General features: G+C 33.5%; 3 pseudogenes across 1 annotated transcript; 1 reads left to right on the top strand and 2 right to left on the bottom strand.

Moving 5' to 3' along the window:
* Nucleotides 1–49343: 49343 nt before the first annotated feature.
* Nucleotides 49344–53478, bottom strand: LOC149549684 (cysteine-rich receptor-like protein kinase 10; annotated as a pseudogene). The gene is made up of 7 exons (XR_016354134.1): nucleotides 52470–53478; nucleotides 52221–52361; nucleotides 50901–51028; nucleotides 50525–50735; nucleotides 50183–50417; nucleotides 49828–49915; nucleotides 49344–49717 (listed from the first exon to the last, which is right to left on the bottom strand). The product of XR_016354134.1 is annotated as a cysteine-rich receptor-like protein kinase 10 (transcript).
* Nucleotides 53479–54482: 1004 nt separating this feature from the next.
* On the bottom strand, nucleotides 54483–95427 carry LOC149549683 (cysteine-rich receptor-like protein kinase 19; annotated as a pseudogene).
* Nucleotides 95428–97410: 1983 nt separating this feature from the next.
* On the top strand, nucleotides 97411–101827 carry LOC149549682 (DNA replication licensing factor MCM4-like; annotated as a pseudogene).
* Nucleotides 101828–144179: the final 42352 nt, after the last annotated feature.

Below are 144179 nucleotides of genomic sequence, written 5' to 3'. Positions count from 1 at the left end.
TTGCAAAAAGCTTTACCTAAGGATGCACATGAGTATCTAAGAGGTAAAAGAGGGGTGTTTCCGTTACATCAAGCTACTTTAGAAGCAAGAATTGTACCCTACATCAACTGATTTGAATTCCATATTTTACTACTTCATGCAATGGATCTTACTTTAAGATCTACCTAAAGTAATCAAGGAGCTTAAACAAAAGATCAATCATAAGAAAGGTGACAGAGGGAGAACTTGAATTGATAATATCTACATGTTGAGATGACAAGTCTTTAGATTTATTGTCAAAGATGGAGAGATACATATGAAGATAGAAAAAGGGAGATAGGAGATATAAAGAAGGAGATAGACACTATGAGGGAGATCTAAGAGATATATACTAAAACATCTTAATAAGAAGATATTGTTGATAACAGTGAGAGGGGGGGACACATGGAAGGAGATTGACAAAGTTTACATTACTCTATACAGAGGAAGGACACATACTAATAGAGGGAGAGTTTAAAAGGTATTAAGTTTCTTTTTGGTACTGTTGTTGGTATTGGTTAGACATCAATGCCAAAGAGGTCCATATTGTTGAAAAGAGATTGTTTGAAGTGTGAAACCTATCATGGAGCAATCATTATTTTTTCACTAATTTCAAACCTACTACTTGCTTGTGAGAATATTTCTTTTCGGTCTAAATGTTATCATTTGATTGATTGATGAAGAGGATTGTAAAAACACATCATAACAAGAGTACCTAGAGAAAGGTTGAGTTATATGGTATATAAAAGGAAAACTAAGACAAAGTAAGACATTGATGATATATTGTATTATTGATCTACTTAAGGCTAAAGTGAATGGTTACTTTAGCTAAGCCTAGAAGAACTATTTTCATAAAATGTGTCTACCAAGCCTAGCCAAGCAAATAGCATAAGCCGAATAAATTTAGTTTAGGCTAAGCAAAATTTAGTAGGTGTTGAGTGTTAGAAAATTTACTAGGTATCAAGCCTTAGTAAAACTTAGTAAGTTTCAAGCGTCAGGGAAATAACAATGGTGGCTGAGTGAAGAAGACATAGTTGATGTCGAGCAACCCAATGTTGGTCGAGCATCAGAAGACTATTATTATGGAATGAATAATGTGGATGTTGAGTGATAACAAAATGTGTTAAATCAAAGATTTGACATATGTGAGCTGACAAAGTTGATTTTTTGAATTATGTGAAGAATGTGGAAGATATGTATGATTTGCTAGAGGCACAAAATTCAAAATAAATCATTTTGAGTCAAATATAAGGAGGATTGTATGAGAAATTTCTAGAGGGAACGAAATGGAAAGAGGGAGGATTCGATGAATCTGACCTAACCCTAAGATGGAAGGTTGTGATTGAGTGGTAAAACATCATAATTCTCTTTATAAGGTGATACAAGGCCACAAGAAACTATTGCCATGTGCAAGTAGCTAAGGAAGACAGAATGTCTATGTTGTTGCTTCATATAGTGGCCAAATAGAAAAGTCTTCAATTGACATACATAGCAAAAAGACTTAAGAGGATGAATTCTTGAAGGGTGAACATGCTATCAGAGATGAAGAGTATGAATGCCAAGAAGAATGGATGAGTGAACTAGAGATATATAATCTACAAGTGAGTTGTATTTTGCTATTAGATCAAGTCCTTCTACTACTTTCTAACTATTGTATCAGTCTAGATAAATCCTTTGGATTAAGGTTGTCCTAATAGTCATTTGTAAATCCTTTAATCGGGTGACATTCTAATTGAATGTTCTAAAGTCCTCTAACAAGGCTCACTCCTAATAGGGTGATTTAAATCCTTTAACTAGGTCACATTAGACAATGTGCATTGTAACCTTTAACAGGATTTTCCTTGCACATGACATCACTTTAGAAGAGTAAAACTTAGTAGCATGTTAGTGGTGGTTTTTCCCAAATTGGGTTTCTATGTTAAATCCTTGGGTTCAAATGTGTGATTGATTTTGTTGTATTTAATATTTATATTTCTGCAAAGTTATTTTGACCTAGGATAGTGACCTACTAAGTTATGGAATTATTGGGTGCATGCATGTTAAGGATATATGGATATGAATCCGTTAAGTGTTGGAAAATTTTATTGACTATATAGGGTATATTTATGTGTTGAATGTTTGTGAACTAGATTTGGTACCTCCCATAAGTTTCTACATGGTTTGATTTGCTAAGGCCTTGACATTTGGTTGATGGAAGATTGTAATGAGTAAAAAGGATGCTAGTATTGTTTGAAAGAAAATTTCAATGGGGAATAGGAATGAGCTCTACTAGGGTTTGTATGATTTCTGTCTGGGCCCTTTTTGCATTACTACTTGTCATTCTGTATTAATTGCTAGATTTTATTTTAGCTTATAATGGCCTTGGCTGTCTCTAGCCCAACAATTGTTGCGCATGCTAGAGTTGCTGCTACATGTGATAATGGCCCTGCTGAGCAAACTCCAACACAAATTTTTACCCAAGGCAAGGTAATTCCTCTCTTGACTTGGTTATGAATATTTCTACTTTTGAATCTGCTTGCCAATAGCTAGAAACCCAAACCCTTATTGGGTATTTTGTTGGTCGCACTCCATCTAAAAGCACACTAGGTGAATGGGTATCCAAAGCTTGGTCTCCCTAGGGAATTCACCTCGAATGGATTCAAAACCTCACCAATGGTTTTTTCTTGTTTCACTTTTGTAACTTCTCCTAGGCTAAGAGTATTTTCAGCCATGGGCCATGGACAGTTTGCATGTCTCTGATTGTTTTCCAAAGATGGTCTCGAGACTTCTACATCTCAAATGACCAAAAACTTAGGGTTCTAGTTTTGGTAGAGTTCCTTGGGGTACCCATCCCTTGCTAGTATTTTCTCACTAAAATTTCCCAAACTATGGTAAAAGTCATTTTCATGGAACCAATTTTTTTTTTTTAACGCATGTCCTTAGTAGAGGGTCTGTGTTGAGGTCGACCTTTCTAGGGACCTTAAAGAGACTATGGAAATTCAAATTGGTAGAAAAGGTTCTTTACTTGAATCTCCTAAATAAAAATTTTTTCTATCAATCTACGAGTCACAAGATTAAGTATTTTCCTCTTCTTGAGCACAATCACTCTCTAGTGCAGGAACCCAAGGTGGCTCTGGGTATTAAAAAGGATGAGTGGACAATGGTTGTCAAGAAAGGCAAGGGCACTACTAAGCCAAACCCTATTTCTCAAGAACTTAGTTGACCTAGTTCCAGTGTGGCTCCTCTTATGCCCTCAACACTAGAGGCTCCTCTGGGTGTGCCACTACCACCTATTTCAAACCCTATATCATACAAGATAGCTAAGCCACAGGTATGAGCTGCCTAGTTTTGAACACCTCAAGTAGCTTCTATGATTTCTTCTTCGTCTCCCTATAGCTTGCACAACCCTGAAGGCAATAAGCAAAGAGCCATCACTTTGGATTAGTTTGGATTTTTTTGTCTTTTCAAAATCATTCTTTTGGCATTTTCAATATCTATGCTTCTAATGATGCGATTGAGTGCTCAAACTTGTGGGGGTGGCTATCTGATTCTTTTCCACTTGCCACATTGTTATTATATGGGGATTTTAATATGGTTGAGTTGGTTGTTAATAAAGTGGGCCTTCTACCCTTTCAATGGTCAGTTGGTGACCAAAAAGCTTGGTTCTACATGTGAAATAAGTTTTTTCTTTTTGATCCCAATGTTCCTAACTGTCAAATTGATGGCATCTAGTACACATGGTCAAACTTTTGAGAGGGAGTTGATAGGGTCCTTAAAAGGTTGGACTATGCTATAATTTCTGCTCAGTCCTCTTTTTCTTTTTCTCACACGAGTCTACTACATATCACTCCACTCCCTGACATGACTCTTTCAGACCATTTTCCCATTCCACTTGTCCATTACCTGGCATTTTTCCCCTTCTCATAATTGTAAAACTCAATTTTACCTTAATACTTTTGTGTTGTCCCATCTACCCACTACTGCCCATATTTTACAAACTTGGAACCTTGAACCTAGGCCCCACTCATCCTTTTGGTGGATCCAGTGGTGGAATGACACCATCACCCATACTGCGAGGTTTCTTTGCATTTATGGGAGGCAATTGGCTACGTATTGCAAGAGATCCTATGAGGCCACTATAAAAGATCTTCATATGGCCACTAAAGCTCTTGCCATGAATCCATTTGATATAGATCTCAAGGTTCAACTTGGCAACCTTTTCCATCAAAAACAAGTTGCAAACATTTATGCTACCTGGGGAGCTCAACTCAAAGCATACTAGCTGGAGGTTGGTGATCAAGCTTCAAAGGAATATTTTAATACATTGAGGGCATACAACTCTATGGTGGGGATCAAGAGCATTTAGGAGGGTCATCATACCCTCTATGAGTTTCTTGATATTCTTCAAGCCTTTGTTTTCCACTATAAAAAAGTTTTCACAACTTAGGGTTCCTTAGCAACTAGGGACCAAGCCTTGCAAGCTTGTTTGGTTGTCATGCCAAAAAAACATGCTCCAAAAAAATATGCATTCTATGAGTAGAATCTCACTCTTGAGGACCTCATGGAAGTTTTCTTCTCCATGGGGGATGATAAATCCCCTAGTTGTGACGGCTTCCCTTGTGAATTTTACAAGGCATTTTGGGATGAGATTGGTCCAAATCTGCATAAGGTTTATATCGAGGCATACAATTCCCATTCTCTTGGTAATCTTATTAATAAAGGGAATATTAAGTTCATACCTAATATGGGTGACCCTAAAGACATCTGCAATTGGAGGCCCATCACATTTTTGAATGTTTCTTATCAGATCATTGCCAAGGCTCTCTTTCTCAAAATCAATCATCTTCTTCCTCAGATCATTCGCCTTAAACAAATAGGTTTTATCAAGTCTCATTATATCTTGGATAATATAATTTCTATGTGGGAAGGGATTGAATGGGCTCATCATTCCAAGTAATAGGCTATCTTTCTCAAAATTCATTTTGCTAAAGCTTATGATAGGATTGAGTAGCCTTTCATTCTGGCCATACTTTAGGCTCTTGGGTTTGGCCCTAAATTTTTGTAGTTAGTCCAAATACTCTTTGGAGATGCCTTTGCTTGCATCTCCATTAATGATAATCAGTCTCCTACATTTGGGCTTTATTTTTCAATTCACCAAGGCTGCCCGTTGGCACCCTCATTATATGTCTTGGCAGCAGATGGTTTTGGGTTTTTGCTCACAAATGCCATCTCCTAGAGAAGGGTCCAAGGTATTTCCCATCCAATTTCCCGTAACTAGCTTTTGAATGGTCATTTTGTAGATGACTCCTTCCTCACTCTCATTGAGGATGAAGATAATGTTACCTCCACTTTGCAATGTCTTGACACTTTCTATCTTGCTTCAAGGTCTACCATTCAGTGGCACAAAACCTTTTGTTATAGACAGTCTTATCCTCCTCATCCTACTTGGCTTTAGCAATACTAATGGAAATGGGTTCAACATGGGGAAGTTTTTCATTTTTTGGGTATCCCCTTTACATTCCAAGCCTCAGCTATTGAGCTCTAGAATGCAGTTCTTTCCAGAATAGAGAAGAAGCTAGAGTATTGGATCACCAAACCTCTCTCACTTGCAGGAAAATTCTAGATTTGTTCCAAAGTGCTAACCGCCACCCATGTTTATTATTCTTTATGTTGGGCTCTGTTAAAGGCTTCATACCTCAAACTTGAACACATTTTACATGACTTCCATTGGGCATCATATGCTTCTCACTAGGGCTTTCAAAGAGTTGCCTAGGATTTTTATTGTCTTCCCAAGGACTCTAGTGGCCTTGGCTTGCTATCAACCTAGAAGCAAGGTACTGCTTTGTATGCCAAATGGTGATTCAAGTTCTTTCCAACAATGAAGCTTGGAACATTTTGTTAAGGAAATATATTTCTTCAAGCTTTCCGATTCACTAGCCAACTTGGAAGGGGATTGGGTTTCAAACCCTTCTGACTACCCTTGAACTTATTCAAATTCAAGGTACTTTTGTTGCCAAGAGTATTTGGAAAGCCTGGGAAGTAGTTAAGCCTTGGCTTCATTGGGTTGGAAATGGATTCAAATATGGGCTTTCCTTGAACCAACATAATCTCTAGTGGTCAACTTTATTTGCTATACAAGGTGTTCCCCTAGCTAAGGTGCACAGGGCTAGTGCTTTGCATTTTTTAAAATGTAGCATAAGGAGCCCTAAAGATCTGTTCTCCAAAGTTACTATGAGCTTTGTCAAAATGAAATATATTTTCAACCAACCTAATTTCCAACAATGTTTCCAAGGATGAGTTTTGAATGTTTCCTAACAATATTGTTCACAATGATTTTCAAATAGAGTATATCAAATACAGAAAGTGATTATTTTAGATGGTTTAGTAGGCTCCTAATCAAAAAATTATACATTAGTCTAACACACTAAAAATCTCCGGTTCAAGTCTGGGCAGCACCATTTTTAAGAAAGCATTGACTAATGCATTTTAAAGAGATTCACAAAAATTCATAATAATTTCAGCAGAAGTTCTGATCTTCATCTACATTATATTTTTGCATGTAATAGAAACTAGTAATATTGGTGTCCAACTAGTACAAGAGTTATATTCTATTAGAAAAATTTAAGTTCTCTTATTTTTAATACATTTGTGCAATAAATTTGTACCAAGCACAAAACCTCATCTTTAACAACAAATGCTATCTAACATATGCTCCTTCCAATTCATCAAAAAACTAGAGAACACCACCGAGATGTACTCAAAGAATCATCCAAATTTTGGATGGATGGGTTATCTAGTTATTATAGTTTGTATGTTTTAACATAAACACATCTTATACTTATATGGCACAATTTATAGTTATATTCTTAATGAAACATTACATATTTATATAATATCTCCTCACTCAAGCCTTTTTCCTTTTCTAGGTTTGGTTGCTTCATCTTGTGTAAGCATTTTCGTCGATGCTCCTTTGTAAGGGGCTTTGGCTTTCTTATAGTTTTAAGTTCAATTTTTTCTAGTAGTTGTTTTTAATTTCTATATGAAAATAGGCATAACTTTTTATGAAACCTTTATCTAGGATTTTTCCTTTCCTTTGACACGTGTTCTAATGGTGAATTTCATTAACATATCTAAATGGGATGAGGCATAAGTTCACTTCTAAGAAAACATTTGAAGATCAGATGCCACAAATGTACAAGTTTAGATGTAGAGTATAAATAATTGGTTGAATCAAGACTCAAGTTAATACCAATAATATTTTTTCAAAGTACAAGATTATGTTTTACCTACTGAAAGTGTCTTCTATGGTTTGGATACAAGTACAACAAGGAGGGCTGCAAGGTAGCTTAGTTCCTTCTTAGTGAAGATAGGTCATTTTAGCCTTGAGTAAATCGCATAATGAGATCTCTTGTTTGAAAGATGAAAGTAATTTATCTTCTAAGATTTTGAATATATAGAAAAAACATTTGTTTAAAATAGCAAAGTAATGTGTTTATTAAGCTTTTTCATATATAGATATCTAAAATTGGCCTTTGGACAATTATAAGCAACTAATAAAAAGTTCTATGAATAGGATCTCCAGAGATAGCATTAGCAAGTTGGGAATCTTTTATCTTTTATGAAATTCCAAGTCATATCTATATAATCTATAAAGAAAGATCCAAATATGCAATGAAAATTAATTTTGTAGAGAAACACTACAACTATTAGCTTTATACAAAAAAAAATTGTACCTTACAACTATTATTATTATTTTTTAAAACAACTTGCTAAAGGTACTTGCTAAATTACCCTGACAAGTAAAATGCTCCAAAGTATGTATAATGAGGCCATGAATGAAATTAGTATGATTTTTTCTAATCTAGAAGAGTACAAATACAAGTAAGATACAAAATATAGGATATATCATTGAAAAATTTGGAGTAAAATTACATTTCTTAAGCATGTTATTTTCCATGAATGACCGCTCTTTTTTAAATACTATGTTATTCTCGATATGATTTAATAAAATAAATATTAATAAAAATCAAGACTCATGTATAGACTTTAGCTAATATTATTGTCACGAACATACATTAAGTTGTATAGCAACCACAAGGCTACAGAAAAAAGAAGCATGATCTTATTATCTCTACCATATTCGCATGGCTACATGATGATTGAAAGTTTGAAGCATGTCACAAGTACATTCAATATCAAAATAATGGTCTATTAGTGTTTTAAATTTTTCATAGCTATAAAAACAATACATAACATCATGATGATTGATATTCCATCTGCTCTTAGTTATCATGAATTTGATGAAGTAAAAGACTGCACTATAGTTCATGCAATGTGGATCAAACTAAAAGACATCTATGGAGGAGATGAAAATCTAAGAAGAGGTAAAGAGGAAATTCTTAGAGGATAATTTGATCAAATGAAAATAAGAGGAGATGGAAACATTGCAAAATATGTGGACATAATCAAAGCAAGTGTGAGCACTATCAAAGCATTTGGAGGAGAGATTGATGAAAAAAATAGTTGTAAGCAAAGTACTTATAACTCTTCTTCCTATTTATGCAATTAGAGTGTCTACTATTCAAGAAATGAGATGTGATCCAAATAGAAAAATAACTTTGGATGCTCTAGTTGGAAGATTGATAGGTTTTGAGTTGGATAAGTATGGTAACTATGTTCCTAGCTCAAATGTATTGAATCTACTTTTGAAGCCATACTCTCATTCAAGAAAAGGAGTAAGAAATCAAAGGCCAATCAATCAAGAAGTAAAGGAGAAAAAAAAGAAAGTTTTGATAGTAATCTTAAAGTTTTTGAAGCCCTACTTGCAAGAAAATATTCCAAAGGCAAAGGAAAGTACAAAGACAAGATTCCTCTAATCTATTTTTCTTGTGAAGAACTTGGTCATATTGCTGCAAGATGCCCAAATATAGAAAACACATATGAAAAGAAAAGTAATAAGTACAAAGGCAGGAAGGAATTAAAGAACTAAAAAACAAAGGTAAGAAATCTTGTTTTATGGCTAAAGTTTCTAATAATAATGAAGGTGAAATTGTATATATTGTTGTAAAAGATGAATTTGATGATGAAAGAGATGAGGTGGAACTTATCTCTCAGGTTAGAAAAAATGATACATGGATTATTGATAGTAGTTGCTTGCATCATATGACTGGAGATAAATCAAATTTTGAATACATGGAATATTATGATGGTGGTAGTGTGAGATTTGTAAATAATGAACTTTGTTGCATAAAAGGAAAAGGATGTATTTCATTAACCAATGAACTTATATATGATAATTCTTACTGGGTTGAATGACTAAAACATCTACTAAGTGAGGCACAATTGAATAACATTGGATTCAAGGTAGAATTTATGAATGGGAAGGCCAAACTACTAGATGGAAAAGGAAATTTGGTTGGACCTAGAAAACAAACAAAAGGTAACCTATTCTATCTTGATCTTAGTAAAAGCTCATGTTTTATTGCTCAAATACAAGAAAGATGGTTATAGCCCAAAATATTATATCATGTAAACTTTGATAACTTAGTCAAGATAAGAAAATGTAGATAAGTAAGATGTATTCCTAGCTTGAAAAAACCTGATATGTGTTTATGCAAAAATTATCAAATTGGTATGATGGGAAAAACTAGTTTCAAAATCAAGAACTATCATTCTAAGTAAGTCTTAAAGCTTGTGCATACAAATTTTATTGGAATAGAGAGTTATAGTGGAGAAAAGTGTTTTATTCTTTTTGTTGATGACTATTCTAGAATGATGACTGTAATGTATCTTTAAAAAAATTAAAAGCTTTTCAAAATTTCAAGTGGTATTTAGCAAGACTAGAAAAAGAAATTGGAAAGAAGTTAAAATGTTTGAGATTAGATAGAGGTGTTGAATTTATCTCGAATGAATTCAATAATTCTACATAGAAAAAGGAATTAAAAGACAAGTATCAGCTCCTGGTACACCTCAACAGAATGGCATAGCTAAAAGAAGGAACTAATCCATAATGGATTGTGCAAGAACATTGATGATAGAGAAGAATGTTGTAATCAAATATTGGATGGAAGTAATTAGCAATGCAGTTCATACTTTGAATAGAGTATAGCTAAAGAAACACTCAAATCAAAATCCTTATCAACTATGGCATGGCTACAAACCTAATGTAAGTTACCTTAAAGTATTTGGTAGAAAATGCTACATCTTGAAGCAATCTATGAAAGGAAAATTTGATGTCAAAGGTGATTAAGGCATACTCCTAGGATATTCTTGCAAAAGTGAAGCATACAAATGTTTGAATTCATCTACTCATTAAATCATAGAAAGTGCACATGTGAGAATTGATGAGTTTGTAGAAAAGAGTGAAGAAGAAAGCAACAAAGAGCTTGAGGTTTACAGAAGATTTATTTACTATGAACCTAATACTCTGCCAAATCTATCTAAAAGAAAGGAGGCTTTACCCATTGAGTCTCCAAAATCTCCAATAGCTACCAAGTTGCAAACAATGCAACTCGAGTCATAGTCTGAAGGACCTGAGTCATAGTTAGAGGCTATCGAGCTACTACAAGAGCAAACTGAGTCTGATGGACCTGAGTCACAAATAGTGGGACCCAAGCTTGATACTAAAGCTCATAATGAAATTAGTGAAACTCATTCCATACCCAAAGAACTTGTGTTAGCAAAATATGTCTTAAGGCATCATGTACCTAATCAAATCATTGGAGAGAAATTAGATGGAATAATGACAAGAAGAAAATTGCAAGGTACATGTTTACTTGCTGAAATTGAACCTAGAAATGTTAAAGATGCTTTGGGAAATGAAAGTTGGATTGAAGCAATGAATAAAGAAATAGAATAGTTAGAGAAGAAAAAAACTTGGATTATTGTTCCTAGACCCAAGGATAAAAATGTAATTGGCACAAAGTGGGTATTTAGAAACAAGCTAGATGAAGATGGAAAAGTTTCCAGAAACAAAGGAAGGTTGGTATGTAAAGGCTATTCTCAATAAGAAGGTATTGATTATGGTAGAACTTTTTCTCTTGTTGGAAGATTAGAAGGTATTAGAACTTTACTAGCATATGTAGCTCATAGAGGATTTAAAGTTTATCGAATGGATGTAAAATTTGCATTCTTGAATGGAATTCTTGATGAGGAAGTCTACATTGAGCAACCTAAAGGTTTTGTAGATCCTAGAAAAAAGGAAATGGTCTTCAAATTACATAAGACATTATATGGTCTAAAACAAACTCCTAGAGCTTTGTATGAAAGACTTCATAACTAGTTGATACAACTTGGTTTTCAAAGAACTAATGATAACAGTAGTCTGTATATCAAAGAAGGACCAGAAAAAAAGATTTTGTTGGAAAAATTATTTTTCTGAGGATACTTTACTCATAGGAAATGATGACTTGTGTAAGGCATTTTCAGAGGAAATGAGTAAAGAATTTGAGATGTCTATGTTTGGAGAGATAAAATTCTTTGTTGGATTGAAGATTCAACAAAAGAAAGATGGTATCTACATTACTCAATCTAAGTATGTCAAGGAGATACTAAAGAAATTTGGAATGGAAGACTAAAGACTAGTTGGGACCCATATGTCTACTAGACATAAACTTTCCAAAAATGATGATTCCAAAGAGGTAGATGTTGTCACTTAGGTTTGCACCCTTGTCCAAGGCCTAAGCGCGAGAACAACCTAGTGAAACATGGAAACAACCTCCAAGCTGTGGGACTTGAACTACGAGGTTGAGTCTTCGGAGAAGGCCGGCTTCCTCTTACTGTCAGGGTGCACCTATCTATTCTCAGAAGGGAAAGGGAGAAAGAGAGCGTTAAAGCAAATCTACCTAGTCTAATTTAAGGCAGTGATGCACCAAAACAGAGTGTTCAGAGTCATTCCTGCCCATATATGCACTACAAAACTAGGGTAATATACAAAAGTCATACACGTCTAGACTTATATCGATCAATAGTCGCATACAGATCAGAAAAACCAACTGAATGACACCAAGAAAAGGAGATTTCACTTGTATATTATCCAATAGGCCAAAGATAGATAGAGTATGTGGACCACTAATCTCAATAATGCATCAACGAGAGGCAAAAGAAGCACATGCACATTGACCACTGAAGAGAATGACACAGGATACTATGTAGCTCAGAGACACAGGGATTCTACACTGCAAGTCTGCAAGCATTAGCAAAGAAAACTAGGAAGAGTCGACCCCAAGAATAGATCACAAAATTGCCTTTATAGCTCAGGCATAATTGAGATTTCTGCACTACATTCACTTCTCACCTACTGGCATTAACTTCCACTCTGAGAATCCAATTGGAGATCTGATTGAAGCCTGGCTTGCATACCAAGAAATCTCATAACTTTCTGAGAAAGAGCTTGGAGAAGACAGAAATGGCACCGCAACATTCCCTAACATGGTAGATGGATCGACTGGATGGATGGAGTGTCATTCTGTGCTTAGCATTCATTCCAAATTGGTGGCAATCAATCATACCATCAGATTTGTGGCAAAACTTCTGATTTTCCATCATTCATGATTCGTGGATCCATCAAATCGATCAGTCAACAGGCTCGACGAGCCAACTGGGCCATGTAGACCAATTAGACCTTCGATCTTGCCACCCTGGCAGTCTCTTTACATCTGACTAGGCGTTACCACCCTTTCCATGCGACTGGGCACTATGCCGCTATCAAAAAAGTCTTTGAAGGTCTCGATAGCGCCATAGCGCCTAAAGGTCTCAACTTGACTGCGCCACCTTGGTGATCATCTAATCGCAACCGCCCACTAATCGCCACATCAAAAATCGGACCCATAAGGACACGTGTCCTCCAAGCACTAACTCGCCATTGTAAAATCTGCACAGTTCCTCCATGGCGAGATAGCGCTCGCCGCTGATCTCTTTCCAATCTGACGGTCGCAGACTCTACTTTTCGCGACCCTCCTTCTCTCATGATTCACCGAGCCCGCTGATACATGGTGTCTGTTCGTTGGTTTGTCGGTCATCCAACTCTAACTGCATCTGGTGGCATGAAATGCGGCCCCGCCAGGACACGTGGCGTACGGGCGCTATGTCGCCATGTTAAAACCCGTGCATCTCTGCCATAGCGAGATGGCACTGACTGTCGATGCAACCAAATCTGACAATCATGAAGACTCGTCATACCTCGTGTTTCCATCCTCCATGTTGGCACACCTGGCATCGCCTTGCGACACGGCCCCACCTAACATGTGTCACCAGGGCGCGATGTCGCTATCATAACTCTCGCACAACTCCGCCATAGCGTGATGGCACTTACCGTTGATCCAAGCCGATCCGATGGTGGAGATCATAAACCTTGACTGTGTTAGCCGTGCTAACAGAGACTCTGGCCTGGTTACACGCGGCTACTTCTGATTTATCGCCGTGACGTCGGGCTGACAAACTATACATGCGGAGTACCGTCGGGACCCACCTGTTTGGTAATTCTTTGCCGTGATGAACTTTCCATTTGGGTGCTATGTCGCCATCAGAAAATGCATTGGTTTTCTGTTGGCGCCATGGCGCCTCGCTGGTCTTTGGAACTTCCGGCCTGTGAAAACCCGTTGCCCGCCACCAAGAGTATTTCCACCGGGCACTATGTCGCCATCAGAAATTTTTGGCCGATATGCAATAGCGACATGGCGCCCACTGTCGTCAAGGAACTTTCTGACCCGCCAAACGCCGAACCCACTGGACACACATCAATTAGGCACGATGTCACTGATACTATCTCCCGTGCAACTTCCAATGACGAGATCGTGCCAACCGTCGATCCTTCTAAAATCTGACGGAAGAGAAACTTTGGCGGGTGAATGAATGATAATAGTAGATAAGACCACATACAGATGAAGGACTAGAAAATTGTAGTATTTAGTACACACAATGCTTGATATTGCATTAGTAGTCAGTATGGTGGAAAGATTCATATCAAATCCCAAAGAAAATCATATGATGGTAGTCAAAGAATCATGGAATATCTAAAATGTACTGAAGAATATGGTTTATAGTAAAAAATAGGAGGCAATCTAAAATTAAAAGTATTCACAAATGCTGATTGGGTAGGAAGTATTGATGATAGAAAAAGCTCCAATGGTGGAGCATTCTTTCTTGATAAAAGACTATTGTCTTGGACAAGAAATAAACAAATTTGTATCTCTCAGTCCACAACAAAAGGCAGAATATGTTATAGTAATAGTAAATTTTTCTAATATTGTTTGGTTCAAACAGTTGATGACAGGTATGAGGATAGAGATCTAGGATCTAGTAGTTATATATTGTGACAAAAAAAATCCAATCAATACATCAAAGTATCCAATGATACATACCAAAAAAATCACATTGCTATAAAATATTATTTCTTGAGAGAATTGGTACAAGATAAAGAATTCAGATTGGAATATATAAATATAAAAGAACAAATTGCAGACATATTCACCAAGTCATTACCTAAAAATGCATTTCTATATCTAAGAGGTAAGCTAGGGTCATTCCCCTATCTGAAGCTCACTAAATGAAGTTTGGTGATGCATCAACCAGAGCATTATTAAAAGTCAATCAATTGGTGCAATATTGACAATTGTATATTGAAAATGAATCAGTACTTGAGGTACATTGATATTAACCAATTATTATCTATGGCATGAGATGTCAAAGAGGGAGAAGTTTGCTATCATCTGTCATAGAAATTTTGTGGAGAAGTTTGTTGTCATATCACATAGATATTGAAAGAGTTGTCAAAGAATGAGAATTAACTTGGCAGAAGTTTTAGCAAGCAGAAGTTATCCGACAAAGAGAGAAACTAAAGAGAAAAAGATTTCACACTAATAGAGGGAGTTCTCATGGATGAAAATCACAATGAAACTAAGGATATGTTCCTTACTTTATTTTTTCTCCAAAAACTTAATCGTGTCATGACATGCTATGTTGCCATCAATACTAAAGAGAGAGATTGATGAAACAATTGATTGTGTATTATCCTTGATAAAGAGGGAGATTGATGAAACAATTGATTAATTGTATATTATCCTTGATGTTACACAAGATGTCATATCATCACTAGAAAATGTAAACCCAGCTCACTTGGGCATTGAAGATAGTTTTCTATGTCTATCAAGCATTCTAGAGTTTTCCTAGTTCAAAAGGTAGTATTTATCGAGTTCACTTGGGCACCAAAGGAAAGTTTGCAGAAGATGAGTGTTAACCAAGTTCACTTGGTTAATGAAGGAAATGTTGGATGGAACCAATATTAATTGAGCTCACTCGATTACCAAAGGAACTTTATGAATATGCAATGTTTACCAAGTTCACTTGGTTAACATAGGAAAATTGTTTTTGAGTTAGTGTCTAACAAGCAGGCTTGGCTAATGAAGGATTTTCTTATTTTGGCATATTTAGTTCAATCGATTTATCTATTGGTTCTAGTCGGCTGACAAGATGAATATTAATCATTCTAAGTTGTATTCTAGTTCACTTGACAATATGAAAGATATAAATATAAGGTCAAGTTGAGGATTAGAAGTTTGTGAGTGCAAGGAAGATATTTGAATATGTAATGATGCAAGAGGAAGTGAATCAAGAAGGATAAGTAGAATATCCTTGACAAGCTGAAAAGATATATTCAATTAAGAAGGATCAAATATACAAGCCAAAATTGAGATATGCAATCACAAATTTCATTTCATAAAGAATCAGGTCATGTCATTGTTACTTTCTAACCATTGTAGCAGTGATCTAAATCTCTTAACAGAGTTGGCTTAACAACTATTTGTAAATCCTCTAACAAGGTAGCATTTGTATTGAAGTGTCTAGAAACCTCTAATAAGGCCACTCCTAATAGGGTGATTAAATCCTCTAATAGGGTCACACCTAATAATGTGTTTTGTAACTTTTAATAGGGTTGGCTCCTCATAGGGTTCACTTTAGAATAGTGAAAATTGGTAACTAGTTGCAATTGGTGGTTTTCACAAATTGGGTTTCCACATTAAATCTTGGTGTCAAATGTGTTCATGGTATTTATTTTATGTGTTTGCAACTATTTTAAAAAAGTAAGTAATCATAGATAACATCTTATGATTTACATGTTAAATGTTTGCTGAGCATTCTTTGTATTTATTGAGTTACAACATTTTTTGTGTGTTTACTGAGCAACAACAAAGTTTAGATTTTAGACATTATTTTTGTACTAACATCTAAGAGATCTGGGATATATTTTTTAAGCAACTGATTCACCCCTCCCCTGTTAGTTACTTCTCTTATATTTCCAATAGTATGTTCTCTATATCTTGCACAAGGAGTGGTATTTGAAAATGGTTTTTTTAATGCATCTCTAATTTTATAACCTATAATCTTGATCATTGAAATCTATGCATCACAAAACTTAATAAAAGACCTCTCAATCTTTTAAATTCATGCACAAAACTAAATACAAAGGCTACACCTCTCATTTGCATGACGCAATAGAAGCCCTAAATGCCACCTATCTAATAGCTTTTTTAAAAAATCTTTTTCTTGGTTGCTCACCATAGCAATAGGAATGATTAACTCAAAGAAACATAGAAGAATGATAAATAATAGATGACAACACTACTTAGCTCCTATAAGATTAACCTCTATAAATCTGCATTCTCTAGCATTGATTGTTGTGATGACCTCTATGACCATCTAAAGACCAAATGAGAGTGTGTCAAAAAATTTATTCATAAAATCACCTATAAAACAATTGTATCTTTTGGATGATGAACATTAGAAATGGAGGATATATAATTTATGAAAGCAATTTGATTGGCCAATAGAAGGAAGTTTCATCACTATTTAGAATTTAGCCTCCACTATGGTTCTTTGCTACATATGAGCTAATAAGCATTCTAAGTGATTTGCATCAGGTTTTTCTCTTATGATTAATAGAAAATTACTCATATATAATTGAAATTACTTAGCTTTTCTCCATAAGTTTTTTGGAACTTAAATTTGAAATTACATTAGATGTTTCAATAAGATATATATATTATTAGTGTAATTTCATCTGAGTCATCTTAAGAATGTATTGAAATTTAATTAAAAAAATGGTACCAACACCTCCATTTCCTTTAACAACTATCATTCCCTCAGAAAGTTGAGATGCTTTCTTTCAAATTAGATTACTGCTATCCTTCACAAGATCATCCCCAATCTTTTTTCCTTCACTCAAGACTCTATTTCGAAACCAAAACTTTCTTCACCATTTTTTCTTCTCTTTTATGCTTTTAAAATCTCCAACTCTTCATCTTGTGTATGGAATGTGTAAGAGAATAAAAGCTAAATAGTAGACCATAAATATGTAGCTTCTAACAATGATAGCTTCTAACAAAGTCATGTACCTCCAAAAATAGTGAAAAAAAGTCTCAATTTTTCAATCATTACCAATATGCACAATTACAATTCAATTATGTAGAAGGTAGGGACTAAAGTTTGATTAGAGCTCTTGATAATTTTTTATTCAATTATGTAGAAGGCAGGGAGTAAAGTTTGATTAGAGCTCTTGTCTATTTTTTTTTTGTTTAAGATTGGTGGTTGTTATTTAAAAAAAAAATTGAAGTGGATTTTTTTTTGTTTCTTTTTAATTTTTTCTTTTTTAAGTTTAGTGGTTCAGTGGTTCAGTTCTCTTTTTTTTTCTTTCTTCCTTGTGTTGGCTTCTTTTATTCTTTCATTATTTTTTGTTGGTCCCCTTGTGTTGCCTGGACTCTCCTTTTGGTTTCTACTGTAATGTTCTTCTCATAAAATAAATGAAATATTTAAAATTTGTTTATTGGATCAATTGATTTAATATATCTTGAACCCATTTCTATTTTAGTTATTTTTTTAGGTGTTTTTCATGTCTTGTGTCAGCACTTAGTTTCTCTTGTGACCAAGAAAAATGAAAGTATGTTATAGCTTTGTTGCCATGGCCATGGGTTAGCAATTTGACCCTATGATGAAGCGAATGAAGGCTTTTGCCATATTATGGCCTTAAGTCTTAACTCCAATGCTAACACTGCAAATGAGAAAACAAGAATTTCATACCATTGCCACTCTAACCATGGTTTAGCATTAACCCTTTGTGATGATTCAAAAATTGAATTTGACTGAAAGCTATTGACCTTTTGCACAGTGATGACTTAACTTTTAAAGCTTTATCAATGGAATGCATTGATCCAATCTTACCCACTTGAATTTGATGGACAACTCCTTCAAAACTAGCCTTTGTGATACTGCAACTAAATGAACTCAAAAAAAATGAGCCCACCTAGCCACATGTCCACTTTTTAAGAGCACACAACTTAAACTTTGAATTTAGCATTTAACCCTATGCACATGCAACCTGGGCATTTCACTACTTCGCAGCTTGAACCATGGTTACTCTAAAACTTATGCAATAATGTGACCATCATATATTTCATAACCTTGCAACATACATTTAAATGTTAATATTTTATCCTACAAAGTTGTGCTAACTATTGGGATAACAGTGTTGCACATTCACAACTTCCCTGATGATTAAGTGCTAACTACCCAGGACCAAGTGATGAAGAGCAGTCATAAGGTCACAACTTGAAATCTTCATAAGGATATAGCATGAAAATATGAAAAGATTCAAGAATTAGGAATAAAAGAGAAAAGTCAAGGATTTTTGTTGTATTCCTGTTTGGCTTGCATGACAATTAATAATTAGTCAATGAATGTGGATCAAGGTTACCACCTTGGTTTTCATGGAATTGGTCAACATTTGGAAAATGGGAAAAAATGCTCAATAGAAAATTTGATGCTAAAAGTGAAGAAGGTATATTCCTTGGTTATTCCATAAGAATCAAATCTTATGCGTGTTTAAATATTAACACTAACAAAATTTTGGAAAGTGCAAATGTAAAATTTGATGAGTATACAGATATACATGAAGATGAACCAAAGAAGGAATCTAAATATTACAAGAAATTTGTATACTTCTATGAAGGTATGAATGTTGATGATTTTGTAATCCAAGTTTTTAATCAACTAGAATCAGTGGTTGTCAAGTCACAACGAATGGATGTCGAGTTGCATTTAGAAGCCAAGTTGCAGACTAGTGTCAAGAATAGTTTAGAAGAAATGAATGATGAGTTACCTAAAAGAGATGTACATAGTGAACCTGTGATCAAATTCCCTGAAAGATCTATTATTGAAGAAAGATGAGCAAAACCAAGATTGTCAAAGTATGTCAAAAGACATCACCCTACTAAGAAAATTATTTTTGGAAGAGAAGATGGACCAATGACAACCTAATTAGACTAAAAAATGATACATGATTGTTGAGCATACATGAACCCAAAATTGTTGAAGGATGCATTAAAAAATGAAGACTAGATTAAATTTATGAATGACAAGATTGATCATATTGAGAAAAACAAAACACGATCACTTGTGCCTAGACCAAAGAATAAGAATGTTATTAAAACCAAGTGGATGTAGAGAAATAAATTGGATGAGAATTGTGAAGTAACAAGAAATAAGGCAAGGCTAGTTTGCAAAAAGTATGCTCAAGAAGAAGGTATTGACTATGGCGAGACATTTGCCCCTTCTACTAAACTGGATGGTGTGAGAACTCTATTTTCTTACTCTACATACAAAGGTTTCAATGTTTATCAAATGGTTGTTAAGTCAGCATTTTTGAATGGTATACTAGTACATCTTCTTAAAATGGAATCACTTTCATGTTAAGAGTGTTTAGCCCTCTAAGTAAGTGGTTTGGGGTCATGTAAAGAACCTTGAATGGGTCTTTGACTTGGATATGGATTTTTCCCTTGTTTGGCCCCCTTTTCCACTTTCTTTATGCACTTTTTTGGCATTCTAGACTAAAATCTTAACATTCTTGACTTTTAGGTCAAGGATGACCTTAGGTCAAGATTGACCTAGTCAAGTGTAACCTAGGTCAAGGTCAACCTCAACCCCAACCTAATGTAGAGTCGATCACATCCTTGATCCAAGGTCCAAATTTCAAGGTTTCATGATTTCTAGATGTTGGGTTTCAGAAAGAATTGTTTTCTCACTTTTGGGTGGGTTGATTTGGTCTCCAAAATGGTAAACTCTTATATTCTATTTAATCTAGGTCCACTTCTAGGGGTCAAGGTTATTTGATATTTAATTCTCCTATGTCAACCTTCTCTAGAAGTTTGTGCCCTGGATCTCTATATAAGGAAGCCTCCTCTCAGTTTCTTTAGCCTATGAAGACTTAAGAACAAGAACAAGGCATAAGTAGATGAGAAAAAGTTATACTCTTTCATGGTTAAGAATTCAAGCATTATCAAGTTCAAGTAAGCATCTATCTTCAACAATTCAATTCATCAAGGAGATCCATTAGTAGCCATTGAAGGATTCAAGCTCTATTGAGCCCTCTTGTTGAAGATTCATCCAGTTATATTCAAGCCTCTTCCTAATCCAAGATCCATTCAAGATTGGTATTGAAGATTTAAGAAAATTTATGTGAGACATCCTACATCCTATTCTACATTCATTTGGAGCATCCATACTTGTAGATTCAAGGATTCAAATCCACCATAACGATTTCTACATAAGCAAGGTGAATAGTTCCATTTACTTTGTTTATACATAATGTAATTTCAATTACATTTCAAGGTTGATTCCAAATTGGGGTTTGACTAAGAGAAACCCCCCATCAAACAATCAAAACCATTTTTTTTTAAGGTATAAGTGTGGAATAGTGAATATTAGTGCAGATTTGGATGCCCCTTTTGTCAAACTTGCGAGATCCACGAAAAGAAATTCCATTGCATTGGTGAAGGTCAAGGTCAAGTTTTTTGGGCACAATTGTGCCCCTAGGTATAATTGTGGTCTGCTAACTGGGTCAAGGTTGACTTACCCTTAGAAAAGAAATATATTTCTAGATTTTGAAGATCTCATAGTTTTGTTATCAAGAATGCAAAAATTGATAGTTTTTGAGATAGTTTGATAAGTTTTTCAACCAATTCTTTTTCAGAGGTAAGTACCTTTTATTTTCTTTATTTCAATATTAGTCTCTTACATTTACATCTCATATCATAAAAATCTATATGTATGTGTAAATTATGGGCTTAGGGTCTCTTTCATATGCACTATTCTAATACCCTATTCATTCAATCATATTTTATCCTATTCAATTATAAGAAGAGGTTTACATTGAACAACATGAAGGGTTTGTTGATCCTAGCAATAAGAACATGGTATGTAGATTACAGAAAGCTTTATATGGTTTAAAGAAAGCTCATAGAGAATGGTATGAAAGATTCCATATATACATATCTTGTGAAGATTAGTTTTGAGAAGACTGATGACAACAACAACATATACTTGAAGACTAAAGGAGGTAAAGGTATTTTACTGGCTGAAATTTTTATTGATGATATCATATTTGGAGGACAAAATGCATTGTGTAAGACATTTTTTGATGAGATGATGAAAGAATTTGAGATATCTATATTTGGAGATATTAAATTCTTTGTTTATTTGCAAGTGTATGAAATGAAATATGGTATTTACATTACTCATCCTAAGTATGTAAAAGAGGTCTTAAAGACCTTTGGTCTAGAAGAATCAAAACCAATTAGCACTCCTTGTTAGATTGTGGTGACTGATCAGGAAAGTACTATATACATACTGTACATAATTCATAAGTAAGGCCGACATGTAACTATTAATTATAACCCTAAAGTGGTAAAAATACTTGTATAAAAGAGCTTAGGGTTAAGGATTGTTTTATATATGTGATGCAAAATTAGTTCTTGCAGTGGTATTGAGCTATAAGGGATTACATATTGTATTTAGGTTATAATCACTAGATCGTAATAATATCATACTTGTCATTTAGTGGACATAGCCCAGGGATTGGGTGAACCATGTTAAATCTTGGTGTCTTGCATTCTTTTCTGTGTCATCTATTATTTTTTGTAATTGGTTATATTTGCATGTAATTTTTATTTCTATTCATGGTTTAATCCTAACACTCTCATGGTGATAGGAAACAAACTATACAAAACTGATGATTCTGCCGAGGTTAATCAAATATTGTATAGGTCTATGACTAGTAAATTGCAACATGTACTACATAGAAAACCTGATATTTTACTAGCAATTGGGATTTTTGCAAGGTTTTCTACAAATCCTAAGGAGAATCACTTAATGGTTGTCAAGAGAATAATGAGATATCTTAAAGGGATAGAAGACTATGGTCTATACTATAAGAAAAATGATAAGTTTGAATTGAGAGCCTATAAAGATGTTGATTGGGTTGGAAACACTGATGAAAAAAAGAGTACAAGTGTTGGAGCATTTTTCTTAGGAAAGAAACTACTTACCTAGACTAGTAAGAAGCAAAATTGTATTTCACAATCTATCACTGAAGTTGCAGTGAATTGTAGTAATGTGGTATGGATTAAATTGTTACTCAAAGCTATGAAAGAGGAGATCATTGAAATTGTGGTAATCTACTATGAAGACAAAGCACATAGCTATCAAATATCATTATTTGAGAGAACTAGTTTAGGAAAAAGAAGTGAGAATGGAGTATGTGAATACAAAGGAACATATAACTTGAATATTCACAAAAGCTTTACCTAAGGATGCACATAAGTATCTAAGAGTTAAACTAGGGGTGATTCCCCTATCTCAAGCTACTTGAGAAGCAAGAATTGTATCCTATATCAACTGATTTGAATTCCATATTTTACAACTTTGTGTAGTGGATCTTACTTTAAGATCTGCCTAAAGTAATCAAGGAGTTGAAATAAAAGATCAGTCATAAGCAAGGTGACAGAGGGAGAACCTGAATTCATAATATCTGCATGCTGAGATGACAAGTCTTTGGAATTATAATCAAAGAGGGAGAGATACATATGAAGATAGAAAAAGGGAGATAGGAGACAGAAAGAGGGAGATAGACATTATGAGGGAGATCTAAGAGATATATACTAAAACATCTTAAGAAGAAGATATAGTTGATAAAAGTGAGAGGGAGAGATACATTGAAGGAGATTAACAAAGTTTACATTACCCTATACCGAGGAAGGACACATACTGATAGAGGGAGAGTTTAAAAAATATTAAGTTTCTTTTTAGTATTGTTGTTGGTATTGATTTGACATTAATGCCAAAGAGGGATATTGTTGAAAAGAGATTGTTTGAAGTGCAAAACCTATCATGTAACAATCATTAGTTTTCCACTATTGTCAAACCTACTATTTTCTATTGAGATAATTTCTTTTTGGTCTAAATGTCATAATTTGATTGATTGATTAAAAGGATTTGAAAAGAAAGCATAAAAAAAGTACCTAGAGAAAGGTTGAGTTATATGGTATATAAAAGGAACACTAAGACAAAGTAAGACATTGATGATATATTGTATTGTTGATCTACTTAAGCCTAAAGTGAATAGTTACTTTAGCTAAGCCTAGAAGAAGTGTTTTCTTAAAATGTGTCTGCGAAGCCTAGCTAAGCAAATAGTGTAAGCTGAACAAATTTAGTAAGTGTTGAGTGTTAGAAAATTTAGTAGGTTTCAAGCCTCAAAAAAACTTAGTAAGTGTCAAGCATTAGGGAAATAACAATGATGGCTGAGTGAGGAAGACATAGTTGATGTCAAGCAACCCAATGTTGGTCAAGCATCAGAAGACTATTATTATTGAGTGAACAATATGGATGTTGAGTTATAACAAAATGTGTTAAATCAAAGATTTGACATATCTAAGCTAACAAAGTTGATTTATTTAATTATTTGAAGCATGTGAAAGATAAGTATTATTTACTAGAGGCATATAATTCAAGGTAAATCATTTTGATTCAAATATAAGGAGGATTGTAAGAGAAGTTTCTAGAGGGAACAAAATGGAAAGAGGGAGGATTCGATGAATATGACCTAACTGTAAGATGGAAGATTGTGATTGAATGGTAAAAGATCATAATTCTCTTTATAAGGGGATACAAGGCCACAAGCAATTGTTCTCATGTGCAATAACCTAAGGAAGACACAATGTATAGGATGTTACTTCATATGGTGGCCAAATAGAAAAGTCTTCAATTGGCATACATAGCAAGAAGACTTAAGAGGATGAATTCTTGAAGGGTGAACATGCTATCAGAGATGAAGAGTATGAATGCCAAGAGGAATGGAGGAGTGAACTAGAGATTTGTAATATGCAAGTGAGTTGTATTTTTTTATTAGATCATGTCCTTCTGGTACTTTCTAACCATTGTTGTCCTTATAGTCATTTGTAAATCTTTTAAATAGGTGGCATTCTAATTGAATGTTCTAATGTGCTTTAACAAGGCTCACTCCTAATAGGGTGATTGAAATCCTTTAACCAAGTCACATTTAATAGTGTGCATTGTAACCTTTAATAGGATTGTCCTTTTATAGGGCATCACTCTAGAAGAGTAAAAATTAGTAACATGTTAGTGGTGGTTTTTCCCAGATTGGGTTTCCATGTTAAATCCTTGTGTTCAAATGTGCGATTGATTTTGTGGTGTTTAATATTTATATTTTTGCAAAGTTATCTTGACCTAGGATAGTGACCTACTAAGTTATGGTATTATTGAATGCATGCATGTTAAGGATATATGGATATGAATTCATTAAGTGATAGAAAGCTTTATTGACTATATAGGGTATATTTATGTGTTGAATGTTTGTGAACTGGCTTTGCTACCTCCTACAAGTTTCTACATGGTTTGATTTGCTAAGGCCTTGACATTTGGTAGATGCAAGATTGTGATGAGTAAAAAGTTTAGTAGTAGTGTTTGAAAGAAAATTTTTGTGGGGAATAGGAATGAACTCTGCTAGGGTTTGTATGGTTTGCATCTGAGCCCTTTCTAAATTATTTCCCATCATTCCACATTTAGTCCAAGATTTTATTTTATCTTATAATGGCCTTGGTCCTCCCTGGCCTAGCAATTAGTGCTCGTGCTAGAGTTGCTACTATGTGCGATAATGGCCCCACTGAGAAAATGCCTGGGAAAATTTGTGCCCAAGTTATTTCATATGGTAATTCCTCTCTAGACTTGGTTATGAATATTTCTACTTTTGAATGTGATTGCCAATAGCTAGAAACCCAAACCCTTATTGGGTATTTTGTTGGTCGCACTCCATCTAAAAGCATGCTGCATGAATGGGTATCCAAAGCCTTGGTCTCCCCAGTGAATTCATCTTGAATGGATTCAAAACCTCCCTAATGATTTTTCCTTGTTTCGCTTTGGTAACCTATCCTAGGCTGAGAGTATTTTCAGCCATGGGCTATGGACAGTTCACTCATCTTTGCTCATTTTCCAAAGATGGTCTCAAAAATTTTGCATCTTAGATGATGACAAACTTAGGGTTCCAGTTTGTGTAGAGTTCCCTAGGTTGCCCATCCCTTGCTAGTCTTTTCTCACTAAAATTTCCTAAACTATGGGAAAATTCATTTTCATGGAACCAGACAAATTTTTTAATGCCCATCCTTAGTGGAGGATCTATGTTGAGGTTGACCTTTCTAGGGACCTTAAAGAGACTGTAGAAATTTAGATTGGTGCTATCACCTTTTCTTAAAAAGGTTCTTTACTTGAATCTCTTGAATAATTGTTTTCACTATCAATCTACGAGTCACAAGATTAAGGATTGTCCTCTTCTTCAGAACAATCGCTCTCTAGTCCAGGAACCCAAGTTGGTTCTGACTGTTAGAAAAGATGAGTGGGCAATGGTTGTCAAGAAAGGCAAGGGTGTTGCTAAGCCAAACCCTATTTCTCAAGAACTTAGTTGAGCTAGTTCCAGTGTAGCTCCTCTTGTGCCCTCAGCACTAGAGGCTCCTTTGGGTGTGCCACCACCACCCATTTCAAACCCTACATCACAAGGGATAGCTGAGCTAGTGGTACAAACTACCTAGGTTTGAACACCTCAAGAAACTTCTATGATTTATTCTTCATCTCCTTATCGCTCGTGTAGCCTTGAAGGAAATAAGCGAAGTGCCATCACTTTGGGTGACTCTTTGTTTGAACCCTGTACTTTATTGCATAATAGTTTTTCCTTGCTTGAGGATGAAGAGAATATGCAAGCTAGTTTATGATGAATTTTATCTCATAGAATGTGTGGGGGCTAATGAACCTCCCTAGAAAGTATTTTGTTCATGATACCAAGCATAGGCTTGGCAATATTGATGTTCTATGTTTGCAAGAATTTAAAGTCTCTGGGTTCCTTCTCAACTTAGCTGGCCATATGATATGGCTAGATGGTTTTTGTTTTTCTTCTTAGCATGAAGTTGGTCGATGTGGTGTAGTAACTTTGCTCTCCCCTCAACTTTCTCCTTTTCTTATTTCTCATGGTTCTAACCCCATGCAGAGAGTAGTTTGGATTTTGTTGTCTTTTCAAAATCATTCTTTTGGCATTGTTAATATCTATGCTTCTAATGATGTGATTGAGCACTCACACTTGTGTTGGGTGATGCGACGCGCTCCCCTACCCACAGGTGGTTAATTATGTGGTGTTCCATGTTCACTAACAGTCATGGCTTTTGGTGCAATGGCAAATGGATCTCCCCCTCGATGCGCATACCAGGTGCTTACGCGGGTCGAGATGGCACCGGGGAGATTTGAACCCATGACCAAGCCAAAACCAGGCTCTGATACCAATTGTGGGGCCCATTTGCCATTGCACCAAAAGCCATGACTGTTAGTGAACATGGAACACCACATAATTAACCACCTGTGGGTAGGGGAGCGCGTTGCATCACCCAACAAATTGTAGAGGTGGCTAGCTGATTCTTTGTGACTTGCTACTTGGTTATTCTATGGGGATTTTAACATGGTTAAGTTTGTTGTTGATAAAATGGGTCTTCTACCCTTTCAATGGTCAGTTGGTGAGTGAGAAGCCTAGTTCTACATGCACAACAAGTTGGGTCTTTTTTATCCCAATGTTCATCATAGCAGGACTGATGGCATCTAGTACACATGGTCTAACTTTCAGAGGGAGTTGACAGGGTCCTTAAAAGGTTGGACCGTGCTATGATTTCTACTTAGTCCTCTTTTTATTTTTCTCACACGAGTCTACTACCTATCACTCTACTCTCTAACATGACTCTTTTGGACCATTTTCCCATTGACTTCTCCATTACCTGGCATTCTACCCATCCTCATAATTGTAAAACTCAATTTTACCTTAGTACTTATGTGTTGTCCCATCTGCCCATTGTCGCCCATATTTTACAAAATTAGAACCTTGAACCTAGGCCCCACTCATCCTTTGGGTGGATCTTGTGGTGGAATGATCACCCTTACTGCAAGGTTTCTTCACATTTATGGGAGGCAATTGGCTACGTACTACAAGTGATCCTATGAGGCCACTATAAAACATCTCCATATAGCCATTGAAGATCTTGCCATGAATCCATTTGATATGGATCTTTGGGTTCAACTTGGCAACCTTCACCATTAGAAACAAGTTGTAGACAATTATACTACCTAGGGAGCTCAACTCAAAGCCTACCTTCACTGGCTGGAGGTTGGTGACCAAGCTTCCAAGGAATTTTTTAATGCATTGAGGGCATGACACTCTATGGTGGGGATCAAGCGCATTTAGGAAGGTCATCATATCCTCTGTGAACTTCCCGATATTCTTCAAGCCTTTGTTCACCACTATGAAAAAAATTTCATAGCTTAGGGTCCCTCGACGACTATGAACCAAGCCTTGTAGGCTTCTTTGGCTATCATGCCTAAAAAGCTCGATCTAGAACAATATGCATTCTGTGAGTAGAATCTCACTCTCAAGGACCTCAAGGAAGTTTTCTTCTCCATGGAAAATGATAAGGCCCCCTGTTGTGATGGCTTCCCTTGTGAATTTTACAAAGCATTTTGGGATGAGATTGGTCTAGACCCGCATAAGGTTTATATTAAGGCATACAATTCTAGTTCTCTAGGTAATCTTATTAAGAAAGGGAATATTAAGTTCATACCTAAGGTAGGCAACCCTAAAGAAATCTACAATTGGAGGCCCATCACATTGTTGAATATTTCCTATAAGATCATTGCCAAGGCTCTCTCGCTCAAAATATGTCATCTTCTTCCTCAGATAATTCACCCTAAACAAATAGGTTTTATCAAGTCCTAATATATCTTGGATAATATAATGGCTATGTGGGAAGGGATGGAATGGGCTCGCCATTCCAACCAATAGGCTATCTTTCTCAAAATTGATTTTGCTAAAGCTTATGACAGGATTGAGTGGCCTTTCATTCTGGCCATTCTTTAGACTCTTAGGTTTGGCCCTACATTTTTGCAGTCAGTCCAAATGCTCTTTGGAGATGCCTCAACTTGCATCTCCATTAATGGCTACCAGTCTCTAGAATTTGGGATTTATCATTCAATTCACCAAGGCTGCCCACTAGTGCCCTCATTATATGTCTTGGTAGTAGAAGGTTTTGGGTGTTTTCTTGCAAATGCCATCTCCCAAAGAAGGGTCTAAGGTATTTGCCATCCAAATTCCCCTGACTAGCTTGTGAATGGTTATTTTGCAGATGATTCTTTCCTCACTCTCATTGAGGATGAAGAGAATGTTGCCTCCACTTTGTAATGTCTTGACACTTTCTATCTTGCTTCAGGGTCTTCCATTTAGTGGCACAAAACCCTTTGTTATAGACAGTCTTACCTTCCTTGTCTTGCTTAGCTTGAGCAATACAAATGGAAATGGGTTCAACATGGGGAATTTTTTCATTTTTTGGCTATCCCCTTTTCATTCCAAGCCTCATTTATTGAGCTCTAGAATGCAGTTCTTTCCAAAATAGAGAAGAAGCTGGAGTATTGGATCACCAAACCTCTCTCACTTGCAGGCAAATTCTAGATTTGTTGGACAAAGTGTTAACCACCACCCATGTTTATTATTCTTCCTATTTGGCTCCATCAAAGCCCTCATACCTCAAACTTGAACACCTTTTACATGAATTCCTTTGGGTGTCAGATGCTTCTCACCAAGGTTTTCATAGAGTTGCCTAGGATTTCTACTATCTTCCCAAGGAGTTTGGTGGCCTTGGCTAACTATCCACCTAGAAGCAAGGTACTAATCTATGTGCCAAATGGGTGATTTGAGATCTTTCTAGCAATGAATCCTAGAAGATTCTCTTAAGGCATTGTATTTCTTCAAGATTTTTGGTTCATCGGCCCATCGAGAAGTGGATTGAGTTTCAAACCCTTCTAATTACCCTTAAACCTATTCAAATTTAGGGTACTTTTGTTGCCAAGAGTACTCGGAAATTTTGGGGAGTAGTTAAGCCCTTGCTTTGCTAGGTTGGCAATGGATTCAAAGATGGGCTTTCCTTGAACTAGCATAATCTCTGGTGGTCACTTTTATTTGCTATACAAGGTGTTCCCCTGGCTAAGTTGCATAGGGCTAGTGCTCTATGTTTTTTTAAACATGGCATAAGGACCCCTAAAGATCTTTTCTCTAAAGTTACTATGAGCTTGCAGTCATGGGAAGACATGCAAGTGCAATTCCAACTCACTCGTCTAGATCAGTAGACTTTTGATCTTCTAATTTCTGTAGTGTCTTCACATTTGTTACAAAAAGTGGGAATTCAGTCTTCTCGCCCTTGGTGGAAAGATTGGAAGTGGTATTCAAACACTTTGGTAACTAGCTATAAACCTAGGCTAGGTTATCAATGGTTAGTAACTCACCTACCCATGGTTGATGTTCTCAACCATTGTTGCCATTTGCAATCTTCACATCATACTTGGAGTCATAGGTTCTCCACTGTGTGGCACACCATTATTAAACCTAAAATTGCATAATTTACTTGGTGTATTATTTTCCAGGGCTTGCCTTTGGGCTCCTGACTGTGGTATCTAGGAGTTCCTGACCCCTGTTGCCCTTTTTGTGGTCAACCAGAGTCCTTTTTGCACATTTTTTGGTTTTATATATGGGCTCAATGTTACTTGTGATGGATCCATGATCTCTTCCATCCCTTCTACCTAGAACCTTTTTCTTGGCATATGGTTCTTCTGGGTGATAATACCTTGATTCCCTTCAAATACGCCTAGATATGGCATGCTTTCATATTGGAGATCTTATTTACCATTTGGAAAGATCGTAATCCAGTCATTTATGCTCACAACACACTTGACATTAATGTGGCAATGTTCTCTAAAGCATATATTTTTAACAATGTCATGTTGCAAATTCAAGTATAGATGGATAAAGTGTATCTAGAGGTGGTGCACTTATAGGAGCTTTTGGCACATTGGAGAAATGCCCCCTGTACAGTTCCTCGTGTTCTGCCAAATTTGGCCTCTAGTGATCGTACCCCTCCTCACAGTCGTTTTCGAGGACATATTGGTTATGCTCACCACTTGTGCATGTCTCACTCTCAACAGTACTGCTCTCCCAATGATGGTGGTTTTGGTTGGCGCCAGATTTCTAGAGGTTTTAGTGATCGGCACTGCTCAGCCTTGCCTCCTCAAAGGTTTGGTTTGGGGTGGTCCCCAATGGCTCCTCCTATTGCTCTTGCTACTACTTGGCCCTCTACTCACCTGAACCCCAAGTGGCTGTTTCCCCAGTTGGATTTAGCCATTTCTCCTCCTAAGCCTAAGGGAGAGAAAGATGGAGATAATGCTACTGTTATAGATGATGGTTGGGCTCCCCCTGAGCCATCTACTCTGCCCACTTTTGGGTGGGGCTCTAATGATAAGGATCCTCCATTTTCAGTTGGCACTGTACTAGCAACTTGAGAATTTCTTTGTTTTCTATTGTCTTCTAAATTTTTTTGATGAATAGCTAATAGCTAGTGGCCATCTGAACTAGCGGGTTGATCCTGTATCCCCCAGCCCCTTTTTTTGTAAATATGTAACTTTATTGTATTTTTTAATATAAGGAAGGGACTATTCATCAAAATGAAAATTTCAAAACTAATTTTAGCACAAAATATATATTTTATTGTTTCTTTACTTACCACATACTCACCTTGATGTATCTCTCCCTGGTAGTCATCATGATTCTAGAGGATAAGCCACCCACTATAATTTGTTTGAGAAACCCATTTTAAAGTTGATATCTATCCCCAATCATGTATTTTGCATCACTACAATGTAGTGATTAGGGTGTCATGGCTCAAGAGTGTTGAGAGATTTGTATATTCTTTTTTTAGAAGTTTTTGATTTTGGTGTTCAAATTCCAAAGAATTATTATTGTGTTGTAAGATAGCCAAGTATGTGCATGATCATGGTTAGCCAAACTATGCTCATAAGTGGTAATAAAAAATCAGCAAATCAGGGTTATGTCAACTTGATGTGCAATTTTCTACATGTTCTAAAATTTATCTCAAAATGTTGAGAGAAAAGAATCTCTAGAAAATTGAATTTAGTTTATAAACTACTAGGCCTTATCTAAAAAAAAGAAAGAAATTGATTGGTCAAAATTTTAAATTTTAATGCAATAGTACAAAAATTTCAGCACAAAAATCAGAAGTAGATGTGTGTCTGACCACCATAATCAAAATCAAATGATAATATATTTAAATAATATTCTGGATAGAAGAAGTAGACTCATGCCTAGATGTGACACATATTTTTGTGTATTTTTATTCTAAATAAATGATTAATTATTAATATTCTACTTTAGTATTTTTGGAATAAAAAAAACTCTCATGTCTAACCACCTTAACAAATTCAAAACTCTACAAAAAAAATTTTTAAATCATTTTTTTTTTTTATAATAAAAGAAGTGCATCTAATGTGATGCATCTTTTGAATTTGAAAAATGTTGTACCATTTGAAAGTTAAAGTTGTTTTTCAAGCAATGTGTCAATCAACACTTTATATGTAACTCCATTAGAAAATAAGTAATAATACTAAAATTGTAATGTGACAACCCTTACATTTATAGAAAGCTAAGAATATTCATAAGAAACCCTTTTCATTTCATCAAATTTTGGTTAAAAAAAAGTCATCAACTACATGTTTGAAGTAAAAAACACACAAGAATGGGCCAAAAAAACATTTCTCGGGTGTTTTTTAAGTTGACCATATAGGGTTGGTATCAAAAGATATAGTAGCCCTTAGAAAGATATTGATTATTTTCTTTTAGTATCAGGATGGGTGGGAAAAAAGTTGAATTAAATTTTTTAATTCTTTGAGGTATTTCAAGACTACATATTTTTTAGATCGCCAATTTTTGGCACACCATGATCTTGCACATACCCAACCATAGGTGTTAGTTTAATTTTTTTGAACTACAATTAATGGAATCAGATAAGATTGGTAGTGTATGTGATTTTATTGCTGACTGCCTCTATGACACTAAGTATGTATCCAAAACTATTTCTTAATTACAAATAGAGGGTTTCCTTTATCATATTTGCTTCAATTTGAATGCTATGTTCAGTTAGATTAATTATGTAACAACATTTTATACATGCTTGTAATAATTTTTCTTACTCTATACATGGCTATGTGTGGTTTTGTTATGGATTATTTGTTATTGTGTTGTAAGGAAGTCATAGATGCCAATTTAAGTTTTTTGAGATACACATTTACAAAACTAAATAAGATCAATGTTGTATATGATTTTATTATAGAACTAAATGTGATAGCATTATGATAAGAGTTGTAAGTATTTTTATTTATCTATCTATATATGGATATGCATCATCTTGTTATGAATAAGCATGGTCTATTATTAATTTCATTGTTTGTATTGTTTGTAAATACATGGCTCAATGTTCTTTTAATTTTAGTTTTTCTCTTCCAATGTGATGTGAATTTCTTACATACAGGATAATCACTAACTTGGCACCGTACACAAATTCAACATCTCAATTTAAAATATAAATGATATAAGGCTCAAAATGTTTTTTATCATATGTAACATAGTATATAACTAGGGATTTATCATTAGGAGAGTTTTAAAATGAATCTATCGTATGTGGGTTATGTTCGCACAAGCATATTAGCTACATAGAGCTTTTGAGAAAATTATTTGTGCTTTGGTTCAATGAAGTTTTGAAACCAATTCATGAAGTTGGGTTTGGCTATTTTTGTTTTGCTTATCTATTTGTCTAAGCTCATTTTGAAGGTGCACGTGTATATATCATTTATAGAAAGACATTTGACCTAAAATTTCTCCATTCTAATTTTAAAATATATATTCTTGAATAAATGAAAAAAAAAAAGAATATATATATATATATATATATATATATATATATATATATATAGACTAAAAGCAAAAGTTTATAAATTAGATTGACTTTCTACTATTTTAAAAAAAATTTGTAATGGTTGTTCATTAATTGTAATTGATGTGTTTGAGAGAAAAAAAATTGACATGTTATTTTAAAAGTGCTAAATTATTTTAGGAAAATGTGAAGGACATTAAATTTTCACACTTAAATACATTTATTTAGAAATCTATTATAAATCAAAGATCAATACAAAAGGTAAAGATTAATAAAACTATAAAAAATATAAAGATTAAGATAAAAATTAAGTATATATCAAGATTGAATCATTGTTTTGATAAGTACTACAAAGTTTTGATCAGTTAATGGATGTAGATAGGTTAATCCATCTTTAGTTAAGTAGTTTCAAGAAGAATGGTCAGAACTAGATGAAAGGTAGGTGAAAGTGAACTTCAATGACGACTCAACAAAGAACTTTGATCTCTTTAACATAGATTGTATCACCAAAGACTAGAAGGGTCATGTGTACACAAAAAATGGCTATTGGAACCAATAACATTGTACAAGCCAAATTTTAATTATTGGGGACAATAATGGAGAAATGTAGAAGATTTCCATATTTACATGTTTGTCAAGTTGATTTCAAATACATTATCAACTCTCTATAATTTCAAAATTTCCCATATTACAGAGGAAGACAACCAGATGACTTAAACATCACACACTAAAGCTCCATTCCTAGACTTAAGGTGTTAAATATTCAAAGTTGATTTTTTATTCCAAGCTTTATTTCTTCATTAGTGTGTGATGTTTAAGGGTGGTCGAAGATAATGTAGAGGTATTTATTGTATCTAGCATGTTAGTAACATAAGAGGACACTGTGGACTAAATTGGTTTCATTGACTATAGAAATGAATAGGCTGGCAATACATTTTTGAGGCATTCGAGAAGAGAGAAAAGTACATGTTTTAATGCCCCACAATTATGTCAAGTGATTGATATGTAAGGCTATGAGGAGGAAATTTTTTGAGAAACATATTTTTAAGATTTCTTCATCAAGCTATCTATGTCGTGGTTGTGATAGAGAGGAGGATTTCTTACAAGCAAGGTGGAAAAGTTGTAAAATAAGGAGGTTGGTTCTTCCTCACAAATGTCATAGGGAATTTGACTATTGATCTTTGTATACCTCACCCTTTTCTTTGTAATGTAAAAACTAAACATTTTGGTGCCTTATATGTCCCCATAGGTAGGTTGATATTGGTTTTGGAGGGCCTTATTTAGAAGGTGACATCTTAGAGCTTGTATTGATGAATTGTTCAAGGTTTGTTGATGTCTTATATGAATTTTTTGGATGTATCTATTTTACATTTATACATAAATTATAAATGTAAATTGTATTTATTGATTAAAAAATGCTACGAAGTATATTAGAAACATGAAAATTTGACATCCTAAATAAATTTTGCTAAAACCAAGCAAGAGGCAAAAACTTTATTCAAGGTTTGTTGATGTCTTATAGGAACTTTTTGGATATATATCTTTTACATACATTATAAATGTAAACTATATTTATTGATTAAAAATTATATGAAGTAAATTAGAAACATGAAATTTGACATCCTAAATAATTTTGCTAAAATCAAGACTGTACAAGCAAAGCATTTCTCAGTACGGTGGTGCACCTTTTTATTTTATGCCTAGGATTAAATGTAAAAGTAAGAAAGAAAAAAATGTTTAGTCTGAAAAGAATGATATGCAAGCTTAACTATGTGCTCCGATAGCTTAGTTGGTTAGAGCACATGTTTAGTAAGCAAGAGATCTTGAGTTCAACTATCAATCAGAGCACATAACCTGACATGTTATCAATGAAGTGTCTAATTACTTCAAGGATTTTGAGAAGATTACAAATGGGTTCTTCAAAACAAGGAAGAAGGATAGATGGGAACTTACAAACAAAGGTTCCTATTTTCAAAGAGCTGCAACAAAATTCAATGTCTCCCCATGTCCAAAATTATTGACAAATGTTAGTCATGAATATACCATAGATAACACAAATATCAAACTTATTGAATGGCAACTCATCAATGTTGTTTCAAGGATTTCATTCTTACACATGTTTAAGTCCCCTCATTGTAACCAAGAAATGTGATTCTAGTGTAGCCAACAAATGGCCAGAATAAAATTGTCCTTGTGATTTTCTACAAGACTAGATTTGCAGTAGTGAGAAGGCACTTCTGAATATAAAATCACCATCTTCAAAGGGATCATTTTAGTGGTAATGTTTGTGATGTGTAAATTCTCCGTGAGACCAGTGCATATGGGTTTTCAAGATAATAGGTATGAATATGTGCTCCTCTATTTTGGTACCCATCTTCATCTTTGAAATGTTTTGGGAACATGGAAACTTGGGAATAGGGGTTCCATTATCTAAAATAGTTTCTTATATTACACTAATACATTTGGTACCAAATTGCAATGGCAGTGCCGTTGCAATTTTTTCGTCACAATTGCGATGGTAGACTGTCGTAATTGCGATGACAACAAGGTTGTGATAGAAACACTGCAACGACACTGCCATTACAATTTGGTACCAAATGTATTAGTGTTAGGAGCGCAATTTTGACATAGATTTACTAATTGTATCTGATAATCAAATACACTAATTTTTTTGGTTTTTAATGTTTTTGTCTTTATAGCTATACTATATGCACATATTATGTGAATTCTATCAATGCTATTCAAATCTCAACTCATATCTAATGTAATCTTGTCTATAAACAATACTTCAACAATGTCCATAATATGAATATTTGAAATTTCTATAAATTATAAACAATTATCTATGTTTTAATAGTCATTAGTACTATCTCTTATTAAATCTAAAAGTACTCCATACGGAAAAAATTTCCACCCTTCCTTCCCCACCCTGAAACAACATTATCCCCTGCATGAAATATCACATAGGTCCATTAAAGACATTAAAGACATTAAGACTTTTCCTACCTAGTGGATTGGTCCATCATATACTATCATAGTGGTATGTAGGGAACACTCAAAAGGGTACCATGAACTCCTATGGAATGTGCCTACATAATGTGAACTCACTACAAGCATTATACATAGTCAAACACAAGAAAACATGATGTGTTCCCTATGCCCCAATTAGTGTGATGGGAGAGCACTTTCATTCTATTACTAAGAAGTTATCAATATTCAAGTTCATGGTCTTGAAAGATATCATACTCATTCAAATTGATAGGTGAGAGTGATCTTGGTTGTTCAGGTAAAAGTGTGTGCATGATCAAACAAAAGAGACTAGAAAGCATGACTTGTTCAATAGATTTATAGATTGCTTTATCAAGAGGTTTTAGTAGAACTAGAAGCTATGAAAATGTTTGAAAAAGTTAGATTGGTCAGCCTATTCCAAGTAATTTAATAAACCATCATAATTTGATCTTAAAAGCTTTGTACCAACTTTAGAATCAACTTTACTACGAACTAACATTGCTAAAGCAATTTAAAAATGTGCCTTACAAAAAAAAAACAAGGTTCTATAGTTGGTGGTTCAATTCAAGTGTTTCTATGTTTTCTAAAGCTCCTTTGGATCTTGTAAAATCTACTTCAATTTCTTCCATTGAAACTAGCTCTATTGTATTAGCTTTTCATAAGCATTTCTATTTATTTATGTTCCTTTCCTTTCATGAACTTTTCTTCTTCCTCTTCATCTAGTAGTTCACATCCGTTTTCACATATACTGCATGAATTTAGTTATTCTTATTATAACCATAGTACCATCAAGTGTTTCTTTAGTTAGTCTTGAAGAATCAAATCATGTGTAAATTTGCACACTAACAAATTCATCTTTCTATTCAAAAGGCAATATCAATTAAAAGACAAGGTTGATGACATCAAAGAATTTGAGAAACAAACATAGTTAATTGAAGAAGTAAAGTAATCTAAAGGACTTTAGAATAGATTAATTGAGTCTATCAAATATTTTCTTATAACTACATTGATGATATCAATAAACATGAAAAGAAAATTTGATAATGGAGTCCAAAATCAAGTAAACAAGAAGATTAATGGATTAATTTAATTAAATCAGATATAAAAGATATATATAGGTGATTGAGTTATAGTACTTAAAGCAAAAGTAATCAAAGATCAAATTAAAAAACAGTTTGAAGAGTTAAAGGAGTTTATAATGAATGACTTATATGGCAAAAAAACTGTTGAAAGTTTTGCAAATGAGGTACTAAGCTAAGCATGTTTAATCTTATAGGTAACTCCATGTTTAAGCATGTTTGAGTTGTCATCTTACTCGGTTGGATGACAACTCTTGAAGGCCTAAAGCTTCACCTCTATGAATATCACCTAGATGCAATGAGCTATAAAAGTTCTATCCATTCTCAAGTGAGAAATGAGTTCTTGTAAACCATTACTCATGAAACATGAATCAATGAGTTCAACTCATAAAATACACAATTAAATCTCAATAACAATATCACAAATATAGATGTATTAGATATAAGTTTTTTTACAGATTTAATTAGACAATATAGATAGTTTGTTGGCAGATTTTCTGATATGATCAAATAAATTCCACTAGAAAAGAAAAAGTTTCAATTGAATTTTTTTTATGACTTAAAAGGTCAAGTTCAATGGTGCACCAATTTCAAAAATACTAAATGGTACTATTTGGTTATAGTCGACACATGACACATCTTTGAATGGTTTTGGAGGAGAATTGATCTAAAATAAACGAATTTAGTGTGTTATGAGTCATGAAAGTTGTAGTTTTATATAATGATTGTGTACCATCAAGAAAGTTGAGGGCTTGTAAGATGAATCATGCACACTACCTTGATTTAGAAGCCAAAGTACAATACATCATGCGTTCTCAAAATGAAATAAATCTTCAATCAATCTAATTTGAGTGTTTGCCAACAATGCTGATAAGAATGATTTTCAATTAGAGTTATATTAAATAGATAAAAAAACTAGTGTTTTAGATGCTTTGAGTCCACTGTCTTTAAGAATTCAGCATTGCTTCTACAAACTTTGTTGACACATTGGTGCAATGATAGAACTCCCTAACAAAACAAATTTTTACTGATATAGATACTTATAAAGTGTGAGCAGATTTATCAAGAGCTGAGTGCTGATTAGTTAAAGATTGACAGTTACAATCTTGCATTTTGGGAAATCTTCTTTATTGTAATTGAATTTCAATGAGAGAACATTAGTTTATAACATTAAATAATTAAAATCAGAAATCAGTGAAGTGGTGAAAGAATGATAGCGATAAGATAAAGACTGGTGGGATTGTTTTGCAAGTTAAAGGTGAAGGAGAAACAGGCAAGAAAGCATATGATAACTTGAGACATGCCCTTCTGTGGCGTTTAACTGAGACCATTCGATAGCATGTGATGTATGAAATAGTGCCTTTAGACTTCTCTAAGTTTGTCGCTGGCCATGAATTGAGCTTTGAAAGAAGGAGAAACACGAAATTAAGTATTAAAAACCTTAAATTGGTTTCAGAAAACTACAGTGCACCGATTGGGAGTTAAATTCAAGACCGCCTGGGAGTTGAAGCTATCCAAGCTCAAAAATTGCATTGTGCAACTGTTTTGAGAAATTTCAAATAAAACGTCACTAACACACTAAAGGTCTCCGGTTCAAGTCCGGGCGGCGCCAATTGAAAACTTTCCAAATTTTCAGCGACTCACCGAACGAAAGTTTTCAGCACAAATTTTTGTTCTCCATACACAAACCATTTTGAACGGGGCCTCAACTGGCGGTTTCAATACAACCGTCTCTTGGTTCGGTTCATTTATTTTTGGCGCTGGTTATTCGCATGTACTCTAAATTTTCCATAATATAGGTTTTTTTTTTTGTTTCAAATTGTTTATTGTTGTCGATTATAAAACATGCAGATCACACAAAACAAATGCTGAAATTTTCAGAAAAGTTTATTGTGTTTTTTGGTCTTTTTTTATGAATGGACCTTTTATATTAATTAAAATATTAAAGATACATATTACAAAAAAGGAGTTGGGGGATACTGGACCACCTTGCAAGTTCAAACAGCCCAAGGCCGGAAATCAACTATTCATCAAAAAACATATATAAGCAAAAACATGAAACTTTAGGGTGCAAGAGTAGAGCCAGCCAAAGGAGGGTCTTTATCATCAGAACCTTAGAAATCCCTGGAGTCAATGGTTGGCTCAAGAGGAGCCCAACAATCAATAGTAGCAGTATCTTTATCAGCCTCTTTTTCTTCTTTAGCCCTAGGAGGAGAAATGGCAAGATCTAGCCAGGGGAAAGCCCACTTGGGGTTACGAGGAGTAGATAGCCAACCTACATCAACGATAGCAAGGGGAGCCACTACGGACCAGCCCAAGCCCAACCTCCAAGGAGGTAAGGTTGAGCGTTGATGGCCACAAAATCCACCACTAGGAGAGTGGTGATGAGGCTGTGACCTGGGGGTCTGTGAGCAGCAAGCAGAACAACTTCAGCCTCATTGGAGACCATGGGCAGGAGTGTAGTCACCGAAAAAAGTATCCAGAGGTACTCGGGCAACCATACAATGAGTGTTTCCCTAGTGAGCAAGTAGCTCCTGCAGGTGAGCCACTTCCAACACAACCTTTTCAGTTTGTACTGGAACCTGTAACATGACATTATTACATATACATGCTTTAGAGTACATTGCAACATGAATATCAAGAAAGTTGTGAGAGAATAAAACAACATTACGATCTTTCTAGATTGTAAATAATGTCTCTATTCTGAAAGCATGTCAAATCTGGGCATATCTAAAAGGGAGTCTAGGAGCATCACTGAAAACTACCATATACCAAGTGAAGGCCTTTGGATGAAAAGGCCTGAAGAAATCATAAATCTAGAGCTAGTAGTGTTGAGCTCTTCTGCAGAACTAGAAAATATGGAGAAAGCTTTCAGGCTAGCCACAAAAAGGGCATCTAGGATATGGAACTCCCAAATGTCAAAGCCGAGGACCCAAAGGCAAACCCTGGAAGAGGAGACACCAAGCGAAGTAAGCAATCTTTGGCTCTATGATGGTATGTTAGACAGTGGCAAATCTAGGACTCCAAGTCTTATGTGAAGAATGCAAATGCCAATGCTGATTGAGAGTGTCAACCATCAGAAGATGGGGCACTAGCCACTGATACCCCAGGTTGGGCTTATAACTAGTCATTAGAGTGGCACGGTATCACTTCCAATCTTTCTACCATGGGCGTGATGAGTGAATTCCAAGATTGTGCAAAAAATTGGGAGAAACTGTAGAAACTAGAAGATCAATTGTCTGTCAATCTAGACGGATGAGCTTATACTAGACCTAAAGATCCTTCCATGAGTGAAGGCTAATAGTAACCCTAGTGAATAAATCTTTGGAAGTTTTAATACACGTACAAAATAATTGCAAAGCACTAGCTCCTTGAATCTTGGCTAAACACACACCTTGTGTGGTAAACAAGGGCAACCACCAAAGGTTTTGTTGATTCATTGAGAGCCCATCTCTGAATCCATTACCTTCCTAGCGAAGCCAAGGTTTGAGAACTTCTCAAGATTTCCAAATGCTCTTCGCAACAAAAATGCCCTAAATCTAAATAGGTTCTGAGGTCACAAGAAGGGTTTAAAGACCAATCCCTTTCCAAGCTGAACATTTAACTAGAAAGCCTAAAGAAATGTAGTGACATAGCAAAATTTTCCAAGTTTCATCCCCTAAGAGAGCTGGTATGACCCACTTGTCATAGGGGCTATCCCCTACTTGCGAGTAGAGAGTAACCTAAGGCCACTAGAATCTTTGGAGAAACAATAAAAGTCCTAGGAAACTCTATGAAAGCCATGATGCACAACATAAGAGACTCGAAAAAAGTCTCTGAGAAGATGTTTGAGCTTAAGGTATGAGGCTTTAGAGGGAGCCCAACAAGAAGAATAGTACACATGAGTAGCAGCAAACACTTTGGAGTAGATTTGAAATTTTTTCATAAGAGAGAGGGGCTTAGTAATCCAATAGTCCAACTTCTTCCCAATTCAAGCAAGCAAAACATTCCACAGCTCCACATGAAATGCTTGAAAAGAAAATGGAATGCCTAGGAATCTAAAGATTTCACCATGTTGGACCCATTTCCATCCATATTGTTGTGACAAGTGAGGCCTAGGAAAAAAAGGTTGGCAGTAGCAAAAGGTTTTGTGCCATTGAATAGAAAACCCTAAAGCAAGGCAAAAAGTATCCAAACATTACAAAGCATTGGCAATATTCTCCTCATCCTCAATCAAAGTGAGAAAATAATCATCTGCAAAATGACCATTGACCAACTGAGTGGTTGACTCCAGTAATGAAATACCATGCACCAATCCTCAGGAAATGACATTAGCCAACAAGTAGCCAAATCCCCTGACTATCAAAACATACAGAGAACATGTAAGAGGACAACCTTGCTAGATAGATTTGAAGAGCCCAAAGGCTTGAGACTAATGATCATTAATGGTGATGCAAGTGAGGCATCCCCAAAAAGCATCTACAATGACTGACAAAATACTGGGTTGAAGCCTAGAGCTTGAAGCAGAGCTAAACTAAAGAGTCATTCAATTCATTCATATGCTTTGGCAAAATTAATCTTCAAGAATAGGATCTACGGCTTGGAATGTCTAGCCCATTCCACCCCTTCCCAAATAGCAATAATGTTGTCCAAGATATATTGGGACTTAATAAAACTAGTTTGTTTAGGTCAAACAATCTAAGGGAGCAAATGCCAAATTTTGAGAGAGAGAGAGAGAGAGAGAGAGAGAGAGAGAGAGAGAGAGAGAGTCTTGGCAATGATTTTGTAGGAGACATTCAACAAAGTAATGGGATACCAATTACAAATTTCTTCAGGATCACTAGCTTTAGCTATGAATTTAATATTCCCTTTGTTAATAATGTTGCCCAATGACTTTGAGATGTATGCTTCATGATAAGCATGAATCAAATTGGGGCCAATGTCATCCCAAAGCACCTTGTAGAACTCACAGGGGAAACCATCACATCTAGGGGCTTTGTCATTAGCCATGGAGAGGATAGCTTCCTTTAGATCTGCAAGTGCTAGATTTTGCTCACAAAAGGCATATTGCTCAGGGGAAAGCCTATTAGGAGTAACATCAAGGCAAGCTTGCAGCACTTGATCACATGCAATAGAGGGCCCTTGAGTTGTAAAAACCCACTTATAATGATGCACAATAGCCTAGAGAATATTGCGCACATAAGTGAAAACCTCCTTATCTTCTCAAATGCGTTCAATACCCACTACAGAATGTTGAGCCCTCAAAGTATTAAAAAATTGCTTGGAAGCCTAATCACCAACCTCCAACTAGTGGAGATGGGCCTTGATCTAAGCTCCCCGAACCACATAATTATTTGCAACCTATTTCTGGTGTCTAAGGTTGGCAAACCAAACTTGGAGATTTGTATCAAATGGATTCATGGCAAGAGCCTCAAAGGTTATACGTAGATCGAGAGTAGTGGCTTCATCAGATCTCTTGTTGTACATAGCTAGTTGTCTACCATAAATATGAAGAAACCTTGCAGTATGGAAGATAGTGTCACTCCACCATTGAATCCATGCAACATGTGTGTTTGACTGAGGCTAAAGATTCCAAACACATAGAATGTGAGCAACAGCTAGTAGATGAGCCAACAAAGACGTCTTGAGGTAAAACTAGGTTTTACTCAGGCAAGGTTCAGTTGTTTACCAAGTGATAGAAAAGAGAATGGGGGATTAGTTTGACAATGTCACATTAGGTAGGGGAGTGACAAGCAAGGCATGCTTTTGAGAAAATGAGAAAAAGGACTATGCAAAAATTATAGCCCTGTCAAGCCTCTTTAAAACTCTATCTGACCCAGCTTGAAAATTGGATCAAGTGTGCCAAATCCCATCTAGGTGGTCGTGAATAACATTAGGATCATAAAGGCCTAATTTATTGTGCATGTAAAACTAGGCCTCCTGTTCACTTGTTGCCCACCTAAATGGTAGAAGGCCATCTTTGTTAGAGGCCAACTCAACCATGTTGAAGTGGCCACAAAAAACCCTTGTTGTAGGTGGCAAATGATCTGCCAACCAACACCACAAATATGAATGCTCAACAACATCATTGGGAGCATAAATGTTAACAATTCGAAAAGAATGATTTTGAAAAGACAACAAGATCCAAATCACTTTGTGAAAAGGGTCAGAACTGTGAGAAACAATAGATAAAATTAAATGAGGGGAAAGAAGAGTAAAAACACACCCTCAACTAGCTTCATACTGAGAAACAAAAATGGCACTATATGGCCAAATAACATGACTAGTTGAGGAGAGAAGAAATCCAACAACTTTAACTTCTTGGAGACAAAGAGCATCAAGATCAAATCGACACTTGGTATCACAAATAGAATATTTTCTAGGGAGGTCTATTAGCCCCCACACATTCCATGAAAGGCAATTCATGGTAAACCAGCTTGCATATCATCATCATCCCCTAGAGAGGAAAAAATATTATGCAAAAAAGAGGGAGACTCAAAAGAGGGGTCAACAATAGCTATGACTCTCTAAATTTTCTCCACATTGTCAAAAAACTACTCGTGACCATCTAGACTATGAGACCAACATAACTTTTGCTATGCAATCATTGACACCACTTGTGATGTGTGAGTCCAAAGAGGATACAGATCCAAGGTAGGAACCCCTGCTATCTGCTAATCTCCAGGGTTTGAAACAAGAGGCAAAGGGAGCAATGGAACAAAGGAGTCAATTGGTATCTAGCTTGAGCTAGGTTTACCATGATCCATAGGCAAAGAACTTGTCTTAGCCACTGTCAAACCCTTCCTTTTTTCACCACCATAGTCAATTCATCTTTCTTGGTGACAAGAGCATGCTTTGTTTCCAGAGAGGAGGGATGGTTATGTTCCAACAAGGGACAATTTGTAATCTTATGCTCAACTGACTGACATTGATAGAAGGTATTGAGAAGGTTGAGGTATAGCACCTTCTGAGAAAAGGCGGTACCACCTATCTAGATATCCATTGAATCTTTGAGATCCCTAGATAGGTTGACCTCAACATAAACCCTATGCTAGGGACGAGTGTTGAAAAACTTGTCTAGTTCAAGGCATACAAAATTGCTGATGGTTTGTGCAATACTAAGTAAAAAAGACCAGCAAGGAATGGGAAGCCAAGGAAACTCCACCCAGATGGGCACCTTAAGCTTCATATTATTGGAAATAGAAAAATTGCATGACCAATGTTGAAAAACCAAGAGGGATGACCTAACAGTTTAGGGCTCTCACACAAAAACATGTTCAGGTTGGCTTACATTGCCAAAGCGAAAAAGAAAAAATTGTTTGGTAAGGCTCTAAATGCCTTCAAGCCAAACATATTGAGGTTTCCAAACCTTGGAAACCCATTCCCACAATGTGTTTTTAGAAGGAGTATGACCCATAAAATACCCAATAAGGGTTTGTTTCTCTAACCATGTGCATGCACTATCAAATTCCTTGAGATTCAAACTAATATCAAGAGAGGAATTACTTCATAAAACACCTTGGAAACAAACTTGTGTGGGTGTTTGGTCGACAGAGCCATTATCTTCAATAGCAATAGCAACTCTAGCACCAGCATCAACTCCTAGGCCGAAGAAGGCCAAACTCGTTATAAATGAACTCTTATTCCTACAGTAAATGTAGTATGACAAGTAGTGGAAAATAGCAAAGATTAAGACGGAAGCCGTACAAACCCTAGCAGAGCTCATCCCCCAGTTAGATCCATTTTTGGTTTTTTGAATTTCAGTAAAAGATGCATTTTGTCTAGAGGATAGTTGCTTCATTTCTTTTCAACTTTTCTATTCTTCTCCTTGTTGGGTTTCCCATTCTTTTATTATTTTTTGTTGGTTCCCTTGCATTGCTTAAACTCTCCTTTTGGTTTCTATTATGTCCTTGTTGGTTTTCTTTCTTTTATATTTATAGACATGCACTACTTGTATATTTTAATTATTATTTTTGACTTTTTCCACTCTATATATTTCTCTTAGTCTTGGGCCTTTGTATTGTAGTTTTCATGTGATGTTGTGTGGGTTTCTAGTTCTTGAATGAGGCTCACACTATGATTTTTGTGGGATCTTTGGCATTGCTAACCTATCTATCCTTAAGGGATGAATTCTCAATTTGGACTTTGGTGGCTCTTCTTTAGTTTTTCTTTATTATGGTTTCTTTCTTATACAAGGTGAATGCTGAATTGAAATCTTATTATAAAATAATATTATTTGGTTGTGGCAAGTTATAGTGACATATTGTTTATGGTGGAGAAAATACATGAGAATCTATTGCCACTACACGCACACACACACACACCTTGTTGTCATTGATATAGTCTCCATGTTTCTTATTGTCATATTTGAGTGCAATTTCTCTATTTCATTCCCTTTGATGGTGTTAGTTTATCATTGTTAAGCTTATAACATATTTGGGTGGTGCTTGTTAAAAATAAGATTCCATGTCCTCTACTTTTTATCTAATCTCAGGAGATGTTTTTGACAATTTTAGATGTGGTTTAATAAATAGAAATGGATTATTAGTTAATGCTCTATGCCCAATTCATAAACCAACTTGCCTTTTGATATATCAAGGTTGTTATTGTATTCTAAGCATTGGAGAAAGAAGTTATTCAAGATCCTTCAAACTTTAGTAGAACACTTGTAGGAATTAAGGATCAATTAACAAAGGATTTGTATAATAGTTTGGAGGAGAAAAGGTCAATTACCATTGAAGAAGATCAAAAGATAAGGGAAACATCTGTCACTCAAATTTCACCAGTGATGAGGAGATGGATTGTATGTTGCATAAGGGGGAAAAAATTATAACTAGAAGAGAATAAATATGTTAATGGAAGGGAAGAATGAAAATTGTATTGCTTAAATATATGACATATTAAGAAAAATGATAATTGAGACAAGACCAGGAAAGTGTGTAGAAGAAAGGAACCAAGGACTAAGAAAAGGGAAGAGAGGCAATTTTCTGATGGTCAATTCATTTCTATAATTAAGGAACTATCACACTCTTTGCAAGCATCTCTATAACTATTGATACACATGGTGACAATGACTTTTAAATGATGACAGCAAGGACTCATTTGATGATCTAACAAAATTTATTGGTAAGTGAGAATTTAAGGAAGTTACAACTAAGGTAGGACACAAGTACACACACCTCTATATAATTAGTTAAAATTACTAAAAAATATTTGACAAGCCATTTCTTTGATAAAAAATTATTAATCATAAAATAATAGCACTACAAAGTATAAAAAAGAAAAACCTACAAATCTTGAAAAAAAATAATTTCTAAGAGAAAATGTCATTAGTAAATTTTATAGATGGGTATTAGTGAACTATCTATGGAAAAAGAGCTAAGTGACTTGCAAGCAAAAATATAGATCAAATGGTGGTCTCCTAGCAATAGAGGCCAACTAAATTCCACTAGGGATAAGAAAATATATATAATAATTTAATACATAATGGCAAGGAAGTGCAACAAATTGCATGTCAATTTATAATGGTTATAGACTCGGAAGGGTTGATAGTAATAGAAATTCAAAAATGTGCGAAGAGAACATTTTCCCCTATAATACTACACCACACAAGGATACATGATAAAAAATCAATGATTGGATTGTAACATGACAAGATTTATCAATATTCAAACCTCAAAGCAATGTCGTGGTAAGAAACATGCATCCTTTAGAAACCATACTATAATCCCTTGAAGAATGGTGGATGAAAGAAGTAGATGAAAGATTTTTAGATAGTGAGGAATGTATAAAGGGACAAAACCCTACTCTAAAAATACGTGTTTGGATGAACAAAAATTAGGCAATCCTCATATCTCACATCATTGTGCTACTAGAAAGGAAAATAAAACAAGTGTCACGTAGTGGCATGTACTTGTCGTAGTTATAGTTAGAAAAAACTATTAAATTTATAAAATCTAAATTAGTCTAATATACCAAATTATTAGTGTGATAAAGTGAGTGAAACATTAAAATATGTGATGGTTTATTGTTAACTAAATTATAAAATAGATTTCATTGTAAAAAGAAAAGATAACATTAAACTATTGATTAAATGATATGAATTCAAAAAGATAATTTTGTTTCTATCTTGCAATATATATATTAAATAGAGACCTCAACCCTTGGAGCTAAAAATAGAGAAAGATTGTTGGTTCTTAAAACCTAGACTTTACAATGGAAGGATAGATTAAATTTTAACTCTAGAAACAAGATATGTACCAAACAAGGGTCAACAAAAAGAAAATGAACCCAAGATAGGGGATAATAATAGATATTGATGTTAATATCAAACTTGATGAAGATTTGGGAGGATTTGATATCGTTTTAGTGATCTAAATAAAAGTAAGGCAATGAAATCAATAACAAATCAAGGAAATTGTGAGAGTGGGAGCAGGGAATTAAAAGCTAGTTATCAGAGTCTTTATTATTTGGTTTCAAGGGTGTATTATGTTTTAAATATGTTATTTTAAGAAGATTTGGATATTATATATACTAACTTTGTGATTAATAATAAAAAAATAAAGAATAAAACTTGGTAATTGTAACTACTGTCTAAGCATTGTGTAAAGAATTCTTGTTTGAAAAAGATTAAGAAGGAATGTTGATAATATAGTTTTATAACAAACATCATGAAGGTGAGATGGATGAAGTTTCATGATCATCGCCTACTAAAAGTAAGAATAAATGAACATAAAGATAGTTAAATTGAATCACAAAATTAAAAAAATATATAGTCAAAATATATTTTGCATTTCTAAACAAAATTAAAATTCTTCAATGTAAACCCAAGTCAACCCCCTATCAATTTAAAGATAAATTTTAGTAATCATATGCTTCTAAGCCATTAGATAGTATTTTTAAAGGATAGATTATGAGTAGGTCAATTTATTTAACCCATTTGATATGTATATTTGTTTTACAATTAATTTAAAAGTATAGATTTATGGAATTTAAAAGTATAGATTTATGTAGTGATGTGTATATATTTGTTTTGCAATTAATTTAAAAATTTATACAATTGTGAAATATTTCATCTCTAGTTGGAATGGTTAGGTTCACAAATGTAGATAAGTGTTGTGATATAGATTATAGGAAATGTGCTACTAGTTTGTTTTCTTAATTTTGATTTCACCCCATTAAATGGACTAGCAAAAACTAGATGGTATCGCTTGTGTCATGTATATTAGAATATAGAGTACTAAATTAAATAAGAATGTCATTTGGATCAAAAATATTTTATGAATTTTGGTTTCACGCAACATTTCACTTACACTTTGCATTGTGATAATCAAAATATCACAAAGATCACAAACATATAAAATTTATATGAAAAAATAAAGGGTATTGAATTGATGTTCATTAAATTCAAGTTGCTAGTGGAGAACAAATAGTCAATAAATTTAACACATCTGCAATGGAAAACAAAATATTTCAAAGTATTTCCCTTTAGCTAATTTATAAGAAAATGTTAGGAAAAACAAGATTGTCTAGAATTTCTTTTAAAATTATTAAGATATTTTAACATTATAGTCTTTTTAGAGTTTACATTAAAATTATATATACTTAAAAGTATAACCTTTTTTATTTTAATTTTCCTTTGTTGCTAAATATGTTTTATGCCCTTATTGTCATGCTCTAGACCATTTTAGGTAAATGTCCTTGAGAAATAATTTAGAAGTAAGTTGTGGCTCTTTAAGTGTTCATGTGATAATAGCAAACAATTGTACAAAAATAGTCAAGGATCAATCATTCAGAAAGACGTCGAGAGCCTCTAATTTAAAAAATCATTGTCATTCTTGTAATAAGTCCTTAAACATAATTTTTCAATATAATAAAAAAATCATAGGAACGTTTTGTTTTATTTCAAACAAGATATGTGTAAAACGTAGAGCAACATACCATTTTAACTTAAGGTTGGTATTGTTTATAAGAATTGTAAATATAGCTACAATTAACTAAATAAAAATTATTAATAAATTAACTAAATAATATTAGATAAATAAAAATATCAAATCATAAATTTGTAGAGATAATATCATAGATATATTATTAAAAAAAAAAATCTCAATTTACCATTATTATAGAGCCCAAAAGGCTAATGTAATTTTGATGGAATCATAGATGAGACATGGAACATATGAGAACAATGGCTAAGTATTTAGAATTTATCTAGATGTATGATTCTCTATTATTTTTTAGGCTTATTCATGTCAGCTTTATAGGGTTTGGTAAATTGGTGAAAGAAAATTTTGAAAGCATGGAGTAGACATTGAGCATTGGTGGACGAACCGATGGCTCTTCTTGTATACAAAGCAAGCCAACATGAATGCATCTGAAGCATTCCTCCACAATACAATTTTCAATTATACCTTTGTCAATTACATCCAAACAATTTCCTTTGTTGTAACATTCCCATGCCTGCATATTTGCCTTCAAGATAGTCAGAAATATAAATTGACTAATGATTATTTGATATAATAATTAAATAAAATGGCATATTATGACATCCATTAGAAGTAATGCCTTACCAATTCTAGAAGGCCTTGGGCTCCATCAGAAAGTTGAGTATCTACGTTGTTTCTTCCACTTACAATTTCTAGAAGTACAATACCGAAGCTGTACACATCAACTTTGTCAGATAATTGGCCATGCATAGCATACTCTAGTGCCAAATAACCACTGCATATGACCAAAGAGGAGACACTAAGTTGAAACATTTTACAAAAGAATCAATGAGAATTCAAACCGAAAATTATTCAAAGAAATAGTTTTTGATTAAGTAGGTAGAGAGAGGGTCCTCATCATGCACAAAGAGTCACATTACAACACCACAACATAACAATTATTTTGATAAAACATTGAAATAATAATTGAAATTCTTACAATGTTCCAGCAACTTGTGTGCTAACATGACTCTCATCTTCTAAAAACAATCTTGCTATCCCAAAATCTGCTATTTTGGGATTCATTTCTTCATACAACAAAATATTACTCGCTTTGAGATCTCGATGAACAATTCACGGATGAGAATCATCATGTAAGAACAAAAGGCCTCGAGCTACTCCAACTATGATGTTGAAACGTTTCTGCCAATCCAGCTCTTTGCTTTGATGTGAATCTGAAAATTCAATTTATTTTATTTTAGCATAACAAACAAATAAGGTAGGCTAACCATTTCTATGTAATTTTTTGAAATTGAGTTGTAGATAAAATGGAGTTACCCACCAAAGAGTATTTTGTCTAAGCTCTTGTTGATTAAGTATTCGTAAACAAGCAAACTTTCTGATCCTTCGGTGCAACACCCAAGAAGATTCACAAGATTTTGATGTTGAATCCTTGCCAACAACTTCACTTCATTTTCAAATTCTTGCTTTCCTTGTGGAGATTGATAAGACAGCTTCTTGACTGCTATCTCTCTTCCATCTACCATGGTGCCCTAAGATTAACACATTTGTTAGCCAATTTCTATCACACAATTCAACTCACTTTCATTTTCAAGTGATAAGCATGTGCAAGAAGAATGAAGCATATCTAGTTCAATTACTTGGGTGAAAACAAGTCAATATGTAATTGAAATAAAAAATAAATAAAGAGGTAATACCTTGTATACAGAGCCAAATCCACCCTCCCCAAGCTTGTTATCCTCATGGAAATCTCTGGTTGCAGCTCTTAATGTCTCCAAATTGAATGTTATTTGATAGAAAGCACTAAATGGCCAGTCTTTTCCACCTGCCCATAGCGATATGAGAATATAATTATAGAGAAAAGAAGAGAGTTTTCAAATAGATTTGTAGGAGCTAGACAAGAATAATGACTATGAAGAGACAATTGCGCTGATAATTTCAACAAAAAGTGGGTATGAGTTTAATTTTTCAAAGAGAAATTTTCAAGTTTGATTATAAAAACATAGATAATTTGTTGTGATATATTGTATTTGAGAGGGTTGCATTTTATGATAAAAGCCAAAGAGATTCCCTTTACCCTCCCTACTCTAATATTACGAGAGATATTTTATCCATTAATGAATTATTAGTTTGAACCACTTTATCAATTTTATCTCAATCCATTCCAAGCTTGTTATTCCTGAAGGAACCCTAAGAATTTTTTCAATAGTAATCTATGAAGCTATAGTATTGTGCTTAAGGAATTTTGCTATTTTGATTGTATTTTCAAATAATTTTGATAATAATATTATTATTGGACAATATAGTTAGAGGGAAAGACAAGATCATAAAAACAAAGGAAACATATCATATTATCGTAGTTGTTTTTTTCATATTTCATTTTTAAAAATTTGTTTGATTTCAGTTCTTTACTTTTTTTATTATTTTATATTTTTCAATGTTCAATTTCAATTTCTAAATTATAATTTCATTAAAATATAGGTTCTTTTATTTATTTAAGCAATTGCATGAAAAATGATACAATAAAATAACAACATACTCTTGTGCAACTTATTTTTGGTAGTAACAATTGTTCAACATGTTTATAATAATACTTTTCTCTTTTCTTCTTATTTTAACTATCTCTTTTCTCCAATAGCTTACCCTATGAACGTTCTTATACAATTGCTTAAGTGCAATTGAGTGTCCCCATGCCATTTTCCAATCATGGAAAATGATAATTTGGAATATATCCCTACCTTCTTCTTTTTTTAGCAGCCATCACTTAAAATTTAAAAATAACTTTGTGTTTCCATACAGCTAATTCAGTGGATTTTGTAAGCAGTTAAGTGTTCTTATGGACATTTTAAATTCTTTAAAAAAGATAATTTAGAATTTTTAGCTTTTTTGATGGAGCAGCTATTCGTCAGTGATTAAAATTAAGAGGAGGGGCTCAACAAACTCTTTTCCCTGATATAAAACATGAAACAAATCTGATTTTTTCGTATTTCAGAAGAAGAAAAGAAAAGTCTACATACCTTGATTATCATCCTTTCCCTGTATTTTTTTTGCAGTCTTCAACTTTCTTTGTACAGTAAACAGCAATCCCAGCAATAACACAAGTGCGATCAAGACGCCAAGAGAAGTCAGAATTACTGGTATCTTGTTTGTAGACTTTTCTGCATGTAATATCAATCGTCAAAATATGTACATAACATAACAAATCATATGAAAAACAGTTACTTTTAAACATCACACTAGAGAAAGAAAAAAAAACATGATAATACTTGATGAAGGTGAAAGGTGTGTTGATGGTAGCGGGGCGAGGGAGGCAGGGGAAGCAAAGAAGAAGGGGTACACTTCATACAGAATCCAGCAACTTCCAAACGACCCCGCGGCTCCAAGACGATTTCCCCCTTCAGTTGATTTCAAAAGAGCCCCAAATTCCCCTCCTCAAACACGCCTTGCAATTCTCACCCAAAATATTTCTTATACACTGAATCAGCGCATAGATCTTTGTAATCTGAGAGTACTCAGAAGTTGAACCGGCGGCGTACATAATCGGCGACTCGTCCACTTTCGCATACAAATCGGACAAAAGATTCTTGACGGCGGAGCTAAAGGCGGCGGGATTCGTGGCGATCCCGCCATTAATATCTTACATCTCGGTGCTGTTGTCCAGTATTCCGATGAAGTTGAAGGGTTCGTAGCGCAGGTAGCATTTGTTGTTACACATAACAATTACGCTCAGCCCGCGAGAACAATATCGCCTGACCGTGGAATTTAACTGGAGAGAACAAGCGTAGCATTCTTCGATCGTCAGGTCTCCCCTGCATTGAAGGACGCCGTATAACCGATCTGTGCTTTGGCCGTAAACGGTTGCGTTGAAACCGCCAGATGAGGCCGCGTGGTGGACAAGACTGTTGACTAGCGTGTTCCTGTTGTGCTCCAATGCGCTTCCATCCGTGAACCTCGTGCTGGTGTTGCAATACAAAGCCGCTGCGTTGCAGGGGACAATTAACAGCACTAAAATGGAGGAGCAGAAGAGAGCATAGCGGCACGAGGAGGAATTGAGGAAATTCATGTTTTGCCTCACTCGCCTCAAATTATCATGGGAGATAGTTGCGCTCTTATGACATGTTCTAATATTTATACATGAAATTTGTTAGGGCAAACCAGGCCTAGAATTTGAGTCATGGTCAGGGCAAACTTCAACAGATTACGTATTTAATAGCATATTGTAACATCTTCGTTGTTTTATATTAGGGATGGAAAATTAATACTAATTAGCGGAAGAGATCTAGTAGCTGTCCAGACTAATTATATACATTTAAATCTTCTAAACTTTAAGTTGAATTATGTCAATTTTTCAGTGTAGTAGGTGACTCAAGAGCCTAAGGTTTACAGATCTCTTAGTAGAGGTCGTGGAGTGCAAAGTGGTCAGAAATTGTCATTTAAAATATTCACCCAATGTCCATCATGTTCACTTCCCAATAGTTGCTCACCAAAAACATGAGTACTTGTGGCAAAATGTCTCAATAGTCATGGTGCACAAATGGATCAATCACCAATCAAAAAAGTTTAAAAAATGTTCAACTATTAGTACATGTGTGATCAACTATAGGTGGGTATCTATGACATTATAGTATCAATGATTGGATCTCTTTCCGTACCTACAAATAAAGTTTGAAGGCGTGATACATCACACAACTTGTTAAAATAGTACACCTAGTGAAACGTGCCCAAAAGTGACTTTGTAGAGATTCGACAAAGCTTGATCTAAAAATACATTTGTTATTAATAGAATATTGTATAATATATTTATATAAAATATGACATATGCACAACTTATATTGATCAAATAGCATAGATATTTGTTATATCTATTTTCTTCAACAAAACATATTCATTGTTATAAAACTAAAACACACACACACACACACACATGTTTAAAATACAACTCATATCAAACACAAAAGAGCCCATACTCACTCTTTGACAATGTCACGCATTTTATATTTGTAATAAAGAAAAAGTATTAATATGAAATACTATGTTATTCCAATAGTTGTACACATAATAATAATATTTGTCAATCTTTATTTAGGTGAACATCTTGTAAACATATTATTTTCCAAGTGACACATATAATAGATAACTATGATATCTTATTTGATCATTTTTATTTATTTATTTCACTTATTCATGAATTTATATTTATGTAACTACAAATATTTAATATTTAATTCTTTAAAATTTATATATATATATATACTATTAAATTGCAAAATTTTCAACTATTATATAGGGTTCAGATAACGGTCAATGCGCCTGTCAAATTCCAGGTGTCTTCTGAATTTAGTGTAATTAGGGCGAAGGCGTATTATTCTATACGCAAACAGAAAATCTGACCGCAAGAGAATCCACGTTGAAAAACTATTTAGTTGAGACAACCATTGAATATTTAATATTCAATAAAAATTATTGAGAAAGGGAGGAAACCATTTTTCGCGGATAAACTGTCGAAAGCAAATCGGACTATTTGTACAATGAACTTTGAAAGTAACTGGCTCTTCTAACATTGTGGATTTTTATTTGGATTTGAGGAAAGCGGCTCATAATTAATTTACGTGGAAAAATCCTATTGATGAATAGGCCATTGATTATTGACTTGGACTTATAATCTCATCAAGTCTTTGAAGTCATTGTAAAATTCTGGTTTCTAATTCCATTCATATGAATTTCATCAAGTCTTTGAAGTCATTGTCAAAATTTTTTTTCCAATTCGATTCATATGAATCTCATCAAGTCTTTGAAGTCATTGTCAAAGTCTTTTTTCCAATTCGATTCATATGAATCTCATCAAGTCTTTGAAGTCATTGTCAAAGTCTTTTTTCCAATTCCATTCATATGAATCTCATCAAGTCTTTGAAGTCATTGTCAAAGTCTTTGATCCAACTTTTGAATGTTTCGAATGCTTAAGTTTAAATTAATTAAGGGTATAAGCATATTTACTTTTAACTAAATAATAATAATTGCAAATAGTTTATGCAATAACATACATTAGGTTTTGAGGGGTATTTGTGACTTTTATAACATTATAACAGTTATCTATAACTATTTATTATATTTATTTTTCGTATAAAAATATTAGAAATGTGTTTAATAAGGATATAGAGTGTTTTTTAAAGTTATTGTTAAATATTATTATATATTCTAAAAAGTTAATGTAAACTTGATATTAACATTCAAGTGAAGTTTCTTTTAAATGAAATTTATCAAATTTTCAATGAAGATATTTCAAAAAAGAATGTAATGATCCAAAACAAGTGAAGTTTCTTTTAAATGAAATTTATTAAATTTTCAATGAAGATATTTCAAAACAAAAAACTAATGATCCAAGACAAAAGAATACATTAGAAAAATTAAGATTTGAATGAAAGTTCTTCAATAGGATTGGCTTATATCACCCTAGAACTTTACAACAAAAGAAAAAGGTCCTAATGTAAGGTAATTTTTCAATAATCAAATTAAGCTATCATGACCCAATATTTTTCATTGTCTTATTATTTGAAGTAAAACTTGTAAAATTATACTTTACCGATAAGAAACAAGTTTTGAACGAAAATTCTTTGTTAGGGCCCTCTTAAGTTATCCTTGAATTTCTTTACACATTATTTTCAACAAAGAATAGACTAATTGAAGTTGATTTTTGGATAGTCAAATTAGGCTCTTTGAAGGAAAACTTGCAAAAAGTTATTATTCATAATAAATTTTATTCAAGTATTTTCATCTATTATATTAATTTTCTTCATGAGATGGTATATTTCCAAATTACAAATTGTCTAAATAAAAAAAACTATAAATAAATATATGCATATATATAATCTATATATAAAATATAATAGATGTAGATCAAGGTGTTGATTTTTTTTAATTTAATATTATTTTATTAAATTTGAACTACTAAAAAATTAGTAACCTCAAGATGCATCTTCACACATGCATGCACGTGCACATGCACACACCCACATTTATAAAAACATTGTGTGTATGTATAAACACATATATGAGATTATGGTTATAATTAGGGCCTTCATAGTGTTTATGGATAGGTCTTAATCTATGGATAGTTATGAGGGTTACAATTAGGGTTAGCACCAGGTTTAAGATAATAGGTGAGTTGATGGTTAGAACTATGGTGATTGTTAGTATTTAAATAACTTGGATATTGCTATTAGGATTCAACTATGTAGTTTTTAATTCAAACTCACTCACGTATGTTTCATAAATATCTTTTCATGAGAACCCATCTTTCATAACAATGGCTTAAACAATCAACAATTATCGCATCTAGGTGATGGTCAATTATTACTAGCATATTAAATTTTAATATCATCATATTTCCACAATCCATTAGAATTCTTGTATGTGTTTTTAGATTGTATATGATAATTCATACACAATCTAAGCCATAAACACATACAAGAATATTAGATTTTTCTTTCCTAGAGGATATGTTTATTAAATTCAATTTGTATGTTAATATCTCTTCTAAATGCTTATACTCCTTTGAATTTGAATCCTTAGAGTTCTCCCTCCAAAGGAAGGCAACCCTTTAGTAGACCTAAGTCTATATTACATATCAAAGGATAAAGCATTTAAATATTTTTTTAGCACAATTAATTCCTTTTAGGGATTTATCTTGATATTTTTTATACTTTACATATGTTTATTCTTCTTTTCATGGAATTATGGTAGCGTGAAATATTTCCACCAAGTGACCTAACTATTAGTTTTATATTTGTAAATTTATGTAGTGTAATATACCTAGAATATGAAAACATCTATAGAAACAAAATTGTAAACCTTCAATAATCCAAAATTCCAATCCAACAATAATTTATATTTTTGCGATATATATAATTTATCAAAAGAAATTTTGAAATATCATGATCAACCATAATATTGGCATGCAATATGTAGATAAGCAAAAGAATCTTCATTAAATTTGAAAATAAATTCCATTGCCTTCTCATCTACTTGAAACAAGATGAAAACCAAATTTGAATCATAATATTTTAGTGAACATGAATGAGTCTTTGCCAAAGAAGATTCATTTCTTGCCACTTCTCTTTTGATCACATCTACACGAACTCGACTATATATGAAGTACTATCATATTGATGCAAATGCCATTGAAACAAAATCATTTTTTGTGCTTGTACCAAAATCATGATAGATTTCTTATGACTTTTTGTTTGATGGGTGTCATTACAAACTCTAGCATAGGTATAACTTTTCAAAAATGATACAAAAAAGATCTTAAATATTTTCTTTTATTTTTGGAGGTTTAATAAACATTATACTATAATATATTTCAAATCTTTGATGTATTTAAATTTATAAAAATAGAATTAGCTCTAAACATATGATTTATAATAGTCTATTAGATCATATAGATTAGCTAAAATAAACATTTCCAAAGTAATTTGTTACTCAAGCGAAACCTACTATTTCATATAGAAAATATACATTTCAAGGAATATATATTACTTCAAGAGAAAATTATAGATTTATTTTGGATGTAATTAAATTGAGCAAAAAAAATGACTAGTGCAACACTAGGACCTTGGAGCTCAGGGGATTCTTAGATTGTGTATACCACTTGATAAAAAGACTAAAGGATAAATGTAATCTTAGAATAGTAATTACTATGGTTAATAGGTGGAGTAGCTCATCATAACATATTAGAGGATGAGTTGGAGAAATATTTGTGTGTGTGTGTGTGTGTGTGTGTGTGTGTGTGTGTGTGTGTGTGTGGGTGTGTGTGTGTGTGTGTATAATTTGATTGCATACACCTGTACATAGAAAAAATTAATATGAGCATCATCAACATAAAAGATGATAAATTCTTTGGCTAGTTCATGAAGGTTAACCAATCCAATTTGAATAGGTAGTTTGAGTGCCTATCTGGACTTATAGTAGGGAGATGTTGGAGAAGACCAAATTTTCTATAAATTCCATTAAGGTTGAGTTGGAAGAAAGAAAGGAGAAGCACAAGAAGAGGGAGGACAATTTCAAAATGGTCCCCATTGGAGAGATGTCTTATGGATACATTCTATTTATGATCAACCTTCAAAATGTTCCCCCTTCCTTGATTTGTTGAAGGAGATCAATGAAAATTGGAAGGGGGTCCCTCGTATAGCCAAGTAGCTATTTTAGCTAGCCTATTTTTTAGTGTCTTGGTTCTTTGTGTCGACTATTGGTTTGCTGATATGGTCTCTTGTTTTTTTTTTTGTTATTACTTTTTGTCATGATTATTTTTCATTTTTGGTTAGTTAGCAATTTGAATTCATTTCTAGTGAATTGTATTTGTGTTGTCTCTCAAAATTGATGTTATTTTAATTATTTAGCTTAGGCTCTATCACTCTTGAATTAATTAGACCATAAAAGTGAAATTATAGTAGTTAGGGCTAAGATAACATGACCAAATGATTGGCAATCAATACCTTGCTTGAATATATCAAATCTCATGTTTCCCAAGTTGCACAAAATATCTGATAATACTTGAGATAAATATTTTTTCATATCCAAGGTGATGTTGGTATTGCATATTATAGATAATCTTATAATTAGGTTTGAAGAAGTTAAATTTGTATGATGTTGGACGAAATATCATAGTGTTCACTTGAATGTACATGCAATATCTAGGTGGATATATATACATGGATAATTAGAGATGATGATATGACCTAATGATCTTATACTTCATATGTGAGGAAACCATGATTGTTATTCCATACCGTAATGGATGATCAGGGCACATGGACTGTTTGAAGTTTGAGGATTATGTTAAGTAAAATGAAAGTTATGTTATAGGCATCATGAAGACTACTAGGGTAGTAAGAGATTGACAAGAACACTCAAATCCATGACTAGTAACTTGAAATATAGACATGATTTATATGACTAATTGTTATTGCATACCATAATGGATGATCAGGGCACATGGACTGTTTGAACTTTGAGGATTATGTTAAGTAAAATGAAAGTTATGTTATAGGCATCATGAAGACTACTAGGGTAGTAAGAGATTGACAAGAACACTCAAATCCATGACTAGTAACTTGAAATATAGACATGATTTATATGACTAATGTTAAATATATAACTTAAATAGTTTAATATCATTAAACCTCAAGCAAGAGGGTATAAATATTTTGCCTAACTCGTATAAATAAATGAATATAAAATAAATAAAACAATTATGAATGCCTAGTTAAACTTAGTGGAATATATTTACACAACAAAGAATCATAAGGATAAAATAAAGTTGATGACCAATAATTAGATCTATAGAATTAGAGACAAGAAGTCTCTAAATTACTTTGAAGAGCTACATGGATGGAAGCTTGTAAGCCAAAAAGGAAAAAATAAAATTATAATGATCCAAAGGGGTGCTAAATTTAAAAATAAATGAGGCATCTTGGGGAAACCCTAATCCAAAAAGAATGTTAATCTATTGTTACACATTTCAATGACATTGAGTTTTCTTGGACGTATAGATCATGTATGTCGATAACAAAAAATACAAATATACATTCATTGTAAGATTCATTTTGTAATGTGCCCTTGCTAATTTTATATGATATTTAAAGCCTGTAATTATATTTTAAAATCAAACAACCAATATTTCAAAAGTTCAGCCAATTTCTCAATAAAACCCAAATCAGGTATGCTTGAAATAGTGCCAAAAACTTCATAGCTTCACATTTTATTACTAAATTTCAAAGTAGAAATTTTTACAAAAATTTCACTAGAATAATGGTGCAAAAAATGAAATTTCCATATCTATATATAGTTAACACAATAGCTCCCAAACGGAGGACAAAAACAATGCTCATCAGGCTCTTGAAATCAACACAAAATAGCCCAAAGACACCACAAAACACTAATAATCTATCATAGAAGTATAACCATGACCCAAATACATTTATTCAGCTCGATTTTAACATCTAAATGTCTACAATACAGCAATAAACCAAACTGATATGAAATACTCAACCAGAAACACTAAACTCATACAAGAAACACACCTGAAAACTCACAAATTTGCACTGTTAAGCACAAGGGAAAACTCTCCATGAGCTTGCACATGGAATGAACTCAAATTCATATCCTTATCCTTCTTGAAAACCTGAAAACTCCCATCCTTAGGTCTCCTTCTCCATAGGTTTGGCAACCTCTTGATTCTTTGGAGAGCTTGTTGGATGGATTATGACTCCTGCTGCGCATGCTACTTGTCCTCTTTGAAAAGTCCTCTCCATCCTCTTTACAATGACCACCTTAGGTACTCAATTTGATAAGCCTCTCAATAAGTCTTCTTTCTCATTGGAATGAAATTTAAACTCCATAGTTTGATGGTTCATGTAATAGCCTCCAATAGAGTGCAACCATTGAACACCCAATACAAGATCTATCTCCCCAGTGCCAACAACATAGAAGTCATCACATAACTCATAATCTCCTAAGTTCATCTTGAGTTGTTTCACCACCTGTGTGCAAGGCATAGTAAATCCATCAGCTACAGTAACATTGAATCCCTCAAAGTCTTCTTCTTTAAGCCCTCTTTTTATGACAACTCCCTCGTTAATAAAATTGTAAGTTGCCCCACTATCAAGAAGAACTGTCAACCTTGGCCCTACTAGTACCCCTCGAATTCAAAAGGGATGGTATCTTGGGACTCTTGATAATGTTGCTAAAGTGCCATCCTTGCTGATTTCTTTTTCCTTCTCTTCTTCTTCCTCCTGCTTAGTGTCATGAAATTCCTCATGCTCATCTATATTAGATTCTAAATAAAATTCAATATAGTGCACTTGACCTTTCCCCAAACATCCGTGTCTTAGAACCCATGGTTCTCTACAAGTGAAACAAAGCTTTTTCCTTTGTAATTCACTCCCAGTCTCTTCATCTACCTTCTTTTTTGCTACATTTATCACATTCTTTGGTGGTAGTGCTGGAAAAGATTTTTTTTGAAAATTCCCCTTATGTTACCAAAGATTTGGGGGTTTTTGATTAGTGACTAGTTTCATAGGCACACAAGTTTCAAGTTGCAAGCTTCTTTTGATAGCTTCCTGTAAGGTTGAGGGTGAGAAAGCCTTAACCAGACCATTAATAGAAACTTCCAAATCATTAAGAAAAAGATAAACAATCCTCTTCTCACTCATATCAGGTACCATAATAGCTGCATGTTGAAACTCTTCTTTATACTCATTAACTGATTTGGTTTGCTTCAACTTTGAGAATTCTTTAAAATACTCTTCATCATCCTTGAGGTCAAATCTATCTATCACTCTTTGACTGAAATCATCAAATGTAGTTACCTAATCATGACCTTGAGTAGTCATTCCATGATACTACCAATCATAGGTTGCATCCTCCAAGTGTAGACTTGCAAATTGAACGGCATCACTCTCCTTCATAGGGTTAAGTGTGAAGAAGGTCTATAATTTTTGTACCCATACTCTCACTAAAATTTTATTTGTTCCATCAAAAGTAGGTGCTATAAACTTGCTTATTTTATTTTTGAGCTCTCATCCACTTATGTCATGCTCCCTCTTGTACTTGGGCATCAAAGTGTTCATCATATCTACATATTCTCTAAAAGAAACTAAACTGTGAAAGTCATCATTTAAGCTATTATAAGTAGCTCTTAATGCAATCAAGTTACCTATAACCTCTTCCACAAGACTAAGGGTTGGATTTGGTACTGGTGGCTCATTTGCAAGTAGAAAAATAGTTTTTGTTGATTTAGAGGGTGTGGGTTTTAGATTTCTTGGCTCCTCTGAAGTGCTCCCTTTCTCATTAGTAGATGCAACTCCTTGCAGTTTTTCTATCAATATCCACAAAGACTCTCTAGCTTTTGCCAAACTATCCACTATTTGCTTTTGAGTATTCTGGATGTCCTAGAAGAATTTCTTTGCCACCTCATCTGGGTCAGCCATACTTTTTCCTTCCTTGGATTTTGTACTTTTACTTTTAACTAGAAGTTTGATCAAATTTTTTTAATTCTTTTCTTGCTACAAATGTCTCTTTTCTCTTTCACTTAGTTGCATGCAAACTTCTACAAACCCTTAGGTTGGCAAGATCATGGCTCTTATACTACTATAATGTCCCCTTGCTGATTTTATATGATATTTAAAGCCTCTAATCTAATTTTAAAATCAAACAACCAATATTTCAAAAGATCAACCAATTTCTCAATAAAACCCAAATCAGGTATGCCCAAAATAGTGTCAAAAATTTCACAGCTTCACATATTATTAATGAATCTGAAAGTAGACATTTTTATATAAATTTCACCAGCATAATGGCCCAAAAAATTACATTTCCATATCTATATAGAGTTTACACAATAGCTCCCAAATGAAGGACAAAAACAATGCTCATCGGGCTCTCGAAATCAACACAAAATAGCTCAAAAATACCACAAAACACTAATAATCTATCACAAAAGTATAACCAAAACCAAAATACATGTATTCAACTCTATTTTAATATCTAAATATCTACAATATAGAAACAAAACAAACTAATATGAAATACTCAACTGGAAACACCAAACTCGTACAAGAAACACACCCGAAAACTCACAAATTTGCATTGTTTAGCACAAGGGAAAACTCTACATGAGCTTTCATATAGAATGGCCTCAAATTCCCATCCTTAGCCTTCTTAGAAACCTAAAAACTCCCATCCTTAGCTCTCATTCTCTATAGGTTTGGCAACATCTGAAGAACAACAAAGCAATGAGCAAAAATCAAGTTCTAGAATGAGCTTGAAATGCCTCCAAATCCCTTTAAAAGAGGGTATAACCCTAAATCATGACCAAGCGGGGTCAATAATACATATTTTGATAATAATTTTCATATATTAATCCATTGGTTTCCAAATATTAGCCCCTTTTACTGAAACTTCACTTTTTGAGCCTGCCTGCCTTAGCAAAAGTTATTATTTTTAATTATTTGCAAAAGGGACATGACACATTTCTTGCCACTTCTCTTTTGATCACATCTACATGAAGTCCACTATATATGAAGTACTATCATACTGGTACAAATGCCATTGAAACATAATCATTTTTTGTGCTTGTCCCAAAATCATGATAGATTTCTTATGACTTTTTATTTGATGGGTGCCATTACAAACTCTAGCACAGGTATAACTTTTCAAAAATGATACAAAAAAGATCTTAAATATTTTATTTTATTTTTGGAGGTCTAATAAACATTATACTAGAATATATTTTAAATCTTTAATGTATTTAAATTTATAAAAATATAATTAGCTCTAAAGATATGATTGATAATAGTCTATTAGATCATATAGATTAGCTAAAATAAACATTTCCAAAGTAATTTGTTACTTTAGTGAAACCTACTATATCATATAGAAAATAAACATTTCAAGGAATGTATATTACTTAAGGGTATGTGTAGGACCATGGTGTGCCAAAAAGTGGCAATCTGAAAAATTTATAGTTCTAAAATATCTCAAACCATTTCAAAATCTATTCCAACTTTTTTCCCACCCACCTTGATATTAAATGAAAATAATTAATATATTAATGAGGTTTACTTTATCTTTTGATACCAAACCTATATGGTCAACTTTAAAAACATCCTAAATATGTGTTTTTGGCCTTTTTTTATATGATTTTTACTTCAAACATGTAGCTAACAACTTTTCTTCACCAAAATTTGCTAAAATGAAAAGGGTTTCTTAAGAATATTTTTATCTTTGCATAAATGTAAGGTTTGTCAAATTATGAGTTTAGTAAGTAATTATTAATTATTTTCTAATGGAGTTACATATAAAGTGTTGACTAACACACTACCTGAAAAATAACTATAACTTTCAAATGGTACAACATTTTTTAAATCCAAAAGATGCATCAGATTCTATTTTCTTCTACTATAAGGGAAAAAAATGAAAAATTGAATTTTACAGAGTTTTGAATTAGTTAAGGCGGTTAGACACGAGAGTTTTTTTATTCCAAAAATACTACAGTCAAAAATTAATTATTTATTATTTATTTAGAATAAAAATACCCAAAAATATGTGTCATATCTAGGCATGAGTCTATTACTCATATCTAGAATATTATTAAAAAATATTATCATTTGATTTTAATTAAGGTGGTCAGACATACGTCTACTTCTTATTTTTGTTCTGAAATTTTTGTAATATTGCATTAAAATTCAAAATTTTGAAAAATCAACTTTTATTTTTTTGACATAAGTCCTAGTAGTTTAGAAACTAGATTCAATTTTCTAGAGATTCTTTTCTCTAAACATTTTGATATAAAGTTAATAGCAAGTATAAAATTGCATGTCAATTTGACATAACCCTAATTTTCTAATTCTTTATTGGCACTAAAGAGCATAGTTTGGTTGACCATGATCCTACACATACCCTTAAAGAGAAAATTATAGATTAGTTTTGGATGTAATTAAATAGAGAAAAAATAATTATTAGTGCAACACTTCAGGTTACTTTAGTGAAACCTACTATTTCATACAGAAAATAAACATTTCAAGGAATATATATTACTTAAAGAGAAAATTATAGATTTGTTTTGGATGTAATTAAATTGAGAAAAAACAATGATTAGTGCAACACTTCAGGACCTTGGAGCTCAAGGGATTCCTAGAGTTGTATATACCACTTGATAAAAAGACCAAAGGATAAATGTAATCTTAGAATAGTAATTACTATGGTTAATAGGTGTAGTAGCTCATCATAACATATTATAGGATGAGTTGGAGAAAGATGTGTGTGTGCGTGTGTGCGCGCGTGCGTGTGTGTCAGCGTGCGGACGCGTGTATGAATGCGCATGTGTGCGTGCGTGCATGCGTGTGTGCATGTCTATATATATAATTTGATTGCATACACCTATACATAGAAAACATTAATATGAGCATCATCAACATAAAATATGATAATTAGTTTTGTTGGTTATTAGCTGTAATTAAGACTTGGGTTGGCTTGGGTAATTTTTTGGACAATGTGGAAATCTAGTAGTTAGTTTGTCTCCATTTTATTTTAGCTTAGTTGTTGGTCTTTGTTAGTGGTTGTAGATTTTTGGATCTTTGCTTAGTTAATTTTTTTACTGTTGGTGTTTCTAGCTAGTAATGTGCTGGTTACCGACTTTTTGATTGTATATGGGCTGACCCCCTTGCTTTTGGTCACTTTTAATTTCAAAAACATAAAAAATGATAAATTCTTTGGCTAGTTCATGAAGGTTAACCAATCCAATTTGAATAGGCAGTTTGAGTGCCTATCTGGACTTATAGTAGGGAGATGTTGGAGAAGACCAAATTTTCTATAAATTTCATTCAGGTTGAGTTGGAAGAAAGAAGGAGAAGCACAAGAAGAGGGAGGACAATTTGAAAATGGTGCCCATTGGAGAGATGTCTTACGGATACATTCTATTTATGATCGACCTTCAAAATGTTCCCTCTTCCTTGATTTGTTGAAGGAGATCAAGAAATATTGGAAGGGGGTCCCTCGTATAGTTGAGTAGCTATTTTAGCTAGCCTATTTTTTAGTGTCCTGGTTCTTTGTTTTTAGTATTGGTTTGGTGATATGGTCTCTAGTTTTTCTTTTTGTTATTATTTTTTGCCATGATTTTTTAAATTTTTGGTTAGTTAGCAATTTGAATTCATTTCTAGTGAATTGTATTTGTGTTGCCTCTCAAAATTGATGTTATTTTAATTATTTATCTTAGGCTCTCTCACTCTTGAATTAATTAGACCATAAAAGTGAAGTTATAGCAGTTAGGGCTAAGATAACATGACCAAATGATTGACAATCAATACCTTGCTCAAATATATCAAATCTAATGTTTCCCAAGTTGCACAAAATATCTACTTGAGATAAATATTTTTTCATATCCAAGGTGATGTTGGTATTGCATATTATAGATAATCTTATAATTAGGTTTGAAGAAGTTGAGTTTGTATGATGTTTGACCAAATATCATAGTGTTCATCTGAATGTACATGCGATATCTAGGTGGATATATATACATAGATAATTAGAGATGATGATATGACCTAATGATCTTATACTTTATATGTGAGGAAACCATGATTGTTATTGCATACCATAATGGATGATCAGGGGACATAGATTGTTTGAAGTTTGAGGATTATGTTAAGTAAAATGAAAGTTATGTTATAGGCATCATGAAGACTACTAGGGTAGTAAGAGATTGACAAGAACACTCAAATCCATGACTAGTAACTTGAAATATAGACATGATTTATATGATTAATGTTAAATATACAACTTAAATAGTTTAATATCATTAAACCTCAAACAAGAGGGTATAAATATTTTGCCAATTTGTATAAATAAATGAATATAAAATAAATAAAACAATTATGAATGCCCAATTAAAATTTAATGGAATATATTTACACAACAAAGAATTGTAAGGATAAAATAAAGTTGATGACCAATAATTAGATCTATAGAATTAGAGACAAGAAGTCCCTAAATTACTTTGAAGAGCTATGTGGATGGAAGCTTGTAAGCCAAAAAGGAAAAAAAATATTATAATGATCCAAAGGGGTGCTAAATTTAAAAATAAATGAGACATCTTGGGGAAATCATCATCTAAAAATAATGTGAATCTATGATTACACATTTTGATGAAATTGAATTTTTTTGGACCTATAGATCATGTATGTCAATAACCAAAAATACAAATATACATTCATTGTAATTTTGAAGGTATAAAATTAAATAAAAATAGAATTTGACTTTCCATTTGCGTGTGATACTTCATAGGTATCAACAACATGCTTAATCATCATTTTACTTTCAAACCAAAATGTAACTCCCATAGTAACCATTCAAAATTGTAAGCTTGTTAGAAATAAAAGGACAATCTTAAATATTTTCAATTTATTTTAATTATTTTATAATACATTAAAATACTCTTAAATGAAACAAATTTTTAAAAAGAGCACATTCATTTTCTACATAATAAATAATAAATATATTAATTTTTATTCAAAACAAGAACTAAACAATTACTTTATGTATACAATCATAAACAAAATTAATTTTAAAAATATATTTTTAACTTTTTATAAATATAAATAAATAATTTAAAATTAAAACAATTCTAAGAGTAAATAGATTTCCACAATCCACGAAATAATGCTATTTTTTTTTGGATTGATTGTGTAGCCTTTTTTTTGCATCTACACAATAGAATCCAAAAAGGAATAGCATTAAAACAATTCTAAATATGCTGTAAAATTTACTCATTAAATGAAAACACTTGTGTAAGCTTCTTAATAGAAGATAAAAAATCATTATATTTGATGAATTATCACTTTTTTTAATAATAGATTTTATACATTTAAGGTCAACCTTTAAATACAATGCATTTTATAAATGAGAATCCACACTATCGACTTGGTACAAAAAAATATTATGTCAACCTTTCTAGGCTTGAACTATTTTTCTATAGCCAATAACCATATACTATAGATGGCTATTATACTTATCTGGCTAGCAATTGTGTAACAAATGCATCATTGGTAGATGGTACAGGTGATGATAATGATGCTAACAAATTCATTGAATTTGTGTTTCTAGACTCATGCGATACACTTCCTCCTATTACTTCATATGTAGCATTTACAAATGTTGGCTTTGTAGGATTTAGCATGTTGGTGGACCAACTATTTGAAAGAATTGAACACACAATTGACATGGCTAGATGAAGTGATGCATATGCTTGTGTGCATAGCAAACCCACTTGAATAAATTGTATGTCTTGTTCCTTGGGGCACCATTCTATTATCTTTCTATCAATCACCTCTTCAATGTTTCCTCTATCGTAACATCTCCATGCTTGCAATATATAGTCACAATGGGCCACTTTTAAACATCACATACTAAGGACAAAATTAAGTTTGGAAAAAGAAGTCGTCAATTTTAACTATTTAACACTTTGAGTCTTGGAATGAAGTATAGTGTGTGATGTTTAAGCCACAGTCACAATTCAAAGATAATTTTATATGTAATTTAAACATTATATTATATGTAAAATGAACTAAGTTCAAATAATGTTTAGTGTAGCATCTCACCAATGATTAAAGGTTTTTATCTTTTGTGGAAAGTCTTGAATCATTGTTCTTTCTCCCACTTACAATTTACAAAAGTACAACACCAAAGCTATATACATTAGCTTTAGTTGATAGTTGTCCCTGCATGGCATATTCTAGTGCCAAATAACCACTTTATTGTGGAAATCAAGATACTTTAGTGTAAATTATCTAAGAATATATGATTGAACTTATAATGATCTTTCTTAAATATGATCATACACTAGAAAACAATTAAGCTTAAAAAATAAGTCAATTTTGACTATTTAACACTTTTAATCTATAAATCAAACATATATAATATTTTATAAAAGAATTCATGCTTTAAAAATCTTACTAAGTTCCTGTGACTCAAGTGCTAACATGAGTTTTATTTTCTGGAAACAATTTAGCTAATCCAAAATTTGCGATCCTTGCATTCATTTTGTCATCCAACAAAATATTATTTGCTTTGATGTCTCAATGAATTATTCACAACTGAGAATCTTCATGCAAGTAGAGAAGTCCACAGGCTACTCCAGTTATGATGTTTAAACATGTCTTCCAGTCCAACTCTTTTGTCCTTTCATGATCTGTAAATCATGCCATAAAATGTTTATCCCAAGAAAGAAACCACTTTGCCATAGACAAGTTTAAATACATAACAATGCATTTATTTATTTATATACTTGGAATTGTATGCTTCTATGCATTTTTATTATGTATTTGCAATAGTATGTGCACTAGTTAACCAAGAGTACAATTAGGATTATATACTCCAATAAAAATCCATTTAGCGAGTTTGTCTACTCGCTAAAAAGTATCTTGTCAAGGCTCTTGTTGGCTAAGTATTCGTACACCAACAACCTTTCTAATCCCTCTGTGCAACATCCAATCAGATTTACAAGATTCGTATGCTGAATTTTGGCTACCAATTTAACCTCATTTAAAAATTCTCTTTTTCCTTGCAAAGATTTTGTAGAAAGCTTCTTCATTGCTATGTCTCTTCCATCTAGCAAAGTTCCCTGAGACAAAATCAAAGTCTATTTTTAAAGCCAAAAGACTATTTACAAATGTGACATCATTAGCAAAGGGAGTTTTGAGAGGTAACAAAGAAAAATATGAAATTTTTGAATTTTAAATATCATTGTTGATAAGTGGTATAATTTTTTTAAAAAACTATTTCAGTCGTAATCTATTTTCACCATTCAAATGAAGACGCTGACCAATAGAAACTCTTATTTTGTAAAATGAAATTGAAAAGAAATCTTTTAGCCTTCAAAAAAATATTGTAACATCTTTTTTTCCAATTAAAATTAGAACCCAAATTCTGTCATAGAATAAGATTGATTATTATGTGTCTTGATTAATTGTTATTGTTGATTTATTTATCTCAAGCAGATTCTAACCTAAGACCTACCATATAAGAAACTCACTATTTACCATTGTGTTGTAGACTCTTGCTTTTTACAAAGCTCAGTATTACATGTTACTATAATATATAAATAATCGGTATACTCGTTTAACAAATGAATGTTAATACCCCTTGTATACACGGCCAAATCCTCCCTCACCCAGCTTGTTCTCCTCATGGAAATTTCTGGTTGTCTCTACTAATGTTTCCAAATTAAATATTAGTAGGAAATCTTCACTGGTTACTCCGTCATTTTCCAAGCGCTCATTCCCTGCATAGTACAATTTACAAATGCATTACAATCTTTTTAATTCTCCAGATATATACAAATTTTATGATTCTAATGGATGATAGATGCTAAGCATTATTTTTATGTCATCAAAGACTCTAATCACACTGTAGGTTTTTGGCAGATTTTACAAGACGATCCTAATTTCAAAAATTTTAGAGTGAACAAAATTTATGACTGTATAAAATAATTTGATATTAAAACCTTGGTTTTCTTACAACCATGCACTCTGTGTTTATGCCCTGTTTTGCAGTTTTTTTTCTCGAGATGTATAATAACTTTGCAAGGTAAAAAAAACATAGTCATAATACTGAGCTCTGTAATACTTTCAAAAAGCTTATATTTATCCAGTTTTATATGATAAAATTGTCTAATGATAAAGAGCCTGTTTCAAATTCTGTAAGAAATAAGATATGTATATTGGAGAAAGGGAGATTTGTAACATAGTTTAATCGTTTTCTGTATTGTATAAGTCTAATAATAATTGTATCAGACAACCTCATATTTGAAATATAATTACATGAAACATTGCAATCCTCTTACTAAAACAGGGGTAAATTTTTTTATTGAATATCAAAGCGAGCCGAACAACTCAAGAAACAAAGAGAACTACATAGCTTTATCCTGGTCCACAAGTTGAACCAGCATCTGAGATAAATCAAGGGGAAGCATCCTATGATCAAGAATATTCCAAGCCGGCCCCTGCTCAGAGGCCCATTTAGCCAGACAATCACCCACACCATTCCACTCACGAGGGATATGCATAAAAGACACTGAATCCAGAGAATTGCTTAATTGAATGATCTGCTGAATAACCAGAGCTAAATGCCAATCCACAAGTACAAGGTTCCTATTATGCAATCTTCCTCCTATTCTAGACTATGAAATAAATTTCTTTCAACTATTCACTGTGTTTATGCCCTGTTTTGCAGTTTTGTTTTCTCCCTATTTTCATACGTTCCTATTCTCTTCTTGAGATCTATAATAACTTTGCTTTTTAAAGTTCTAACACTGAGTTGTCTAATAATTGGATAAGACAATCTCATATCGGGCAGAGAGACAAATTTCTTTAATCAACACTGAGAGAAAGCCAATTATCAAACAAACTAGGGCAGAGAGTAAATTTACCTTGTCTAGCATCCTTCCCAAATATTGCATACTTCAATTGTCCTCGCAGGGCAAACAACCCTCCGAACAAAACGAGGATTATGAAGGCGCCAAGACAGCTCATCAATTTTCGATGTCATGTGAAATGAAACATAAAATAAATTCTCAAATTCTAGAAGAAATATAAATTTGAGGAAGAAAACCAAAATATGCTGCAAAGAGATTCAAATCCGAGGAAGAAGATAAGCTAGAAAGAAAACCAAAATATGTTAGGGAGAAAATCAAATTCGAAGAAGAAAAGAGAAAAGCAAATTTAGTGAAGAAAATCAAATTTCTGAAAGAAAACCAAAATATGCTAAGGAGAAAATCAAATTCAAGGAATGAAAAAGAAAACCAAATTCGAGAAAGAAAACCAAAATATGTTAGGGAGAAAATCAAATTCAAGGAAGAACAGAGAAAACCAAAATATGCTAGGAAGAAAACCAAATTCAGTGAGAAAACCAAAATATGCTAGGGAGAAAACCAAATTTGAAGAACAGAAAAGAAAACCAAATTGGAGGAAGAAAACCAAAATATGTTAGAGAGAAAATCAAATTTGAGGAAGAACAGTGAAAATCAAATTCAAGAAAGAAAACCAAAACATACTAGGAAGAAAACCAAATTCCCTGAAGAAAACCAAAATATGCTAGAGAGAAAATCAAATTGGAGGAACTAAAAAGAAAACCAAATTTGAAGAAGAAAATCAAAATATGCTAGGGAGAAAATCAAATTCGAGGAAGAAAAGAGAAAACTAAACTCAGAGAAGAAAACTAAAATATGCTAGGAAGAAAACCAAATTTGGAGAAGAAAACCAAAGTATTGATAAGTAGGAGATAATTTCCATAGCAACCCAAACTGTGATATTGCTATTAGGATTTAACTGTGTGATTTTGAGTCAAACTCATTGACCCATATATGCTAGAAAGAAAATCAAATTCAGAAAAGAAAACCAAAATATGCTAGAGAGAAAACCAAATTCGAAGAAAAAGACCAAATTGAGCTTACTTGACTCATGTAATTGGTTACCCCCATTAGAGGGCGAGGCAAAGAAAGGGAAAGTATCATAACGAGCAGTACAGCTTCCAGAGTAAACGCCTCCAATATTATGAGCCCCATTTGTGACCTCCACAAGCGCCCGAATCGCATTGTCCAAACAATCTGCACAGTCCTGAACCGAAATGTCTCTCCAGCATTGAACGAGCCCATAAATCTTGGTAGACGAAGAGCGATCTACAGCCGAATCGGAAGAATAGAGATTAGACGATTTGGTCACTTTAACAGACAAATCAGACAAAAGGGCCTTCACAGTGGACCCAAAAGCTTCAGGATCCGTTGCATTTAAGAGATTGTTTTGCACAAGATAATATGTGGTGTCCAGATCTCCAATGAAATGCATGTGTTCGTAGCGCAAATAACACTTGTCAAGCCACACTCTGCCCCCAACGGAATTCCCACACTCTTGTCGAACTGTTTTATTTGCTTGTATCGAAAATGCTTTGCATTCTTCCTCCGTTGTGTCTCCCCTGCATTGAAGAAGCCCGGATATGAGATCTTCACCTTGGCCTTGCACTGTCGTGTTGAATTCCCCGTTGGGGGGGCCGTGTTGAACCAGATAATTAATCACCGCATTGACATTTCTCTCTATTGTGCTCCCGTTCGTGTAACGGTTCCAGTTGCAGACGCTCTTTGCTGCATGGGACTCATTGTTGGTGAAAATGAAGATGAGGAAGAGGAAGAGGAAGAAAATGAAGATGAGGAAGAGGAAGAGGAAGAAGAATGTTGTAAAATTCATGTTTTGTGTTTATTTCTACTGCCCTCTGGAGGAGAGGTGGGACATCATGCCATTCTGTGTAGAGGCTTTTGTGTTTTCCGTCACAATTATCATAGGGCAAGTCACACGAAATTCTACTTCTGGTCACAAAATTTAACTGCTATTGTGGTCCCACTACGGCAATAGTGTATGTCATCTTTGTTTGCTTGAGTCATGGAGAATGCCATTTCAAAGATGACGCAATTGAAATCTAATCATTGATTATTAATCTCCTATCATAAACGATTATTAAACGACTGAAAATAAATTTTCAGCTAATATCGAAAAATAACACAACTGCAACTTCACTTATAAAATACGGAAAGAAATGCGCAACACAATGAACACAATATTTTTAGACAAATTGTCTCTGGAAAAACCCCTAAGGTAAAACTAGTTCTACAGATGAGGAATTATATTAAACTTCAGCAAATCAAGAGATACAAAATTTCTTGCCTCTCACTAGCAGAACTCCAACAACCTCCTAATTTCTTCCGCTGATATTCCCCACTGCTATCCCCACGCTAACACTGCGCCCTTGCTAACACTGCAAGACTGTTTGCTAACACTGCAAACTTTTCTCCAAAACTTCTTCCTTACTTTCCAAATGCCCCCTAGACCCTTTTTTATACTACTCTCGTTGGTAAACCAACGACCGAGATTAAATCAAACCAACGGCTGAGATTAAGACAACTCAACAGCCAATAATAGAATTGGTTGTAAGGTGTCCAAAAGGGAATCTCTAAAATTAGTAAATAATAACCATTTACTAATTCTTGGCAAGTGGACAAACAGCTGTCCAAACTACCCATAAATAGTGCTGCTATACATAGATAAGGACGAACAGCTGTCCAAGCTACCCATAAATACAACTGCTATTTCCGGGTCAAAAATAACAGGTGTCCAACTAACAATAATTAACACTCCCTCTTAGCGAGGAAGTTGTTCTGCATGACACCCATCTTATCTTTGAAGAAGATAAATTTGGCCTTTCCCAAAGCCTTCGTCAGAATGTCTGCTACCTGCTCATCTGTAGGTATGTATTGTAGTCAAACAACTCCCCTTTGTACACAATCTCTGATGAAGTGATATCTGATATCTATATGTTTAGACCTATCATGAAACACTGGATTCTTAGACAACTTGATGCAACTCTGATTGTCACAATGTATCACAGTAGTCTCAACCTTCTGACCAAACAAGGCTACTAACAACTTCCGAAGCCATATAGCTTCACATGTCGCCATGCTAGCTGCTATGTATTCTGCTTCTGCTGAACTTAGAGCCACAGACTTCTGCTTCCTGCTGAACCAAGATACAAATCCTGATCCCAAGCTGAAATAACACCCTGAAGTGCTCCTTTTGTCTGTTGTACTTCCTGCCCAATCTGCGTCAGTATAGCCTATCAACCTAATACCTTCACCTCGAACATATCTGATCCCATACTCGACTGTACCATGCAAGTAATTTAGCACATGCTTAGCCGCTATCCAATGCATTCTCTTTGGTTCAACCATGAACTGACTAAGAGAGTTTACTGCAAATGCTATATCTGGCCTAGTGTTAACCAAATACATAAGCGAACCAATCAACTGTCCATATAAAGTGGGATCTACATCTTTCTCCTTAGATGTATCTACCTTCCTCTAATTCATGATCATGGGTGTAGACATACCTTTGCAATCCTCCATCCCAAATTTCTTCAAGATTTCAATGCAATATTTCCCTTGACCAAGAAAAATCTCCCCATCTGTCTGCCACACTTCCATGCCTAGAAAGTAGTGCATAAGTCCTAAATCCTTCATCTCGAACTCTTCTGCAAGGTTCTTCTTGCAATCCACTATGAGCCCTAGTGAACCTGTAAAAAATAGGTCATCCACATAAAGAACAAGAATGAGAATCTCACCCCTAACCATCACATAGTAGAGGTTAGCATCTGCTTCACTCTTCACAAAGCCCATTTTTTGCAAGTATGTATCAATGCGCTCATACCACGCTCTAGGAGCCTGCTTGAGTCTGTACAATGCTTTCTTCAATCTGCACACGTGGGTCTCTTTGATGTGTGCTACAAAGCCTTCTAGTTGTTCTATGTATACCTCCTCCTTCAACTCACCATTGAGGAATGCTGTCTTGACATCCATTTGATGGATTTGCCATCCCATCTATGCTGCAAGTGAGATTACAGCTCATATAGAAGTATACCTGGCAACTGGAGCAAATGTCTCCTCATAGTCTATTCCCTCCTTCTGAGAGAACCCCTTTGCCACGAACCTAGCCTTGTATTTCTCGATGCTACCATCTGCACCGTGCTTTATCTTATAGATCCAACGTGATCCAACTACAACCCTATCTGTTGATCTAGGTACTACCTCCCACACATTATTCTGCATTATTAAAGAATATTCTTCAACCATAGCATCTCGCCATACCTGATGTTCTGCAGCTTCCTGATAGCTAGAAGGCTCACTATCTACCAACTGACTAACTAATGCCACATAGTCATTGAACTTGGCTGGTTGTCTTCGCTGTCTAGTACTCTTCCTAGGAGCTCCCACAAACTCTTGAGTATCCCTTTGTATATCTGGAACCAGATGGTTCTTGCTGCCAACTGTAGACGATGAAATGTCAACCTCTAAGTCTTCTAGATGCATTTCCTGTTGCACCTGTTCTTCATACTCTGTGAATCTTCACTAACTGAGTCTAGACTCGTATTGGTAACTGTACTTGAGCTTTGCTACCCTTGACTTGGTCTTGGAGCTTCTGTTGGCTGCTCACTCTGATCATCTGCTGGCAAATCTATGGATCTCTTGAATGCCTTGTCCTCCATGAACTTGACATCCCATCTAACAATAATTCTTTTAGTCCCTGGAATGAAAATCCTGTATGCCTTTGAGGTCTCACTATACCCAACAAAGTACCCCCTCTCTGTAGTCTGATCTAACTTTGTACGTGTATCTCCAAGAATATGACAATATGCCAAACTCCCGAATATCCTAAAGTGACTAACATTTGGCTTCTTCCCTGTGAAAGCCTCCTCTAGTGTCATCTTCCCTAGCACCTTGTGTGGAACTCTATTTTGAATCTAGACTGTTGTATTACATGCCTCTGCCCATAAGTAACGGGGCATTAACTGGTCATGTAGCATAGCTCTTGTTGCCTCCGATATAGAACAATTCTTCCTCTCAGCAACTCCATTCTGCTGTGGATTGTAAGGAACAGTCCATTCTCTCTTGATTCCTTCTCTGGTGCAGAACTCCTAGAAGACATTTCTTTTGTACTCGCCTCCATTGTCTGACCGAAGAACCTTTATCTTCTTTCCTGTCGAGTTCTCCACAAGAGCCTTGAACTCTTGGAATCGACTGAAAACCTCATCCTTAGTCTTCAAGAAGTATATCTAGGTCTTTCTAGAGAAATCATCAATAAAAGTAACATAGTACTCATATCCTCTGAGAGATTTCGTCGACATTGGTCCACAAACATCTGAATGTACTAGATCAAGAACACCCTTAGATCTGGTGTCACTCCTTGGAAAAGATGCTTTCACAAACTTCCCCAACACACATCCCTTACATACATCGTCATGCTCTGTGCTCACCTCTGGAACACCAGTCACGGTCTCACGAAGCAATCTAAGTGCTCCATGATGAATATGGCCCATCGTCCTATGCCATAGTTCTCCAAGATCTCTAGGATTACTGTTGCTCATAAGTGCCTTAGGAGTACCAAACTGCAATCTATAAAGGCAACCACTCCTAACTCCAATAGTTATGGGTGATTTCCAATCCTTGTTCTTAATCAACACATGTGTCCCTCTAAAGAGTACATTATACCCCCTATCCTGAAGAACAGATACATAAATCAAATTCATACCTAAGCCTGACACATATAACACATCATGAAGTAGAATTATCTTTCCATTCTCCCTTTGAAACTGAACAGTCCCTTTCCCAACAGGGTTGAGTTTGGACAAGTTTCTCATAGAAATCTGGATGTTGGTGTCCTCCTCCTTGTAACTGGAGAAGTACTCTCTAAATCCTGTCATATGAAATGATGCCCCACTATCTATATACCAAACACATTGTGAGGTTGAGCTAACCATAAAAGCTATGAGTGTAAACTCATCTTCCATTCTACTGGAGAGTTCTTCTGCACTTGCTGAAGCTGCCACCTGCTTCTTACCTTTCTTCCTCTCTGGGCAATCACTGACATAGTGGCCAAACTTGTGACATCCAAAGCACTTGACCTTAGAAAGGGCCTTCTTCTTCTTTTCACTTTGTGAATTTGATCCTTTGCTAGATCCCTTCTTTGCTTTCCCTTTACCCGCTAGGGCAACATTCTCTTGTTCCACCTCATTTTTTTGACTCTTGTTGGCCCCATTGACAAGACTTAGTCTAAACTCCTCCTGAGTGAAATCAGTCCATAGTCGATCCCAACTCAGTAAAGTATCTTGTCCACTGACAACTTGAACAAAGACACTTTATTGTTTAGTAAACCCATTTAGGGCTATTCTCACTAGCTCATCATCACTAGGGCTATCTCCAATAGTTGCTAACTCATCCTTGACAAGTCTGAGCCTAGTGAGGTAACTTGTGACATCTTCTCCCTGATTCATCTGGGTATTCTTTAGCTTCTCTCTGAGAATCAACTTCCTGTTGGTGGTAGCATTTTGGTACAGATTTAGAATGGCGTCCCACATCTTCTTCGCTGTATCTAGCTCCGAGATATGTGGAACAATATGATCCTTGACACCATCAAGGATAATCCTCCTCGCTTTGGCATCGTCCTTCCTATATGCTGCAAGCTGTGTTGCATCCGTTGGTATAGGTACACCACTGGTAGCATAATCCTTGATACCATTCTCTTCCAACAATAAAGAAATTCTGGCCTTCCAGACACCAAAATTTGAGGCACCATCCAATCTATCCTGATCTCTCAAACTAGCTGAAGCCATCTCAAGGGTTTAAACCAATAATAAATCTAAAGAGGTCAAAATTTCTTTCCTAGGGAAAAACTCTTCTACCCTTAACAATGCTCTGATACCATGTTAAAAAATCAACTATTGCAGTCACTGATTATTAATCTCCTATCATAACCAATTATTAAACTACTAAAAATAAATTCCCAGCTAATATCGAAAAATAACACAACTGCAACTTCACTTATAAAATACGGAAATAAATGCGCAACACAATGAACACAATATTTTTGGACAAATTGTCCCTGGAAAAGGCCCTAAGGGAAAACCAATTCTACAGATGAGGAATTATATTAAACTTCAGCAAATCAAGAGATACAAAATTTCTTGCCTCTCACTGGCAGAACTCCGACGACCTCCTAATTTCTCTCGCTGATATTCCCCACTGCTATCCCCACGCTAACACTGTAAGACTGTTTGCTAACACTGCAAACCTTTCTCCAAAACTTCTTCCTTACTTTCCAAATGCCCCCTAGACCCCTTTTTATACTACTTTCGTTGGTAAACCAACGACTGAGATTAAATCAAACCAACGGCTGAGATTAAGACAACTCAACAGCCAATAATAGAATTGGTTGCAAGGTGTCCAAAAGGGAATCTCTAAAATTAGTAAATAATAACGATTTACTAATTCTTGGCAAGTGGACAAACAGCTGTCCAAACTACCCATAAATAGTGCTGCTATACATAGATAAGGACGAACAGCTGTCCAAGCTACCCATAAATACAACTGGTATTTCCGGGTCAGAAATAATAGCTGTCCAAAAAATAATAATTAACAGAACATGCTTTGCATTCTTCCTCCATTATGTCTCCCCTGCATTGAAGAAGCCTGGATATGAGATCTTCACCTTGGCCTTGCACTTTCGTGTTGAATCCCCCGTTGGGGGGGCCATGTTGAACCAGATAATTAATCACCGCATTGACATTTCTCTCTATTGTGCTCCCGTTCATGTAACGGTTCCAATTGCAGACGCTCTTTGCTGCATGGGACTCATTGTTGTTGAAAATGAAGATGAGGAAGAGGAAGAGGAAGAAGAATGTTGTAAAATTCATGTTTTGTGTTTATTTCCGCTGCCCTTTGGAGGAGAGGTGGGACATCATGCCATTCTCTGTAGAGGATTTTGTGTTTTCCGTCACAATTATCATAGGGCAAGTCACACGAAATTCTACTTCTGGTCACAAAATTTAACTGCTACTATGGTCCCACTACGGAAATAGTGTATGTCATCTTTTTTTTCTTGAGTCATGGAGAATGCCATTTCAAATATGACGCAATTGAAATCTAATCTTGATTCAAGATTGTGCGGATGAAAAAAATCCGAGAAATTGGCTAATCTGTCATTAATGGGTTATTTATGAACGTGTAGATGGGTTGTTGTGGGCTTCCTTCTATCTTTCATCGTAGCAAACTTCTCTACTTTTCTATATATGTATATGTACATTCAAACTTATATATATATATATATATATATATATATATATATATATATATGTATGTATGTATGTGTATATATGCATGTATATATATATATATACATATGTGTACACATATATACATAACCATACAGATATACATAAATACACACACACATCTATATATACATATTTTGTTGTCTTGCATAGATGTAGTGGTGAAATAATTGACATCGTAGAAATGCAAAAATGAAAAGAATTGATGAAACTTATGTTTTACATAACTCCACCTCATATGATGAGAGAGATATGAGTAATGCATCTTCCAACCATGTGGATTCTTTTCATATATTTGTGGGAAAAACAAACTTTTACACAAAGATACCTTTTAACTTTGTCGAATGTTTTTCCTTCATTTGTGGAAAAATACCCTTTCTTTAATTAATACTAAGTTTTTTCTTCTATGTGCTAAGAGGTTCCAGAAAAAAATAGTGGGTCATACTTTATTACTTATTGAGTATTGACTCTAGAGGCAAAAGTCTTAAATTTTGTGCTATTCTTGAATTTCTTCTCAACTACTTTTATCTCAAAGTCATCAAGTCTTTGGTTTAGTTTATGAATGTTCTAGGTTTATTTGTTAAGGGTTTAAAAATATTATGTTCAAATATCTGAATTGTGTTAGTAAGTATAAATTGAATATTGCTCTTAAGTTATTATTATTTAATATTTTCTTAAAATAAAAATAAAAGAATAATGACATGTCTTATTCATCTAGAATTTCAAAGAAATGGGTTCTAGAATACAAAGTAATTGATTATAGTCAAATAATAGTATATGAATTATCATTTGACAATAAAGTTCAAACGAAGATAACTCCAAATGAAATTCATTAAGTTTTGAATAAATATTTTCTTTAAAAAAAAAATAATGGTTCAAGATAAAATAATACATGAGAAAATTCTTCATTAGCCCCCCTTATGTGACCCTTGAACTTATGTTCACATGCTTTTTGTAGAAAATTAAAAAAACTAATTCAAGGTAATTTTTCAACAATCTAATTAAGCTAATATGGCACAAGATTTTTTATTGGGCCATGTTATTTGAAGTAAAATTAAAAAACTTAAGTTTTGCTACATGGAAACAATATTTGTACAAAAGTTCTTCATTATGACACCCTTATGTGGCCCTAGAACTTACATTCATATATTTTCAATAGAAAAAAAATACTAATTTAAATCAAATTTTCAACAACGAAATTAAGCTAATATGACACAAGAGTTTTTATTTTGGTGATACCAAACTCTTCAATATAGAACACCGACCCTGCTATTCTAAAGGTGTGTAATCAAGTCATTTCATGAAGGTAGGGGTCTTGTTACTTGAATGAAGCTAGAATAAGGCATGACCATTCCATTTCCAAATAGTAGGGGTAGGGGGCAATGCAAGTGCCAAGAAGATGAAGCATAGAACCCTCATATAGTTAAAGGTAAGTTGTGCCCTACCTATGGTGAATAAAACACACAGAGGGTTGAGTTGTGTTGGATCCTCATGTACCCATAGTTCAAAATATTGTTCTCTACCACTTATCAATAAGGCAAAAATGTTTTCTTAGAAAATATCAGAGATAAATTGATAAATTCTTGGGAAAATATTAGGAATGTTAAAAATGATTTAAGTTAATTTAGAACTTCATTTTTTGGCAAAATTCAATATGGAGATGCATCTAATGAGCCAGTAAATGAGTAAATAAATAAAAACAACTGATCTAGATATATATAAGTGCAATATTTAACAAAATCGCATACTCATGTGGAATGTTGATGGCTAGTAGCCATAGTCAAAGACTTGGAACTCTAAAGAAAACTTAAATTAGAAAATTGTCTTTGTAAAAAGATAAGCAAATACAAATGTCAAGTACAATATGAAACTAGACTATATCTTCCTCTTCCCCTACCTAGTGGCTCTAGTTTAAAAAATGAAAGTAGAAGGGATTCTAGCCCTAGTAGTCCTCCATGATGTACGTGTGAATTCAAATTTTCTTGAAAGGAAATTCAAATATGCTTGCAATTAATCTATAAGGTCATCAAATATTGCTTCTCTCCTCGAAAAACCTTCACCTCTCCTCCAAACACTCATAAAAACAAAATTGGAAATAAAATAAGAAAATTTCTAGGCATCATAGTTTCACTACTTCCACCCCCAAGAAGTCTACTAGTTACTGCGAGAGGTTGACAAGAAATGGTAAAGACAGGGCCAAGTTCTTAGTAAGAAGTTGAAAACTCTTCGATAGAAAATTTCAGTGAGAAAAATATATTATTATCATTTTGAGAAACTTCTTGTGAGAGGAAGAGATATCTGACACTTTTCAATGATAATTTAAACTATGCTCATACCATTAAGATGACATTAAAGTGATCTGTGGCCCAAATGAATGACTCTTATAGTGATGTGTGGTTCCATATAGGGTTGTGTAGTTCTCCCTTTCCTCAAAGTCATGACCAATAGACCTCCCATCGATGTGATGTCTATATTTGAAGGACGTGTAAACCATTGGAAAACTATAGCTTATTGTTCCAATTCCACCAGTGGTATAGAGAAAGGAAGGTCTTTATATAGATTTAGTGTAATAACCAATTGATCAAGTTAGAGAACTCACTAATCCAATTGGTTTCTTTCATTAAGTTGACTTGATAAAAGAAGGAGATTCATAAGTTATTTTTAATGAAAGAGTCTTATACACTTGATTTGATTGTAGAATTCTAACTTATTGAGTTACTATTCCCATTATGCACTTGATTTGATTGTAGAGTTCTAACTTATTGAGTTACTATTCCCATATTATTTGGAGCAAAACTTGGAAAAATTTTAAGTTTTAGATTAAGGTAAAAGCAAGTTTTGAAGGGGTCCCAAAACCCTTTACATCAAAAAGAAAGATAAACCATTAAGCACACCTAGGTTTTAAGAGGACCTAAAACCAACAAAACACCTAAACTAGGTTTTACAGGGACTTGAGACCAACATATGTGATGAGAAAAATCAACCAAAAGAACATTGGAACCTGGAAAGTCAATAGATAGGAACAACAATCTAACAAACCTCCCAAACCAGTTTCCAGCAAACTAGAAACTCGGCCAATTCACCATCACTAAAAAACCAGTCAGCATAAGGGAACAAAAGATTTTCCTTTTGATTTGAAGTTATCCTTATGCGACCGAAGGATCATATCTAAAGGGGGAGTAGAAGACTTAGTCTTCTTCCTTTTAACCGCAATCCAACCATCCTCAAACTTTGCTACCTCAGCAACCTAATCCTCAGAAGACAAAGATCCGAGGAACCCAGGGGACAGAAAAGCCACAAAAAACTTCCTGTGAGAATTAGATGACATATGGCCCCTAGGGGGATCATCCAAAATAGGGGAAGAGACCAAAGCATCCTCCTCAACCACTGGCGTGGAAAGAATGCAATCCATAGCCACAGCATCCGCAGGAGCATCCAAGGAATTCACCAAATCATCCACCTCAACCACCAGCTCAGAATGGATGCTAGCCTCAGCCTTAGAATCCACAGGAGTAGCTCAGGATAGTTTCACCATGTAGTGCTCAGAGGAGGCCCCAAACCACCAAGAAGGTGGTCACCTAGACTTGGATTTCCTAGTAGTACAATGGGCAGCAATGTGCCTCGTCAAGAGGTAGTTCCTGCAACGAAAAGGGATACCCTCAAAATCCAACATTTGTGTCCAAGAACCCCTCGGGGAATCCAAGAAAATCACCTTAGGAAGGCCCTTAGAAACATCCAAGTCAACAAGAAAGCGTGCACAGCTCAAATGGAGAATATTCGAAGTGTCAGCATCCACATATAAGAAATCACAAATAGCATTACCAATAGTTTCAAAAAGAAAATCCTGCCAAAGATGAATTAGAAGATTAGGAAGCCAGACCTAGATAGGGAACTTATTAAAGGATTCTGAGAGTGGATCAAAATCCATGTGCCATGGTTTGGCCATAAGATGAAATCTGCCCTGCAAAGAAAAATTATTGTTACACAAAATAATCTTCCTGTCATCAAAACTTTGAAACTTAGCTATATAAAAACCTTTTGCACACGAGAAGATGTGGATATTATTTTCTATAAGTGGCATCCATTTCTTGGAGATCCAGACATGTAGATTAGCAAGAGAGGGCTAGTAACCTCAGAAGTGAAATATGGTAGCAAGTGAGGAAAGCTCTTCTACCGTATGAAAAATATCTTCAACAGATTCTGGATCAAGTGAAACCTTAATGGGTTTTAAAGCCCTTACAAGTGACACAAGAGGGGGCCCAGTTGAAGCGGCATGAGGGAGAGCACAATGTAAGCCAACATGAGGGAGAGCACCATGTAATCTGGCTTTGAAGGCAGCCACATATACAAAAGTCCTCCCCCCCGAATAAGGAGGAGACCCAACAGCCGAGTGAGGGGCAGAAGAAGCCCTAACCCCACTCGCAGAAGAGGCCAAATGAAGCCCATCATCACTGGTAATAACAACACCTCCACCCATGCGACCGATAGGAGAACCAAACACAAAAGGAGGGATGCCATGAGTAGAAGGTCCAAGATTGTGAATGGGAGTAGGAGTAGAAGAACAAGGTTTATGAATGGGAGCAGAAGCCTTTTCAAGCCTTGAAAGAGCCCCATCCCCAACCATAGACCGTCCTCCACAAACAACTCCACCACCCAAATGACCGACAGGAGCAGAGACCTCAACGTAACCAACTGCTAAAGAAGCAAAAGCGCCATGAGTGGGAGAACCAAATTTTCAAGCAGGAGAAACAGGTTTTCAAGCGGGAATAGGAGTGGGGACCATATTCAAATTCTTTTAGGAAAAAAATTAAGTTATGCTTTAATGAAAAAAGGTTTTGAATGTTTCTTCATTAAGATTCTGTTATATGACTTTTTTCACCTTATTTTCAAAAGAAAAAGGGGGTAATTTAAGTTTCTTTTTAGAAAATCAAATTAAAATTCCATACAAAGAGATTATTTTATGGTCATGTTATTTGAAATAAAATTTTGCGAAAATTATAGTTTGTAACAATTTTTTTTTTGTTCATCCATTATATTAATGTTCTTTTTTATGAGATGATATATTTCTAAAACATAGATTATATGTAGTGTTGAAACCCCTTGTGGAGAATGTGTGTGGACAATATAACTAACCACCACACTAATATTTCTCTCTATTTCACTTCTATTTTTGTAATGATTGCTGTTTAAAACACACTTTTTTATGTTGCACGAGTATAGATGGGTATTAGTGAAGACGATAATGATGGAGAGAAAGAGGAAGGAGAATTGTGGAAAAAAATATATGGTTCTTTTTAAAATTCATATTTATTTTTAATTTCACCAACTTCTATAGAAGAGATCTAGGAGATGCATTTTGTCATAATGGAAAAGTCTAAATGATTTTATCTTCATTGTAAAAATAAATCATAAAATAAGTCCATGGGATTTTTTTTGAAAGAAACTCCTTAATTTTTTTTTTCTTTTGGATGCAAATCATATTGTATTCTTATATTCTATTGCAACCCCACAACTAAAGATCTCATATTCATTTTATTTCATTTTTATTTGCTATGGAGAGTGTCATTTCAAAAGCTCAACACTTCAAAAATCTAATTTTAGCTCAAAATATGTACAGATGAAATAGTCTAAGAAATTATATAGCATTTGATTAAGATACGATGAATTGATTCCAAACTATAGAAAAAAGGTTATGAAGAGGTAATCTGAATCATTATAGAAAAAATTGAAGATCAAGACAAGAAACTTAATAAATTAGCAAGACAACCATTCCGTAATTAAATCTAGCTACCAACATTATTCAAATAAAGAGGAACCAACATAAAAGAAACAAAGTGTCCTTAACATATCAACTTAAATATGAATTAAAATCTAAACTCACCCCAAAGCAACCACTTGAGAAGTTGAGACTTTCAAAAAATGCACCACTGGCATGAGTTGAATCTTAGGAGCAAGGAAGGAGACACCTTTAAAATGAACTAAAGAGACTTCATCCAAGAAAAGAGGGAGAATCATCTTGCATAGAAGATCAAGTATGAGAAGTAACAAATGTAAGAGGAGAATCACACAAGCCATAGGAAATTGATGCGGGAGCATCTTGCATGGGGGAAGTTTATTTAAAAAATAAAAATAAAAATAAAATTAAAAAATTGGAGGAGAGAGAAAGTGACAAAAATTAGAGGAAAAATAATAAAAAATAAAAAAGAGGGGAGAAAGGAGAAAAGGAAAAGGAGGAATTTCTATTTTCAAGGTGCATAGGTGGCGTAGATAGAAATTTAAATAAAATAGTTGTCATTCCATTTATCAAGGTGTGTAAGTGGAATTCTAGAAGGTTGTGGATATTGTGTAGGTGAAATTCTAGAAGGTTGTCGATATTTCATGTATTTAATATTTTTTGAGTCATGTGGTGGTGCTTAATTGTATTTAGGTGGGAATTAAATATTTTTTATTTAATATTTTTTGGGTGCTTCGTTGTATTTTGGTAGGAATTAAATGTTTGTTTAAAGGTAGAACTGCAACGACTTGGGTGGTAAGTGCCTATATAAGCAAGGCATATGAGCATTTCTAATCAACATTTGAAAGCTTGGGAAGCCTTGGAAGCTTCAATGTGTGATCTCTTCTTAGTAGAATCTTGGAGAGAAGGAGGAAGCATATGAGTGATTTTTCCTAAGTCTATGGATAGAGCACCGAATGTGAGGCAATTTACAACAGGATTGTGGTGGAGTTGCAAGTTTGTCAGAAGAGCTAGTGGTTGTGGTTTAGAAACAAGGAGGTTGCTTGGTGGCTTGCAAGCACAAGTTGAGATCTTGGATGTTTCTATTGTAACAATTTGGAGTTTTCTTATTTGAAGAATATTGTAAGGATTTTCAAATATAATAAAAGTGCGCTTTGTGAAGCATTTTTACTTCTCTTGGTCTCCATATTGTTGTATTCTTGATTATGAGTTGGTAAGGGTGGTGTGGCCCTTCATCAAGTGGTATTAGAGTGTACTTCATCACAGACACTAGGACAATAGAAGAGGCAACAACATCCCAGGGATCTAGAACCACCATAGTAGGGAAGGAGGCACTAAATCAATAGACTTATTCCAACCATCACCCAATTTATTATGGAATAGTGTGATATGGCATGGTAGAGAGTTTCTCCACTAGGTTAGAAAGATCTTAAACAAGAGCTAAAAAGACTTGAGGAGATTCCAAATATCTAATATCTATATAAAACATACAATGAGTAGGAGTGCCCCTGAAATTAATCATATGAATCTAAGGGAACTTATTAACTATATCATCTTAAAATGGAAGCACTGCATTTTGAGACCTTCTAGCTTTGTCCTTAGTGATCTCTCTCTCTCTCTCTCTCTCTCTCTCTCTCTCTCTCTCAAATATATATCTATCTTTTTTTGGCATGGCCTTTTAGGTGCTATTTTTGGTCATATCTTTTGATGGTCTTATTATTTCCCAAATCTATCTACACCTCCTCCAAGACCTTAGGGATCCATTTTTGGGGGCCTCCTTTGGAATAGGTAAACCTCTTCCTTGAGGGATTTGGATCCATAAGCCTAAAGTATCTTTAGTCTTTCAATTATTTTCTTTTTCTTTTTGGTCATATCTTTCGATGGTCTTATTATTTCCCAAATCTATCTACACCTCCTCCAAGACCTTAGGGATCCATTTCTTGGGGGCCTCCTTTGGAATAGGTAAACCTCTTCCTTGAGGGATTTGGATCCATAAGCTTAAAGTATCTTTAGTCTTTCAATTATTTTCTTTTGCTTTGTGGTCGACCTACTTTTTTTGTCAATCTTGAAAACTAGTATATAAGGAGGTTGGGCCATTTTGCTTTCATACACTCAAACAATCTATCCACCATCTAGTGACCATGAAAAATAATATATACATACAAACTAATTTTTAATGGAAAATCTTTACATTTTAGTAGATTTTGGAATGTCTCAGGGTTGAAATTGGTGAATCTAAAGCTATTACATGATACTCAAATTTCCTTGAATTATTGTGGTAACTAGTTTTCCTCATTCACATCGCTAATCATCTTTTGTATTTCACATTGTAGTCCTCTCTATTCTCCTTCAATATCAGTTTGATATGATAATCGTAATGACCTCCTATTTTTCCAATGGTTATTAAATTTGAATTGAATGTGTTGGTCCATTTTGTACATGACTCCAATATTATGGACTTTTAATTGAATGAGTAGAGACCCATTTCACCCATAAAAATATATACAGTGTGACTGATATATTCGCTTAAAATCTAGATTCTTGTATTTACCATTAGGACTATAATTTGACAACCACTCCTACTTGTCATATGATTTTTTAGTGATGGGTGACTTATTTTAGTACCTTTCACTTTATGTTTTAAAAAAGAATCGATTGCCATTTAAAATAAATAAATTAACAAATTATTTTTTATTTCAAATATTTTATAATAATTAATATTAATTAGTAATATATGAAAGTATCTTTATAAATAATTTATAAATATAAATTAGTTATATATGTATATATAAAATTAAAATAAAAAATAAAGTTTTCATGTATGTTATTTTAAAAAGTTTTTTTAATACTATATATATAAATAAAAATCTATAACTATTAAATTAGAAGCATATATAATATAAAATTATATATATTTATCATACATATATATTATACATATTATAAAATCACATTAATATATATTATTAAATAAAATACTAAGTTGTTTATGACAAATATTGATAGTTTAAAGATATATTTATTTATCATATTGATAGTTTGATAAAGCTTTAGCCCATCAATCCCTAAGGTAGATAAAAACTTTTTAGCCTATCATAGATGGTTGAAAAGTGCACAAACAACTAGTATGACCATCAAATTATAGGCCTAATGACTATGGCCTATATGGGTTATGAGATTTCTTCGTATATCATAGAGTTTTAATTCAAACACCTATAAAATGATAGGAAATCTAGTAGAATGAAACAAATTTAATTGGTTTTAGCATGGCATGTGGATAAGTAACCCTAATTTTGGATTTTTTGGTAAGCTTATGGTATGAAAAAAAAAACTATATAACTTTAATAGCTTTGAATATATTTCTTTTGGCCATATCTTCCAATGGTCTTATTATTTCCCGAATCTATTTGCACCTTCTCCAAGACCTCAAGGATCCATTTTTTTGGGGCCTCCTCTAGAATAGGTAAACCTCTTCCCTAAGGGATTTGGATCCCTAAGCCTAAAGTATCTTGAGTCTTTCAATTATTCTCTTTTTCTCTATGGTTGACCTACTTTTTTTTCAATCTTGAAAACTATTATATAAGGAGGTTGGGGCATTTCATTTTCATACACTCAAACAATCTATCCACCATCAAGTGACCACAAAAAATAATATATATGTACACAGTATTTTTTAGTGGAAAATCTTTATAGTTTAGTAGATTTTGGGATGTCTCAAGGTTGAAATTGGTGAATCTAATGCTATTACATGATGCTCAAATCGCTTTGAATTATTGTTGTAACTACTTTTCCTCATTCACATAGCTAATCATCTTTTGTATTTCACATTGTAGTCCTCTCTATTCTCCTTCAAGATTAGTTTGGTATGATAATTGTAATGACCTCCTCTTTTTCCAATGGTTATTAAATTTCAATTGAACGTGTTGCTCCATTTCATACATGACTCCAATATTATGAACATTTAATTGAATGAGTAGAGGCCCATTTCACCCATAAAAAAATATACATAATGATTGATATATTCACTTAGAATAAGGATTCACTAGTACATTTGGGCTCATTTTTTGACCTTTATTGGTCAAAATTTTGACCCAATTTCTGACCAAACTTCAACCAAATTCGACCAACACATTGGTCAAAAATTTTCCAATTGAAAATTAGATCAACCTACTAGTTGGTCAAAATTTTGACCAATACATTGGTCGAAAAAAGTTGAAATTATGACCACATTTTCTTCCATTCATTGGTTGAACTTTCGACCAATGCTTGGTAGAAATCTTTAGGGCATTGGTTGAAATTTCGACCAATGCTTGGTGGAAAAGTACAGGGTATTGGTCAAAAATTTTTTGGTCAATATTTTGACCAACCAGTAGGTTGGTCAAATTTTGGACCAATACAGTGGTTGAAAAATGTTGGGATTGTTAGCGCATTTTCTGCCATTCATTGGTCAAACTTTCGACCAATGCTTGGTAGAAATCACCAATTCATTGGTTACAATTTTGACCAATGCTTGGTAGAAAAATACAGGGTATTGGTCAAAATTTCAACCAATGGTAGGTAGAAAACTACATGGCATTGGTCAAAATTTTTACCAATGCTTGGTGGAAAAGTACAGGGTATTGGTCAAAAATTTTTTGGTCAATATTTTGACCAACCAGTAGGTTGCTCAAATTTTGGACCAATACAGTGGTTGAAAAATGTTGGGATTGTTAGCGCATTTTTTGCCATTCATTGGTCAAACTTTCGACCAATGCTTGGTAGAAATCACCAATTCATTGGTTACAATTTTGACCAATGCTTGGTAGAAAAATACAGGGTATTGGTCAAAATTTCAACCAATGCTAGGTAGAAAACTACATGGCATTGGTCAAAATTTTTACCAATGCTTGGTAGAAAACTACATGGCATTTTATAAAACTACTAGTGAAATTTTGACCAATGCTTAGTCAAATTTTTTTTGTGGCTCACAGTTATTGAGGTCCACTTTAGCAATGGCCCTTCCTGTGAAATTGCCGTCTAAGACCTTTCTAATGAGATAATGTGTTATGAGCTCTTCATCAGTGGGATGGAATGTGAATCCAGGAGGCAGTTGTGCATCACCCATTATGAGCTCTTCATCAGTGGGATGGAATGTGAATCCAGGAGGTAGTTGTGCATCACCCATATGGGTGATGCACAACTGCCTCCTGGATTCACATTCCATCCCACTGATGAAGAGCTCATAACACATTATCTCATTAGAAAGGTCTAAGACGGCAATTTCACAGGAAGGGCCATTGCTAAAGTGGACCTCAACAACTGTGAACCTCAGTGAGGGTTCAATTCCCTCCTTTATTATTCACTATGCATATAATCCCATACACCCATTTGATCTCAAATGATGATATGTACTAAATGTTGAGTGTTTGTGCTGAGTGCTCTGAAACCATCCATTTCATGCCTTCATTTGTACACAATGTCTTTCTAGTTTCTTTCTACTCGCATGCCCATTTCATTTCATATGATCATCTAAAAATTGTGTCACTCTTTCAACTATTTCCTCTTGATTGATTGGACTTGCTAAGTTGGCTCACCAACTTGCCCCACTAAGTCGATTGTTCAAGTATGCTTGCCAAGTTGACTCTTTGAGTTTAATCATCAAGTCACCCCACCAAAGTACCTCATCAAGGTCAATCTTTAGGTCCACTCATCGAGTTTTCTCACCAAGTCATCTCACTCACCAACTTGCCCCACCAAGTTGCCACTTTAAGCCCACTCACCATGTTAGATCATCAAGCCGACTCCCCAAGTTAGCTCGCCAAGCTGACAATTGAAGTACACTCACCAAGTTGACTCTCTAAGTTCGCTCACCAAGTCCATCCCCTAAGCCAACTCTCTAGGTTAGCTCACCAAGTCACCCCCACTTTTCTCACCAACTCGCCACTTTAAGTCAACTCGCCATGTTAGCTCGCCAAGTGGACTCCCCTAGTCAGCTCACCAAGCCGATAATTCAAGTATGCTCACCAAGTCAACTCTTTATGTTCACTTACCAAGTCCACCCCCTAAGTCAACTCACCAAGTCACCTCCACCCAGTCACCTGAACGAGTTGACTCTTTAAGTCAGCTGACCAAGTTGGCTTACCCAGTGGTTTTACCACCTTACCTCGACAAGTTGGCTCGTTATGTGTGCTTGCCAAGTTGCCCCATTGAGTTGCTTCTCTAAGCCCACTCACCATGTCAAATCACTTGTTTGGCTCACCAAGTTGACTGTTCAAGTACGCTTTCCATGTGGGCTCGCCAGGTCACCCCACCAAGTCATGTCAACAAGTCAATTGTTCAAGTATACGTTCACCAAGTTGACTCTGAGTTCACTCATCAAGTCACCTCGCTGAGTTACCTCAACGAGTTGACTCCTTAAGTATGCTCACCAAGTTAGCTCTCCAAGTCATCTCACCAAGTTGACTCACCATCTTGTCTCACCAAGTGGGGCTCTCTACGTAGCCTCGCCAATCTACCCCACCAAGTTGCCTCTTTAAGGCCGCTGACAATGTCGGCTTGCTAGGTCTATTCCCAAAGTCGACTCACCGAGTCAACTGTTCAAGTATGCTCACCAAGTTGCCTCACCAAGTTGACTCTTTAAGTTCGCTCGCCATGTTAGCTCGCCGAGTCAGCTCACTAAGTCACCCCTCCAAGTCACTTGAAGCAAAGAAAAATTTGGTGTCATTCAAACTTACCATATTTAAAGGGATATAGTGGCTGAAAGTGCATATTAGATTCATGGCACTGAATATGATGGTTGGCAATTGCATATCAAACCCGTGTAGGCTAATATCATTCTTTCTGTTACAGATCATACTTCATATCATAACTTAAAGTGGTCATTTACTAGTCCCAAAGTGGTCTACATAAGCCTACAATAGCTAGCTAACATCTGGATGTCATACATGTTGATTATATGGCATTAAAACCTATGGATTGAATTGTTATAGTTTGATTTGTGACTGATAATAGGTCTATAATCTCTCTTTTCAGTCTTAGCAGTAAACAATAAACTCATATTTTGCCATATCATTTAGCTGTACATGTTTTGATTCATTGCATAGTCATTTCCTTTAATCATTTGTAATGTGTTATCATAAACAACCATCAAAGTGAGCTTATTCTCATGAAGAGGGAACATGAATACTAGAAATATCATTAGAACCATTTTCATTGGAGCTAATAAAACAAGCACATTAAGCTCTAAACCTTGTTTGTGTTCCTCAAGTTAAATGCTTGCAAAACCAACCTTCAATAACACCATTTTCAGGCTGCATATAAATGTCCATGGCACTGTCCTCACTGTCCTTACTAGCATAATCATTTTTTAAGGGTGGAGCTTACTTTTCATTTCATCCTCATGCGCACCTGCTTGCACCAAGGTGAACAGTGACACAACATTCCTCAACAAAATAAAAGCCTTGGATTACACATCTAGTAGATACTAAGTTTTAACTTTTTATTCTTTGATTGAAATTTTGCTTCAGTACCATTGTGACCTTTTCACACCTTCATAACTATTTTTGCTTCATGGCACTGTCCTCATTGTCCTTACCACCATAATCATTTTTCATGGGTGGAACTTTTCATTTCATCCTCATGTGCACATGCTTGCAATAGGGTGAATAGTGACACAACATTCCTAAATGAAATGAAAGCCTTTGAGTACACATCTAGTAGATACTAAGTTTTTACTTTTTATTCTTTGATTGAAATTTTGCTTCAGTACCATTGTGACCTTTTCACACCTTCATCCCAACGCAAATGAGGACCCTCTGTTTTGGCTTTCACAATGTGTACTCTATTAGTTTTAGTTGTAGCTTGGAAACATTTTGAAGTTTCAAGGGCCGTCAGATGGTAATCTTGAGCAAGTCAAGGCCCTGGTGGAAGGTATTTAGTTGAGATCAATTAGTTCAAATTTGATGTCAACTCAAAGGTATCCAGTTGAGAATCGAGATCAATTAGTTTAAAGCTGATCTCAAGTCAAAGGTAATAGTTAGGACAAGCCCATGAAGTTGGATGAGTATTGATAAGAGTTGAGTAAAACAAATATCACTTCAGGTCTGAACAAGTTGAGTTTTTTGACACTTAGTCAAGTTTCCACATCTAATATAGATGGAGCCAAAGAGGAGCTTGATTAATGCCCTCCTCTTGAGGCTCCAAACCCAAATTCATCACAATTTCCTCAGTCTTGATACAACAACCATACACTTGCAAATTTTGAACAACATTATGTGTTCAAGCATCATCATTGTTAGTATTCACTTAGTAAAAAAATCCCTTTATTCACAAATTCATTTCTTGTAAAGAGTGAACAAAGAAAGTAATAGTGGGTGACTGATGAACAAACATAGTGATGCTCTTAAACAATGTTGTATGGTAAATTTCAAAATGATATCTAGGATGTGACCAAGCCTCCTTCATGATGCTCCAGATTTTCCTATTCAAATATTGCCAATTTTTTTAATGCAAGGTAAATACCATTCAATCAACTTTGATTACTATATTATCCATTTTAAAAGCTTTGATCATTTGGAGGACAAGAAGTGGAGCTTCAATACCTATTTTTCTAGGACGAAGTACTTTTGTTGCTTCTATCAACAATTTAACACCTTATCAAAAGAACCACAAATGACATAGCCAATACAATATTCCAAGTCTCCTCTAAGATGTTCCTGATTTCTTTAACACCACGTGACTACCATTGGCATTGATTACCTTTTGTTAACATATTATCCATATTACAACTTTACTACTCTAAAATGACGTCTAATCAATACAAATTCAGAGCCAGTACTTTAAAATGAAGTTAAATCAGTCTAGGAGTAAATGCCAATACTTTAAAATGAAGTTAAATCAGTCTAGGAGTTAGAGTAGCAACACCCTGGAAAAAGATTCATGGGAAAACATATTAGCATTGATCTTTAGCTAACTCGTAATTTAGTGATTAGAATTGCATAATGTCTATCTTTATCCACACCCTCAATCACCTTTTTTTTCTCATCCACTAGTGGGAGTGGAATTTGTGATTAGGTAGAAACCAATTCCCATGTGATCTCCACATGCATTAATTTTTGTTAAAAATAGATAGGTAAAATAGCATAAAATTTTTTATATCGAAGTTCATACCTTGATTCTCCTCATCTTATTAGTAAATTTTAAATTGGCTTCGAAGACATCTGTTTGTGCCACAGCTTTTGTATTTGGCTCTTTATTGAGAATTTTATGTTTCACACATGAAAGAGAATGTAGCAATCTGACAATATCTTCATCGGTCAAATTCAATTGAGTCTTCACTTCTAAGTAACCTAGCCTTTCAGATGCATTGAATAGCAAGAATGTTGATGCCTGCATATCATAACCACAGAGTAAGTTACACAAGGAAAAAGAAGTGAATTCTAGATATATCAAGGAAATTGATACTGATAAATGTGATGTATTCACTTTGCATATTTATGGTTTCTATAACACATCAATTTTAGTTTTCCTTTAAACAGATAGCATAAGTAGAAAATGAATCAAATTATTAATGTATGGTCATTAACAATTAATGACATTAACTATTGCTTTAACTTATCCTAACCAACTAATTCTTAACTAGAAACTGGAAGAAGAAATTCCCAATAATGATCAGTAGGAAATGACCTATAATGCCATTTTATATGAATCAAGGAATCTAACTGTCAGCCAGTAATCAACCAAAAAGGCTGTTACCTAGTAAGTAGTAACAACAAGTTCCATAGGCTTAGGGTAAAACTTCCCATTAATATTACAAGTACCCAGAGATTATATCCATGTAAGCTTTCTATGCTTTGTCTTTGTCTGATAGAATTGCTTGAAAACCTCTATGCATCTTACCTACATTAAGTAGCAAAGGTCAAAATGTTAAACTGGTTCAAAAATTGGCAAATTTAAAAGGTATATTGTATACAAAATGGGCATACCATTTCGGCTGGCAGGTTAAGATCAAATGATTTGTAACTCGGCCAAAACCCAGTTATCAAAACTGTCATAGTCAAGTCTATGCCAGGATGTGCTTGAGAATTTTCATTAAGATAATTGTCAAAATGTACTTGGTTCTCCTTTTCTAATGTTAAATCTGTGACCTACATACAAGCACACAAATTTTTACACAATTTACAATTAGATTAACTTCATTGATAAGAATTAAAGTGAGTTTTTTATTTATGTATGATGCAGCATACCATTCCCTCCATTTTAGAAGTAAACTGACCACCACACTGTTACTTCAGCTTTGTCAATATGCTTCTTTCATGATCATCATTTGCACTTTTATCAAACAAAAGTCTCTGTGCAAGCTTCTTCCTGCAATTTTGACAAATATTAATTATATATCACAACACATAACAAGACAAAGTCCTAAATTTTAAAATAGCATTATATGGATGAAGATTGTCATTCATGTCATGAATTCTAGATGTGTAAAGTTGCATAGCTGCACACAAAGATAGCCTGAAAAGACTCTTTGTGTATGGTTTGCATTAATAAATATTCACATATACATAAATATTAATGCATACACAATAAGCTCAACTATCCTAAACTATCTATCAGAGTATGACATATAAATTCAGTGTCTTCCATCCATGAAGGACTATCAATAGAGACATGTTACTAAAAGAAAGAAAATAACACACTATTTTGCAAATGTTGATTTGTTCAAAAGAGAATAGCAATACATGTACTTATAAAAGAGGCACACTCATACAACCACAAGACAACCCACATATTGGCCACACTGTTTGACAAGAACCAATAATTAGCGAAACATTTACCAGTTCACTAACAAAAAATAGTAATATACCCATTGGATAGTTGATTAGTTTCTACACAATATAGTGTGTAATACTGATCAATAAAAAGTTTGTATTTTGAAACTTTGTCGGATTAAACTTAAAGATTTTTAAAAAAAATTTATTTGACCTACCAATTCTCTTATTTGTCAAATTGTGGACCTAAAATAAGCTAGCTTAGCTATCATACAATTACTATCATAATGAGCATAGAAGTGAAAATGAATTAGGGCCATTATTTCCTACATGTTGAAGATTGTTCTTGTTTCTTGGCTTGTTCATATGCAGCCTTAAAATGAATTAGGGAAATTATTAGCTATATGCATTATGAAAGTTAAAAAAAAGGATAATAGTGTAGACTTTATATTACTTGAGCTTCAACTCGGCGATGTTGCCTATCATGTTCTTTCTTTCTATCATCCCTTTCCTTGCGTAGTCACTCATATTTCCTGTGATGCTCTTCAATTTTATGTGCATTTGGTTCAACCTATGTGTACATATCAAATGATTATCATTCACCATCTCTAAATGTTTGTTACTATGCATATAGATTGTTCATTACCTTAACTAAAAAAATTGCAAATGCCTTGTTATCTTCTTTAAAACAATTGCAATTTCCTCATCATAATCAAGACTTGATGCTAGACGCAGATCCTTGGCAACTTCTTCCTAGTTACCAAGCATTGCTCTTGCCATTCCTCATGCTTTATGGCCTTTGGCAGAGTCTGGGTTAATCTATACTTGATAATTCCAAAAAATAGTCATTTAAATTTTTTTAAAGCAATTAAAACTAGATTAGTACAAAAAGAAATTGTACCATATATTAAGAATATGAAGTATGTAACTTGGACATACCAAAATAGAAAATGTATCATACTCTAATAAATAGAACTCTACTGTCATAAGCATTGGATTAGATTGTTTGAAGTAATAAAGGTGAACCAGCTAAATAATGGGCTAATAAAACATGCTTTATTTCTAGTGAGAAGCATTAAAAACTATATTAATGGTATGTTAGCCTGCACAACTAGATTCTGGGTCAGTTCAACCATGGAGATTCCCAGGGTCCTGTCAAATGGGTCATATGAGACAACCCTTCTATTCTACAAACCTCAATGGGTGGTCCACATTGACTGTCCAAGCAATTGCCTCCTCAAGGAATTCACATAGCAGATGCCTATGTACCAACTTTTGGTGCCTTCTACATTAAAGAAACCTATTTTAAAGATATTGCCTTGTACCAAGAAACCTTTTGGACAGAGAACTACCTATCAATTGAGTCAATCATTTCTTTTCAATTTGTATAATATGTTCTGTTGAAACACACATTAATTACCTCTTTTGGCTATTATAATTAGATGCCCCAATCTTTCGAGGGTGACCTTGATGGCAACCCCCCCTATGCTTGTTTGGGGCACAAACATAAGTGTTCAAGATGTCAATCAAGAAATTCAGTGCTTTGTGAGGAATTTTAGGGATGATCCTTCAAACCTTGAGGGGAAATACATGAGGCTCTTGGAATAGGTTCAAATTTGTCCCTGTTGGCTTCTTATGGTTACCATCTAGTCTCATTTCAAATTATTGGTTGAGCACATTTGCTTTTGTATTCACTTCATTTAGTTGATTTCTCATTTAGACAATGGAAGTCGAAGGAGATTCACTGAATCTTGATGCAATGAACATCTTTGAATATGATGAAGAAGTTTATGGCAAGATGGTTATATATCCTCTTGAAGTTCTCACCATTTTTGACATTGTATTGATGGATGTAGCTGTTCACCTCAAGCTTTTATGGGAGAAGCACATACAGTTGATTGAATTGTATTTTTGGAAAAATATGTTTTGTCAGTTACTATGATTTCATTTAATGACTTTGTTGTTTCAAATTTTTCTTATTTATGCACATAAATATGCCTCAGGCTTACATATAACTGCCATTGCATTCAGACAAGAATATTCAATCTTAGAGATACAGTTAACATGCAAGATCTGAATCCATCAGGTAGGCAATGATTTTTAAAGTTACGTCTTCATTGTTCAATGCTATTTGAAAAATATAATAAGGGGGTTTGGTTGTCTTTGAAATCTAGATATTGAGAAGATGGTTTCAATCAAAGGAATGATAATTCAGTGCAGCTCAATTATACTAGAAATCAAAGAAGCATTCTTTAGGTGCCTTGTTTGTGGATATGCTCCAACACCAATACCTGTTGATAGAGGTAATTCATTGGATTACAATTGAACTCTTAATATAATAGTTAATTGTGTCTTCATTGTATGTTATGTTTTTTTCTCAATTCTATTTTGCATAAACTATGGTGGAGAATCTATGGCTTTAAACAGATTCATGCTTATGAAAGTGATCTCATAAGCTTTTAGATTCTAGGATTTTGCAAATAATATCTTACTCCTTATTGTGACACGGCCACTATTGATCTGCTCTCTGTAACCTTAATTGGAACTAATAGGACACCGTACATGAGAACTTTCACACCAAATTTTATTCTTATATTCCATGAGAATCTTCTACCGAATTTTGTCAAATGTATTTCATGTTTTAAAAAAAAATCTCATATCTTTTCTTCACTACGTACAATGGTACTTGTTGTCTAAAAGCATTTTTGCTAGATTTGTATTCACATCCTATTTTATGCTTCAAATGCTCAAGTCAGATTGATGAACCTACACATTGTGCAAGGCCAAAATGTGCTGCTATGAATTCTTTGACATTGATGCATAACATATGCAGGTAGGAACTTGTTGATTTTAGTTTATGCATGATTTGAAGTTGCATTTTAAAGACTCTAAAGACAACTATATCCTTTTACTTTGTGGTTAGGTTTACTGATAAGTAGATTGTAAGGCTCCAAGAAATGCCTGATGCCATTAAAGAGGGGGGAATCCTACACACTGTTAGCTTGCTAATGCACAAAGAACTTGTTGATGCGGCCAAACCTGGTGATCAAATCGAGGTGTGTTTGATATTACATGATATATGAATTCTACACTCATTTTTATTGCCAAGTGTTAGCATTTGAAGGTTGACATTGGGTTTTTTTTGTAGGTTACTAGGATTTTTAGAGCTATGACAGTTAGAGTGGGACCAAACCAAAGGATTGTGAAATCTCTATTTAAAGCAAAGCTCTCAAGCCTATCTTAGTCCATTTAAGTTGGAAATGAGGACCTTAATGCTGTATTCTATGATTTCTAATTCTAATTTGTAAATCATTTGCTAGTGCAGACCTACATCGATTGCCTTCATCTGAAAAAGGTAGACAAGACAAGATTGCAAGCCGAAGATCCAATGTAACATGATACCAATAGTGATAGTTTTGCCTCTTTTCAAGAGGGTGATATATCACTAGCTAATTATGAAGCTAAGGTATAAACTCATACTTTTTACCTTTTGTATATAACATGAATTTTGCAAGCTCTAAAATTGAATTTTGACTGCCAATTTCCAAATTGAGAAGTTGAAAGAACTATCTCGCATGCCTGATATCTATGAGAGGCTAAGTAGGTCCTTAGCTTTGAGTATTTGGGAGCTAGAAGACTAAAGAAAGGGCTCTTGTGCTAGGTATCTTTCTTTGCATTCATGTTTGATTAATTGGTAATTTGTTGCATGTTCTTTGAACCATATGTTAACCATTATGCTTCTTAAACAACTTTTTGAGGGAACTACAGTTAAAATAGCTTTAGGCGCTAATTTTTGTGGTGATATCAACATCCTACTTGTTGGGGATCTAGGTACAAGTAAGTCTCAACTACTTTAGTATGTGCATAAGTTGGCTCCTCTAGGCATTTATACAAGTGGTTGTGGAAGCTCTGCGGTTGGTTTGACTACTTATGTATCAAAGGATCCTGAAACTAGTGAAATAGTAAGTTATTAATTCATTTTTTTTTATCATTGAGCTCTTTGGGATGCCTGCTCCCCTACTTCTACCTACCACTTTATTCTATATAAACTGCTTATTTCTTTGAACTCAACAGGTTCTAGACAGTGGAGCATTGGTAATGAGTGATAGGGGTATTTGTTGCATAGACGAGTTTGACAAGATGTCAGACAATGCTCATAGCATGTTACATGTGGTGTGATTTTTCTTCGATCTCTTCGAATTATGTGCTTTTACTGGTTTCTTGACTTCGTAATCTATGCTGTTGGTTGAATTGTATATCAATGTCTGGTCATTCCTTTGAAGTAGGTTATGGAACAACAAACAATGTCAACTGCAAAGGCTAGGATCATAGCATCTCTGAATGAAAGAACATCTGTTTTAGCTTGTTCCAATCCTAGTGGTTCACGCTACAACCCTAGATTATCAGTGATTGATAGTATCCAACTTCCTCCAACATTACTTTCTAGGTGGAGCATGTTTGGTTTTAGAATTCAAGCTAGAGAATTTATTTGTTGTCACTCAAGTATAAAAGAATCACAAAAAATGCATGGAGGTTTGATTTGATCTACCTAGTGCTTGAGAAAGCTGATGAACAAATGTATAGGCACCTTGCAAGGCATCTTGTTGCATTACATTATGATGAGCCAGAGGTAAGTTTTGATTTGGTCAATACTATGTAGTACTTAATGGGGTGTCCAATGACCTGATATTTTGATGTGAACTACATTATGATTCTAGGACCAAATGTTGGATGCATTTGACATCCCAACTCTCACTTTGTATATCACTTATGCAAGAAAACATATACATCCTAAGATATCTAATGAGGCAGTAGAAGATCTAATCCATGGTTATGTTGAAATGCATAGGAAGGGAAACTTCCTTGGTAGTAGCAAGAAGGTTAGCTCAATATATTCTCAAATTCAATTTCTGTATAGTATGCTTACAAGTTACACACATGAAAAAAGCAACAGTATATCTCATACTTCTATTGAAGAATGCATCTAGATGCAGGGCAATTCTCATGTTATGTTAACTTGTTCTCTTGAATGAATTGTATAGGTTATCATAATGACTCCATGCCAAATTGAAAGCTTAATAAGAATAAGTGAAGCCCTCGCCCACATCAGATTCTTTGAGTGGGTAAGAAAATCCTATGTAGACAAAAGTGGGTTACATTCCTGAATGTTTTAGAGCCAAATTGAGGAAATAAAAGGATATCTTACATTCCAATTCTACAGGTTGAAATGTGTGATGTGGTAGAATCATTCCAGCTTCTTGAAGTTGCACTTCAACAATCTACCACCGATCATTCAACTGGTAATCATTGTGCATCTTTGGCAATGAGGATTGTTAGTTCATTTAGTTCTATATTGAATGCATTATCATCACAAAATTAGTTAGCTTTGAAAGAACTATGTTAATTGGAAGCCACTAAATGCATTTGAGTGTCATGGTTACAGGGACCATTGACATGGATCTCATAAACATGGGAGTCTCAGCCAATGAAAGAATGAGACGAGCCAATCTTATTTCATCACTAAGGATTCTTATCATGGAAAGGATGCAAGCAGGGGGACCATCAACCCGTATTACCAAGGTAACATTATTTATACTACCCTAAATAGTGTTGAGAAAATTGTTGGTATGGCACGTAACCATATATGAATGAATGCAATCACACTTGATGGAAGAAATGTACAAATAGGGATCCAAGGAAGTTAGCCCGAATGATGTAAGTAACTCTTTGTTGTGGGTAAATTTCAAGCTATTTAAAACTTCATTTTCTTGGGGGAAATGAATACATTATGAGTTATGTTGTTCAATTTTAGATTCATAATGCAATTGGAAACCTTGTGAGTGAGGGGTTTGTTACAATTCATGGGGAAAATGTGAAGAGGACCTGAAAGAGTTTTGAGGATGATATTGCCCCTATAATAATTAGTAATGAAGTATCTGATAAGACTACAGTCAGTGTGTTGTGGCAAACTGTTTTAATATGCCCTGAGCTTCATGCTCTGTAGTACATCGATGGGTACTTTCTCTTGTAAAAAAATCTAGAAAATTGAAGGAATCCAAAGCCTGGGTGTACTATCTATGACAAAGACAACCACCGAGGTAATGATGGATATCTTATAATTCTTACTCAAATAAGGGGATGATAATTATAAATTATGAGAATCATTGGTGTTTTTTTCTATCAAGTTTTGGAGTGAGGAAAAAGTAATTGCAATTATAAAGGTATTTTTTTCAACCAATGTAATGGAAAAAGTTCATTTTAATGTTCACAATGGCGTTTGTCCTCTCCCTCTAGTTTCACGTGGTTACCTAAATATAAAGAGAATTAAATATAAAAAGAGAAATTTATTTTAATCTATATTTTAAATTAAATATAAAGAGGAAAAATTAGAATCTAATATTGATGTAGTAATGATTCTATGGTGGTGACTTCAACAATTGAGAATGCTAAATATCATTAGTGTAGTGCCTGTCCCTAGTTCGCATTTCTGTTATTTTTGTCGAACTCTTTTAGGCTAATTTTATGTTTAATGATTAGTAGTATTGTTTGGTGATTATCAGATATTGTCTTAGATTCAGTTGATTTTTACTCTATATTTCATATATGCATGATGATTATACAATGTTTTCAGATATTGATGGTTTATTATCACATGTTCTTTCTTATGGATACTTACCCCATACTGCATGTGTATGGTGTGCGTGTTTGTTTTCTTTATGTATGGTGTTTCTGATGTGGTTAAGGAAGGGAGTCGTAGTCACCTGCTAGTCGGGATCTACACGATGCACCACTTCCTGCCATTGTCTGTTTAGATTAGAATATTGTGTTTTTACATGCGTGGATTTTATGCAGGTTGCAGGTACCGGGTATCGACTTCCCTGAATTGCCAGGATGAGCATACCCTATCGCATTATCTCAATGGTAAGAGAGGGGAGATAAACTCTTAAGTCCAATTCCTAAACCCTTTAACCAATTGTCCTAATTGATAATTAGGACAAGTATCTGAGTTAAGCACCCTCCAAATGCATCAAATGATGTTATTTCGTGATTATAACCCTTTTGTTTGATTTAGTATGTATTTTTCTATGATGGGTTTTCGTATGTTGCTTTATGAGTCCTTGATGTATTTTATATTAATTAATTCTTATTAAAAAGATTAATTAATGATTTAATTTAATAGAAAATTATTATGATATTTTAATATTTAATTATATTTAATTAATTGAGAAATTAATTAAATAAAAAGAATTAAATTTGGAGATAAAAGTTTAAGGATAATTTAGAACATTATAATATTAATTTAATTTAATAATAATATATTTACAGTTCATTTTTAAATAAATGCTAAATATTATTATTTGAATTAATAAATATTATATCAATTAAGTTTCTAAAATAAATTAAAAAAAGTGAAAATATATTAATTATTAAAAGTTGTAAGATTGCATGATGCGAGCATGTGTTAAAAATAAAGAAATAAATTAAAAGATAAAATAAGAGGAAATAATAATGTTATTTTAGTTTCATAAAGTGCGCATGGGATTAAAAGTAATAAATATTAAAAATAGAAGTCAAGTGAAAAAATTAAATAAAGTTATTTAATGATTCATTTAATATGCATTAAAAAGATAAAGCAAAGATAATAAAAGTTAATTTTGGAGTTAACTCAGTTGAGCAAAGAGTCTTCTCGGGTGAACGCACAATTAGTGCCTCGATTTGAGGAGAAGACTCCTTATCACAACTTTGGGGGTTCATTTTTGGGGGACACGAATTTGGACAAGCAATTTGGGGACAAATTTGGGAGATGAATTTTGAGAGCAAAATTTTGGGCATGAATTTTAGAGACGAATTTGGATGCGACTTTTGGAGTCAAATCTTCTCAAAATTCTTGTGCGTTTGTGTATTAGCATTAGGTTCAGGTAGGGTCTTGTGTTTTGATCACTGATTGAATTATGCAATTTGATATTCCTGTCTACTCCGTGATTGTAAGAACTTGTCTGCTCGAATGTGTCATTTCTTCGTTCTGGATCATTTGCTATTCGATTTCATTTGTAAATCTAGATTAAAAAACTGTTTACGAACCTCATTCAACAATATTAAATCGGGATTTGAGTTTGAGTTAAAATGGAGTAGAGAGAATTAATTGGGGAGTGTTTTGAGATTAAAAAGAAAATTTTAGATTGGAAATTTAAAAAAAAAGTTGGTTGTAATTTTTTACCAGATTAATGTTGTAAAATAATTATAAAAATATATATACATTAAATTTTTTATGCGGGGAGGGTATTTAATTTGATTAAACTTTATTTATAGAAAGTATTAATTAAATAAAATACAGGATGATTGAATTATAAAAAAAATGTATATATATTTAAATGAAAATTTTAAAACAATATATATATACCTTTTTATACAATAAGTGATGGAGTTGTTTTTAATGTTTAAATTAAACATAAATTAATAAAAAAATTATACAAACAATAATAATAGTAAATAAATAAATAAATAAATAAATATATATATATATATATATATATATATATGAATCTCCTCACCTTTATGAATGGTCGACCTTGCTGCCTGCATGATCACAGGAGTACCTGCGATAGGTACAGCAGTGGGGCCCTTTTCATTATAAAGCGTAGGATTGAAAGTCATAAAGTTTTTAATTATTAAAATTTCATTATTATTATTAATAAATTTGTTAATAGTCTTTAATATTATTAATTTGAATTTAGTTTTTATTAAATCGCATACGTTATGTAAAGTATGTTAAAGTTTCATAAACCTTTATTACTACTTTAGTAAAGTAACGTTTCATAAAGTTTATTAATAATTTATCTTAAAGTAAGATATGTTTAGAGTTTTAGAAACTTTTATTATTATTTTAATTAAAGTAGTTTGTTAATAGTTTTATATAGATTTTAGTTATTATTTTAATTTATAATATTATTAATAATGAAGTTTATTAATAATTTATTAATATTAATTAATGAATTTAATAATTCTTATTTAATAAATTTAATAATAAATAAATATTATTAATTAAAGATTCTTTTTAAATAGTTGTATTCATTAATGACTAATTTGTAATGCTAAATATTAATTTATGTGAATGCGAACATAATTATTAATTGATTAATTAAAGATAATTTAATTAAGTTTAATTAATAATTGAAATTAATTTAATGGAATTAAAATTACTATTAATAATTAATTATATTGATTATCATTATTCTAATAAATTGTTATTTCTATAACTTAAGTAAATGAATGGTTATCTTCCAATTATTCTTTCAAGGAATTGATTTTTATAAAGAGGGTAACTTCATATATTTTTGAATCAAATAAATGGACGACTTGTAGACTTAACAGATAATTTGTAAGAGCAAATTATGAGACATATTTGATTGAAACCTTACTGAAAATTGAAAACCTTACTTTTAATTCAACAACATGTTTTCTAAATCAAACCAAAACTTTGATATTTTCTATGTCTGTCTATGTTCTTTTGGGGTTTTGGGGTTGACTTAGTGTTGGCCAATCTTAGGTTGTTACCAGAGGCTCGGGGGTTTGTGAATGTGAGGTTATGATGATTTTTTCTTGATCTTTTCAAACCAACCAAGGTAATGTGATAGTATGCTCTATGATGGATGTATTTACTGTTTGTTATTGCTTTCCAGTTCCTTGTGTGAAGCTGAGGTGTATGTATTGAGATACTTGACTTAACCATTTTTGAGTCATCGATTAGTTATATTTGATAACCATTTTTGAGTCTTGATCAGTTATACTTGGATTGCCTTCTAGTCGCTTTGAGAGGACTGAAGTGTTTGTTTTGATCTTGATGATGTCATGTCGTGACATGTTTTGACTTGACCATTTTGGAGTCTTCGATCAGTATTGTGATTTATTATTGGGATACTTTCTGGTTGCTCGTTGGAGAACCATTGGATATTGTGATTTATCATTGATGCCTTCAGTTGCTGATAGAGAATTGTTGTGATCATATGATTATTATTTGATGCTTATCAGTTGCTCATGAAGAACTGATGTAATTATTGTGGCTTATCTTTTATGATGCTTTTCAGTTGCTTGTATAGGACTGAGGTGATTTTATTATGATTCTCTGATTTGTGATTTCATGAGCCTAGGGTAGGTTATTTATGTGTAGTGTCGAGAAGTGGCTTGCAATGGGGATCGGGGCCCTAAGAGGCTGCCTGGAGTAACCCATTGTAAGTTGTTTTAATAAGTGAAAACATCTCACCTAAATACTGACTTAAATGAACCTAATAAGATAATTGTATGTTCTCTCCCATGCCTTGAGTGCTAGTATAGGCTAGGATGGGGTAGAGAGAATGCTTGGTTGCGACCTTGCATTCCATAGTATGCCTCATCAGTACGAGAGGATATTAATGGCCGCAGGATCACTAGGGACCCGAGATTCCTAAGGGATTGCTCGGGTAACTTCTATGTGACTTTTGCGATGACACTTTCCCGCTTGCATAGTAGGTTTCCTATGTGTCTTTGTGGTGCCTCTGGGTCTAGATGTCTTTCTATGTTGGAACCTTTGAGTTAGTATACTTTTAGGATTTCCTAGACTTTGTGTTTTGTGTTTTGATACCTTGTTTGGGACTTGAGACTATCTCCTCAGCGCGGTGGGAGTGGACCATTTAGGTTCCACGCGGTCGAGTGGTAGTGCTTTTACTCTTACCATTTGAGATCCGTCTAGTGCTACCATGGCTAGAGCTTCTTGGGATGCTTGTTCATAATGTTTAGGTGATGTGTTCTACTTTGGAGGATCATCTTATGCTTTATTCTCGCATGTTAGAATTCTTTATGCGTATGTGGTAGCATGTTAGATTTCTTTATGCATATAAGGTAGTATGTTTTAGGAGTGATGTCCCTATTACTATACTACCGATGATCTCTTCGGTGACTTGGGATGTTACGCGTGGGGGATGGCTAGGGCCCATGATGGTCTAATGATGTTATTGATGGTTGGGAGGAACCACGCACTTAGATTAGTTGTGTTTTATCATGGATGGATGTATCAAGTATGGTATATGGTTTCATTTATTTTATTGTACTTTGTATCATGGATTTGAGGATGATGTATCTTTATTTTTACATATGTATATTCTTTTAAGCCTTTCATACCTTGTAACATGTACAGTGGATGATTGAGCATTCCGAATTAAATTGCCAAGAGGCATTCGGAACAAATGTATATTATGGACATTAGACTTTCTTATAATTCTTTCATGTGGATGTAGTAGTTGTTAGACTTAGAATTAGTTAAATTTGAATGTGACTCAACATCTTGGGATCCTTAAGGAATGTAACTTGTGATGTATGTTTGTTGATGATTACATGTTATTGCTTCCGCTACTATATGTTTGATGTGTATGTTATACATTCTTACTTTAAAAAAAAAAAAAAATGTTTAGCAAACTTAGTAAACTTTAGGTTAATTCTTTTGGATCTCTTGGCGGGGCGTTACAATTAGCAGCTTGTCTTCCATACACACCAATGATGTCAATGATGGTGCCATGAAGACTTGGTTTGCTATGAATAGCTACAAGGGAGAAACAACAAAACTGTAGAATGTAGATGAATTTACTTGGCACAATGCATCATATGCTCTACTATGGAGCAACTACAAGATGTGCAAACACATAGCTATTAGCTATTTCTCTAGATATGATCATAAGAAGTTTTCAAGATGTACAACATTGTTATTATAAACTTGAAGCACTTATAAGGAGAAGGGATCGAAAAAAAAAGACGATGAAGAATCATTATCAAATTGGGAAGTCATTATTCAAAATTTATGAATCAAAGGGAATCACAATGTACAAGATATTATAGAGGTGAATTCAAAAGCTTTATAAGAGTCTAGCAATCATGACCATGATACATCGCAAGGATAATCTCTAATAAATGCTACCCATAGTCAATTTCAAGCCAGAGAATTCAGGAAAGAATAGGGATTGTTTGAAATTACTCGGATGCAGTACTGATGCAAATTCCTTCTACAGTACTAATGAAAATTTAATTTATTCAAATATATATCTACTATTTTAAATTTATAGACTCAGATTTATATGCAATACAACTAAATGTTTCAACTAGTATACAGCCAGCCCCACCAAACTAAGGCAATTGAGTGTCATGAATACATTCTTGATAAGAAAATATAATTATCATAGTACATAGTACAACTATTTTTTATAACACTCGAATTTATGTTTGAGATTACAGATTCTCTACCTGAAATCTAAATTTTTTGATACGAAAATCAATAAAAAATGATTAACTGAGAGTCTGAGTTGTAGATCCCACCATGACACAAGGAATTCTAGTTTATTTTTCTTCCTTCAATTGACTTTCTATTGGACCAATCTTAGATTGCTCGAAGCCATTTTGCCTCCTCCTACAATCCAACAAAGAGTGTGTATCAAATCTAGCAAATTTACAAATAATCATGTCATCTACACAATCATGTTCATCTCATTTCAAGATCAAAAAATACATAGTTAAATGCAGTCAAATCATGGTGTTGTTACAAACAAAAATGCATGTTGAAGGAGATTGTACTCCAAAGTTCAATCAAGAGTCAAGATAACTAATTGCCTTAGATTTCCATATTGGAAAAGATAATCCAAGTTTTGGGGCTAGATATCATTAGTCTCGAGTTTGTGCAGATTGACCAAATGGATAATGGTTATATTTTTCTACATGGAACTGAAAGATATTGTTTGAGGGTTTGATGATTTTTTTTTAGAGCATGCAGATTGATGTATCTTTGAATGGGATGTAGGAGCTCGATAACAAACTATTTGCCAAAGTACAAGAGGAATGAGTTATTTTTAATTGGCTTAAATTTTCTACGTGTTGAGTTTCTCCTCAATATAGAAGTTGTTGTGAAGGTCCTCCAAGAATGAATAGGGAATGAAATTAAAGAAGTATAGGAATCTCCAAGGTAAGTTTATAAAGTTTCTATTGAATTTTAATATATCAGAATGTGCAAAGTAAAGTTCTGCAACAAAGATTTATGCATAGAGTTGTTGTCCAAATTTGACAGTAAGGTAAAGATAGGATTGTGGTTATGATAAACCCCATATAATGATAATACAAGGAAAATTTGGAATGTGTTTGGTCATTAATAGGCTTGAGTTTTCAGAACTGTGCATAGAAGCTAGCATGTGGGAAGTCTCCAATTTTGACAACTTGATAGTACTAATTTCATTCAACTTCTTTGACAACATTTTTGAGCAACTATTTTAATTGTATTTTTAAAATTTATAGTTTGGAGTTTAGCTATTCAAATTATTTAAATAATCTTAAGTATAGAATTATAAAGAGTCTTTAGCAATTCAAAATGATAATTTTTACTTCTAAAAATCTCTACTGTATTTACTTACTGTTGTTCATTTTTGGCAGATTACCTATTTGTGTATTTACTATGATGCATGAATGAGTAGACATTTGAAGCTTTAGTTGAGTTGAAATTAAATATCAAATCCCAACCTTATATTTTTCATGAAGAGTTGTGGTGATCAAAGTAAGTCCATTGACCAATTGATCAATGTAATTTTATATTAAAAAGATTGACAACATAAGAGGCAACAACTGATTACAAGTATTCCACAAATATTTGTAGTAATCATGGTAATTTATATATCCCTTAAAGGTTGACAATATGAGAAACAGACTAAATATTGTAGCAACTAGGTCGAAGAGATAACACAGGGAATGGAAAATAAGTGAGAACTATTCACTGGTGTATTTCAGACCCGTGCACATCAAACCTGGGACTTTTTTCATAAATTTGAATTAAAACTTTATTTCAGAGCAAATAAAATTTTATTGTGAATAGTTCAATGAAAAACTAGAACCTGCATCTTAGTCTTAGTTTTTGCCCTATAAATCATTTTGCATGCATGTCATCTTTCTTTGCATCCATGTTCCCTTAGATTTCATCCTAAAAGTTTAAGCTAGGATAATATTTCCTTGCCTCTATCTCATTATCATACACATTAGTTGTACATTGAATTCATGGTGGTATAAATAATCCATTATTGGCCTGATTACAAATATGTAATGCCCCACCAAAGTCAGTGCCTAGGCTCTAATGCATTTAGAGCCTTAGAGTGATGTCTTGTCATTTTGAAGTTTTGTTTCATCAAGATAGATAAATCGATAGCTTAGCCTACATGGCTTTGATCTTCCTAAGCTTAGCTATGATAATCTAGTTGTAGTTTTGACTGCTATGTTTATGTTATGTTTAGGGCATAATAGGGATCTTCTTAACTAATAACACATTGACGTTTTGAAGTCCACAGATTTTTGAGACTAGTTGGGCTCATCCAAGAGGTTTGGGTTGAGAATTTCGCCTAAATTATCACCAAAAAAGAAGAAACTTATGTATCCACAGAGAGACTTATTATAGAGAGGCATCCTACTATTTCTTGTGAACTCCCTATGCTACACATTGCTTGGAATTGATGATAAAGGACATTTGGAAGCTTAGATGTATCAGCAATGTCATTGAAGATGCTAAATAGGTTACCAAATTAGCCTATAATAATACACTATTTATATGTGCTCTCCTTGATAAGAGAACACAAGAATGGCAAGGATCTTATGCAACCAAGAGACATACTATTTTCCACCCACTTCCTCACTTTGAAAAGTATTGTTCATTCTCTCAAGGAAATGTTTTCGTTCAATGCTTCGCTGGAATATCCATATGCCAAAAAATTCTATAGGGAAAAGACTACAAGAACAGTTTTTGATGGCTTAATTTTAACGTAAACAAAGTTACTCCAGATAACTAGCAAATATTTTATTGTTTTCAAACAAATAGTTAGGAAAAGGGGTTAACAATTGTCCTATTTTCAAAAAAAAAATCAAGTTTTAGGTGACAAATCTTTCCCAATATGCTTCATTTCATGGATAAAGATGGCATGTCGATGGGTTACCTCTAAAAAGCCATGGATGGTACCAAGAGGTTGCTTTAATTTTGGTGGATAGATCATTTGGCACATCATTCAACAAGCTAGACACAAACTCCTCTAACCAATATATGCATTAGCTTAGAGGTCGAACCAAAAGTTTTACTTCTGTACTCCATTTAAGGCCGATGAGAAGGTCATGACATGCATTGTTTTATACATTGATAAGGTGGTGCTAGATGACGAGATAACAGAGAAAGTTCTTGATGAGATGGAGATCTCAAGGATGAGGATAACTTTTCTCCTATAGCAAAGATAAGCACCATCCATTTAGTTTTGGCTGTGGCATCTCAGTTTTCCTTCGAAAGTTTGGCAAATGGTTGTAAAGAGTGTCTTCATCAATGTGTGAGAAACTATAGGACCAAATAAAATTAATTCCAATTTCTAACTTTGACCTTATAGTTTTGTGTGCTTTCGATAAATATTATTGTTAGAATTACTAGTCTAGAGTGAGATTCAACATTGTTTGTCTTGTTACTTATATAAAACTACTAACAATATGCAAGATGGTTGATGAGAAGCTATCCAAATAAGTATGATTATGACCATTTCCATGGCAAATACCAAAACATGTTGTTGTGAGGGAAAAGCTTAGAAGGATACAAGATACTGATATTAATAAAAAATAATTTATTAATCATATTTTAATTTACATGGTAGAATGCTCATACTGGTTGAGGCAAACATGCATTCCCCGTGTATGCAAGAGAGTTACCAATTTCTCTTTAAATTAGAGTCATCCTGTCTCACAGGCTCCAAGGTTGCAAACCCCATATTTGTAACCTATTTTATTCTTTTGACAAATACTTAGCTAGTGTTTACCAGGTTTCTATGAATCAAGGTATCAAGTTGTGGTTATTACATCTTTTTCTCAGAAAAAGTCTTTATTCAAACACCTGATGGGGCACAAGAAATATCTTGAAGGATTGTAAGAGCTGACAAAAACTTATGTTCAAAAGCATAATTTAGTGCACAGTCAAAATGGAGACAACAGGTTGTCAAACACAAAATGATAGTAAGCTTGTAAAAGGAAAATCAAAGTGAAATCAAAGGTCTTATACATCTTAGGGCATCTCAAAAAAAAAATAGATAAGTAGAAATATCACTATAGGAAAATCAACATAACATAGTACAAAAAAATGATGGGCTAAAGAAAACCTAGAGTTAGCTGATTATAAATATCTACTTCATGTTGTTTATATGTAGAATATTTACAAAAATTTGTATATACTCAAGATAACCAGGTGTGATAAAGGACATAATCTATGGCTTAGACATCAAGCATCTACCCATGGTATTTTCCCAGGAGCTCCACAACAACACCCACATATGTTTTTGGTACTTCAACAATAGCAATCTGCATTTCATTATTTCTAACTTATGAGAAGTAATTTTTGATATTGCAAATGCATATAGTATATATTGTCATCATCTTTTCATCATTTTACTCTTTATAGGATTCCAAAATCATCAATAGAAATCTAGGATGATGAGGATATTATTGTACCTCATAGGGTTCAAACAATTTATCATTAAATTTTTTGTTTATAACTTTAGGTGGGCCTACCATAAACTCAAATCCTTCCCTCCACCTACGAGATCAAAATTTCCAAATAATTGTCAAAGTGATGCAGGAGCATCCAGAGGTATAAGGGCAATCTTGTGTCACCCAAAAAAAGAAGTACTTAGACTTAGTTTCTGTTTCATGTCTTTACATTTTAGGATACCCATTTGGCTCAAATAAAGGTTCCAACTCTCATAGTTCAACTATTAGAGCGTTTGAAAATCCCAAAAAAATAGGAGCATGTATTTGGGCCATCATTTCGGTAAACTAGAAGGTGTGAATTGGCCAAATGAATGTAATCATGATTTAGAGCATTCCAGAGAAAGAATCAGGTCAATAGGCCCCACGGTTTGAAAGTTATTGCAGTTTTTCGGGTTTTGGAGACCTCCTAAGAATGCTTCAAAGTCAGGTTTGGGACATTAAATGACCTCAAAAAGGGTCAAAAAATGGGGGACGAGCAAAGATGGTCCATAGGGCTATAGAGCGCTTCGAGAGCTTTCCGAATATGTAAACGGTTCATCAATCGAAGCTACGGTTCAAAAGTTATGCCTCCCGAAAGTTCGATTACCGTTTCTGGATTCTTCTAGATTTGCATCGACTTCTAATGCAGCTTCCCGAAACCTTCTATTTCATCGATGGATGCCTACTAGAACTTTCTAGAATGTACTCCTAGTCCTTAACCCTCCGAGGTCTATTTAAGGAGATTTCTGGCATTGTAAAAGGCAGTTCGGAGTGGAGTTTGAGAGGAGGTCCTAAAAGGAGAAATTATCTCCGGATTTATGCTATTGTAAGCCTTAGGGCATGTTTGAAGTTTATTTTCTCTGCACTATTTGTACTACCCTATTTTCTCAGTTAATATAATTTTCCCTTTTCTATTGTTTCCATTCTGTTCTTGGGTTGTGTCCCCATCACAAAGGTTCCTTTTGATTGTAAGATGTTTAAGATAAATAGCTGCACAGTGATAAAAAACTAGCTCCATAATTATAAATGTGTTGTAGCTTGCAAAAGAACATATTGTTGTAATTAACCATATACAGCTTGGAGAAAATAAAAAACCATTTAATTATGTTAGTTTCCAACAACACACTATGACGGAGTTACAGGGTGACTTCTAAGATGATTTTATGTTGAAAAAGTGGAGTGCTACTTTGGACTGGAACCTTTAATAACACTTTCTATTCTAGTAATGATGTTAGCTTATGTGCATCACTAGGATTTGAGACCTCCTTTGTGCTATAAATTGAGGCATATGGCCATTAGAAGACTACCCTTTTTCTGATATGTTTGTTGTGCTTATTGCTTAGCTATTGATTTGTGCTGAATTTGTTCGGTCTTTTTGGCTAGTTATTTTATGAGACTTAAATAGTAGTAGAGAGTAAACATTGGGTTAGTTTTAGAGAAAGACATGGTGCCTAAAGGCATTTTTGATTAATTAGTATGAGTGGTCACTCCTAGGGGATGGAAAGGACTCTCCATAAGGGACAAATTGCATTGGTAACCAACTACTCTCTAGTAAAAGGCATGCCTACTAGGTAAGTTTCATTTTCATAATAACGTTCATATAATATTGGATAGCCATAATGTGCTATTTAGTAATTTGTGTCTAGGATTACTATTGGATAGGGTATTTTAATGCATCATAGAGTTGGAAATAGGTTCTAAGCTTGTCATGAACGTCCTTTACTACCATCCAAAGATGTATATAGAAGAAAAATAAAACATTACAAAGCAATTGCTGGAGATGGATCACATCAAGCCAAGTTCTAGCTCTTTTGAATCATATGTGGTGCTTCTAAAGAGAAAAGATGGTATGTGAGATGTGCATAGACCACAGAACCTTGAGTGGGAAAATCATCAAGAATAGGTATTTGTCTACCATCAAGAATAGGTATCTGTCTCTCACGATGAATGGCTTATCAATGAGTTGTATGGAGCAATCTATTTTTTAAAGATTGATCTCAAGTTAGGATATGGTTAAATAGTAGAGCAATAGAATATTTTTTAAAAAGTGAGCTAGTGCTAGGTTGGGGTTATAAATTTTCTCTACTTGTGCCTTGTTATTAGTGCTCAATGTTTTTAGGTGGATCAATAAAAAATCCAAACCATTTTGGATTGGCCTCTTACCAATTGAATTGACATGGTTAAGGGGATGCTTTGGCCTTTATAGTTAATGTAGGAGGTTTGTTAGGATTTTACTCTCAACCAAAAAATCCCATAAATAATATGATTACAAAGTGAAAATTCTCATGGGAGTGACATTTCCCAAGAGGTCTTCAAGAAGCTCACAGAGGTAACAAATTCATTATCATGCATAATGAGAAAGAAAAAGAGACAAAAACTAGTGCTTCCCTAATAAAAAAGTGTTTATAGAGAAAGAAGAAGAGAACATACCCAAGATCTGGTGTTGCTCCTTAGAATGGTGATGTTAACTTCAAAGGCTTTAGATAAAACAACTCCTCTTCTTAACTAATAACTCTTTGTGTGTGATATCTTCTTACCTACTGCCAATGAACATGACATTGTAAGAAGACTCTGAACAAAGATAATATTTCATGAATATCACCATGTGTTTCTACACATTTTGCCAATTGATGATGTAATAATGCCTATAATACTTCACCATATAACACCAATCTTGCCTTTCATGCCATAAAATCTCAAGATTTTCAATCTATGTACATTATCCCTCAAAAAGGTTTCTCTTTGATTGTATGAAATTTGATAATCTGTAGTTTTAGCCAAAGGTACTATTTTTTTAATTTTATTTTTGACAGAGCCATAAGGGCAAATAGGACAGTGCAAAGAGAGCTACTGGATTGCTGCATGTAATTTGCCAAAAAGCACAAACCTACTGAATCCACTTCATTTTTGAGTTTCCACATATCAATATTATCTCTTGTATCAAAATTTATATGGACCATAACTATTTAATTACTTTTAAATTTGGATGTTGTTTGTGAAAAGAGGATTTAATATAATACATAATTGTGCACTAATTCCATCTTTCCCATAAATTTTGTCCTGCACATAATAATAGTTTTTAAAGATAGTAATAAGGAGGTCCTGAAGCTACCTATGAAGGTTTAAAAGACAATGTATAGAGAGGGATTAACAACAAAGACTGTATTAAGAGGGATTGGACTTAAAAATAGAAAAAGAAGCATTTATATCTCTAAATTATCAGAGGATTGAACAAAGCCCATATAATTTTGGAGCTTTTGAGACAGAGTTCTAAACATATAAAAGATAGTATCCCCACTTCCATTAGTAGATCTATGCACAAATATAAATTCTTGCCAAACAAAGCAGATTTTGAGCTTCCTCTATGACAGAGATAGATCATAGAATCATAGTTTCCAATACTTTGGTGGGTTTGAATGAGCTTGATCTCTACACCAAACTCAAAAATCCATAAATGTTGTGATGAAAGAAATCAAATTTCTTTGCATACAAATTAAATTTGCTTGAAAGTTGTGGAATGCCCTTTCAACAAATCCATTTTTCCTATATCATGAAAATCTGCTATACACATTCCCTACAAGCTGTGTTAAGACTAGTTTTTCACATTTTGCACTTCAACAAACTATGGATGTGAATGGGATTGAAAATAAGCTAAGTGGCAACAGGATGAACTGGAACTACAACATGATAAATGGAAAATAAATAAAAAGTTTGGTTGGACAAGAAAGGTCTAGATGTAAAAGAAAACTAATCAAGTGCTCCTCAATCAAACTAGTCACACTAAAAGAACTTCCAAATAAGATATTCTTAACCAAAATTCAACAATTCCTTTTGAGCAATTATTTTTCATCATCGAGCCATTTTATTTTTAAAAATGGGTATGTCCAGTTCAAGATATTGACATATCAAGATGGAATATTCCCTTTTCATTTAACAAGCACTTATAAGACTAGGAATGTTAGCCAATCCATCTAAGCATATGGGTATTAAGGGTCGAGATATGTGTATCGGTAGTCATGAACATTGCCTTTTATTTTCATTTTTTGTACATTTGATACTTTTCTTATAGGTCTACATGTCTATCACAAACATCCAACATGTCCGTCCTTAGACTTCATGGCAAAAACCCTACAAACAACACAAAAAAAACAAGGACATGAACGATCCAAACATCTCTAATAGCTTGTGGATATCCCAAAGATGCATAAGTGCATGACTTGTGAAAACCAAAAAGATAAGACTAACTTGTGTAACAAGAAAAAAACCAAAATGATTTTATGTCTGTGTTATGTTGGACAATGATAATGATATTTGGATTCAAGTATGAGGAAATTTGTATCAATCAATTCATTAAATATCATTTGAATACAAAGAATATTTTAAGAGATTCAAGAGCATAATTATAAGACAAATTTGTGGAAGACCTAAATCAAACCTAACTGAACAGACATGTGAAGGCTTATTTTGAATATGATGAGTAGATCTAAGGCAGAATTTTTATGAAGGTATATTCCAAGTTTAGAGCATTTATTGAAAAACACTATTTCAAATCTTATTGGATTATTCATAAGTACAAGGTATATTTTTTGAAGACCTTGAAGGAGATCTAAGGCCAATCTACCTACATTATAAACACTTTGCATTTCAAAGGTCAGTTCCTTCTGCATTGCAAGATTTGAGGTTGGTGTCTCTTGCTAATTGAGCCTACAAATTTGTTTGAAGTTATATACATACATACATACATATATGTGTGTGTGTGTGTACATACACACACAATTCACCTACAAGGATTTCCATGCTAAATAGTATATGCATCTTGTTTTCTTTTGTTAGACATCAACTATGTGAATGCTTTCTACATTGCTTTCAGTTGACTAAATATATATAATAAAATATGCAAGCTTCTATGCCAAACTAACTCCAATGTGGACAAATATCTAATAATTGGGATTTAAACTAAGAAAGAACTATATGTTCAAGGAACCAAAAGATGACTGGAATGAGACTATTACAAGCAAAAAAACTTTAGTCTCGTTAAAGAGAATTGGGATGTGTGTTTGAAGACTTAACAAATTTGAGCTTCACTTGGTTTCAAGAATACTATAATATTCTCTACTTAACAAGGCCAACCATGTGAAGGTGGAAGCTCATCTGGCCTCACCCCCCTCTGCCTAACATCAATCTAAAGTGCCCATTATCATCTAATTACATACTTCATTCATTCATTCATCAATTTATGAACTGTAACATTCAATCAATACAATCACATAACATTCATTAATATGATATAAAATTCATTAATACACAATACTAATCAAAACTTCATTAACACATAATAATATTCATTAACAAAAAATAAAAATCTGTATTAATATGCATCATTCATACATAATTACTTAAAACAAAGTTCTTTCATTATCCAACAAGGTTTATCAAAGAAGATTTTTAAAACATCATTTTTTTATTTTTTCTGAGCTCTCTTAAGAAAAGCTCTCATAGGAGCATCCATATCTGCTTCATTCTCCTCCTCTTCTGGCATGTGTAATGTCAAATTATGATGGCTCCTTCTCTTTGGAGGAGCAGGAGGTTGCTGCACTAAAGGGGGCTCTGTTTCTAGAACAATGAATGCGATAAATTGGCATACTCTTTTTCTTTTCCTAACTGTTACAAGTTTGTAATTAAGTACGAGTACAACATAGAATGCATTTTTCTTACCTGGAAATGCCACATCATGTACATTAACATTTTGATCTGCCACCGCGTCAACATGTTGAACACTTGGAACATGGTCCACTCCTTCAACATGATGTTCAACATGCTCTGAAATATTCAAAAAAAGGATACACATCAAACTCCAATTGAAGATGTTAAATGGTATTCATAATTGCATAATTAATTTCCAATAGAAAATTAATACCTCCACCACTATAATGCACATCATGGCCTTTGTCAGGAGCAGGTTTTGTGGTAGGATATGAAGGCTGTAGTAAAATGTTATGCACATTGTTATGTTGTCAGTTTACATTTAAAACTAATACCAAAAAAGAATCTTCTCAACTATTTAATTTCATTTGCTTTTCATCTGACCAATTTACCTATGAGATATCATTTTGTGTACTAGATTCTTGGGCAAGGCTTATAGATTCTTCACATAGACATGCAACCACAACTTTATAGCCTTCCTTCAAGGCAATTTTTCTATCTTCATCTGTGACCTCCACATTGAAATCTGTGCCCTATGTTTTTTGCTTGATAATGTCAGTTTTCCATGTATGGTTTCATTAAAAAAAATTGTTTGCAACATTATATTAAGAGAAAAAACAAAATCTCTACTTACAAGTCGAGACTGCAAATTCATATAGCCACCAGAGCCAAGTTTGTGTTGGCCAACCTTTTCTATTCTCACTTTTGTAGCCACAGATGTGTCCTGCAATCTATGAACAATTTAAAACATCTTAGATTATCTATAAACTATAATGATATACCTCTTTTTATGAACTATAATGACATACCTCTTTTTACCCTGTGCTGCTTCATTATCTCTATCTTCACATAGCCTTTTCTCCTTTGAATCTTCTATTATTTCATTCCACTCCATTGGTGGAGTCATAGGAGGATGGTCATACTTTGGATTATCCTTAAGACCCCTTCTATATTGATCCCTCACAGTCTTTATATGCTTTTCTGCTCTTTTCAGAAGTAGGCCAGTGTCAAAAATGTTTTTCCCAAATTTCTCCTCAATGGATGCAATTAGCTGATTTTTTAATTCCACAGCTTGTAAATTCTACCTTTTTAAAAAACAAATAGATTGTTAGATTAATAACTTTAATATATTACAATAAATAGAAGAAAAGAAAAATTATGTAGCAATGATATGAAACTATGTACCTTTTACATATGGTGGGTCCAAATAGTCTCAATGTCATATGAAAAAGATGTTCAAAGAAAGCATTATTACCTACAAAAACATAAAGGATTTATCAGTCGAAAATGAGTAATGTAAAAGTAAACTAAATTTACACTTTAAATAACATCAATTTTAAAGCACCTGGAAGCTTTCATTCTCTTAATGGAAACATAGTTTTCTTATTCAGCAACAATTTCCCTTCATACGAACCAATACTAATCACACGAATTGCTCCAAGAAATGGATCAGCTTCAGTAGTACTGCTCTCTGTTGCTCTATCAACTGAAACATCATAAAAATTAAATGACAATTTTAGTACTACTCTCTATTGGTCTACCTCTCTGCCTATGTCCATGTATCTCTATGTGTGGCTATATATATATATGTATGTATGTATGTATGTATGTATGGTGTGTGTATGCAAGCTTTTGTAGACATCATTTAAGCACTAATATGCTACTTCATTGTTCATCAACTTGTAGAAAGACATTAAAAAATAGAGCACATTACAAAATATAGCAAAAAAAGGCTTTACCAGTTCTATTGGGCATAGACAATGATATTTTCATGGTCCTTGTTGCCGACAATGTAGCAGACAATAGTGGACCGCCAACCAAAGGAGGAGTCTACACTTCATCATGAGCTGAAGAATAGAATATTGTTAGCAAAGACATTTGCAATGGATAAAGATCAAATGGGATACCAGCGAGAAATGTCGACAAAAAAAGGTAAGTGTTATAATGTTGATCAAAACAAACAAAGTATTACTTACACGAAGGTACTGTGAAACAACCCTGACCATGGTCAGCATGTGATGTCACAACTGGCACATATGTCTATACAAGAACACATAAAATCAAAGATCATGATCCATAAGATACTATAAAATATTAATATCTATTGAACTTCTATTACTGCTTTAGTCGAATTACTGCTTACTTTCAAAGATTGGATTCTACAGTCCAATTCTATTCTCAGTGCCTCTTTCTCCTCACTTTTGTCACCCTTGATGATAATTTGAACAAGCTCATCAGTGTATCTTTGTGTAATTTGTTGGGTGATGAATACAGGGTCAGTACTAAGGCCAATGTCATGTAGATATGATGCCTGTATTTCAGATTGCATTTGATCAGTGACCATTGTAGCTTTTTCCTATCATTTGTGACATCAAATATTCGTATACTTTCATCAAAATAACTCTAAATCCATAAAGAAAAGAACATAATAATAGGACATTTGTTTCTATATTAACATTAAAATTTACAATAATTAATGTTTACCTCTACTGAAGGTGTCTGAGATGGTGCATCCATATCGCCCTGTGAAAAAAATTAGTAAGTCTTAGAAGTCAATAGCAAAATTAAAGTAATAGACTTACCAAAAAAAAAATAATAATAATAAAGTAGATTGTATATGTAAATCATTTAAGTTAAAAATTTAGCGTAACTAATGTTTATATCTAAAAAAATATTTGACATGTTCTACTTAATGTTTATATGTGCACATATGGTTTGGAAATAAATATTTGGTCATACAAGACCCCATCATAGTTGACATTGATCATACCTGAAGATTTCATTGATCATCATGATCTTCATCCATGTCATCATCATCATCATCATCATCACCATCATTACATACTTGTCACTTTGATCGTCATCATCACCATCACCATCTTCATCACTATCATCATCCTCTTGATCACTATCATCATCATGACCATCATCGCCATGATCATCACCATCTCCATCACCATGATCATGATTGTCATCAGCATCATCATCATCATTATCACCATTATTGTTAGAATGACCAAAATCATCACCATCTTCTTCTTCTTTATCACTGGGTAATTGTCGTTCCTGATAATCATTTACTTCCTCTTATGCTTCTTCAATATCTCCTTCTTCGATCACATTATACTTTATTGGCCTTCCTCTTGGGTCATGTCTAACAACAAATGACCAACTTGGTTTGTCTAGAACACCAAAGTAAAACATTTTCTCGCATTGACTTGGAAGAACATAGGGCACATCTCCGACTAGCTCAAATGACCTTGTATTAATCATAGTAAATCCATTATCATGTTCAATAACAGTCCTATCGGGATCATTTCGATTCAGTCATAACCTAAACCATTTGATGACAAATATAACTATTTTGAATGAATTAAAGTTGCACTCAAGTATATCATCCAAAATGCCATAGTATCACTTTTTAGATTGTTGAGGATGTATGTCAGTTCTAGGTGAAATATTGGTGACCGCTAAGACAACACTTATTCCAAAATCACACGTTTTCTTCATTTCATCTATTTTTTGTGCGGAATTTATAGCCATGGTAGTACATAGCTTTGTGGTGTTTGACTTGCAATTATTCAAACATGTCAAGAATCTTCTCATTGATCTATGAGTTGATATTAAAATTATGTCTCATGATTAGTAATCTTATGCATACCTTTGTATCTCTTAAGCAATATATTAGATCAAGTACCATTGGTGTGACATTGAGATCTCCATTACGATGAGCTTCTTTAACCAATAATGCAACACCATCCCATGTTAATGAGCAACCATTTTCTTGAGACTGTTCAATCCACACTGTCATCCAATCAAGATTGTTTGCAATATACAAGTGTAGTGCATCCCACTCACGACCAACTATAAAGAAGACAATTACACCAGTTAGAAACAAATTATATATATTGATGATGGATAAGAATTGTTAAATTACAAAAAAAAACTTATAATTACCTCTCACCCTCCTCAATCTACCTTTCCTTGTCAGGTACTCCCCTTTGAATTTGTTATTATAGTTGGGATCCCAAATGCGATCTACATGGATACCTACTGCAAACTTTGGAAGATATTCACTGATATACACCATGTTCTGGTATATCATATACCCCTCTATCATAGAACCCTTAGGATGTGCTCTTTGTCGAACCAAGCCCTTCATAAATTTCAAGTGCCTCTCAACCATCCACATTGATCTAGCTTGTACAGGTCCACACAATTCAATCTCCTCAACTTGATGTATGAGGTAGTGTTCTTGAGCATTGAAAAATGTTGGAGGTGAACACTTTTGCATTTCACACATAAGCTTTGGAATTTTTCTCTTCCAATATTTTATATCTTTTTAATCAATTTCTTTAGATGATAACCACCTAAAAGAGATTCAACACGCAAAAACACATAGAGGAGATTTCAAATAAAATTATACAATAGATTTCAGATAAAAAGCTACAAATATAAGAAAAAACACTCTTCTAACCTCATGTATTTTCCAAGATCATATATAACTTGTTTAATATTGTTGTCAAACTATTGTTTTGGAAGGGAGAGAGGTAGGACGAACTGTAATCATTAAAAAATGATCATTTCAATATATTATTAAATAATGCAACTAGTACTACATTCAATCTTACAAATATACTGTAAATAGAAAACATGACTTACCTTGAGGAAGGTATGCCAATCATGTGTCTTCAACCCTGGCCCAAAATCACCTTTCTTTGATAGAAGAGTGCTTATATTTGCAGCAAATCCTATTGGAAAATTTGTTTTTTTTATGACTTCTTTTAATGCATCACTTTGTTGCTCCGTTAATAACCAAAGAAGGACACTTGTATTTATGCGATCTCCATTCCTATTTGATTCAATGAAAACTTTTAGTGCATGATTAGATTCATGAATGTCAGTACAAATTTTAGCAATTTTTTCTTTATCACGCCTTTCATCCAATATTTTCCATAGTGTCTCTATTACATTCTTTCCAATATGCATAACATCAAACAAATGCGCGATTGGGAGATCCTTGTAGTATGGTAACCTACTAAATTGAGTAGGATAACTTTTTATTCCTCTAGGAAGTTGGTTATTAATGCCTTGATGACCTTCACGAGCATCAATTATAGTGTTAGTAAATATAAGACAATATGGAAATACAAATTGTAAACTTCAGACGAAAAATTGGACATTACCTCGATGATTTACTCAATCATATTCCAACTTCCATAAATGAGGTGTCATTCTTCGTGGCCTTGATGATGTCTCTTCTTTCCCATTGAAAAGATGGGTTTCAGCAATTTGATACCTATGATTATTGTGGAGAAAGTGTCTAAACTCATCAAACACTTGCTTTCCTAAACTTCTCAAATGAAGACATTTCATCTTCGGACCACAAATTGGACATGCAAATTTTTCCTTTGTCTGAAGACCTAAAAGATCATGTATAATTGGATCATGTACAATTATCATGCACAACTTAAGCATTCGATAGTAATGTGTAAGCATTATAACAGACCAAAAATATGTGATCTTAATAATATAACATACTGCAAAAATGACTTAGCCTAGGGGCATCATGTATTGTCCATACAAGCATTGCATGGAATTGAAATTGTCGATGTCCTATCGATCTAGAGATGTCATACATAGTGATGTCATTCTATAACTTCAACAACTCATCAATTAGGGGCTCAATATACACGTTCATATCTTTAACTTGGTATTTTCCTAACAATTGAATGAACATAAATATTATGTAATTATTATAACCATTTTCATGCACTATTTATAAATTAATTTATATAACTATAAAATAAAAAATACCTGGTACAATCATTGACAACATTATGTGCTCCCTCTTTATGGACATCCAAGGAGGAATGTTATTGTTAATAACAAAAAATAGGCCATACTGAGTAAACAGATCTCATTTCTTCGTATGGATTGACATCGTCCGCCACCAATGAAAGTTTCAGATTATGAGGTTCTTCTTTAAAGTGTGACCATGTTTCTTCTATCTCTTTAAATGTAGAACCATTGGTAGGCATTCACATAATGTCATCCTAACTTCTATTGTGTGCATGGTAATCCATAAATTGTGCCAAGCTAGCATACCTGAATAACCATTCAAGACATGAAATAATGGGAATGTACCGAAGAACCTTGTGAGGCACTTTTTTTGTTATTTGATCTAACCGATATCAACTAACATGACAAACATGACATTCTATTGCAAATTCATGTTGTTTATGATATAAAATGTGATCATTGAGACATGCATGTATTGTCTGATACTTCATTCCAATCTAATCCATAATGTTAGATAATTCTCGGTATGAACGGGGAAAAATGTTTGATGGTGGTAACAAAAACTCACTAATAAACCTACAAAAACAAATATGCATTGTTAATATAATGAATAGTAATTGTATGCTAACATTGAAGATGAAAAAAATCACATACCTTAGCATACATAACATTGCTACAATGGATATACTATTCATAACCTTTAAGTTCACCAACAACACTATAGTCGATAGTAGAGTTGTTTGGGAGCCTTCGTATAAGGGCTCATGTGCCTTCTCAAGCAAAGGTATATCAAAACCATCTTCATTATTATTATTAGATTCGCTAGTACCATCATTGTGAGCCTCTTCATCACTTTCCCCAATACCATCTTCTTCAATCATGTCCTCTGGCACATTATCATCTTCTTCCATGGGAGTGTTATCCTCAGCTTGGATATTCACACCTCCATGTTCCTCTAGTAGGAAATCCACATTCAGAAATGGACGAAAATCATGGCCCCCTTCAACATGACCATATTGCCTACAATGACTCTGGGCTATTGTGATTAGAATTCTTCGATTTGTTAAACCCTTACACTTTTTGCAAGGACAATAACATTTATCAGGTTTTCTTTTGAACTGAGCCCACAATGCAGCCATTGTCTCATTATTTTATTCTATGTTCATATTGTCAGGCACGGTCTTTCTTCATAGGAAAATATACCTACAAATAAATTGGACATGTCGTGATTAATGTTTATATCTGCACATATGGTTTTTGTTAATTAATGTTTTCAAATGTAACTAAAATGATTACAAACGTATAAAAAAGGACCTTCACAGGGTCTTATTACATCAACTGTTCTAACATGGTCATGTTGGTTATCTTGAGACCTTAATGTCTTCTCATGCCTTCAACCTTGACCTTGATGCTCCTGCATCATTCTCCCAAGGATCAAGGAAAGTTGGATCATCATGGAATTGAGTAGGCAGACCTACTAGGAAGTTGCAATACTTCAACCTTGTAAGTGTCACATCAATCCAATGGGTACTAAACAAACAATTTAAGTTGATGAGAAATGGTTGTTATGAATTCAAATTGTAAGCATCACCTCAATGCACTGGGTATTAAACAAACAATTCAAGCTGATGAGTATGGGTTTTTATGAACCACAACTCATGAAATATGCATTAAGTCCATACCTACTGTTTACAATGAGTATGGTTTTTTTTTCTAAGAACATACCTACTATTTACAGTCAGTAAGTTTCTATATCCTCTAACAAATTTGAACCAATGAGCCAAAGTCAAACGGTTGAAGATGATCATTGTCCCTTCAAAGTGCCATCATTTGATAAATTGTTGCATTGAAATATGATCTAGAAAGGGCCTTTCCACATAGTATGTTGGCACTATTTGGCAATCATAAATCATGTGGTTATTGCAAACAGGCTAAGGACCAAACATGGAATCATGGAGATAGTGCATGGATGTACAAAGAAAATTTGTTGCTCTTTAGCTACTAATCTTGCTTTGTGCTTGTCAATTAAAATATTATTTTTAAACTTGATCTTAATACTTTTTATAATCAATGGCTTTCTTTCCAATGTCTATCTCTTGACTCAGCACATTTTTTCATTTTTCTTTCCTTCTTGCTTCATTATTTCAACAGTTCAGACACCCAACCATTTGAGGCATGCTATGAATATTGTCTTGGCTTTGAGATTGTCAACCTACTGGCGATGAAATACCAATCCAAATATTTGAATGTTGACAGAGTAGGGGATAATATTGCACATGAATAGTTTGACATAATGCTTTGAGACCAACAAAATGAAGAGAGTTTGTGAATTGTCTGACAGAGTGATCCATCCTTCAACACATGAGTTTTTTCATGAGCTCTCATAAAAAAAGCATAGACAAACCACACATCCCATTCAAAAGCATAGAAAAGGTGTGTGACCCATTTGGAAAAACTATCCCTCATTTCTCCAACCCACAACATTTAATGGAAGCATAGACAAAGCACACAAACTGTTTGATAAAATGTAAAGTCTAATAAGGATTCAGTAGCAAGCTCCCTAGAGATTGATTCAACCAATATAGATTTAGTTTTAGATAATTTGCACACCATTTCTAAAGAGTGGATGTAAAACAAGTCACCATGCACCTCATCAATTAAGAAATTGCCTACACAAATTGAAAGAATAATGAGTCATGTGGGCAGAGACATGCTGAATATCAATTGGTCACCTCATCATCCTCATAGATATCTTGTTCCTTCTCTTGATGGGTTTTTAATGAGCCAAAACCATGCATGCATATCATTTGATCGAATACTTGATCAATATGAATATAATTATAGATAAAGGCATGTAAAGACATGACATTGGTCTAATAGAATTTCTTTACGTAAAGTGATACATCAACGCATCTTTATATAGAGGTTCACATGTAGTGCCTGACCCTAGGTCACATTTTTGTTATCATTGTCGAACTCTTTTAGGGCTAGTGTTATGTTGATGGTTAGCAACATTGTTTTGGGATTATCAGATATTGTGCTATGGATTTAGTTGATATGTGATGAGATTACTTAGATTCTACATTTCATGCATGCATGATGATTATTTTTAGTGTTTACAGTTATTAATGATGATTAGTAAGATGATTTATTATCATATGTGTTTTCTTATGGATACTTACCCCATACTTGCATGTGTATGGTGTGCGTGTTTGTTCTTATGTATGGCATGTCAGATGTGGTTAAGGAAGGGAGTCGTAGTCACCTGCTAGTCGGGATCTACATGATGCACCACTTCCTACCATTGCCTTTTTAGTTTAGTACATATTGTGCTTGTACATGCGTAGTTTTTATACAGGTTGCAGGTACTAGGTATTGACATCCCTAAATTGCCAGGATGAGCGTACCCTATCACATTATCTCAATGATAAGAGAGGGGAGATAAATTATCAAGTCCAAATCCAAACCTTTTAAGCCATTTGTCCTAATTGAAAATTAGGACAAGTATCTTAGTTGAGTACCCTTTGAATGCATCAGATGACATAATTCGTGATATTAACCCTTGGTTTGATTTTGTATGTATTTTGGCTATGATGGGTTTTTCATATTTTACCCTTGTGAGTCTTTGATGTATTTTCCATTAATTAAGCCTAATTAAAAGATTTAATTAATGGTTTAATTTAATGGAAAATTAATATGATATTTTAATATTTATTTTATTTAATTAATTGGGAAATTAATTAAATAAAATAATTAAATTTGAAGATAAAAGTTATAAGTTTAAATTTGGAATGTAACAATATTTATTTAAATAATAATATATTTGGAGTTCATTTTTAAATAAATGACTAAATAATAATATTATTAAAGCTAATAAATATTTTAGCAATTAAGTTTTGAAAATGAAATTTAAAAGTGGAAAATTTATTAAAATTATTAAAAGATTAAAGGTTGCATGATGTGTGCACATGATTAAAATATAAATATATTAAGATAAGAATAAGTGGAATTATTAAAGTTAGTGCATAAGATTTAAGAATAAATAAATTAAATTGGAAAGAGTAAAGTAACTATTATATTAATGATTGTACATTATTTTAATGTTTTCTCACTTAGGAGTTTGCAAATTCTCAAGAGTTGTCATGTAGACAACACAAGAGTTTGCACTCTAAGAATGCATAAGTTGTCTACACTTAGGAGTTAGCATATTATTTGAGCACATGGTGTCTACAACCTTATGACTCATCTAGAAGGTTGGAGAAGACTCATGCTTAGTTGTCATGCTTATCTTCTAGTTGTTTCTAGAGACATTCTAGATTCATCTTAGAGGCCTTTAAATAGTGGCTCTCCTAGTGTGTTTGGACAAGCTTCAAAGTTTACATGCATTTGAGAAGCTCATAGGCTTCTACATGCTCATATGTTTCTACATGCTCCTATGCTTCTTCAAGCACTTCTAGTCACATGGGAATTTCAGTTGGCTTGGATCTTGGAGGAATTGTGAATGAGGAGAAGGAAGGGATTTTTTATGGACTTCTAAAGGATGGCAAATTAGCATCAGTGTCCAGGTGCACTCGTGATTTTCTCATAATCTATTTTGCACACTTTCTCTTCCTGTCTTCACCATGTCTGTTATATGTGTCTAATTACTCTCTGTGTTTGAATCTGCAATTTGGATTGGAATCTAGATATGTATGTTAATTTTTATTTGGTTGCGAGGAAAACATTAGAAAACCCTAGCTCCCATTCATGAAAAGAAATTAGATCTGAATCGGGTTTGGGTTCGAATTTATATTGTGAAATTAGATAGACAAGAATTGAAATTAGAATGGAAATTCTAAGTTGAAATTTAAATAATTAGATGTAATCTTTTCTAGCTAATTATATTTTCAGGTGCCTATGGACAAATCTATTAGAATGATCAATTAGGCAAATCTGAAGAATGATAATTATAGAGAGAAATCCAAAATTATAAAATTAAAAGGCCTATTTATTTTAAAATTATGTTTATGCTAGAAGGAATTATTAGTAAATGTTTTCCTTTAGAGCATATATGTTTATAAATTTTGCGCGCACGCACACACACACACACACACACACACACACACACACACACACACACACACACACACACACACACACACACACACACACACACACACACACACACACACACACACACACACACACACACACACACACACACACACACACATATTGATCAAACACTGCTTATAATATTCGGATTTATATATATTCAAAAACTCAAAATTGCATATGATAGAAACATTTTATTAAAAAATGTTATTTGAAAACATTATTAAAAATTGCAAATCGCATAATGGCCGAATATTTGTTAAAAATATATATATATTTTTAAAAGTATATATAAAAGCAGGGGGGGAGGGGGGGGATGAAACCCGCGCCCCCATACTACTGTCATAGCAGTGTACCCACCGTCGCAGGCCCTGTGACCGCAGGGTTCCTGCGTACCTCGGGGTAATATGTATAAAATGATGTGCATTACGAAAAAATTGATTTTTGCATTCGATTTGTAATGTTATTATTATTATTAAAATGTTTATATATATATATATATATATATATATATATATATATATATATATATATATATATATATATATATATATATATATATATATATATATATATATATATATATATATATATATATATATATATATATATGTATGTATATAAGTATATATATATATATGTATATATGTTATTTATAATAAATAATTATGATTTAAAAATATTTAACTACGAAATATTGTAATGATAAGGGGGGGGGGCATGGATTTTGAAACTATGTGCATTATTAACCAGCTTAATTAATATGATTTAATTAAGATTAGTTAATGGAAAAGTTGTTTAAGTGTTGAGATTAATGTAAAATTGATTTAATAGAGTCAAGATGAATTTATTGAAATTCTAGAGCATTATTTTAATGATTTAAATGTTAGATGGTTACTTATCCCTGACTATTTTTGGAGAATTTAAATTAGATATTAAGAGATATTGAATTCATTTGAATTATTAATTTGAATATTGAGGGATTAGAAAATTGAGTCTAATGGTTGATTTTAATATTAATTATTTAATGTATATTAATATATATTAAGTAATTTAAGAGATGGTAATTTTATATTATGTTAATACTAGTTGTTTAATGAGGATGTTTTTTTAAATGAAGAGACTTTAATGATAATGGATTAAGATTTAATTGATAGGGAGTCATTGTTATATTATAACATTGCTACGATTTGAATTATTATTAAGTTATTGTTAATATGTTATGTATTATTAACTAAATCATTGATATACCTTAATGGTGTTAAGAGTTAGTTAAATACTAACTAATGAAGTTTATGGAAGGTTCTCTAGATCGATTAATAATAGTTTTGATGAGTTTATTATTTATTAATGTTTGTTGGGTCTAACAAACTATTAATAAATAATGGTATAAATGGTTTAAATAGTTAATAATTAACTGGATTGAAGTTCTGTAAATGATATTAATTAATTTGAATTGGTTAATAATTTAGAGGAGTATTAATTAATTGAATTTTTAAATCAACATACATAGGGGAAAACTATTTGAGGACATTAATATTGGGGTTTTTTATTATAACTTGTTATTATTAAAGTATTAATGGGAACATTGTTGAAGAGTGAGGAATGTGGTCATTATAAAATTATTAATAAGATTCCCAATATAGCTTGTTATTAAATATTAACAAGTTATTATTATTGAACTATTAATATGAATATTAGAGATTTGAATTATAGTTGACTTTTAACATACAAAATTATAGTTAGTTATTAGTCAATTGATATTAATTGGAACGTTGCCATGGATATGTAATTATTAATTAAATTAATTAATTGGAGTTAAATAGATTTAATTAATAACTAAGTTATGTAATAAAGTTTTGGTTGATATTCTAATATCGATTCCTCTAGCAAAATTGTGAAGTATTTACATCGAAGTTGATAAGTCTTATTCTAATGACTTGAATAATGACCTTAGATATTTTAATGGTGGAGACTTAGTAATATTTAATTGAGAACTATTAGAATGTTAAAGAGTCATGGATTATGTACCTATGTTAATCAATTGATTTAATTGATCATTTTAATAAAGTTGTAATCTTCTTATTCAAAGATTGATAACTGGCTCTCTTATAATTTAAACAAATAATGATCCTTTTATTATGTTGAAAAAATTGAAGTAACATTAAAGAAGAGTTAATCAATTAGAATATGGATCTTAGTTAAATAAAGAGAACAATTTAATTAAGGGTCAATGATGACCAGTTTAATGAGTAAAGTATTTACCCTTAAGCTATTCTTAGAATTTTATTCTAAATAATGGAAGGATAATGCTATCGAGTAAACAAATGGGTTGACTTGTAGGTCAAATGATTACTCTTAGTTTACTTGAAATGAAAACAAGAAACCTCTACACTTAATTCAACTATGTGATTATAGTAAACCAAAACATGTGTTTGCATTGTGTTTTCTCTATACTTCTTGTTTTGGGTTTTTGGGTTGACTAGTGTTGACCAGTCCTAGGTTGTTACTAAAGGCTTAGGGGTAATGAGATGTGATGGCATGTTGATCTTATTTGGTCTTGATCTTCTAAACCCAACTATGGTTATGTGATGGAATGCTCTATGAAATATTTGTAATTACTAATTGTTATAGTTGAGATTCTTATCTATGAGACACTGGACTTAACCATTTTTGAGTCATCGATCAATTATCCTTGGATTACTTTCTAGTCACGATGATGGGACTAAAATGTTGATTTATTTCTTGATGATGTCATGTTGTGACATGTTTTGATTCAACCATTTTGGAGTCTTTGATCAGTATGATTTTGAGATATTCTTGGTTGCTTGTTCAGAACCAATGGATATTGTGATTTATTTTGAGATATAATTTGGTTATTGAGAACCAATGGATACTTTTGATTATTAGTGATGCTTCAGTTGCCAATAGAGAACTGTTGTGATCATTATTTTATATTGATGCTTTTCAAATGCTCATGGAGATTTGATGATTCTTATTGTGGATTATCTTTTGGTATTTTTACAGTCACTTGTACAAGACTATGGTGATTTATGATTCCATGAGCTTAGGGTAGGTTATCTACTTGTAGTGTCAGGAAGTGGCTTACAATGGGGGTCGGGGCCCTAAGTGGCTGCCAGGGTAACTCATTGTAAGTTTGGTTAATAAGTGATAACATTTACACACTAAATGAGGATTAAATGAACCTAAAAAGATAATTGTTTTGGTTCTCGCCCATGCCTCGAGTGCTTGTACATACTAGGATGGGAGTAGAGAGAACACATGGTTGCGACCTTGCATTCCATAGTATGCCTCATCAGTATGAGAGGATACTAGTGGCCGCATGAGAATCAATATGGACTCGTGGAGTTTAGCTAACTACCAGGGTAACTTGTACATGATATATGCGATGACACTTTCTCGCTTGCATAGTAGGTTTCCTACATGTCATTGTGTGCCTCTAGGAATTAGATGTCGGTTTTGTGTTTGGAACCTTTGAGTAGTATACTTTTAGGATTCCTAAACTTATAGAGATTTACGCTATGTGATAAACCTGTTTGGGACTTGAGATTATATCCTTAGCATGGTGGGAGTGAACTACTTAGGTTCCACGCGGTCGGGTGGTAGTGTTTTTCTACTATTATCATTTGAGATCTGTCTGAGACATCCTGGCTGAAGTATTCTTGCTTGGTATTTATCTTCATTCTGTTCATGGATCATTTTGATGGATATTTCTGATATGTTTCTTTACATTGATGATTAGCATATGTTAGATGATGTTATTTTATGCTTATTATGCATGTTAGGTTACTTTCTGCATATGATGTAGTATGTATAAGTGTGACATTCCTATTATGTTAATACCGATGATCTCTTCAGTAGTTTGGAATGTTACACACGGAGGGATGGCTAGGATCCACGATGGTCTAATGATGCTATTTATGGTAGGGAGGAACCGTGCACTTAGTTAGTTATGTTTTGTGATATATGGTTATCTTTTATGATGGATGTTTATTGTTTCAAGCCTTTCATACCTTGTAACATGTATAATGAATGATTGAGCAATCTAAGATGTAATTACTAAAAGGACACTTGTATATTATTTAGGAACGTTGGATGTATCCTTGTTATTTCATAACGATGTGAAGTTAGATGATTAGTTATGTTATATGTGATTCAATGTTAAAGGATCTTTAAAGAATGTAACTTGTTATGTATGTTGTGTTTATTTGAATTGTTGCTATTGCTTTCGTTACTATGTATAAGTTGTGAATGGTTTATCTTTCATGATTAAAAAAAAAAAAAATTGTTTGGCAAACTTTTAGATTAATTCTTTGGATCCCTTGGCGAGGCATTACATCACATATGGAGCATGAAGCCAGTGACATAAGAGGTTGATAATGATCAAACAAGTCACCCATTCATTGCCACTCTTCATGACCCCTTCAGTGTTGTAGATTGTGTGAGATGGAATAAGCATGATCAACACTAGGTTTCAAAGGCCACACTACTCTGCACTAGTATTAGGAAGGGGAACTAATTTACTATAGTTGACCAACTTTTAGAGTTAATAGACCATCAACAAGTGGGAATGCATATTGCTCATCGAAATCACTCACTAAAGATTGAAAATTCTATAATCTAATATCAATGGGAAGCCCAGATTGTAGTATCACTATCTAGACTATAGTCAATGCATGACCAATTGATGTTGTGAATGGTTGTTTGTATATCAATAGTCAATATGTTGAACTATGGTGAAGATCATGAGAAGAGTCTGCATCAAACAACTCAACAAATCAAGGTTTCAACCTTCTAAAGACATGTTCTAAGTTTTACATTTCAAAGAGTGGTCTTAGTCATTTAGGGTTAATTTTTGTAAGGTTTATTAACCTCTCCAAGATTAAATAATTGGGAGGTAGTTATTAACAATGGAGGGGTAGTTATTAACCTCAACATCTATATAAGGGTTCATTTTAGCTTTGTAAGGGGACTTTTTGGACTTTGGAATAAGGGAAGACTTATGCTAAATTTTTGATGAGAAGACAAATTTTGGAAAGTATGTACAGATTTTGTCTTTGAAATTGAAAATATTAGTTATGTTCTTGGTGCAAGAAAATAAAATGAGAAATATGTTTGGGTTCTTTTTATAGAATCTATATTGTTGCAGCATAAAATTGTTGATTCTTTCTATAGTGAATGTTTTCACAATACTGTGTGAATGTTTAAGAATCATGAATCAACATGGTAATAATGGTCATTTTCAAGCATAGTTCTTGATTGTCTTCATTATCAATTTATTTTAATTCACGAAATCTATGAAGTTGCATGGTGCATTCATCATAAATAGCTCTCTCTCTCTCTCTCTCTCTCTCTCTCTCTCTCTCTCTCTCTCTCTCTCTCTCTCTCTCTCTCTCTCTCTCTCTCTCTCTCTCTCTCTCAAAGTTTTAATTCATCTATGTTGAAAAATCAAATACACCTATCATACGAGGGAGCTACCCCTCTCAAACACAGAGGAAGATTGTAATATGGTAATAATTAGTTTCAATCTCTCCAATTATTGACAAATTTGTCACTATTCATAGGACAAACATGGTCAGTTGCATAAGTAACAATCATAGTGACAATCTGTTTACCAATAGAACATTAGTTTATAACAATAAATAATTAAAATTAGACAACTAATAAAATACTCCACTATAAGATGGAAGAAGGATAATGATAAGTTAAAGACTGGAAATTCATATTCAATTTCCTACATAAAAAAGAAAAGAACATTGGTGGGATTATTTTGCTAGTAAAAGGTGAAGCATAGGGGAGAACAAAAAACAACAAGAAAGAATCTCATAAATTTAGGAATGCCTTTGTGTGGTGTTTGAGTGGGATTTTTTGATAGCAAGTGATGTATGAAAGAGCACCCTTTTATATTTTTTTCCTGGCCATGAGTTGGGCTTTGAAATGAGTAAAAGCACAAAATTAGCTATTCAAAAACAAGGTATGCACCAATTGGGAGTTAAATTAATTAAAACTATCTACTTACTTAAACCAACTTAGGTGCATCACATCTCAAAAATTGTACTATGTTTCTTGTTTCTATTGAATTTAATCATAATTAACATGAAGAAATCAATGAAGGTGTCATGGTGTAGTTGGTTATCATGTCAGTCGAACACACTAAAGGTCTCCAGTTCAAGTCTAGTCATCTCTATTTTAGAAATTGGTTATAATAAGTTTAACACCTTTTGTTTGGTTCACAATTGGTACATCCAAGAGTTATCTCCTATTAGTAAAATCTTAATGTTGTTATTTTTAATACATTTGTGCAATAAAAAGTTCACTAACCTCTAAACATTGTTAAACATAGTTTAGGTGAAGTTAGAAGAATGGATCCCACCAGCAAAGCCTACAATATCAAAGCATACAAGGTTTAGGTGAAGTCAGAAGAATGGATCCCACCATCAAAGCCTATTGAGATATTTTGTAATGCTCCTCTAAGATGAAAAGAAAAGGTATAATAGATGTCATTTTCATAAGATGCTTGTCTAAGCATAAGGTGCAAGAATGATTTGATGTCAACTTCTAGAAAATATGAGTTTCACTAGTTTTGATTGGAATAGTGTTTTCTTTTGTTTTTGTATTTCTATACTCTTAATTATTTTATGCAAGGTGAAGGATACATAGTGCAACAAAAAATTAGTTTCACCTTCATGGACTAAAGTAAAATGGAACAAATTAGAAATACAATAGTCATTATTTATGTCCAACATGTGACATCATTTTGGAACACTAAAACATTAGACACTAACCCTTGATTCCTAGGCTAAAAGTGTTAAATAGTCAAAGTTGACTTACTTTTACCAAGTTCAATTTATTTCTCATTGTGTGATGTTTAAGGGTGGTCAGCTTATTGGTGGTTTATCGGGTAGTTGTCTGACATGCAATTGCTAAACAAAGCCTAAATCATATTTAGGGTCTTCTTCAATGCAGGGGAGACCTTATGGATAAAGAATGTTACACTTGTTTTGCGCAGATAAATTTTATAGCTTGATGAGTGTGTGTGTGTACCCAATAAGCATAATATTTTTCTTTAGTGGCAAATGCTACCTAACCTATGCTTCCTCCAATTCATTAAAAAATTAGAGAACACCATTGAGATGTACTATGAGAATCATCCAAAAAAAGTATGGATAGGTTTTTTGGTTATATTCTATGGTTTAATATAAATATTTCTTAAACTTGTATGGCATAAGATGTAGTTATTTTCTTAACAAAACTATATATTTATATAATGGGATGAATATCTCCTCGCTAGAGTCTTTTTCAAGTTTGGTTCCTTCATGTTATATAGGAATTTCTGTGGATGGTCTTATTGTAATGGGCTTTGGCTTTCTTGTAGTTTTAGGTAGTGGCCCTTTTAGGTTTTATGCTTTATTTTGTTTTAGTTTGGTAGCTTTTTCTTTGATTTTGGTTTTTTTTTGCCTCCTCTTTTATTCCCTTTGTTCCTTTGGGAGGCTTTCCTTTTTGGATTTGGTAGTTAGCTGGTTAGGTTCTCTATTTATCTAATTTGCATCAACCACATAAACATAAATATAAACTTATAACACATAACACAAGTATTTGGTCACATAGAAAGCCTTTGATAGAGGGAAAATTATGGTGGAGATAGTACCCACAAATCCATCTCTACAATAGTAACAGGGTGTCTTGTTACAACTACAATGAATTTTTCACTTTAGGTGACTTACTCTATTAAGTGTATATAATCATATCTATTAAGATCTACCTTGTTCAAATATTTACCACTATGCTGAGTGTGTAGTTGGCTAGGAGGTTTGACATAAGATTGTTAAGTCTACATTGTGAAAGGATTTAGTCTATGATGATGATTAGAAAATAGAAGTAAACTAATTTGTAGAATGCAACTTACTTTTCCAATCATAGAGCTTTTGCACAACTATATATCACCTTGTTGCGACTAATTTTCAATACCTTTCAACTCTGCTTGAATCTCTAAGCTCTGATATATTCAAAACTTTACTCTTCACTCAAAAATATAATTTCTCAATAGAAACAATAGTACCCCTCTTTTCCAACTCAATAAAAACATCAAAATGTTTCCTTCTAGGTCTTTTTATATTTTTATTTTTCCTCTTCAATCTCTGACCTAATTAGGGTCCATTGACTCTCTAGAATGCATATCAATGATCTAGAATAATATGTGATCCTTACTTTTCCTTTCTACATCTTCATTGGTCCTCTTCTACCTTGAACTCATAAAACAATTAATACATTCTTACCAATAATTTTTTTTCTTTATCTATGGGAATCTTGTTTCTTGCTTGGTATGATCGTTACACATAGTTTTTATAGCCAATTCAAACATTTGAGTAACATCTACTTCACTCAGCAGATATATTGTTCCTACTTGGTAAAAATGATGTCGGTTGGTGATAACTCTACTTAGTTATAGCTGACTTTCTCAGTAATGTCTCTACTCAAAAAATAAAGACTTGCTTAATAAGTATTGAGCTTAGGTATAATTATAAACTCATTAATGTCATCCTTTATTCCTCAGGCATTATAGGGACTTAGATACCATATTTATCGACTAACATATTCACTTTTTCTTCACTCTTTTTGACACTAATCAGAAATATGAGTATTTATATGAGTAAAATTCTCCCCCTTTGACATTATTGGAAAAAATAATATGCACAAAAATATATACAAGTCCCCCTATACATATACTTCCTGAGTAAAACTTATTTTCAAAATTCTTTTGTTTGCAATATTATATCATCTCCTTATAACTCCTTAATTTTGGAATATTCAAATGGGAAGAGCACTTCTAAGGGGGGGGTGAATCAGAAGTAACTAGTTTTTAATCCGTTTCAAATCCTTTTAAACACATAACTAAAAATAAATTGCATGCATATAAACAAACAAAAAGTAAAAGCATGCATCAACACATAACACCTAAAATTTGGTAACCCAGAAACCCTCTAGGAATAAGAAGGTAAAACTGGGGTAGGGATGATAGCTAAAAAATCACTGCAACAATATTTGTTTGACCACTTCTGATGGTCTTCCCTATTAAAGACATGCCCTGTTAAAGGCCTACCTTGTTAAAGGCTTTACACTGTGTCAATAGTGACCTAGTTAAAGGATTTACAAACACTTTGCAAGAAGTCTCACCCTATTAAAGGATTTACAAAAGGTTGTTAAGCCCACCTAATTCAATAGGACTTTCAATCACCTTCTCAAAAGGTTCTCCGATGTAGCTATTAAGCTAACCTATCAACATTGGATTTCCAACATCTAATACAATTGCTAGAAAGTATTAGAAGCATTAACCTAATAGTAGGCAATCTTCAATTGCTAGTTTTAGGCACTTGATCTACTCTCTCTGATGTGATCTTGGCTTGATATGATATTTTTTCCCATCCCTTATCCTATTTAGATGAACTAAATGTATAATTGCTACTCAATTCTCTAAGTCCTTGACACCCTTGTTGCTTGCTCTATTTTGCAGTTTCCTATCTACTTAACAAATTCCTTAACAATACCTTCAAAAACTTCAAATTATGGTGTCTAAGTATTCTTTAAGAAGAATTCATAGAATTATATTTTACAATGAAATCACAAACTCAACATTTCCACTCAAATCCTTAGATTTAGCCCATTGGTTGCATGTTGTCTCCAATTTTCTGATTGGTTGCATGTTAATAAGATAGGTAAATACAAAGATTTGATCTTATCTTCTTATCCCTTCATGAATCATTCAAAAATGGTTTTGCATCTCAGTTTGTGAAGGCACACACTAATATGTTGATTTTGTATTACTCGGCACATACTGGATTACTGGTGCTCAGCACATATACTATCCTAGTTCACTCAAAACCTATTACATATTGTCTTGCTTGACACATGTATATTTTTGGTTCACTCAACACATGTTAAATTCTAACTTTCTCGGCATGAACTATGACTCGACACCTATGTATCACTCAGCATCTATTGTTTACATGACAACTGAAGTCACTTGGCACCTATTGAAGTTCTGGCTTGGCACATACTATAGCTTGGCACATATACTATACTTAGCATGTATAAGAAATGTTTTTAAGTGTGTTGACACTCAAATGTCAAAACCATTCTGAGACCAACACTTTAAAACATAATGCATACAAACATATAGAAAAAAATATATAATTCCCACTTTTTTTGACACTGATGTCAAAAAAATTTCAAAAATTAAAAAAAATATATTTTGGATGCAATCCAATGTGATGAAAAAAATCTTAATGATTATTCAACATAATAGACATTGTATTGTCCTAATTTATCTTGATCAATTCAATTGTTTTCTTTTTTATCATCAATTTGGTTGTGAGATCCATTATGTGGTTTGGAATAGGTAGGCATAGGGTGGCTATGAGATCCTTGGAAATCTTTATATGATTTTGCATGACCTCAAGATGTGGTAATATAAACACTTGAATTGCATTGATCTCAACTCTTAAATTTATTTTTTCTTGCAATAATTCATGTTGAAATCTCAATCAAGAATAGTGTAGTGTTGATGTGCTTGGATCTATTTCCAATGCATGTGCACTAGCCTTCATTTCACCACTTGCCTTTTGTAGTTTATTCTTGACATCACTGGTAAGGAGTGGAATATACACACAATTTTTGGAATAATATTAAAATATTTTGCACAATGGTTTCCAACTTGATAATAGTTATCTTCTCACTAGAAATCTTGACAATGGTCTTAAAGATTTGTTCTAATTGGTGTAAAATAGGTATCTTCTTATTCAAAACAAATGTGGCACATGATCCAATAATATCTCTTTCACATCATTCAACACATGCTTTTGTTTAGACTCCTTCGTTAGTCTTTTTTGCTCAACTTTAATATTGCATAGAATAGTATAGATATCCATAGTATCAAAATCTAACTTATTCAAATTCTAGTTAGTTATGATTATAACTTCATCTAATATTACTAGATTGGACTTTGTAGCTGGTGTTTTCTTCTTCTTTTTCTTTTTCAACTCCTTCCTTTGGAGTCAATAATATTGGTACTTGGTGATACTATTTGTGGCACATAAACTTGAATTTCCAACTTTTTTTTGTTTATGTTCATCTTTTTTTTTTAAGTTTCAACTTCCTTGTTTTTTGGATCAACAATAAAGACTATTGTAGGTTACACAAGTGGTACAATACTAGCCATGCTCCTGGTTGAGTACTAACCACTTCATCTTTCTTGTGTTCATTTTTTTCTCCTCTTTCTTCTATTCTAGTTGGCCTGGGGTGGTCAAATATAACAACATAGGATTATATATGTAGCTAGGGGTACATGTCAAAACTGACAAATCATCTTTCTTTTTCTCCTTTTTAATTTTTGTTTGGCATTGCCCAATATTTCCCTCACTTGGTGGTTTGTGGGCTAGTGCTTGCTCACATGCAGTAGTTTGTATCTACTTTGTGCTTGATGGAGCCTCCTCCTATTTGAGAATTTCCATCATAAATAATTTTTTTTCTTATGTTTGGTGTTTTCTTTGTATGTAGTTTCTCCCCTTGTGTTTCTTGAGCCTATTGCTTGGTATCTATAATTTTTTGTTGTTCATCAATGCCCATTTGAATAATGTCAACTAAAATGTGTAATGAACTAACATGTATGTCCTTCTAATTTTTTTTTCTATTTTTGTCTTAGGCTTGTGATATTCTTTGATTTGAATAATAACTAGTACAAATCATAGTATGTGATGATCTGACTCATTAGATGTGAAACCTTCAGAATCTAGCTTCGTGTCTACCATAATATCTTTATCCTTCCTCAATTCTTCATCTTGATCCTCTTCAATTAGATCTTGAATTGTAACATTGTCATTTCTCCTAATGATGTCCTCTACTATTTGATGTATATAATTAGTAATATCTTGTGGGGAAATAACTTCATATTCATCCTCTTTTTTATCTAGCTCAATATTTAGCTCAAGCTCAGTATTGTCAATTTCATTTACTTCTTTTGCATCTTTGATGTTGAATATTTGTTTCCAAATCATTTACAAATCTTCACCAATATATTCTAACTGTCCTATCAAAGCACAAAGAGTTGTTCTCTTTTGTTTAAATCTTTTTTTAATTTTTTTTCCCTATTTCTTCCTTTCCAAAGTCAAGAATTAATCTAGAAAGTGAGCTTCCTCTCATTTCCTTTTTTTTCTACAACATATACATCCATCTTTTGTCAATTCTTTGATAAATCTCTTCTGGAATTGAGTCTCCAATCTCAAGACATGTGCATTTGACTCTAGTCAGCAGGACTATTAGAGCATCTTCTATCCTTTTCTTGTCCTTACCATTCATGATATGATACTTGAAATAATTGAAAGTAGACATATCATTGTTTTCTCTGATAGATTCCACAATATCAAGTATCTTATGTACATCAACTCTAAAATAACTTCCTTCATCATATTCAATTCTTTCACTAACCTCAACCTCTTCATTATCATCTTTGAGAAATAATTTTCTTCTTCTTTGTGTAGGGTTCTTGGCTGGCCTACTTGATGATGTAGGTGCATATTTTCTCTTTTGATATGTCTTGACTTGTGATTTTGTTGGCTTAGTAATTCTGAATGTACCCTTCTTTAATGGTAGTGTAATCTCTTGTGTTTCTTGGGTCCTTGACCTAATATTCTTAGGACTCATGAGGGTAGCCAATATCATCCTCTTTCCCTTCTTCTTCTTGGGTTCTACAACCATAATTACTTTCCTTTTGTCTTCTTCTTCAATAACATCTTCACCCTTTCCTTCACTTATCATCAATTTTTTTTTCTTCACTTTATCAACAAGTATACTCTCTGATGTGTCAATCATCCTTTTGGTTTTCTTCTACACTTTGGGTTTGACAATGTCCATTTTGATCCTTTCATTGTCTTATTCATATGTGCCAAATGGTTTGGTCATCTTGTCCACCAGTTCATTAAGTAAGGCTTATATTGCATTAATAGCCTGATCAATATTTAACTCATATTATAGAGGTTCAAGCCATGCAACCCTTGGATTCATTGCTTTCATAAGTGTGGTGTTAGTATCAACAAGAAAAAACATATCATCATTATACTTATCAACTAACTAGAATGGAATTTTGTACCTTTGATTCATTCTTTCCTTAAAATTGTCAAAGTATTTTGTCATGACATTTCCAAAATTATTGCCTCAATTTTGAATAAATTCATTGATTTTATAAATAATAGGAGTTTTTTTTCTCCAATTCACTTGACTAATTGAGGGGAAATAATTTTACATTTAGAAGAAAATGCATACTAGTAATGAACCAAATTTGTATGTATTTTTTCTTGAAACATTGATTGTCCTCATGTTATCAGTAAGTTGCCTTAGCTATAGCTTAGCTAAGTCATATTTGTGACCTTTCTTCACAACTTTATATCCCAAATCAATTGCCACATATGACACATTATTAGGTCTTTTCAAATGAAAATTTTTGTACGCAACAACATAAACTTCAAATTTTGTTTCCAAATCTTCTATTGTGGAAATCTTCAAACCACATTTGTCCCATTGAGCTTCAATGTTAGTTTCTATTTTATTCTTTGAAATACATGAATAGATTCCACCTTCTCTATAGTAGGATAATGTGACCTTGTGAATTACATACTTTGTAATTTTAAGATGTTCATCTTGCTACATTTGCATGTTGTGGGCTCTACTCAACACCATGCAAATCTAGTTTTCTTTAAACACTTTTGAGAAATGAAGGGAATGGATTAGACCTGTCATCTCCAAATGGTTGTGTTATTTTAATTTCTTGTTGACACAATTTATCATAAACCTCACACACTTCATGATCTCCAACTTCACCAAATTATCAATGATAAAATAAATAGATATATTCTACCAGTAAAACGCTAGGTAGAATAGATGATAATGCACCCACCTTATCTATTCGTATAGCCACTTCAAGACACATCTTGTATTATGGCTCTTTACATACTTCACTTTGAATCAATTTATAATGTTCACCTTGGTCTTTCTCTTTTTTAATGTAGAACTTGATGCCATTGTTGTAGGTTAGGGTTTTAGTAAACAATCTTTTTCACTTCACTCAGTTCACTTCAAATTCACCTTTACACTTAAAATTTATATAATAGATTTTCAATCACAAGCTCTTAAATTCAACCATTCAAACAAGTAGCTCAAATTTTCTAATTTTCTCTCGTAAATGCAAGCTAGCCAAATGAACACAACCCTCCTTATTTAATGTAAATAAATAGCTTTTAATACTCATTAGGGTGTAATAAATTCTCTATACCTTGTACTTGGTTACCATGGATAACTTGGTCATGCTCATTCCCATAACCTACTTAGTTATCTCTATAGTGTCATCTTAAAGCTCATTTAATGCACCAAATCTACAAAAAAATTTACTTAGTTAACATTATGTCATTAGTTACCGACCAACTCAATGTGACTTATCAAATTTGCAAACTTCTAGGATTCATGAATTGTCCTTGTGCATCATTCATTATGCAAATATGTACTTCCTTCCATTAAATATCAAGAACTTATATAAGATATATCATTATTAGTAAAGTTCTATACCTTCTTATAAGGTTTAGTTGGAAGTAGAGGTTTGACTTAATCCATTAGATAAGGTGCCACCATCATTTGCATTTGATGTATCATTCTCTTTTTTCTTCCTTATCCACTTTTTGTTCATCTATTCAAAAAAATCATCATCTTTGAGTTTTTATTTACCTTTTGGATCTTCCTCTTTGGGTGTTGAAACTCAGTACCTACAGTTCTTGCTTGAGTGAACAACCCTATGGCAATGATAGCACATCATTCTAGGATTTCCTTAGCTTTTAGATCTTCCTCCAAAATGTAATCTCATGCAATTAGAATTAGTGTGAGCTCATACATTCCATATGCAGTACAAAAATACCATGTATTATAGTCTCAATTCATTTTATTTCCTTTCTTTCTTGGGGACTAGTTAAACCTCTTTAGTGATTTGTAGTCTTGAGACTTATGTTCAAATTTATCGCAGGTATGCTAGTAACCACTAAATG

This window comes from Cupressus sempervirens, chromosome 7, assembly GCF_028749045.1.
Source record: "Cupressus sempervirens isolate cs-2001-9-10 chromosome 7, ASM2874904v1, whole genome shotgun sequence".
NCBI classification, from domain to species: Eukaryota; Viridiplantae; Streptophyta; class Pinopsida; order Cupressales; family Cupressaceae; genus Cupressus; species Cupressus sempervirens.
The sequence above is the reverse complement of the archived record's forward strand: the minus strand, read 5'-3'. Positions and strand labels throughout refer to the sequence as shown.